The 127639-nt window shown below is 41.2% G+C and overlaps 2 protein-coding genes across 2 annotated transcripts; both read right to left on the bottom strand.

Annotated features, from left to right (window-relative positions):
- Window positions 1–6911: 6911 nt before the first annotated feature.
- IL1R2 (interleukin 1 receptor type 2) lies at window positions 6912–24454 on the bottom strand. The gene is made up of 9 exons (XM_048494103.1): window positions 24387–24454; window positions 22704–22828; window positions 22354–22612; window positions 18690–18864; window positions 16504–16688; window positions 15153–15208; window positions 10515–10650; window positions 9828–9973; window positions 6912–7039 (listed from the first exon to the last, which is right to left on the bottom strand). Exons 1-9 carry the CDS (start codon window positions 24452–24454, stop codon window positions 6912–6914), a joined length of 1278 nt encoding a protein of 425 aa, XP_048350060.1.
- A 20000-nt stretch (window positions 24455–44454) lies between these two features.
- MAP4K4 (mitogen-activated protein kinase kinase kinase kinase 4) lies at window positions 44455–117428 on the bottom strand. The gene is made up of 28 exons (XM_048495348.1): window positions 117273–117428; window positions 115652–115762; window positions 110695–110785; window positions 104964–105094; window positions 101085–101139; window positions 100321–100399; window positions 97129–97304; window positions 95354–95426; window positions 94628–94838; window positions 91060–91221; window positions 88936–89022; window positions 88102–88314; window positions 85509–85670; window positions 82533–82639; window positions 80605–80756; window positions 79485–79582; window positions 78684–78692; window positions 76227–76402; window positions 74586–74706; window positions 68949–69066; window positions 68580–68750; window positions 67675–67818; window positions 56923–57057; window positions 56153–56253; window positions 53203–53352; window positions 52314–52473; window positions 48221–48360; window positions 44455–47581 (listed from the first exon to the last, which is right to left on the bottom strand). Exons 1-28 carry the CDS (start codon window positions 117363–117365, stop codon window positions 47498–47500), a joined length of 3510 nt encoding a protein of 1169 aa, XP_048351305.1. The 5' UTR covers window positions 117366–117428; the 3' UTR covers window positions 44455–47497.
- Between the last annotated feature and the right edge of the window lie 10211 nt (window positions 117429–127639).

Raw genomic sequence — 127639 nt, 5'->3', positions numbered from 1 at the left:
CAGGAAAATGAGGTGATCTTTCTTCTTATTTAATCAGAAACTTTTAAAAGCAGTATTTCACAGTATGTTACAGAAAACAGTCTGCAGTTGTAGAACTGCAATACTGAGGATCATCCAAGGCCAAAGGAAGGTCAACAAACTCAAAGACACATGGTTTGTCTCTGATACTGTAAATATATCTCAGTTCATTCTCCTGATTCTTGGAATCCTGAACAATAAAAATAATAAAATCTAAACAGAAAAGTGCCAGCAATTAAAAAAAGAAACTAAATGAAAACACAACGGTATGCTCAAAAAAGTAATTGAATACTTGTGGTTAGTTTTATGAGAAGAAATCAGTATACCACATTTTCCCATTACTATCAAGAGTGACAGACAGTATAATGGAGGGAGTTGGAGGTTAACAAATAGTGTACCAGAAGGCTGAAAATAAATAATTAAATAGTAGAATAAAAAATAGACCATTCCAAATCCTGAAAAGACACCCCAGTTCAGATCAGCTGCTATAAAAGAAGATTTTTCTCAAAACATGAGGTTAGTCCATGGTTGCAAATAATCTACACAATTCCTATTTGGCTTCATGGTGTTTATTCACACAATGGAGCCAAGTTGCGATTTAGATATTTGATTTTGGGAGGGAAGAAGAAGAAGAAGAAGAAGAAGAAGAAGAAGAAGAAGAAGAAGAATTCAGGAGATACATTTTAAGGTACAGATTTATGCTACCAAAAGAAGAAAAAAATTCCACCCAAAATGAGCCAGCCAGCAGATTTCCTATGAAATCTTTTTTTCTTTTAGCTGACTGGGTATCCCAATAAAGTGATCCCAAGGAATATTTACCTCAAAAGCTAGTCCTCAGCATACCCAGTGCAATTGTTTAACTTAAAATGTGGTTCTACAGTAAAATAAAATAACAGACATAATAATCAATCCCAAACAGAGTTGTACTCTAGAGATGTGAGGACCTGTGGGAAAAAAGTAGAAATTCTGGGAGATCCTACATTTTCTTCCTCCCTTGAGGCTCCTCTTTTCATTTTTTTTTTTTTTCCAAATGGGGACCTCTTATGAATTTTTTTTCTTTGAATAAGAAAAACCTTGTTCCTCTGGGGGGTCAGACCTCCTGTATACTTATCTCTCTAAAAAAGACCAGGCTCTCCAGACCACAGCTAAGGGAACCATTCTTAGGAGGATGACAGAAGCCCAATGGTATGCTGCAGGAATGGTTTCCCAGTTCACCAAGTTCCCAAAAGCCCAGTGGGATGCCGCAGGAGCAACTTCCCAGTTTGCAGAGATGTTGGGCTGGCTAGGGGCTTACCAGTAGCCATCCTGTAGGACAGTGGTTCTCAACCTTCCTAATGCCGCGACCCTTTAATACAGTTCCTCATGTTGTGGTGACCCCCCAACCCCCCAACATGTATCCATTTTACAGATGGAGAACACTGATGCAGAGAGTCTTAGGTGACCCCTGTGAAAGGGTCGTTCAACCCCCAAAGGGGTCGCAGAACTCCACAGGTTGAGAGAACCACTGCTCTAGGGACCAGCCGCAGAGGCATGAGGTGACAAGGGTGGCAGGGAGCAGCAGAACCTTGCTCCACGTGGATGGCCCATTCCCAATACTGCTAGGGAAACCAGGGAAGGCTTAGCTCTTATTTGGAAACAGGGAGGAAGTAAAACCGCCTGCAGTGAGCTCCTTAGGCCAGCTGGGGAAAGGCACAAGAAAAGGGATCCCAGTTAGGCAGTTGCCCACTGGGCATGGGACATGCTAATTCCCTATAGGCTCATCTTCTAGGTGGAGGAGTGGATGATGCTGGAGCCCCTTTAAAAGGTGCACCCTTGTTAGGACAAATAAAAGGCTGTCCAAACAAACAGTCTCTGTGAAGTAGCTTTTATTGCATCTAAACAGTGAGACACTCAAATATATGTATGTCACAAAAAAAAAGAGAACTAAGACATTCCCTTTATACATACTCCTCTACCGCCTAGAAAGCCCATGCTAATAATTGGGATTGGTTGCTCCAATATAAGGCACATTTCTAACATACGACAGATAATTGGTCTAAATAGATAAAGCAACACAGACACCATTCAAAGATAGGACTAATCTATTCCGGGTTGATAAACACAAGATGTCTGCTGTTTGTAATTGGCAATAGTAGCATGTTTCAAAGCTACCAACCCTGGCCTCTGACCCTGGCTTCTCCACCTTACAATCTAAAGTAGACATTGCTATCTGTTGTTTGTTTTCTGTCCAAAATAGCACCATTTGTCCCACACCCTGGGAGTAGAACCATAGAGGAAGGCTAAACCTGCTTAAGGCAACCAGGGCAAGGTTACTGGCAGAGCAGGAGAGGAAGATCGCATCAAACCATCCCTCTTGCTCTTTCTGAGGTTCTTCCCCAGGGCAAGCTTCATCAAAGGGAATCCTGGAGGAGGAGACAGGCCTGGACTCCAGCCCAAAGCCAGAATCTAACATTTGTCTTACAAAAACATTTCACCAAATGTACAACATGAAAAGGTGTATGATGAGTTAATGTCTCCAATGGAAAACTGGGAAATGTCTGGAAACCCTGGAAGAAAAAAAACCTTCACAATTTCAAGCAATAATATGCAACAATGTGTTTAACAATAATACAGTACCAAAGGGTTACACCATGCTGGCTTTCTAGATCATTTGTAGTATCTGCCATTTGAAGCATTAATCCTTCCCTTGCATAAATGTTTTAACTTGTCTAGATTCCAGGTTGAGAGCCACTGCAATAAGTAAAAAAAACAAACAAAACCCACACCCCATATAGCAGATCATAGAACGTCACAGAAGCATTGAGCTGCTAAACTAAAACAAAAAAAATGAATTTGATAAGCAGAAATATATTATAGAACAGGGAAATGCTAGGAAAATGAGGTGGATCTTCTTCTTATTTAATCAGAAACTTTTAAAAGCAGTATTTCACAGTATGTTACAGAAAACAGTCTGCAGTTGTAGAACTGCACACTGAGGGATCATCCAAGGCCAAAGGAAGAAGTCAACAAAACTCAAAGACACATGGTTTGTCTCTGATACTGTAAATATATCTCAGTTCATTCTCCTGATTCTGGGAACCTGGAACAATAAAAAAAAATAATAAAATCTAAACAGAAAAGTGCCAGCAATTAAAAAAAGAAACTAAATGAAAACACAACGGTATGCTCAAAAAAGTAATTGAATACTTGTGGTTAGTTTTATGAGAAGAAATCAGTATACCACATTTTCCCATTACTATCAAGAGTGACAGACAGTATAATGGAGGGAGTTGGAGGTTAACAAATAGTGTACCAGAAGGCTGAAAATAAATAATTAAATAGTAGAATAAAAAATAGACCATTCCAAATCCTGAAAAGACACCCCAGTTCAGGATCAATGCTATAAAAGAAGATTTTTCTCAAAACATGAGGTTAGTCCATGGTTGCAAATAATCTACACAATTCCTATTTGGCTTCATGGTGTTTATTCACACAATGGAGCCAAGTTGCGATTTAGATATTTGATTTTGGGAGGGAAGAAGAAGAAGAAGAAGAAGAAGAAGAAGAAGAAGAAGAAGAAGAAGAAGAAGAAGAAGAAGAAGAAGAAGAAGAAGAAGAAGAAGAAGAAGAAGAAGAAGAGAGTTTGGATTTATATCCCCCCCTTCTCTCCTGTAGGAGACTCAAAGGGGCTTACAAACTCCTTGCCCTTCCCCCCTCACAACAAACACCCTGTGAGGTAGGTAGGGCTGAGAGAACTCCGAGAAGTTGTGACTAGCCCAAGGGCACCCAGCTGGCGTGTATGGGAGTGTACAGGCTAATCTGAATTCTCCAGATAAGCCTCCACAGCTCAGGCGGCAGAGCGGAGAATCAAACCCGGTTCCTCCAGATTAGATATATGAGCTCTTAACCTCCTATGCCACTGCTGCTCTGTTTAGAATTATTGAACATAGTGGTAAATTTTCGTCAAATTTTCACTTTGCCCATTTAGATTTTTCTAAATACAAACGTAGGAAAAGGTTCACTTCATGGCATCAGTGAAGTACATTATGTAGTACATGACCTTGTGAAAAATAACCATGTGGTGTAGTGGTTAAGAGTGGTGAACTTCAATCAGGTGAATCAGGTTTATTTCCTTACTCCTACACATGAACCCTGCTGGGAGACCTTAGGCTAGTCACAGTTCTGCCAGAAATATCTCAGCCCCGCTTACCAAGGTGTCTTCTGTGACGAGAAGAAGGGAAGGAGTTTGTAAGCTGCTTTGAGACTCATTATAATTGTGAAAAGCAGAGAATAAATCCAAACTCTTCTTCTTCATCATCTTCTACTTATGATGCTCACATTGTGTCATAGGAAGCTGAGGACTTGTTCACACTTTGGGTGTCCCTCGTGACTTCCTTGGTGACTGCCAGTAGGCTCTCATGTAGACGTTCCAGTTCCTATGAATGGAATTCTTTCCATTGCTAGCAATGATCTGGGTAATCACAGCTACCCCTTTTGGGACACTGCAGTTCTGCATATCGTGTAGGCCAAGTAGACAACTCACATGTGAAGATCTATTTTTCACAAAGGACACCTCACATGAGCTTAGTCTGGCTGAGACTGGGCATTCCCATGTACCTAAGTCATCCCGTAGGAATGCTGTGCATTTACTGATCTCTAGCACTGCGTTATATGAAAAGATCCATGACTTCACAACTAGGGTTGAGCAAAAAAAAAAATTCGGCAAAATTCAGATTTGGGTTTTTCAGGCTTCCACATTATTGGGAAACCTGAAAAACCCCAAATATCTGATTTCTCAAAAAAAAAGAAGGGGTGGGTTGTCTAAGAAAAAGGGTTTTTTTGGCATATTTTGGCTTTCCATCTGTAAAGGGTTTTTAAGGTAGCAGCACCAAACTTTCAAGGTGGCTTTGGGAGACTCTCTTGATGAGACCACCCAAATTTGGTGAAGTTTGGTTCAGGAGGTCCAATTTTATGGGTCCCCAAAGGGGGTGCCTCCATCTTCCATTGTTTCCAATCAACAAACTAATACTAATACAATAATACTCTTTAATTGAGGCAGTTCAAACAGAAGTTATTTATTAATAATTGTACTACATTTATGTATGTCTGAACTATTCCTAAGGATCAGCATGTTTTTATACAATCCATCACCTTCCAAAACAAAAGTTTTGGAATAGTCTACATGTACTCTTCTGGAATAGTCTACATCAGGGGTAGGGAACCTTTAACATTCAAAGAGCCATTTGGACCCATTTTCCATGGGAGCCGCAAATAATTTTTGACATTTAAAATAAAGATAACACTGTATATATTGGGTTTTTTAAACCTTTTACTCTGCTCATTCTGAGAAGTGCATGGATGCGTCCGCCCTGCTGCCTGCAGGGCGGGAAAGGATGGGGCCAGCGGCTTGGCCTCGCTGGCCGCCGGGAAAGCGCCCGCCCCGCTCCAACGGGGCAGGCGAGAGGGGAAGCCCGCGGGCAAGGGTGGGGCCAGCAGCTCGGCTCGTGGAGCCGCAGTGCAAGGGCAGAAGAGCCGCATGCGGCTCTCGAGCTGCAGGTTCCCTACCCCTGGTCTACATGTACTCTCGCATACTAATTTTCATATATGTTGTAACGTGAGAATGACTGATGAAGTATTTTGGAGAGTGGTGGTAGAAGATTCTTGGGATAATTTAATCTTCATAATTTTTATTAATTATGTGTTTAAAGTTCCTGGCATTTAAAAGAAGAAAATAAGACAAGTACATCAATTTCCAACAATGAGTATTGCAGATAGCAAACATCCCAGCTGGCACTGAAATAATTTAATCCAGTAATGTTTGGAGATTCCAAAAATGTGATCAATACAATAGTGTTACATTAGTCAGTACATCATTTTCTGGAAATCAGATAATGATTAGCCAAAGTGTTTCTGGAAAATGAACTTGAATTTGTAAAGCCACTGTGCTTCCCTTCCAATTTCTTTTTCAAAGGTCAATAATTTAATCTTTTAGATTTACTTAGTTCTCCAGCTGTCAACCTCCTGATTAGAAAAATAACATTCATTTATGAAATAAATTATTCCAGCTACTTATGTTGTTCCCCTCTACTATTGCAGAGTCATACTTTGAAATGAAGCAACAGAAAATGCAGGAAATATGGAGATGTTTATGGAAATTTACAGTGGTTACTATGACATCAATACCTGGAAAGCAGCCCCACTTTGTTTTTTTAAGCAAATTTTTAAAGCAAAAGTTCTACTTTTGCCCTGAGGCAGCCAGATGTCTCCCGATTTTGGGAGACATCTTATGCAAGCTTTGTAAATGGTAATTTGAAGGTACAAGGGCTGGATAAATGGCTTGTCATTATTTAACAGAACATTGAAAATACATATATTTAGTCTACAAAAATATGTACAATATCAAGGATCCCAATTTTAGAGGCAAAGGGAACTTTTAATTTGACATTCCTCTGAAGCAGCAGAGGCAAGTCCCACACCATCGGACTACGCTTGCCAACCCCTAGGTGGGGCCTGGGGATCTCTGTGAATTGATCTCTGGATTGCAGAGTTCAGATTGCCTGGAGAAAATGACTGGTTTGGAGGAAGGACTGTGTGACATCATACCCCACTGAGGCTCCTCCTCTCCCCAAACTTTGCCCTCTCCAGGAATTTCCCCTACCCACTATTGGCAACTCTACACAGGACCCAGTTTCTGGGGCTGAGAGAAGTTTCAAAAGCTGTGGCCTGGGATCAGATGTTGAAAGAGAAATAGCCACACATTCCAACTGACCAGTCATCAACCTAATGGAGCTTGTCTTAATTTCTTTCCAGTATTTACAAATTAATAAACTAAGGCCCCAGTTCCCTATCTAAGACCCAAATTACAAAGTACATGTCTTGTTGAAATGAGAAGTGAATATTTGCCTGGTGCTTCTTTAGAATTTGGTCAAGGCATATCCTCTTGCAGATCTTTGCTTCCAGCATTTGTGAATACACACACCTCCCACAATTAGAATGACCAAAGCAACAGGAATTGCTGAGAAGTACCAGGATGGACCAGGCTCTGTTTAAAAAAAAAGGGAGAGAGAGAGAAAAAACATGTTCATGGAAAGTCAAAAGGGACCACCTCAACCCCCCCCCCGCCCCCCCGGCTGTCAATCCCTGCATAGCCTAGGATTTCAGAAAGCAAGGATTTTTCTAGCCCTTCCCAACCCATGCACACACATGTCTATTATATGACAGAGCACTGACTGAGATGGCTCAGACTGGTCCAATCTTGGAAGCTAAACAGGTGTGGCTGTGGTTAATACTTGCATGGGAGACCATCAAGGCAGTCACAAAATTATTACGCAGAAGCAGGCAATGCAAACCTCCTCAGTTCATATCTTGCCTTGACAACCCTATGGAGTCACCATAAATCAACTGAAATTAGACAACATTTTCCATCTCCATTATATAATGGCACCTTGCTGCTTCAGACTAACGGTTTCTCTAGCTCAGCATCTTGCTTCCAGAAAAGACCAGCTATGTTTCTCTGGGAAATCTTTAAGCGGAGCGTGAAGTCATAGTCCTTCCCCAGTAGATGTGTGCAGCATCTTGTATTCAGAGGGAGACTGCATCTGAACCTGGAGGTTCCAATGGGCAATCATGGCTGAGAGATACAGATAGAGATGAGGTATCTTCCAGAAAAATGGCATTGACTGTATGCTCCTTACATTAGGGACTAAGAAAAGATTTGGCATTTTTCTTGTCTACCAGACCTCCGGCTCTTCAGTGGGACTTTGCTGAAGACTCCTGGACTGATTGTACTAGGAGCATGCAACATTCATGCTGAGACTGGCCCAAGACTTTTTAGCTTCTTTGACTGCCTTGGATCTCTCCCAAATTGTGACTGGCTCAACACATGAAAGAAGTCACATCCTCACAACAAGCCTAGGAGGGAAGGTTTTGTTTCAGGACTGGAGATTTGCCCTGAACCATGGTCTGACCACTACCACTAAAACCCAAAGTGGGTGAGGGCCCAACACACTTCACAGCAGAAGATCCCATTAAAATGGTTTACTCATGGAACCTCAAGAATCCTACTGGATGCTGTGGGAGCTTTGGATTCCAAACATGTGTTCTGTTGAGGATGTGGAAAGTAAAGCTTCTTGAAGCTATTGAAAAGGTTGCCCTTCACCAACCTCTCACACCTATGGGACAAAGCACAGCCCCCTGGTTTATAATGGAGCTAGGTGATTTGAAAAGTGCAGGGAGATGTCTAGAATGACACTGGCAGAGAACTCTTAGTGAATCTGACAGATATTACTATAGCATTTATTCTAAAACCTATGAAGTGGTGGTGATGGCAGCAAAGAAAGGCTACTTGTGTACTATAATAGAATTGTCTAGTTCACATTCAGTTGTTCAAGCAATTCAGCAATTGCTAGTGCCTAAATCTGAACCTCTGGTGCCACAGGAATAGACAATGAGCTGTGATACTAGACTATTGTAATGCACTGTACATCTCAATATCAACTTGGAAACTGCAGCTATTCCTGAGTGCTATGGCTTGGCTATTAATTGGAGCTAGATAGAGAATGCATATTATTCCCATTCTGCAGATACTCCATTTGTAGCCCATCTGTTACCAGGCTCAGTTGAAAATATTGGCTATCACATACAAAGTCTTCATGATCTTGGCTCCTCTTATTTGTGGGATCGCCTCTTTCCCTACTCTCCACCATGACAACTTTGCTCAAGTCAGTAGGGGCTTCTGCAGATGCCAATCTGTAAATGGGCAAAATCAACAACTGCCTATACACCTGCTTTCTCTGTTGTGCCTCTGCCTTGTGGAACAGTTTGCCTGAGGAGATCAAGAAAGCTCCCACTGTCCTGGCTTTCCACAAACTATACAAGTTGAACTATTCAAGAGGACTTTCCTGCACCGGCAGCTGGGCTACACTGCATAAACTTGCTTGGAAAATTGTGGCCTACACTCCTATGTTTAGCTTATTGTAAGTAGAAGCAGCAGTGGCATAGTGGTTAAGAGCAGGTGTAACTCTAATCTGGAGGAATCGGGTTTGATTCCCCACTCTGCCGCTTCAGCTGTGGAGGCTTATCTGGGGAATTCAGATTAGCCTGCACACTCCTACACAAGCCAGCTGGGTGACCTTGGGCTAGTCACGGCTCTACGGAGCTCTCTCAGCCCCAACCACCTCACAGGGTGTTTGTTGTGAGGGGGGAAGGGCAAGGAGTTTGTAAGCCCCTTTGAGTCTCCTACAGGAGAGAAAGGGGGGATATAAATCCAAACTCTTCTTCTTCTTCTTTTAGGATGCTATTTATGTAATTTCTGTACTGCTTAATGGAGTCCAACCAAAGGAAACACAAGGCTACTATAAATGAAGGTAACGTGGCAGCTTGGATATAGTTCATGCATACATGTTTTTAAGCTCCTTGGGAGATGGTTATTTTTAAAAAAGAAATAAAAGAATAACATTAATAATTCAGTGATGAGAATCGGAGTAATGTCCCTGCAATTAAACACAAACTTGTAGATTTGAACTCAAGTTCAACTGAAGATCCACTTAAGAAAGTCATAAAATGGGGGGAATTATTTGTACTAGGTAACTTTCTGGTAAAATGTGAAAAACAAGTGTTTCCTTCACAAGCTTGTTTTAAAGATTAGTGAGCTACACCTGACGATTCCAACAGTCGAAATATTTAGAAACACGAATGCCCCAAGGTATACTTCTTGAGCACACTGTAAAGCACTTACTTGCAATAAACCTCACAATGCTGACACCGTAGTAACACATACTATGCTGCAATACTACACAATAGCAATATTTCTAATAGTAAAACAAGCATACCTCCTGGTTTGACCTGCGTCATATGCATTTGATGCCCCCGTGTATTAGTAGCCATACACTTGAAATCTGTATTGAAATCTTCTTCTTTGACAATTTCAAAAATCAGCGGCACCTCAATGTAAGTGTCACCATTTTCAACATGTTCCCTAAGATAATAAACAGTCATTTATATTTATCACAGTGCAATTTGCAAGAAAAATGCACTCGCAGCTTCAGCTGTTTTATGGAATCTGAGAGAGATCATTCCTCTTTCTGCAGCATCCCAAACTAATTTAGAACATCATGTGCTCAAAATAGAAAGAAAATGGAGTAAGCAGGATTTTAACATCCAAATCAGAAAGCAGAACATTAGATTTAATTTGGCAATGCATGTTATTGTTGTTTTTATGCATTTAGCAAATGGTTGCCCTTTTGATGAATGAGGAGGAACCAGCACATTTAAGAATAGCAGAAACTTAACAGTAGTGCTTCTGTGTTACTGTTCGTTCATCTGGCAAAATGCATCCGCTGTTGTATTTTTCACATCATGCATAGGATCCTGCTTATGAAACCCACAGGATCCTGGTTTTGAAAAAAGACATGGCAACTGTAGAGATTTCTGCTTCCTTCTAATTTCTCACATTAAATTATCCCTTATAGCTGAAGTGTGGGAGGGGGGACATAGGACAACATTTCAATAAGACTTACTGGCGCTCGCCTTCTATGACTCTGCCCTTCTGGTAAACCAAATCAATGTATGTATCATTTGCCTGCCACCAGACATCCGTAAAATACTTATTGCTTGCTGCAACATACACTTTACATGGGATGATCAGTTGGGAACCTGTTTTAAAATAAAGCAGTGTCATTTCAAAAACAAATAAATAAAGGCATCAAGTTACATGTTGGTTAGTGAGGACTAATCACCTCTTATTCCATAAATTTCTCTGAAAAACATTAAGCTTTTCTTCATTGGGCAGCGACTCAACCAGCCAGAATTAAGCAGGAGTACAGAAAAAGGTTTAATTGGGCATTTCACGTTTATCAAGTGCATTTTGTTATCAACTGTTACCTTGGCAAAGAATATAACAGAAACTGGAAGAAACAACTAACCCTATCTAGAGAAGAAATGAGCAATTAATCAGTAATCAGTTGAATCACAGCTGTCCTTTTCATTTCAGAATGGTAAAGAAGGGGTTGATTTTTGCCCACACTTCAGTGCATATATTGGGGAATGACTTGAGAAATGTGGTATAGTGGATAAAGCGACAGACTAGAATCTTGGGAGATTCAATGTGAATCTTCACTGTACTGTGGAACCTTGCTGGCTACCTCTGGGGCGCCCTTTAGCACAATATGTCTCACAAGATTTTTTGCTGTGAAACCCATTTCTAAGCCATTTTGTTCCTATTGGGGAGAAAAGTGAGACATGAATGTGAAAATAAATATAACATCTATTGACCATGATTATAAAGGCAAGGAATGCAAGAATGAAAGAAATTATTTAAAGAGTATCTACCACTACAACCACACACGTTCTGCACTCATCACCAGCATTGGTATGGTCCAAAGAAGTAAAAACACAGTATTCTATTAGCTTCACCAAAGTGCAGTTGCCTTAACAATCTCAAGGCAAAGACTGAAAAATATATGCACTAAAAAAATGTTAGCCCACAACTATTTTCAATATATGCACTGAAGTGTGGACAAAAATCAACCCCTTTATAATTTTACCACTCTGAAATTAAAAGGACAACTTTGATTTATCCAATTACTGATCAATCTGATTAATTGCTAAATTTCTTCTCTGAATAGGGTTAGTGGTTTATTTCCATTTCTGTTTTATTCTTTTTCCCAGGTAACAGTTGAAACTATAATACTCAAAGCTATAAACCAAATCTCCTGAAATTACAACAGATTTCCCAAGTACAGAGATCAGTTTCCCTGGAGAAAATGACAAACTCTGGTATGCCATAGAATCTAGGTGAAATCCATCCCCAAATTCTCCCTCAGATCCCCAGAATTGCTGGAAACTGTATTTCATGCTCAATCAGCTCAAGGCACATTGTAACCAGTTTGGAAAATCAACATCTAGATTTTATTTTTGAGTAGATTCATTGCCCTGTAAGATACAGAATTAGAAACATTGTCCATTTATACTGAATATAGTTCACTTAACCACATCCTTCATGAGTCAGGCCTACGTTCCAGTGTACTTGCTTGTGTCCAGGAATGTTTTATAGCTGCAGAGCAACTTTATGACATCAATGCAATAGTATTCACAGAACTACCACCTGGAAACAGGCTTCTGAAACGGGCATGAGGTTCCAGAAGCTCTTCTCACAATGTTGAGTCCTATTGCAGCTCCATGACATTATGCCAGAAGGAAAAGGAAAAAACCGTCTTCAACACACCCCATCTGTAATTCTGACAACGCCAACATGTTTCAGATTCCTATCTTGCAACGTAAATTAGGTTCAAAATATAGTAACCCATTTTGCTACATCAACTTTTTGTGGAACAGAAGCAATGTAAATCTGAACAGAAGAGGAAGTAAAGGAGTAATTCTAACATAGCATGTAGGATCCAGGTTTCATTCACACACAGTTTAAGAGAACTCACTTTGTCAGAACCAGATCTGGTCCACAATGGCCATATTCAAATTAATATCTGGCAACGGGTGGTATCCTATCAGGCTGGAGGACATGTCTCCTGTATAAGGAGCCTTCCTCCAGCATAAGTGGCTCTGGCATTAGAGAAAGAGTCCCTTTAATTGATGAACTGCTTCAAACTTTGCACTGTGGAGCACTGAAGAAATAAGTGCAGCAAGTGGAATGTTCTCCTTTGATGACGAGGCAGGGACATAGAGTCAGGTTCCTCAGGAAGGGAAGTATCAAGATCCCTTTTATGCCCATCTAACTATAAGGGGTTAAGCTTGGGATTGAAAAGTATTGGTTCAGGGAATTCTGTTAAGAGATTCCCTGCACTCCTAAACAACCATTCCATGCATCCATAGAAAAAGAACTGGAGCCCATTTACATGTTCCATGTTGTTGGTAATACTTTCCCCACAATATCTTTTATTTTTAAAAAGGAAGGCTCTAACAGCAGCATGGATGCTAATGAATGCTTAACCCTTTTCATGCCAGCCATTTGTCTGTTCAAATCACACCTAGCTGGTTTCCTTCCCAGACACGCAAAGGGCAAGGAATCCTGGCTCTGCCTCACCATCAGTCACCCCTGAAGAAATCTGTGAATGCCTTTCATTTAAGCATACACACAACAGGAAACAGAAACGTGGAAGTTCAGAGACTGGTTAGATCCTAGGACACCCCTTCAAGTGCTTTCATTTAGTAGGTTGTAGGATTCAACCTACAGGGTTGTAGGATTCAACATAATGGGTCATTTAGTGTTGAACCAGTTTTAACTCTGTTTCCACTTCCTTAGTATTTTGCAAATAGTATTAACTATTCCCTGACTGTAAAAACGTCATAGACAAAACTATCCAACCAGTATTTGTTATGGCTGCTCTATTATTATTCTAATTTATTATTTTAAAATAGCTTATATTAAACTAAATATCCCTATAATTTTGCCTTCATAAACTTGACTACGACCTTTTCCACATGAGTCGTTTACAATTTGTCTTGCCACCAAATGTTATGTTTCTTTCTTTGAATTCTGCATATTTGCCCCTCTGTTTCATTCCAGAAACACTTTCCCATCATTTTTCCTCCGTTGATTTCGTAAGCCTTTTAACGACAGTTTTTTCCTGATTAGTTTCTGAGTCAGCTTTCCTTGAGTGAGAGATCATGTTGAAGCAGTCTTTATTTCTTTGTCTCATCAAACACCTGGCTTTTATCCAAGTCCTGTGTAATTGCCCAACCTCCCCTTCCCTTCCTTCTTCATTTTCAAAAGGATTTAAAAAAATGATCTTCCTCATATTGCATTAATGATGTAATGTTAGGGCACAGACACAAACCAAGTTGATTGCATCAGCATTGTCAATTTCACATAGCACTTGCCATGTTAATAGTCAGGTAGAGATACAAAGAACAGGGTCGACGAGATCATTTTTGTCGATTTCACATAGAACTTGTGATGTTAAAGTTCAGGCAGAGATACAGAGAAGCAGGGATAACTGGATCAGTTTTGTCAATTTCATATCAAACTAGCAATGTAACATTAGAGCAGAGAGTGATTTTGAGGTGGGGGTGATTGCATCAGTGACAAAACACTGAGACATTGGATCAGCTGAAAAGAGTACTAGGAATAATTGCTGAAAGTAATGACTGTATGTTACTGATATCATATTTGGCTGGAAAATGTGATTCTATGTGCAGAGATAGGTGGGAAGGCTATGCATTTTTGCTATTTGGGGTAATGGTGCCTACTCCCGTTGTTTTGACTTCTATTTTGTTTGATGGTTCTCAATACTAAAAATGGAAACTGAGGCATTTTTAAATTGCTGCTTCAAAATGCAACTGCACAGCAAAGCTAAAGTGCCTGAGCAAATGAAGAAATGGGGGCAGGTTGTTGTTCATCCCTCCCCCATCAGGAATAATATGTTTTTAGCAGTAGCATGTGGAACAAATGCCACTGAAGAGACAAGGAGCAGAAAAAAACGAAAGGAGGTATGCGTAATGATTTCACAGAGAACGTTTCCAAGACACAAGGTCTGAACACTGGCTGATTCCTCACGGTCAATTAATCATGTGATACTCAAGCGAAATATCAAGGATTTGGGAAGAACTCCCCACTGCCTGATCGACGAACAGGGATTCATCCTGGTTCTGATGCTCATTCTTCCCCTTATCCCGCGTCTTTGCCAAACCTGCTTGAAAGTACTACTTTAAAAAAAAACAAACACGTCTTCGATCCAGTTTGGAGGAGAGGATCGGGGATCTAATCCTGATTCAAATTTCCCATTGTGGAGCATGACGCAAATGCCTTACAACCAATCAGTGCACGTGGTGCTGTTCTCACACGAGCATGAGAGAACGATAACCAACCAGAAACTTGGGTGGGGGAGACATGCTGACATGCTGATGTGAGTACGTTTTTGCAGGAGAAAAAAAAAGGTCCCACCCCAACACGGCATGACAGCCAATCAGGAGAGACCCACCAAGCCAATCGCGTGGTAGTGGGGATTGTTACATTTCTTGAATCCGAGACAGGCCTAGATGCCTTCACTGGAAACATGCTGTGGAGGGGAGGTGGAAACCTCGATGAAAAGGTGCAGTTTATTTTCAAACTTAGTTTGATCTAGATTGAATTTCCTGGTGGGGATTTGGCCACAAGGAAAATAAAATTATGCATGATGAAAAAGTCTACTTCTTGGACTTACCAATAGTTGCCAGTATAATCCTCTCTGTTGGATATATAATCACAGGTATGCTTTTTCTCATTGGGTCTAGAGAAAAATCAGAGTAAAATGTTTCAGAAAATGCTTTAGATTTCTGGGAGGTGGGCCTAGAATCACAAAATACACCTCAGGAATGCCTATGTACAAAAGTTTTAAAAAGCACTGCTGTCCTCTGCTGGTGATTGTAAGTACAGACAAATAAATGAACCGTTCCACATGGATTTATCAGGACAGCGAACAAAACACCTTGTATGAATATTTTAAAAGACCAGTGCAATTGATATCTTCATCTACCTTTGCTGCCTCTAACTAAATATATTTTCCAAACTGTTTGAAGTCAGTCTCAGGAGCTCTTTTGAGGCATCATTATTCATTTAGGTAACTGGAGGCATTTAATTCCCAAAACTCACTTGACAAATAGCCAAAGATTCTAAGCCCTCTGAGAAATTATTCCAGACTGCTATCTAAAGCAACCAGCAAGAATGTGGTCTGGATATGCTCATATCATTGGCTGTTGCTAGCTGTAATGCTGAGAAATTTCAAGAGCAATTTTTCTTCCTTTCACAGTTCATTACAGTCATGGAAAATGTCTGTGTGTTCCACAGTTATGGAACTATACTCCATGCACACAATGTGGTGTGGTTAGAGCGTTACACTAAGACTGGGAACACCCGATTCCCCAGTCAAGCATGAATTTCTTTGGGTAACCTTGGATTACACCGTCTTTCTGCCCAGCCCTACCTTTGAGGTTGGATGTGAAAATAAAATATGGATAAGGAACCATCTGTGCTGCTGGAATAAAAATCAATCAATCAATCAATCAATCAATCAATCAATCAATCAATCAATCAGTCTGTCTGTCTGTCTGTCTGTCTGTCTGTCTGTCTGTCTGTCTGTCTGTCTATTAATTTGTACCCCACCTTTCTCCCTGATAGAGGCCCAAAACTGCTTACATCGTTCTCTTCTCATCCATTTTATTCCCACACCAAAGGCATAAAATTTGTAACCTAGAAATCTTTTAAAAAGTAAAGCTCTTGTCCTTATGATCACAGAGGCAATGATGTGACCATTGGTAGCTGAAATCTTATGAATACAAAAGCGGGGGAAGACTGAGAAGGACTTCCATTATTCATGGAGTTGGCATTTCTTGTTCCTTTGTCCCTCCTTATAACTAGCAGAGGTACTATAAATTAAACATCTTCAGGTATTCAGATTTGCATAATTCCCTCTGCTTGCAAAACTTGTAACATTGCTAGAGAAGTTGAATTTTTTCCCCAAATGCAGGGTATACAGCAAACGGCAGCGAAATGCTCCATAGCAGTCAATGGTCAACAGCTTATTACCGAGTATCTGAAGGTGAATAGTCCTGGTAATATTATATTGCTTTGTTTCATGTTCAAAGGCCATTTGGCAGGTATAGTAGCCCGCATCATCTGAGGTCACAGAATTGATGGTGAGATGATCTGTGCCCTTTGAAGCAATGAATTTTTTATCATCTATATTCAGTGGTGTAGAAGCCTGAGGACAATCAAAGAAGACAATCAAAAGCTTAGAGTCAAATACAGCAGCACAGCTCAGTGGACAGAAGTCTAACGTCATGCTGTTGTCTCGAGTGCTGCTGGATCAGTGGCTCTGTTGCATTTGCTAGGACTGTACATAAAAGATTCTTCCTTGTTTTTTCTCAGTCCACCAAAGGTAATTGTGCCTATCAACGGTGGGGGGCAGGTTTGGGAAGGGAAGTGACCTCAGTAGGGTACAATGCCATCGAGTTCACCCTCCAAAGCAGCCATGTTCTCCAGGGCAACTGATCTCCATGTCCTCCAGGGCAACTTAATCTCCGTCATCTGGAGAACAGTTGTAATTACAGGTGAGCTCCAGTCACAGCTGGAAGCAGGGGCATAACAAAAGTGGGACAAGCCAGGGCATGTACTCTGGGTGCAGCTTGAATGGGGGTGCACTCAGACACTCCACGAATTGCACTCAGCCAGCAACTGACTTCCCAGCCCAGCAAGCCACTGAAGCTCAGCCTGCCAGAGCCAACCCAAATCCTGTGCACTGCTTCACTTGTGCAGCAAGAGGGTGCTCACCAGGTCTTGGCACATGGCTATCTCTGAGGTGACAGCTCAGGCCCTTGTGGAGTTGCCCAGGCCAAGGGTGGTGCTTCTCCTACTCCTACTGCCCCCGAAGCCACCAGGCCATAGGGGTCTTCCTCTGTAAAACTAGGAGAGGCTGCTTTGAAGAGGTAGGCAAAAAATCAGCCCCCCTCCTCACGGGAAGGGTACGCACCAATAGTGGGCAAGCCATCACAAAGCTCCTTACCATGTCTGGGTGCTGGAGAAAGAGTGTTTTGAGGGTGACCTTTCCCTCCACCTCTCCCCCTGCTTTCCCAGCTGGGCTTGAGGTGCAATTTCAGTACTTGCCCCAAAGGGGGTGTAATTTTCTGTAGCTACGTCCCTGCTGGAAGTTGGTAACCCTGGTTCTTACAGGCAAATAGCTCCTTTGGATGGTGGAGTCTATAGCATTATACCTTTCTGAGGTCCCTCTCTTACTCAAACCCCACCCTCCCCAAGCTCCATCCACCACATTTCCTAACCTTCCCACCCAACAGCCAATGCACTTTTATCTGCCCCTCAGTATTAATCTTTCCCTTTTGCTGTGACCTAGTTGTGTGGTGCAGGCTACTGGGACAAACCTATATGCATGGTAGGGGATCCTCAAGGATTTGTGGTGTGGGATCTCACTTTCCCTTCTATACCCATTCCCATACTATTTTCTCTTTTTGTCTCCCCAGTAACCCACATATCCTCTTCCCTTTTCCTGCCTCATTTTCTCTTCTTGGCCATTCACCAACTTTCCTTCTACTCTGCCTCCAATCTTAATTTGTATTTATAATTTTACTTCATTTTCACCCCACCTTTTTTCCACAGTGGGATCAAAGCAGTTTACATTGTTCTCCTTTCCTGCATTTTATCTGCACCACAATCCTGTGAGGAAGGTTAGGCTCAAAGTATGTGGTTAGCCCAAAAGCACCTAGTGAGCTGCCACAGCAAGAAAGGGAGTTAAACTTGGGTCTTCTAAACCCATAGGTTCACCACCACTCTGAATCTCAAACTCTATATCATGCTGGCTTTCATAAGGTAGCTGCTGTTGAACAGTAGCAAGCGCCCAGGCCTAGTTGAGTCATGCAAGCTGGGTGATATCAAGTCACCCAGAGGTTGCCTCCAGGCCTGAGCTTGCCAACCTCCAGGTGGACCTGGAAATCTCCTAGAATTACAACTGAATTCTGTTTCCCTGGAGAAAATGACTGCTTTGGAGGATGGATCCTACAGCATTATGTTACCTTATATCCAGCTGAGGCCACTCCCCCCCCAAACCTCCCCTCTTCTCCTGGAGTTTCCAAACCCAAAGCCAGCAAGCCCAGTGGTAAGTCCTCAGTTCAAATCTATGTATGGCCATAAAATCAGTAATATTTAAATATTAATATTAATAATGATGATATAATTATAACAGTAATAATACCTTGTACCATTTGAGTTCATAACTGGTATTCCTTTGTACAAAATCTTCTAAGTTAGCACAAACCACCTCTGCACAGCTGAGTGTGAAGGCCTTCTGGAAAAAGGAAATCTCACGAGCAGCACTTTTATCAAACACTTGTAGATATACAGACACATCTGCACAGTAAGAGGAATTCCTGCAAGCAGATCACAAACTGAGTGTAACTTTGATGAAGCATTCTCAGTGTTTCACAAGTATTAACAATTTTTAATTGCTCAGGTTGAACCATTTTTACAAGCTGAAAAAATAACAGTCAAAATACTAAAAGCTCATTTATTAACATATTTTTCCGGTGGAAATAAAAATAAAAATATTCAAACAAGCACATACAACCTCTACCTACTATAAGTGTGTGCAGTTCCATCAAATTGCACCTGACTTGTGGCAACCCAGCAGGGTTTTCAAGGTAAGAAACTGACAGAGGTGGTTTGCCATTGTCTTTCCTTGCATAATGACCCTGGTATACCTTAGTGGTTTCCCATCCCAGTACTAACCATGACCGACCCTGCTTAGGTTCTGAGAACTGACAAGGTCAGGCCAACCTGTTCCATCCAATTCCTTCCTTCAATTCAAACTGATTCAAATTTTAACTTTGTTTATGTTCCCAAAACACCCTATTTTGAATGAGAATTTAACACTCATGGGTGCTGGAGCAACAATCAGGGGAGGGAGGGAGGGAGAGAACTCCATGCCACTCTGAGCAGTCATGGAGCATTCTCCCTCACCAAAGCTTTTCAAGCCCAACAAGGCTTGGGAAATGTGGGTGAAGGAGGAAGATAATTCCATGCCACTCTGTGCAGGGTCAGAGTAGCATGGAGTTTTTTTCTCTTGCAAACATTTTCCAAGTCCTCTGGGGCTTGGGAAACATCAAGGGGAGTACTGAAAATTTTCAGGTTTGAGTTTTTTTACCGAGTAACAGCTGAATAAAGGCAATGAGTTTTTTCAGCTTTATTTAAAAATTCCAGGTTAAAAAACCTGAACCTAAAATTTATCCAGCACAAGACATTATGCTCATCCCTAATGTACAGTCTGTCTTTAGTGTGACATGCAGCAGCGCATAGAAGCATACAACAGATGTAAGACAGGAGGAAAAATGGAGGGAAGTACTAAGAGGAAAGAAATGTAAATTTTTTATTTGAATATTGGTGGGAGAAATGGTGGGAGAAGCTGACTTTTTACCTGGATGTGACATCACATCCCCATATAGCTCCCTCCCCTCTCCACACTCCACCTTCTTAAATCGTTGTCCCCAAATCTCCGGGAATTTCCCAAGCCAGAGCAGGCAGCCTATGAGTCTGGATTGATCTGGAAAAATCCACAATGATTCAAACTTTTCAGGTAAGGCATTTTCCCTACATGTCTCTGTCTAGGAAACTGATGTCAGAGCACTCTGACAAAAGTTACATTGCATCAGAATGGCCTTCCAAAGTTGACCGTTTCACCTCCAAGGTTCATTCACGTATCTTGTAGAATAAGTGGCATCTGCAATTTCCCCCCCTGCTATTGAAACTTTTGTCTTTCCTATTGCAGATGTCCAATTTGTGCTCAATGGTGTAATTTTTAAAGATGTTACACTGCCACAGAAATCTGAGGATGTCCCTGCACTGCAGTCTTAAGAAAAGTGCCTCTTCCCTGGCCACGCAACGCTGCAAGAGTATTGCATAGAAGGCACACAGCAGGCATTTCATCACAGTCAGAATAGGTTTGAGAGATTATTTAGAGGGGAACACAGTTCTCATTTCCCCATGGTCTAATGCTGCTTAATAGGTGTGACTGAAACATTTGGTAACATAAAAAGCCCATATATAAAATCCCAAAGTCATCCTTCGTTTTAGCCAAATGTTGAACAGTTCTTATAAAAGTCACATTTAGTCCTCGAATGATATAAAATTTTGGGCACTTTCTAAACCATATAAAATAAGGATGAGAACAATGTCTTGTGCTTGATAAATTTTGGGTTGTTTTTTTTAACCTGGAAGTTTTCAGTAAAGCTGAATAAAGCCAAAACCCATTGGCTTCATCTGGCTGTTACTGAAAATGTTTATGTTAAAAAAACCGAACCTGAAAGTTCTGTCCCCTCTCCTGCCATTTCCCAAGCCCTGGAAAGCTTGGGGGAGATAGCTCCGTGTTGAACAGAGCCTGCTCAGAGTGACATTGAATTCTCTCTTTCCCTCCCCTGCCAATGAAAGTGTTGGTAGTTGGGAAGAGACCTCCATGCCCCACTGAATTTTCCCAGCCACAGCCTGCAGTTCTCTCTCCCTCCCTCCACTGCTTCCCAAGTCCATGTGGGGTTGGGAAATGGGGGGGGGAGGGGATTTTAAAAGACAAAAAAAGCTAAATGTTATTAAGCTTTTTCAGCACTAGGAGTATTTGGCCACTCTGAATACATCTGTATTTTTAATTGGAAAACGAAAAAAACCCAAAAAGCCGATTTGGGGGAGGGGTGTGTGTTATATGATTTAGGTTTATTCAGATCACCAACCCTAATATAGAACATGTGTTGTAACAGGCTATTTTTGGATATCCAGGGCTATAACTAGCCAGAGTAGGCTAGTTCCCATTCTATTTCAGGCAGTAGAAAAGGTACAGCTGCTGAAATTTCTACTGCTGAGCTGCTGTTGTACAGTGCCTTTGGCCACTGCATCTCTGTTGTCACCTGTCCCATATACCTAGAACATTTTGTTACCTGCCCCTTTTTCCAGAGGTGGGTACATGGTTCTCCCTTCTATTTTATCTGCTCAACAATCCTGGGAGACAAGTTATGCTGAGAGGGGTGTGATTCGTACAAGGTCACCCAGCAAGCTTCCTGGCAAAGAGGGGACTTGAACACTACACAAGCAAGGGACAAGTGCCACACGCATCGTACATCAACAAAAGCACCACCAATGTAAGATCTCAAGTAACCAGTTCTCCCAAGTATTCAAAACAAATTAAATGAAATTCAATCCTTTACTCAAAAGTAATTTTATTATTTCTTATCCAAAAAAAAGGTTCTCACTCTAAGCACTTTTTTAAATTTCAGAAGTACTTGGAGTGAGAGACTCCATGATTAAGATATAATAAGATTACTTTTGAGTAAAGGGTTGAGTTTCATTTAAATGGATATTGAATTTGTTTTAAATACTTGGGAGAACTGGTTACTTGAGATCTTACATTGGTGGTGCTTTTGTTGATGTAAAGAGGGGATTTGAGCTGGGCTCTCCCAGATTCTAGCTCATGCTACATCACTAATTTTTCTTCTTCTACTAGATATACTTACTAATTGAATATGCTTTACTATGTTGGGCTACAGACACAGGGACACAATATTATTGCACTGGAAAGGTTAGAACTGGACTCAAGTCACAGCAGTGCTGAGAAGTAAAGTATTATGTTTGGAAGTGGATTGGTAAACTGAATTGATTTGTGGCATGGCAGCAAGCACAGCCAGGCATCCAGTGTATCAAGTCTCATCTCTGTAGAATACTTTCCTCCCAAAGTCATCCTTCTCTGTCAGTACTTAGTAAATTATACCACAGATGGATTTCATCAACAGTCAGAAAGGACCTTCATGACTGGCTACATAGAGTTCGATGCATACCCCATGCATATTGCAGAAACATTGCCTAACATTCTCAAATCCTACCTGCGAGTGCAAATATATTCACCAGAGTCCTGCAGAGAGACTGGTAGAAACCAGAGTGCGTCACCTTGAGACAGAATTCTTCTCTCTCCACTTACTGCAGGGATCAATGTTGTTGAATCATTTTTATACCAAGTGAGATTAAGGGAGAGGTTGGCAGCTTCCATGTTTTTGTATTGGAAAGGTGGGCATTGTAGGATCAGAGGTTCTCCTGCTAGGGCAAAGGTAGGTCTGAAATGTGTAGTATGATCTTGGCAGTCATCTGTATACAACAAAATTGCTTTGGGTTAGCAAAAAAAAAGAAACAGGAATATTTTGACACAGGATTGGGCCATGATGAAGATTGCTTTCACCTGCACTTTGTACACGCTGGATTCGGAAGGCCAAAGCACCCATTTGATTAGCAGGGGAAATATACAGGACCAGGGGCACATGCCACAAAAAACAGGAAAGAGAAAATGGAGGGATGATACGAGACCTGCAAATGAGAAAAAGAGTGTTAGGAGGAGGAGGCAACCATGGTGGCTCACCTTTTTATAAAGTGTGTCACTGGGTAAGTCCAGCATATGAAAGTATGCTGCCGTGGGTAACCCTACCACCTTATCCCACAATGCTTTGGGATGGTTTTCCTTCTGTTCTACTGTAGTGCAGAGGACAATTGAAGCTGCCTTATACTGAATCAGACCATTGTTTTTTTCAGGTCAGAAGCGTCTACTCTGGCTGGCAACAGCTTTCCCAGGTTTCAGACAGAAATTTTTCTTGTTACCTGCTACCTAACCCCTTTAACTGGAGATGCAGGGGCTTGAACCTTGGAACTTTAGCATGCAAAGCAGATTGTTTGTTTGTTTGTTTGTTTACCATCTTTCTATCTTTCTACCTTATAGAAACTCAAAGTGGCTCACAATTTTATAGTAGCAAAACATGATACAATCTGTAAACTGCATAAAAACTATTAGTTAAAATTAATAATTTTAAACTGCCAGTAGGCAGAAAAAGCATTTGACTTATCAGATGCTGCCATGATTAAAATGGTCTTTGGTTGCCTTCTAAAGTTAGAAAGGGGGGTAGGTGTTCCTTTCAATGAAGGGTGTTCCATTATCATGGGGCTGCCACCCACCAAACAAGCTTTTTATTCTGTCAATGGCATAGTTAAGAGGATATTTCCCAGTGATCTTAGATCCTGGAAAGGAATGTATGGGCGAAGATGATCCTTCAGTTATCCCAGTCTCAAGCCAGGTAAAGCTTTAAAGGTCAAAATTAACAACTTGCTTGGAAGTGGATTGGAAGTCAGTGAAATTGCTGTAAAATTGGACTCAAATATGTCCAGTATCCAGAGGTGAAACTGGGCCAAACTGCGCCCGATGTGCAGATGTTTCTTCCGCCCCCTGCCCCCCGCGGCGCCCCCCCGCGGCGCCCCCCGTCACACACACACACACACACACCACCCCCTTCCCACACTTACCTACGTTCCTTTTCTTTTTGTAGTACTTTTGAGGCTTAAAAACGCGGCCTATTTACAGTTCAAGAAGAAAGCTGCCTGACGAACTATACTTCCCAGGAGACCTTGTGAGCCCCAAGGTCTCCTGGGAACTGTAGTTCCTCAGGTAGTTTTCCCCCTGAATTGTAACTAGGCTGCGATTTTCAGCCTCAAAAAGTACTACAAAAAGAAAAGGAACATGGGTAAGTGTGGGAAGGGGGTTGGGGTGTGTGCGTGTGCTGCGGGGGAGGCGCCGCGGGGGGCGCCGCAGGGGTCATGGGGGAGGGCCAGGGGGCGATTTTGCACCCCCAGGCATGCGCCCGGTACACGACGCACCACCCCCGCTCCCTTGGCCCTCCGCCACTGCGTTTGTCAGCCTCAAAAAGTACTACAAAAAGAAAAGGAACATAGGTAAGTGTGGGAAGGGGGTTGGGGTGTGTGCGTGTGCTGCGAGGGGGGCGCCGCAAGGGGGGCACCGCGGGGGGGCACCGCGGGGGTCGTGGGGGAGGGCCAGGGGGCAATTTTGCACCCCCGGGCATGCGCCCGGTACACGACTCACCGCCCCTGCTCCCTTGGCCCTCCGCCACTGCCAGTATCTGGTCCTGACCAGCAGTCTAGCTGCGGCATTCTGCAGTTTTTACACGTTCAAAATATCCAAGGGTGAGCAAGGAAAATATCCCTGTGCAGCTGGAAATTCCGCACGGCTCCCAAAGCTGCACAGGGTCTGCCCCGGTGTCCCGCCACGATATTTACCTTAGCCCGGAATTTTCAAATATTGCCAGTCTGGAGGTTCTTTTTTAAAATCCCGGTATGACCCTGCTTGGGCCTGTGCAGTGCAAAAAACAATCATGAACAGGAGCAGAACCGGTTTATTTTTCCTGCCCAGCCGGTTGATCTCCCTGCCTGACTTCATTCAAGCTGCCACTCAAAAACAGCAGCCAATCAGAATGCTGGACACCGGGCAAGCTCACAGGTGCTTGCAGCTGCTACTCAAAAGCAACAGCCAATCAGAACAATCACTTGGTCTATTTTCCTCAGTACAAGCTCTATTTTAAACCAATTAGCAGACCTATTCACTAGTTTTCTCCCTCTGACAGCAAAATGTTATTTTGAATAATTAAAAACATAGATCAATTTCTTCCATTCCACAGCACATTTACAAAAACACCAATCGGGGGCAGACCAAGTGTATTGTTTCTGCCCAGCCAGCTGATCTCCCAGCCTGATGTCCATTCAAGCTGCCACTCAAAAGCAACAGCCAATCAGAACGCAGGACACCGGGCATGCTCAGAAATGCTTCTAAAGCAAATAAATAAGTCCCTGTTGTGCAGAGCATACTGGAGCATTACTAACTCTGCTCCTGGACAGAAGCGGGGAACTGTCCGTACACAGAAACCGGGATAAAATAGCCCAGATATTTCTGATCCCAGTTCAACCCGGTGTAATTGTGCTGTGCAAAAACGGCCTAGGTGCAGCCTCTGAAAACTCTTCAAGGGGAGCCCCACATAGACAGCATTGCAGCCGTCCAGTCTAGATGTAATTAAGGCATGGCTCTCTGTGGCTAGATCAGATTAAGTCAAGAATGGACACAGCTTGCTCACCAGCTGAAATTTGGCTAATCAGGGCCACTTACTGGACATACTTGACCCCAATTTTACAACTATTTCACTGACTTCCAATCCACTTCTGGAAGTGACATCAGCACATAACTGCCAGCCTGATAAGCCCCCTGCCCCCTCCCCATCCCCTGCCAGTTGCTGGAAGAGGATCTGTAGGGTTCTACATGGCAGGCAAACTACTTCAATTGGTCAGTTGAGCAGGGTAGGAGGAAAATGAGGGAATAACATCCTGGACACTATGACATCACAGCATTTCCCCCTCCCCTCCCTGGCTCTGCTCACCAAAAGCTCCTGGAATTGACAAGCGCAGACAACCCTAATTTTCAGGTACTTGAGGCTGTGATTCAGATTAGGTTTGTGGCACAAATGAGAAGCCCCCCCCCCCCCAAATCCTGTTTTCTCAGTCAGAAACAGCCTTGGGGAGGCAATTTCAATTCAGTAAAACTATCTAAGAGGGAGAGTTAAGCCCCCTCTTCCCATGATGTACTGTGCACCCAGTCTGAATTAGGTTCCCACGATCTTGAGCATTAATGGCAGTTCTGTATGGTTAGTCCTTTAGCTATGAATTTCATGATCTTGAACTAGTCACTTCTCACTCCCTAAGCTTATCTCACAAGATTGTTGTGGAACAAAATGGAGCAGGGGAGAATCATGTATGCCACTTGAGCTACTTGGAGGAATGGAGGAATTGAAATGAGAGCGAGCAAGAGATGTAAGCACACATACATTTCTCAGCAAGAAGGCTGATGGTAGAGGAAATAAAAGCAGTCATGGCAGGAGAGGCCATGCTCAAAGGACCATGGCAGAGACAGAAACCAAAGGTTCCTTCACATTTGCTCACTGCAGTGATGCACTGAACTGAGTCATCAACTGATCTATGTGTGGAAGGTTGAGTAGGTGGATGATGCAGAACCAAATGGTTATGCTGCTGGTGCTCAGTGAATGTCAGCTGTCTAGTGGGTGGCTGAGCTGACTGAGACGGCTCTTGGGGAGGGGGCAGAGACGTGGCTGCAGGAAAAGCACATCAAGTGCAGGCCGCTGCAAGAAAACTACATCATCAAAAACAACCTAAGTCAGCCTTTGAAGCAGCTGCTCTTCCATGCGGCACTGGACATTGCAGCAGGGACCACTGGAACAGGCTAAGGGCCCACTGACCAAGTACCTCTGCAGCTGCTTGTGCTTCTATGCACTGAAAGCTAGAGTAGCATTGTAGTTAGAGTGTCTGGATTTGGATCTGGGAAATACATGTGTGAATCTTCACTTCACTGGCATGGAAACTTGCTAGGTTGGAGAGCTGAACACTGAGCTCAGGTAGCTGAGCCCAGTGTTCAGCTGTTCGCAACCTCCCACCTCCAAGCAAGACCCAGCTGGTCAGCCAGAAGGTAAGTGAAAGGGAGAGGGAGGGAAGGGGGAGTGGCGAGAAAGGATTTCCGGCCGCCCCTCCCAGATTTTTAAACAATGACAGTGGGACTGAAGCAGTCAGAATAATACTGAAAAAATCAGCATTATTCTGGATTCATTTTTCAGTCTCTTTAACTAATAAGATATTTTGGGAGGGTTTTTTTTAGTTTTAGGTTGCCGGATGCAGCCCTATTGGTGACCTTGACCAGTCACACCTCTTTCAGCCTAAACTACCTCATGGGGTTGTTAAGACATAAAATGTGAGAGAAAGAAACCATATAAAATACTTTGAATCCCTGCTGAGAAGTGAGACAATATAAACTGAATGAACAATGAATTCTAACCTTTCCACTCCAATTGCTAATGGCTCTATGAAGAAAGCTCAGAAAACAAAGGTAGATTCTTGATTATTATATATGTATCTTATGCTACGATGTGTGCTTACATCTCTTGCTCGCTCTCATTTCAATTCCTCCATTCCTCCAAGTAGCTCAAGTGGCATACATAGTTCTCAACTCTGCTCCATTTTGTTCCACAACAATCTTGTGAGATGAGCTTAGGTAGTGAGAACTAAGTTCAAGATCTCTTCATGAGATTCATAGCTAAAGGCCTAACCACTCAGAACTACCATTAATTCTCATGATTGTAGCATATATAATTTGGGTCCTTATGCTACAATAGTGCTAAACTTCTTCCGTAGTGACTGAACATTATGTAGTCCCCAAACAAAGGAACTGGCAGGTTTTTAGTGGGAAAGCTGGCCGGCCAGCTTTTCCAGCATCACCTGTGCCTATCCCATCTCTAGCCAGTTGCTATTCCCATTCCCAGAAGATAAGTGGTTTTCTTTCTAAAGTGCCTGTGTGTATATCAGCTTTGGAGTGCACAGTAATACTTAGTCGGGGAGCAGGGTTGTGTGGGGAGGGGCAAAACCGAAGACATTCTGGGGAGATCCAGAAAAATTGATGAGTTTTGTGTTTCTCCAATCTCATTGCAGAGGTCTGGCAAAAAACATTGTCTCATCACCATTTTTTAAGACAGATACTGAGAATGATACTGAGAATGGCTAGAGTCACCTAGAGAGGTAGAAATTCACAAAGTCAACAGTACAGTCTCTTCTATGTCTTGGGTGAGCAACAGGACTATGATCTGAAAGAACTGCCCTTCAGTTACACTGGAAATGTAAGAGACTGAATGAATTAACATTTGAGGAAAAAATTAGACTCTGGAGAAATCACAAAAATTCGGTGGCTTGAGATGAATCCTATCTGGATTATCAAAGGTAAATAAGTGCACAAATAGGCCCAACTGCAGAGAAAATGGACAGTGGTTTGAAAGGGAGGCTTGAAGAACTGGAAACTTTGTGAAAAAAATCTGCATATCTGACAGTATACTGAATTTGTCATTAATTCTACTCTTTGTACACAAATATTAATTCCTATCCCATCATCACTGCAATTTCTGCAATGTCTTAATTTCAGAGAGAACAAAAATCAAGGAGGAAGAAGGTCTGAAGACTGATAGTCCATCTCACTTCATGTAGCAACAATTTTTCTATTATCTTTATCTATCCATCCATCCATCTGTTGCTCTGTAATATGTTTCCATTCCAAACAATCCATTAAAAATGAACAGTTTGAAAGCAGGATGCATTCTCAGGGGAATGTTGGCCTCTCAGAATAGACAAAAGTCTTACACCACTTTGAGCCCCCATTGAGGAGAAGGCAGGGTATAAATAGATACATTAAATAAACAAATAAACAAATAAATAAATAAATATACTATTTCTAGTTGTCTTCCATTAACAAAATTATACTGTTTTGACCATGTTTTCCTTGGTTTATGTCAGAATTTGTACTCAGATTAACATATACTCCATAGACCCAACAGGTTTGGGTCTGTGGAATCCTCAGGGACATCACAATACAAGTATTAAATCTTATGCTCCATTCTTCAGAATCATGAAACACCGGTCCAAAATCCCCAGAGTCAACTTTTTTTGCAAATAATTATTCAGTCAGTTCCTACCCACTTCCATAATATGTCACATTCCCCACACATCCACATACCTGTATCGCTGCATTATTCTGTACTGGAATTTCTCAGTGATTTTTGAGGCACACCAACATACAATGAAAAGTTCTCAGTAGATGGTTTTATATACAATACAGAAAACACAAGGCAATTTTCCCAGGTTTCCCAATCCAAAGTTGTCAGAAGACAACAAGCATTAGGCACACCTTCCGTAGCTATGGGAAAAAATAAATGTAAACCATGTGTAAATATATTGCCCTCCCAAAGGGGAAATGACTACTAAATATATATGAGTACATTTCCCCTTTTTGTGACGCTACTTGTTTCCAGTGAGGGGAAGACAATTTGAAATAGCAGCAGAAAACCCTGCGTCTGTGGCACTGGACATCAGGATTTTGAAAAAGATTAAAGTACTTGTCGGGCTGTCAACTGCTTACAGAATGTTGAGTTGATCAGTAGTCTACTTTTCAGTTGTTACAAATCATGTGTTTCCCCAAAACATCAGCAAAGATGTTATTTTGTGATACTGAAGGAAGTATAAGATGACATTATGAAAGGAACCACCTGAATATTTACAAGAACTACTGCCCGCTGTATTATGTAACTCAGTCTGTACCTACATCAACTAGAATGTTATCACACAAGTTGTAAGGGAGGCAAAAGTAAAAGAAAAAACCATCAGGAGCAGTAGTGGCGTAAGGAGGTTAAGAGCTCGTGTATCTAATCTGGAGGAACCAGGTTTGATTCCCAGCTCTGCCGCCTGAGCTGTGGAGGCTTATCTGGGGAATTCAGATTAGCCTGTACACTCCCACACACACCAGATGGGTGACCTTGGACTAGTCACAGCTTCTCGGAGCTCTCTCAGCCCCACCCACCTCACAGGGTGTTTGTTGTGAGGGGAGAAGGGCAAGGAGATTGTAAGCCCCTTTGAGTCTCTCGCAGGAGAGAAAGGGGGGATATAAATCCACTCTTCTTCTTCTTTTCAAAAATGTCAAGGGGTCATAAATGCTCTCTCATAAAAGTGGGATGCAAGCAGTGGGTTCTAACATGAGATTTCTAAGGGAAATAGAATGAGAGGAACCCCCTCCCCCACCCAAAAATGTAGCAAAAACATTTTCAATTGTGATTATTTCCACAGTTCAAAGACATTTCATACATTTTCTGGTTTTGTATGTAGTGTGGGAATTGTGTAGGTAATTCAGCTTCTCTTTTGCTTTGTTGCAAGTGGTCATTACTTCTGTTCTTTTATTATAAGAACACAAGAGTAGCTCTCCTGGATAGACCAATGGTTCATTAGTTCATCATCTAGACCCATAAAGCTCCTCCTATTCTTGAACTGTCTCTTGGAGAATTTTCCTAACCCAAGCTGACTTACTCTAAACACACTGTTGGAGCTCATTCACTGGGTTTGCCCATCTGCATTTACTTGTGTATTCCTGGTATTTATGTTTTTCCACTTCATAAGACTGAAGAACCACAATTTTGCAGAGTTTTAAAATATCATTTTGCACTTGGAGAGAAAATATTTAGGGATGTTACAACTTCACATCTTCAGTACCACATTTGACAGCGATGATTACCCATGAGCCAACACTCTAATCTTATTCACCTGTCTTCTCTCCACTTCAAACAGTGTTGCAGCTGCAAATTATCTATGGTGGTAAAAATGAACAAGCATGTAGCTGCTGTAAACTGACTCAGACCACTGGTCTATCAACTCAGATTGGTAAAGGTCTCAAGCAAAGGTCTTTCATGTCTCCTACTGCCTGATCTTTTTAACTGGATACACCCATAGTTGAACCTGGAACCTTCCGCATGCCAAGAAGATCTACTGAGCCACAGGAGCACGTAGTGGTGGAGTGTCACTTCTTTGCCATGTAGGGGCTTTTGCCTCTGTATGGTAGAAGAAATTATTCTTCCTGGAGTCATGGATGACTGAGTAGGTAATCAATTCTACACCACCAATAAGGCTGTATAAAAATGTGCTCATACAAATTAGCATTGCTAACAGACTTTTACACCAAATGGTAAGATTTTAAAACAAAAAAAACAGTGTTGGTTTGTAGTTGCTGACTGACTTACAGCACCATCCAAAGGGGCGAGGGAGCAAAATTCACCTGTGGGAATGATGCAGCATTTGCCAGCAAATTTGCCTTCGCTGTGGCACTTTCCCCAGCAGAGGGCTGATTTTTGCCTGTGTGTGGCAGCCCTCTCTGGTGTTGGGATTCTATTCCAGATGCCATGCCAACATCCCAGAGCTCCTACGTAGTGAGGGTGTGGCTGGGGGAGGAACCAACATTAGTCAGCTTCCTCCCAGCCTTTGGCCCATTACACTGGCAGCTGGGGCTTTAGACTTAGGCTACCCAAAAGTTGGCATAGGTCTGCTAAGTCCAGTGGGGACTTCTCAGCAGCAGGGAGGCTTTTTTGCTCTTCAAGTCTCCCCACACCACCAGAAAGCTTCTATGGGGCGGCAGAGCAGCCACAGCACCTCAGCCGGCTGCCTCGTCTATTGGATGGGGCTGCCCCTCACTATTTATTTGACGGTGGAATGGTGTAGGGGAGTGTATGTAGGAGCCATTGGTCTGCCAAGCCACCGGCTACATCCTTGCCTGCCCTGCAGGCAGCAGGGCGAGCGCACCAATTGCCTGCAGCTGGCTGGGCTGTGCCGCGGGCTTCCCCTCTCGCCCGCCCCGTTTGAGTGGGGTGGACACTTTCCCAGCGGTTGGCGAGGCTGCGCCGCGTGCTTCCCCTCTCGCCCGCCCCATTCGAGCCTCCTCCATTCGAGCGGGGCAGGTGCGGCAAGGCCGAGCCGCTGGCTTCATCCTTGCCCGCCTTGCAGGCAGCAGGGCAGGCGCACCAATTGCCCAGCTTCCCCTCTCGCCCGCCCCGTTCGAGTGGCGAGGCCGAGCCGCTGGCCACATCCTTGCCTGCCCTGCAGGCAGCAGGGCGGACGCATCCATGCACTTCTCAGAATGAGCGGAGTAAAAGATTAAAAAACCAATATATACAGTGTTATCTTTATTTTAAATGTCAAAAATTATTTGCGGCTCCAAGTGTTTTCTTTTCCCGTGGAAAACGAGTCCAAATGGCTCTTTGAGTGTTAAAGGTTCCCTACCCCTGTACTATACTGTTTAAATATGTAAGTAACCTGATGATCAAGCTCAAACTGTTGATAAAAAGCTGAACAGTTCAATGAAAATCCAATTCCCTACTTACTACGGGGAAATAGACAGTAAGCCGAACAGGTGGATTGATGACCATGTCTACATATGTTTCCTTCTTGTAGTCTTAAATTATTTCAAGATAATTGCCCAGTTTATGACTGTATGAAAACACTCCTTTAAGGAACTTTATCACAAATGTATGGAGCCTTTGTGCCTTTGACTGGATGGGAATTCTCAAATTAAAATGCACAATTTTAATCATTTTTGTTTCAAAGCTTCTTGTGTTTTGTTATATTTGTACATTTTGTTGTGTCTGTGTCTTCATTCTCATTATTTTATATTCATTATTTTCTTGGGAAAAAGCAGCCTTTCTTACTTACTGTGCCGCGCATGGTGGTAACTGCTTCAGGGGCAGGCTAGTAGCATCTGATCAGCCACTCAGCCAAAAGAAGAAAACCTTTCTCCTTCCCCTATGAACCTTGTTTCAGTTAATCTCCAGGGTGCCTGACATTTGAACATAAAGCACACTGATAACTTGGATAACACTAAGAACCCTCGTCCCGCTCCAAGTCACCACACATGACATAGGTGACTTCTTTTTCTTTAAAAGGCTTAGTGTTGGTGGTCGTTTTGAAATAGAGCATGATGATATAATGGCAAGCACAAAAATATGAATGCAACATTTTAGTGAGGAAAGATTAGCGAGATTTGGGGGGTTAGCAAATATTCCACAGAACAGCTGAAGATAAATACTGCTCGTCTTCAGCCATTAGGGGTCATCTGGCAGAATCAGCCTGGTGTAGTGGTTAGGAGTGGCAAACTCTAATCCAGAGAGCCAGGCTTGATTCCCCACTTTTCCACATGAGTGGTGGACTCTGATCTGGTGAACCAGGTTTGTTTCCCATTCCTTCTCATGAAACCTGCTGGGTGATCTTGGGCCAATCACAGTTCTCTTGGAACTCTCTCAGCCCCATCTACTTCACAGGGTGTCTATTGCAGGGAAGGAAAAGGAAGGTGATTGTAAGCCATTTTTGAGGCTCCTTAAAGGTAGAGAAAAACAGTATAAAAACAAACTCTTCTTTCTCCCTACAAAGCAGAATTCTGCACACTTTGGGAAGTTGGTTATAGATCTAAAAAGTGCTCGTCTTAGAGAAAATTAGGCTAGAGTAGCACATATAGGGGAGTAGACTGAACAATTCTGAATACTTCTCAATTAAAAATACTTCCTGAAAAAAGAAAACAAGCATCTCAGAAAGAAAGACTTCAAGTAGTTCCTTCAGCAGGATATTTTTTAATGCAGGGAAGTGTTTAAAAGGAGATCCTACAACTGCAGCTTAAGTTGGCATTGTCATTTATATCATCATCTTCTGTGATTAACAGATCCTACATAACTTTTTTCAAGAGAACACTAATCTTGACTACAGTCCAATGAGCATTTACTATCCAAAGTAGATATCAACTATAATTTAAACTCTTTCAAATATGAAATTTCCAGATGGCGTGGCTCTACCTCACATATTGCAAGCACTCTCTGCTTTATGAAGAACACTCTGTCAACTAGGACATTGTTGTACAAATGACCTGATGCATAATGCAACAATTCAATCCAAGTGTGTTTTATAAGCAAAACAGGATGTAGAAGTGTTGCTGAAATACATGAAAAGGACAGATCTGTGGCAAATTGCTGCAGGACATTGCAAAGTGGCTAGGTGTTGCCCAACATGTTTCTTGGCTTGGAGTACCTCATACCTCTCATTTCTCAAATCAATATTAGCAGAAAAACAACCTGGCTACCCTGTCTGCTCATCAGCAGTGACATAGTTCCAGGCTGGTTGATATTCAAAAGACCAGTCATTTGAAGAAATGTGGGACCTATCATAGTTCTGTAAGATCTATAAAACAGAGTTGTTCCACCAGGCCGATGGTTGAGAATAGCAATGATGTCTATCCATCTTAGCAGGCCTCCCTTCCCCTTCCCCTTCCTCTTTCTCTTCCCCCTCCCTTTTCTTTTTGCTTTTTTAAAAGGTTAACTAAGCATCCCATCCTTCACTGGATTTTAAAATGCGATGACTGAGTGCTATTGTATTTTATTGAGAAAGCAGTTGACAAATCAAATATACACACAAACACAAAAATAAATAAACAAAACCTTGTGTGATAAGCTTTCTCTTTTCTCTTAAACATTTGTAAAATAAATTATGGTTCACGATCCATGGCTGGACTGCATGCCCAATAGACACTGCTGTACAATACATCCCAATTCTTGCTTTCAGGCTCTTGCTAGGCTCCCCTTTGTGGCCCTCCTTCTACTTCTCAAATTCCAACTCGGCACTGCACTGTAGATTCTGCTGACTAAAACTAGCATCTACCCAGAGCAGATCTGCAAGTTGACTGGAGATCTATTGTTATGATACATGGTGGAAGATTAGCATAGAGACTAAGAAGCTTCCCTCTCTTGTACAGCTTTCACACTGCCACATTTAAGCTACCTTTATTTGTTCTACACGTGGGTACTAATATCCATCAACGTATATAATGCTAAATGGGGCAAGGTCTGTGGATACTTAAATCCAAAGATTGACATCATGGACAAATGAGACAGCTCTTTCTACAAACCTGAGGAAAGCTCCATGGTTTGCACAAAAATATGAGAACTAAAAATACATTTTAAAAATTGACAGGTTAACCTCCTATCCCCAAATAAACAGCTCCTGTATCTTTAAGGACAAATGCACCCAACAATGATGTTGTTAAAGGAACAATGGAATGTAATGACAGCTTAGTTCCCATCCAAAGTTCCAATAATGGAAGAATTTCTCCCTTATGAAGCACAACTTCCTTCCCTCTTCCTTGCTAACCCCCTTTGCTCCCAGCTCCCGGCTCCATATTTGCCTAGGGTAGCATGCAAGGGGAGGGGAGGGAGAGGTGGCATGCAAGGGAGGGGAGGGGGAGGAGCCCCAGCATCTGGACATGGCCCACCCACCCTATCGGAGGAAGGGGGAGGGGAGGAAGGGGGAGGGGAGGAAAGAGTAGGGGGAGGGGTGCCATGCAAGGGAAGGGGAGTGAGTGAGTGAGGAGTGGCATGCAAAGGAGGGAGGGGGAGGGAAGTATTGCTAGCCTCAAGCCTTAGTTTTCATCAGTCAAAGGTAGAGAGGAGGGACATGGCCCTTTCCAGGACTGTTTTGGCTTTTGAGGAAGAAATCATTGAAGTCATGGCCCACAGAAACCATCAGGTGGCATGCTACCATGCAACCTGTATCACTCACTCATGCCTAGTTGCTCATTACTATTTAACAGCTGCAACCCCAAGAAAGCCAGCATGGTTTATTGGTTAGCATTTCTGTCTTGGATCTAGAAGATGGCAGGTTTGAATCTCCACTCTGCCATGGAAGTTCACTGGGGCCATTTCCCACTGACAAATTAAAACCAGATACAACCAGGTTTCAAAAGAAACAGCAGCTTTTCATTGCGGTTTTACCCTCCCCAATGCAGCATGTGTGTGATGAGGACATCGATGTCTATCACGCTTTCAAACAGTGCAGCACTCCCCACGATCGTGCAATTGAATACGCGATCTACTCAGTGACTCTTTCTTCCTCGTCCTGATTGGCTGTTGCATTGTGTTGGGGCAGGAATTTTTTAAAACTTTTTTTTTTTGCACAGCTACGTCACCACGTGCATGCATAGCTAGGACGGTAGCAGTTTTTCACACTAAACTATGTTTATGCAGCTTTGGCACTCTTTACCCACGCAGCTGCACTGGCACAAAAGTCTAATTTTAGTTAACAGTTGGCACAGAAATCACATTCCACGCAGCCACGTTTCAACGTAGCCTTCACTGGCGCAAAACAAAAAAAAGGGCTGCGCGCACTTCACGCACTGCCCACTGCTCTCTGATTGGCAGGAAGGCTCTGTGTCACTCCCTACAGCGGGAAAATAAATCTAGATTCAACCCCCAAACCTCCCCACCAATCTGGGTTCGGCACGTGTTTTTTAAAAAGTGCACTTCCATGCAGGTTCTTAAAAAACACGTGATAAGGGGGAGGGGGAGCACCAGAACCGGGATGAATCCGTGTTCGGTAGTTGAGCAGTGGGGAGTTCTTGCTGAAACCTGGATATTTCGCGTGAGTATCATGCGATTAACCATGGGGATTCCACCTGGATGATCTTTGGCCTGCATCTGACTCTTTCAGCCTAATCTAACACACAGGGTTATTGTTATGAGGTTAAGATGGAGGAGGAAAAAAACAGTGTGAGCTACTTGTGGAGAAAGAAAAGGTATAAATAAAGTGAATAAATAGTAAATATAGCTGAAGATGGAGGACAAAAAGGTAGATTGTTTGGTAGGTAAGAAGAAGAAAAGGTGGGATTGTGCAGAGTGTTCCCGGGGACAGACACCTAAATGGAGGAAAAGAGGGAAGGACAGCTGGTCAGATAAAGGAAGATTGGCTGGTGGGTGGGAAGAAAAGAAAATAACAAGAAAAGGGGAAAAGCTGTGTAGGCTTTCAGGGAAAGAAAAGAGGAAATAGTGGAGGAGGGGTTCCCCATTTGTACTTTATCAGCCTAGGTCCAAGCAACTCAGACTGTGATTTTTCCAAATGAAAACAGTGCAAAGGAAAAGAATTCAGTGGTCCCCATTGTCCCATACTAATTTTCTCTTTTAACTGCAGACCTTCAGTTTTGGGATGTAACTGAAAGACCAGATAGCAGCAATGGTATCTCAGGAAATCCTATCCCACCTCCCAAAGCATTATTTTGGGAAATGATAATATATACAGAACTTGAACTTTGCAATCTAAACAAGCCTCACATATAATGGAAACTAAAAACACCACACCCCGCCCTAAACTACTTTATGAACTTTGGTCCTTTATGGGTAAAAAAACTTCTACTAGAAGATATTTATACAGTAATTGAGCAGCAAAGCAGAGGCAATGTTGCTTGAGTGAATTAAATTTCCCACAATATCTCTCTGTGTTTTTGATAATGATTTTGTGCAGCTGTATTCAGTGGGGAATACTTTGTTTTTCAAGCTTGCTCTTGGACAACCTCCTCTCCCACAGGACAACCATTTTGGCAGATCACAAAATTCTTTATATAAGGAGAAATGATCTGGTCCTTCGCAGATCAGAGGGCTTCCAACAAACAGCACCAGAGGAATTTGATGACAGGCAATGGCGTAGAGACCACCCCATATAACAAAGTATTGCTGGGAAACAAACTCATGTAGATCTAGCATTTCCACTGCACTGCAGCCTCCTCGCCCCCTTTTGCCTAGCAATGATGGGAATTTCTGCAGCAATTATTTTAGCTCAGACTCAGTTTCCTCAATGGAACAGTATCCCTTTCTGGGCTAGTTTCCTCCTATTTGAGTCTCTTTGCATCTTTATGACACCCAGTAAAGCACTTTTTAGATATCTTCTTCCTATGATACTAGATTGATATCTGGACTAGCCATTTTCTGCTGCAAAGGAATCCTTTGATGGACTTGAATGTTCTTCCCTTGAAAGTAACATATAAAGATATTTCTGCTACCCTGAGCATCTGACGTTTGATCATTTTTCTCAGTGCTTCAGCTACTGACTTCTGAATTGTTTGAGGTTTTGAGTGATGAGAAGTTGGATTAAAATGTAAATATAAATCATTTTTCAAGTGTTTGCCATGTAATTATACACCCTGGATATTTGAAAATCACTTCAAGGAAGTGAAAGCTCAAAGCTTTCATGAATCCGTTTATATTTTGTACTGCTGGAACTCTCACATAATCAGGCATACTCCCTGTTTAGTTCCAGGCAGACTTGGTTGAAACAGATTATCTGGACCCATTTCTGGTTGCATCTAGGCTATGATACAAAAACAGACAAACAAACCTGTGTGAATTCTCCTGGACCTCTCATATGCTTTTGATTTTACTGATTCTGGGATTCTTTGGATCACCGGTAATATTTAAGTGTACAGAACTGCATTAAAGTGGTTCTGTTCCTACCAGTCAGGTCCATTCCAAAAAATAGACTTAACTGGTTGTCTTATGCTGAATAATTGGTCTGTTTTGTATCCTGGTAGTGCCAATTCAGCTAACCTTGGTTAGTACTGTGCAGAAGAAACCACTTCTGATTATGTCTTCCTTTGAAATTGTGCCAAGGACAACTATGAATAGCTAGCATGGCATAGTGGTTAAGAGCAGGTGAACTTTAATCTGGACAACTGGGTTTGATTACCCACTCCTCCACATCGAGTCTTATCTGGTGAACAAGATTTGTTTCCTACATTCCAGCTGGGTGACCTTGAGCTAGTCACAGCTCTCTCCGAACTCTGTTGTCTGCTGTGGGGAGGGGAAGGGAAAGGTGTTGTAAGCCGCTTTGAGGCTCCTTTGAGGGAGAGAAAGTGGGGGTATAAATCCAAAATCTTCTTCTTCTTCTTCTTCTTCTTCATCATCTTCTTCTTTTCCTCTTAATGATGTAACTAAGCTAAAAGCCAAAAGGACATTCAGTTGTTGACATGAGTTCATGCAAAAGAAAAGTCCAATGCTGTTTGAAACATATTGTACAAACAAGGATTGTGAGAAGTATATATCAGGATAAACTCAAACTTATAAATGGGAAATGGAACATTTAAACATTGCAGTCCTGGGTAGGAAAAGTAGGAAACAAGCAGGATCAAATACAGTTGGCAGATTTGAGCTTAGGAGCACAAAATGAAGTAGTACAATAACTCTAAACAACACTCCCAAAGAGTTTAAACAGCATTTAAAGAACAGATTTGCTTGAATAAATTCAAGTGAATGTGAACTGGAAGGATTGAAAGCAGATATGTTATGAAGGAAGAATGCACAAAGATTATCCCTGTAGCTAAAATAAATGAAAAACCTCAATGAATGATTGATGAAACTCTTAAAATTGCTAAAGACAGATGAGAAGCAGAAGTAAAAGGTGACAGAAATATACTCAGAAGTCTAAATGCAGCTTTCCAGCAATTTGTATGTGGAGACAAGTAAAACTATAACAACCAGTGTAAAGAAATAAAACAAACAAACAAAAGACAAGAGGTCTGTTCCACAGATCTACAATCTGTTCCTTGGACAAGAGGTTACTGCCAGGACTAAATATGGGGGGAAAGATTGGTTTCTAATTGGTAAGGGGTTCAGACAAGGATGGTAAAGTGGGGTAAAAATGCAGTAAATAATAAATATAACTGATTTGGGAGGCAGATAAAAAATAAATTGGTGAATAGCTGAGAAGGAGAGAATGAGGCAGGGAAGGGGAAGAGGATCTGAGGGTTGCCAAAGGGAGGGCAAGAGAAAACAGTGTGAAGAGGGGGATAGAGGGGAAAGTGAGCTTCCATCCTACAGTCCTTGAAGGTTCCCCACTATGCAAGTGGGCTTGGTCCAGTGGCCAGCATCTCAAAACAGGCCACAATTTTTCTAGGTATAGGCTACAGGGGTGAAGGGGGAGCTTAAGACAGAGGAGCAGATAAAGGTAGGTTAGTTGTTGGGCGGGAAGAAGACATGGTTACTAACTCCAGGGTAGAAAATATATTGAGATTTGGGGGATAAAGCTTGTGAGAACTGAGGTTTGAGGAGGAAGAGACAACAGTAGAGTATAATGCCACATATTTTTCTGTTTAAAGCAGCCATTTCCTTCAGAGGAACTAGGGTTGCCAACCTCCAGGTGGAGCCTGGAGATCACCCAGAATCACAACTGTTGTGCAGATGACAGAGACAAGCCCCTTGGAGAATATGGCCCCTTTGGAGGATGGACTCCAAGGCACTATACCCTACTAAGTTCACTTCTCTCTCCAAACCTTGCCTTGCAAGGGTCTGCCCCAAACTTCTATGAATTTGCCAACCTGGAGCTGACAACCCTGAGGGGAGAAATAAGCAGGGAAAGGGGAAAGGCTATGGAAGCATTCAGGAAAGGGGAGAGGAAATAGCATGTGTACGTGTGTGTGTCTGTGGGGAAATGAAATGTCTACCACCAGTCCTTTGTGTTCCCAGTTGCATGTACATAATTTTCACTCTAGACACTTCCTGGAAGTGTTATTGGGGAAAGCACTCTCTTCTCACCCCGGTCACGTACACTTGATGGAGAGGCAAGTGTTGAAAATTTCACTTTAGCGAGCATTTCAAAACTCTTTAATGTTTTGTAATGGAACACGTTGTTACTCAGACAATCAGGAAACAGCATTTTTACACAATCTTACAACAAACTTTCCACAGAAAGACCATTTTATCTGTAGTGGAGGATTTTTGTGTGCTAAAAAAGCTACAACAGACAAGGGCAGTCCCATCCAAGTGGCGAGTTGAGTGGCAGCGGCGAAACCTTGTCGCCCCACTGCTCCCAGAGAGGCTTCTCGGCAGTGCAGGGAGGCTTGCAAACCAAAACAGACTCTCTGCCATGAAGTCTCTATGGGGCTGAATGGACATTTGGGTCATGTGATGGACCTTTTTGGGTTGCATAAGTCCGAATTGCTGCCAACAAAAACAGAGGTCTCTCATGAGGAAGGGGAGGTTGGGAATACCCCCATATAGAAATCCTGGCATGATCCAAGGCACATTTTTTTCACTATCAATTGTAGTAACATTTTAGGGGTAGGCTTTATTCTTATTCAAAGATGTGACAATATGAATATTTACATCTTTACTAGTAATAAAGCCCATTGTGCTAAAAAAATACAACGGGCTCTAGAAAACTGTTGCTGGTCATTTCTATCATTGTTCTTGAAATGTTAAAATGCAACATGTAGAATCATTTGCAGAATACTAATCCTCTCCAGGCAGAGAGACACTTCCGCTTGTCCACTTGTGCAGCTCTTTAAAGTGGGTTGTTGCCAATACACTTTGTCTTAATTATACACAGCAGTGGTCAGTGGTCATAAAACCCCTTTTATGATATACAATGCACTTGCAACAGTGCTGCCTACACCCCCTTCACTCGTGCACCTGTCATTGCTAATGCACCTCACTTTTTATATATTCTAGTTTCACCCAAGGGAGGCATTTAAAAGGTCACTTTTTTGTGGTTCAGAGTCCTGTGCAGAAAATGTGTATAATGTGCAATGGGATAAGAGCCAAAGAGTGCCACACATATTTGGAATATGCACATTTTGCAACAGGGAGGAAGTTTTTCCTTTGCATTTCCGTTGCATTTGCATTGCTTTTCATGACATGTGTAGAAGGTGCCATGATTTTGTAAAACACACATAGTTTCCTTACATTAGGTCAGATATGTATTGAGACTCTTATACACAAAGAGAGACACAAACAAACAAGGACTTATGAAGATTTCTGATTAATTTGCTTTATTTCCATTTGGACCACAGGTCTAAGAATTCTGAGAAAGCCCACATCTTAAAGCAATACTGTATTTCTGCTTTTAGAATACCAGAGAATTTTTGTTTGGGATTGTAGCAGTAGCTACGATATCACTAATCTTTTTTGTCCTGAGTTTGCAAGGTAACCAAGAGTTCAAGCACTTTTAAACTACCAGTGAATTTTGTTTGCTTGGAGTTACTTTAACCATGGACAGTTAATTGAAACAGTACATGCTCATTGGCTTAATTGCACTTAGATTATCTCATGTTTAGTTAAGAACCAGTCAGTTATCTAGATAACAGCCACATGTTGCTAAACAATTTTGCAGAGGCAAAACCTTGAAAAGCATTTAGCATATGCCCTCTATTTGGATGAGGGAGGGAATTATTTGTTACAGGATTACACCTCTGAAAATAGCCTCAAAAATATTTGCTCCATCTATACCCCACTTTTTCTCCCTAACAGGTTCCCTAACTGGCATATAACAGTGTCTCATTCTCTAAATTTATTGTGTTCTGAAGCCAACAAAGTTACCAGCTAGGGTGACCCAGGGATGGTTTCCAGTTCAATAGAATAAAAGGTTGAACTCTGGAAATTCAAATAACAAGGATCTCTCTGCTTGAGGCCTTGGATGGATGCTACCAGTTGAAATAGACAGTACTGGGCTAGACAGATGGTCTGATTTGGTATAAAGTACAAAGCAGCAAAATATAATAATCGTTACCCATTCAACTACACCAAGATAGATTTTTGGGAATTGTCTTCTATCTTCTCTCAACTACACACACTATATATTTGAACCACAGATATTTGAACCACAGGTCCAAGATTTCTGAGCAAGCTCATGTCTTCAAACAATACTGTCGTTAAGTTCCTGTACTTCTGCTTTCAAGACACCTGTAAGGTGTGTTAGGCTGAGAGGGTGACTGGTCCAATATCACCCAGCAGGCTTCCATGGAATGATGGGGGTTTGAATCTGTGTTTTCCAGATCCTAGTCCAACACTCTAACCATGACACCATGCTGGCAGAAAATTTGAGGCTCTGCCTGGATGCTACATATCCATTGTATACTTAGAAGCCCAGTTTCCTATTCAAAGAGAGCTATTAGGAATCCTTTTAGCAATTTTGATATGCATCACTTCCTCCTCTTGTATGAACTGTAGATATTTTTCCTGAGTTAGCAATGCAGTCATCTGTTGATTCTTCTATTACCCCTCTGCTCTGTTTCCATCTTTTCAATGTAATTGGCAGCAATATAGATAGTTGACTCTCTTAGTAATTCTCGTGAACTTTATTGATCTGCCCTTATGGGCAGGTCTGAATTTCTTTCAAGGCAGTTTACTGTATTCAACTCAGCTTCCAAATCAAGTTTTTGTGTCCTGGCCTTTCCTTTTCCACCTCTGCCTTCTATTTTGGACCTTGCACTTGCTCCCTCCTCTATCCCAGTGATGGCGGACCTGACACACTTGTCAAAGGTGACACGTCTCAATGTTTTGGGTGACACGCAGCAATCGCCAGCACCTGACAACAATTATTCTCCCTGTTCGAATCTCAGTCATTTTTGTAATTATTTGGTGTTTCTTTATATAACGCATAGCACCACACGATTGGACTGTATTTTTTAAAATAAATGAATATGTAAATAATTGTTTCTCCTTTGTTTGGGGCGGAGGGAAGGTGACGCACCAGCAGAGTCAAGTTAAACATTTTCTGACTTTTTGATACCCCAAGCCCAAAAGGTTCGCCATTACTGCTCAATCTTCTTGTTGAAGCTTTTACTTACATGGCAGTACCCTCATTATGCTACCCCACTTTTAGCTGACTTTCATCCTTTTTATCATTTAACTCCTGCCCCCACAACATCATTTCAATATGTGTGCATTTTCAATAGCTGTTCCTTGTCACTGGAGTGCCATTCCTTGACATCTGCCTCACTTTGTCAAACAACATCAAGTTACCTAAAACTATTTTTTTAAAATTCAGCCTTTCATCCATATGACTGTCTCTCATTCCTTTTCATTCCTCAGATCCTATCTTTGGCAAGCATCTTTCTTTTTTAGACAAAAAGGAATACTTTGCACAATGCACAATTTATAGGATTCACTGCCACAATTGACGTCTACTAGCATAAATAGTTTGAATAGAAGATAGGTCTATCACCAGCTATGAGTCATTAGGACTGAATGAATCAGAGGTGATATCACCACTGAATACTGGTTTCAATAGGAAAAACAGCACAGGAGCTCAACTACTCAGCTCTTTGGCTTCTAGAAAGCATCTGGTTTGCCAGTGTGAGAGATGGACTAGTTTCCTTTTAGGTTATACGACAGTGCAGTGGAACATGCAATATTCTAAATCTCTACAGTCTCTTTTCTTTGTAATGATAAGGAATTGATTATAAACCTGCGCCCTAAAGCTCCAGGACAATGCCCTTGCAGGCTCTTGATGAATTTGAGAATCCAGTTGACTGAAGCTTCCTCCATAGGTTCTGCTAATCAAATAGAAAAGTAGGTTTCAAAAGGAATTATTTTATTGAACACAATATTGTTGTAACAAGATTTCCATTCTCCTGTTTGCCAAACCTGCTTCATTAACGCACATAAAATCTTGATCAATATTGACATTCAGAAATATTTTTTTAAAAACAGGGACAAAAACAGGTCAGTTCATGACCTACATGAGAATTAGCACTGCAGTCCCATGCAGAATTAGTTCACTCGATTGATTTCAGTTGGAGTAATTCTAGAGTAAGAGTGGAGTAATTCTGCACAGGACTGCTCTATTAGTGTTGAACTGAAAGAAAAGAGATGATCTAGAGATTGATTCTCTGGAAGAGCCAAATGTTACTGCCATTTAATTGGTTACGGATTGTCATTCCACAGTCTTTCCGCTGGCCATGCAAAGCTTCCTATTGTGGGCCACTACTATGCACATCAGGTGTACACCAGGTGTAATATGCTACACTAGGTGTAGATTTTACTACCTACATTTCACTTATAGATGGCCAAGTTACTGCTGTTTCTTTCTTTGGAACTCTGAAAACCACACATTTCACTCTGCTATAGGAAAAAAAATTAGCCAAAATATTTCCCACATACACATAGGTGTCATTTTTACTTTATTTAAGGAAAAATTGGGGTGGAGGGAACAGTAATTTTATAATACACAAAAGACAAATTAGACAGCACTGCAAAAAAGGCTAAGTGTTTCATTTGTCACCAGTCTGCTTTGCAGCTCTACAATTAGTAAGTTTACTGTAGTTTTGTCATTTGTATTATTGTTTAAGCATCTTTATAGTTGGCAGAATTTGGGGTTATTAAAAAAAATCACAAAAATGTGTACTGCTGCTACTATGAAAACCTAAACCCCACAAAATCACTTTGAAATAAATCATAAATATGTGATGCACATTAGTATAACAAAACAATTTTTGTAAACATTTTCTTCAACATAACATGTGCATACGATAAAAAATAAAGTCATTGCATACAGTTAGAATTACTTTGACTTAGGATACAGAAAATTATTACTTAAAGCTTAAAACTAAAACTAGGAGTATTTTTATGCTTACCAAAAGCACTGCTTGTAAAAATGAATTTCAACATTTTTATATATGTAGTGGTTTCATAATACTGATTTGACTTGCAAAATTAGCCACCTTGGCACTGATGTGGGACTCAGGTTAGCAAGACAACAACCCCTCTGAAGGAATCTTCTTCCTGCCCCCTTTTGTGTTGTACAAAACGTCACCAGCATATTGACCTACAGAATTTCTCCCTTTGATAATATTCATACACTTATGAACAGTAGTCTTTTAAAAATATATATAACAAGGTGGCATAAGAGACAAGGACCAAGATTCGAATCAAACCACACCATGTCATTCTAAGGTCTGCCATGGGCATCTGGCAATCCACTTTAGTAAACTATGTTATGGTGCCAATATAAGACACGTTTCTGTTTTATGTGTCTGAACTGGTCTTCTGAGTCCCACTGATTTACTGCTGGTCCATGTAGAATTACTCTTTTGGCTGTTTGCTAACAGGTACAAAAAAGATCATTTCCCAATCCCCAACCCTCTTGGTCCTGACCTTCAGTGCTATCCAAAAGTCAAAGAGTTAAAAGAGAGAGAGACTTCAGAAAATTTCCTGCCAACAACTGTAAGGCGTTCTTATGCATGTGTTTTACACAAGTTACCTTTAAAAGCAAACTTCCTGCTCTTCTGAAGATGGCCTTTACAGGAAAGACAAAAATGTTGGTCAGCAGTCTGACTGATGCCAAAAAACAGACCTATTGAGCGGCAGGTTCACTCAACTGGTGCTGTTCAATGTTAACGCAAGTCATGATGTGACTCTCCTTGGAACTACTGAAGTAATTTGACTGGGGAATCATACTGAAATCCCTGCCATACCATGAAAAAGGGAACCACAGCAGAAGACAAAGCCCAGGAAACACTGGAATCCAGTTCACTGACTGAACAGTGAGCTTAAGGCAGTTGTCAACTAAAGTACCCTGCCCAAAGGGATTATTTTTTAAAAAAAACCAGAATGATTGGAATCGTGACAATGTGCATTATTACATCACCAACAGATAAATTACACACTCAAGGTTTCTCCAGTAATGAGCACATGTAGTCTTTTAAACAAATTATTAGTCTTGAGACATTTATTACAAAGGCCAAAAGGTTACTCATAAAACAAAACTTTTTTCCTTTAAAAAGGCAGGGCGGATAAAAAGAGAGAGAAAAAAATAGCGCCAGGAGTTCAGAGTTTACATTGAAACATAAGTCTATGCTGTTGTCTTTGTAAAGGAGTAAGCGGTATTCACTACATTCTTAAAATAGTTTTAGTGCATTGCATTCTTATATAAAAAAGGAAAACATCGCCGCCTCAGAAAAGTTTCCTACAACATTTCACCAGTTATAGAATTAGCCTAGTTATTGTTACTTGGTGTTACTAAAAGCCCATGTGTTAAAAGTTAAACCTTCTGAAATGTTAGGCTAAATTCCTCACAGCTCTATCCGTGATAAAACTGATTAAAAAAGCGAAAAAGTGGACTACCGAAGTGTCTATTTCAACCCTCTCAAATGACTGTTGATCTCTCCTGCTGAAACCTGAGAGAAAATTAACAGTCACATCTTTCATATATTAGTTTTGGTACAATGATTAACCGCACATTAGTACTTTGTTTACCTGTTTAAAAAAACGAAAACCAAAAAAAAATAAAGTATAACCTTAAACCACCTCTTTAATTGTATGCATTAGAAACGATGAGGTAGGCACAAAAAATAAAAATAAAAACCCACATCTGGACCTTCTTCCCAAAATGATGCATTAGCAGACTGGTAGTAAAAGCTGTCACATGTTTTATTCTAGGTTTAAACAAAAATTAAACCTTTAACTGAGGCAGCATTAGCACTCACACCACCAAGTTCTGGCCAAATGGAAAGTCAGTATAGAAAAGTGAACAATTCTATTTATTTATTTATCTATTTTTTTTAAAAAAAATCCATCCTTATGTGGTTTTTAGGCAAAACTTGGTACACAGAAAAAAAATGACTAAACTCTTGGCCTGGCCAACATAAAAAGAGAGAAAAAAAACCCGCACCCTACCTTCCCTAAAACCACTGTGCCTTTTCACATTTTATAAATAGTTTAAAACCTGCACCTTCCTTTGTCCACATATTGTCACATTACAAAAGAAAGAGAGAGAAATGTCAATTAAATACATTGTTAATATTACTATATTAAATCTGCCCTCTGCGTCAGCAACACTGGATTCTGCCTACATCACTTCCATCCGCCTTTTCATTCCTGCCCCTCCTTTCAAAAAACATGTTTTTATCAGTTTCTTCCTTTTTTCCTTAGGAATTATGGAGCTGGGGAAGGACGGGGGGAGGGGGAAGGAGACCTGATTCTTTCTCTAGTGGGATCCCAAATCTGATAGCACCTGATGGCAATATCTTTACAGCACCAGCCGCATATTACGGCCTCAGTTTTAAAACAAAAGAACCCAACACCAGTGATGCTTGAAAATGCATCTGCGTGTGGCACTGCATCACGGCAGGTCTGTACTCCAGTTGCAAATGATTCCAAGTTATGGCGACTCCGGATGTCAGCAATCCCTTGCTAAACACATTAGCTTCTACCAGCTCAGAAGAGAAGTCCTCCCTAAGGTCATGAAATAAACTTGACTGCTTCCCCCAGACCGAACAGAGGCAAAGAAAACCTGTGAAACAAGAGACAGAGAAATACTGATTTACCAATTAAGGTCACTAACATGAAAAGCAACTGGGATTTATCAGATCTGCGACTGATGGATTGGGTAGAATACATCTGGGGTGTTCACTATCTCCTGTTTTTCAACAATAACTTAAGGCTGGATGAAATAAATGTAAGGAGAGTGAAAAAGTATACTCTTGCATGGGGTAGAAAATGTTGACAGAGAGAAATTTTTCTCTCTTTCTCACAATACTAGAACCAGGGGGCATACATTGAAAATGCTGGGGGGAAGAATTAGAACTAATAAAAGGAAACACTTCTTCACGCAACGTGTGATTGGTGTTTGGAATATGCTGCCACAGGAGGTGGTGATGGCCACTAACCTGGATAGCTTTAAAAGGGGCTTGGACAGATTTATGGAGGAGAAGTCGATTTATGGCTACCAATCTTGATCCTCCTTGATCTGAGATTGCAAATCTCCACAGACCAGGTGATCGGGAGCAACAGCCGCAGAAGGCCATTGCGTTCACATCCTACATGTGAGCTCCCGAAGGCACCTGGTGGGCCACTGCGAGTAGCAGAGAGCTGGACTAGATGGACTTTGGTCTGATCCAGCTGGCTTGTTCTTATGTTCTTATGTTCTTACCTTGTCATTACGTTCACACAGAAACTTGAGTCTTTGCGCCCTTTTGTGCATAAATACACCATCGAGATGTCCTGTTTCCACCGACCGTATCTCAATAGCTTTTTCTCCCCAGCCCATGATCTGATTTGATCGAATATATGCTTTACAACCAAACACAAAACTAGTATTAATGGCTATCACAATATTAATGGTTATCACAGTATTAATGGTTATCACAACAACCTAAAGCAACATTTTTGCATATTCCATCTCACAAAACAGTATTTCAAAGATGTAGCTATAGATATAATATTTTAGTCCTTGATAACACTGTAAGATGGAAGAGAAACTACTTTTAATAACCAGGCTTTTGACTGACTGAAAGCTGATCCCTTCACTGAATGTTACTCTGGGAACAATTCCAATTATCTTGGTAAATATACTAAAGATAGCACAGAGAGAAGAAATCCTTAATTACAATGCGACTGTTTAAAACAGGGGTCCCCAAACTTTTTAAACAGGGGGCCAGTTCACTGTCCCTCAGACTGTTGGAGGGCCGGACTAAAGAAAACTATGAACAAATTCCTATGCACAAATGATTGTAAAATGTTTGATTTCACCTTTCAGCCTTTCTGTCATGGCCTATTTTTAGAACAGTGACCAAAGTATGTCAAGTTCAGGGTGGGCTCCAAATATTGTTGGGGAGGCTGTGGAATACCTTCCCCTGTAAAAAAAAAAGCAGAGCTTTCCCAATGAAGCATTCCATCAGGTATCTTCCTGGGTTCTTTCCTCCCTAGCAGCCAGCGAGCGATTCACCAGCCTGGCTGATGCCAATGGGAGTGAAGCGGAACAGAAAGCCTGAGAGCAACACATGGAGTAGCCGAGAGGGAAGGGCAGAGCAGGTGTTGCCACATGTAAGGTTTCCAACTCTGGGTCAGAAAATTCATGGAGATTTGGGGGTGCAATCTGAGAAAGGCAGGCCACTAACCTGGATAGCTTTAAAAGGGGCTTGGACAGATTTATGGAGGAGAAGTCAATTTATGGCTACCAATCTTGATCCTCTTTGATCTGAGATTGCAAATGCCTTAACAGTCCAGGTGCTCGGGAGCAACAGCCGCAGAAGGCCATTGCTTTCACATCCTACATGTGAACTCCCAAAGGCACCTGGTGGGCCACTGCGAGTAGCAGAGAGCTGGACTAGATGGACTCTGGTCTGATCCAGCTGGCTTGTTCTTATGTTCTTGGGTTTGGGGTGGGGAGCCCACCGTCCGAAGTAGTCATTTTCTCTAGGAATTGATCTCTGTCACCTGGAGGTCAGCTGTAATTCTGGGACATCTCCAGGCCTTCCCTAGAGGTTGGCTACTCTTACATAGAGGTAATATCCACAAATATGTCTCCTGCCTGCGATCAGCAATGTTTAGAAAGCAGCAACTCCAGTCACAGAAAAAGAGCAGACCTGGGGGCATTGCCTTGTTGCATAGGCTGGTTGGGGAGAAAGGAGCCCAGGAGCCCAAGGGAGCTGATCTGGCAGACCCCGAAGGCCGTGGGTATCTCCAGGGCTCTGTTTTCCCTCCAGCAGACCCAACAGTCAAACCCACGGAGACCCGTTCGCCGCCGACCAGCCGGTCCCGCAGGGTAGAGGGTGGGGATCGCCCTGCTTGCTTTCCGCTGGCCTTGTTGGCAGGGGCACTGAGCAGAGGTGTGTGGCCCCATTCACAGGTTGTGGGGGGCCTGAAGGCAGATGAACGACTGCAAGCACAACAACCCAGTGGGAAACTCTCCCATGTGAGCCCTGCAGAAGCAGATGGCGAGACCCTGCCAGTTCTCGGGAAGCGCTGCGGAGCTGGGGAATCCAGGTGGATTCAGTGCCCTGTTCGCTCAAGCAGTCATGGGTGACTGTGTGTTTTGGGGAGCGCGACATCTGTTGCCCCAGCATCGAGATAGAAAGCCTGCCCCGACTGGGGCTCAACAGTCACCTGTCCTCTCAAAAGCACGTTTGTTCTCATTCCCCCCACCCCGAGCTTCAGGGCCGTCCTGGGCATCCAGGGACAGGAAATCCACACTCACTTTGCTTCCCTCCCTGCCGACTGAAGAGGAGTCGCCCTCTTCGCTCCCCCAACCCTTTGTGTGGTGGTGGGGCGGGCGAGCCCCTTGCGCCAGAGGGGCCGATTCCTTCTCTCCCTCGAGCCCCCACTGCACGTGAATGGAGCCATCGCCGCCATGCCTGGCGGGCCGGATAAATGCCTTCAGGGGGCCACATTTGGCCCCCGGGCCGTAGTTTGGGGACCCCTGGTTTAAAACATCTATTTGGATGAGTGCAGCAGGCTTGAAATGTATTATATAAAACTAGAATAGAACTCCTCCAGACTTGATCACACTCTTCATGTACACTGAATATACACATTTTGCCATTCTGAAATACTACTATAATTTTTATGGCTGCAAGTCTATATCCAAGTTTTTGAACATTATCCCTAGCTTGCATTTTATAGTGTGCGTTAAACACCTAGTCCATTTCACAATAAAGATTTTAAATTTCCTAAAACTGAAGGCACTTCAGAAAACAGCACTGCACCCAAAGGACATATGCAACATTATCAAGGCTCTGAGGATTGTGTTTCTACAATCAAAAGGACAGATACTCTTCGAAATTCCATCTGTAGCATCATATAAATTCCAAGGAAAATTACTGATTCCCACACAAATAAGGACAGTCAGATATTGGGATAAGGGACAAGAAAGAGGGGGGTTCCACATACCACAGGCAACCCCCAGACAAGCAGGAAAATATGACCTTTACCCTTTACCTTCCACAAAGACCAACCTTCCCCTTCTCTGAAATAGGGAGGGAAAAAAGAATACTGGCGATGCAAGGTAAAAGTACAGAAGAAATCCTAGACTTTGCCTGTTGGTTGTTATACTGAAGGGACAGAAGGTGTTTAGAGGGTTCTTCTCTTCAATTTGTGTGTGAGTGAAACTGAGATTCTTCAGTCCTTCCCTGCCCAAAGAAAAGGCATCTCGTCTCACAGCACTGAACTCCATAGGGTCCAGCAGAGGAAGCTTGGTTTTAACCTGCCAGTGTGGTATAGTGATTAAGAGTGGTAGACTCTAATCTGGAGAATCAGGTTTGATTCCCCACTCCTTCACATGAGCAGCAGACTCGAACCAAATGAACCAGGTTTGTTTCCCTGCTCCTAGTCATGAAGCCTGTAAGGTGACCTTGGGCTAGTAACAGTTCTCTCAGAACTCTCTCAGCCCCACCTACCTCACAAAGTATCTATTGTGAGGAGAGGAAAAGAGTTTGTAAGATGCTTTGAGACTCCTTACAGTTGACAAAAGTGGGGTATAAATCCAAACTCTTCTTGAAAATGTTTTTAACTATTGTTGCAAGCTGCCTTGAACCATGAAGAAAGGTGGAATGTAGATCTTAAATAAATAAATAAATAAACCTATACTCTTTTCCAGTTGCTGCTTTTCCTCGCTCCACTACATATGACTCCACTACAACTGCTAGCACCTTCCTTTTTCTTAAATGTCAAAGTCAGTTCAATTGGGAAATGGGATTTTTCTTACTTCATTATTCTTTGTGGGTCATGGTCACCCACTTGCTCCAAGTAATATAATTCTGGTTTATCCATGAACTTACTATATGGTCTTACGGATTACCTGAAGAGTTTTTGTGGCTGGAAGGATTTTTACCAGCAGGGATTACGTTATTACTCTCCCTTCCCACTGTAGTCAGAGCAATGGAAGGGGGAGCCAAGAAAGTTTACACTTTTACAGTGATTCATCCACAAAAATGGCTCAGTGGATTCTAGCTAAGCAACCCCCATCTAGCCTTGGCCCTCAGACTATAGTTGCGTACTAGAGAGAAAATGTGAGAAGCATTTGAGGACCTGGAAAACACAACACATAAACACATTAAGTGCAGCTTTATGGTAATAACTGCAGGATTTGAGACACAAGTAATAAAACTTTTTTTTCCTATGTTTGTCCTATACTGTATGCAACTGGCCAAATATTTTACCACTGCACTGACCAGCTTAAACCCATCTGCTAATTTCTTCATGCTTTTACTAATAAAGCAATTTGTGAACCTTATAGCTATACATACCCACTGATGTAGGCATCTCTCCCCACTGCAGAACCACATCTTTGGTGATCCTTCCATATGTATTAACATATACTCCTTCATCCTCATAGCAAACTAGAAGCTCCATTCCATCAGTGTTTGGCAGGATAATGATTGCATGGGGTTGGATACTACTCTGGATCTGCAAGCACATACACATATCCAGGCATCAGATGCCTAAAGACTCTCAGCCAATTATTTATGTTACTTTTAAACCTGACTATTCTTCACAAACTGTCATAAACTTGTTTCAAGGAGAAAAAATGAGAATGTTACCTGTATTTTTTGCAAATGCAGAGGACCTTTATAAACTGTCCCATCCTTAAGAAAATAATCTTACCATATATAATTCCCTAAGTGACACCAATTGCTGCCTTCCAATGGCGAAACCCCACCACCAATCAGCACCCAGAACTCAGTCCTGCATGCCCATTGGTGGGACATCCACCCCTTGCCTGCCTTCCCCTGACCCAGCAGCACGCCCACTCTCCCCACCTGACAGAACACTCCTGCCTTCCCCACCCTGTCCCCACCCCCACAAGTCACCTTGGCCTGCCCAGTGATGGCAGCATAGACCAGTGGCAGAGAGTGTGGCCCCTAGCCATCTGCAGGAGAATGCCACTGGCCCAGGCAACCCCCACCCCCCATCCCCGACCACCAGAAAGGTTAGTTCATGTTCATTTGCAAGGGCAGCAGACAGCGACTGAGAAGATCAATAGCTGAACAAGCGGGGTGCTGGGGGGAAGGCATGGGGAAAGGCCACTGCAGGGGAAAAGGTTTCCTCGCCCTGTCATTTCTCAGAGCCCATTTAATTTCCACATGAAATGTATAAATACAGCATGATCTATAGATTACAACTTTAGATGCTTACATGTGTTGGGAGGTAAATATCATACACTGATCCCGAGTCTACATCCACTGCATGGAATCCAGCACAGGAACCATAGATCACCTTTAGCCTCTGGCCTTCTTCTACAGTAAGATCCACTAATAATGGCTTATGTCCCAAGTCTCCAAATGACTGCAAACACCAACAAACAACATGATATTCTCAGCAAACTGGACTCAGACAGGTCTCATTAATGCAGTCTACCTGACATACACTTCTGTATTCTGGCTCTTCCATTAGGGTAATTTTCTTCAATGTAATAGGTGCCAGGAACTTGAAGGAGGCTTAAACAATTTCTTGAGCTCCTTCATTGGATCAGGATCAAGTGGCTTCCTTCATTGTCACAAGCATTTAACATTGGCAGGAAGCCAGTGGCTATAGTGTGATACCATACTAGAACGGATTGGAGATATCAATCAAGGCTGACCTGTGCAGTTTGAGTCTTTGGAGTTAGTATTTATTGTTTAGAGAGCAAACTAACAAGGAGGAGGGATTTTATAGTATTTGTCAGGGGTCATTCTGGAGATTGGATTAATGTGTGTGGCTGATAGTGCCAAGGAGAGGTGTAATTATCATTTCATCTGAGGAAGGCCAGAATGAGGTTGAGGATCCCAGTGGTTATAGGGTGAAGGAGATATAGAAGTGAGAGGGATTTATGAGAGAAGGTAGCTGAGACATGGTCATGCTCGGCCTCCTTCTGGGCTTCATCCTATCCCAAGAAACATCTATGGCAGGGCTAGGAATATGTACCCTTCTCTGTCACTGATGCTGGGCAACACCAGGTCCATCAATAATAAGACCATGACATTGCAAAATTATTTTGCAGCACATAAGGTGGACCTGGAATTTGTGAGTGAGACCTGGGTGTGGGTGGGTGAAACAGCTACCTTAAAAGAACTGGCCCCTTCAGGTTTCTTGGTCCAAGGGGGAGGGGGGAGTAGCAATGCTCATTTGGGAAAGTTTCTCCTTCAGGACAATCCCTGACCTAAAGATCTCCAGCCCTGATTGTGTAGGTCTGATGTGGGATGCCATGGAAAGTTTGGCTATCTTGCTGGTGTACCAGCCACCTAGTGCACCAGCAGGTATCCTGTTGAAAACTGTTAAGAGGTTGTGTCAAACTGGGCCTTGTGGAACCCCAGGCTGATTGTCTTGGGGAACTTCAAAGTTAATGTGGATCTCATGTCTTCCGTAGCAGCACTAGGACTGCTTGATTAGGAACTTCAACATTCATGTGGATTCAACCTCATCATCTCGTGAAATGGACCTTGTGACTTCCATGGCAGCTCTAGGATGCTCCTTGGTTAGTACATCAAGCAGGCTACATGCTGGATCAGATCTTTGACATGGGGGTGAATGTGAACCTGATATCATTTTTGGATCGGATCCAGCCAACTACCACTTCGTTTCAAATTCGCTGTTCCTGGGCAAGGTAGTAGAGATAGTGGTAGCTGAGCAGCTCCAGGTGTTTTTGGATGATACCTTGGGTTTGGACCCATTCCAGACTGGCTTCTGACCTGGCCATGGGACGGAGACCCTGCTGGATTGCTCTCACAAATGAGCTCTGGCTCCAGCTTGATCAAGGTACATCTGCGCTGCTATTGTTAAATCTAACAGCAGCATTTGATACAGTCAATTATTATCTCTGGCCATCACTGGAATTTGGGGCACAGCTTTACAATGACTGGCCTAATTTCTCCAAGGATAGGGACAGCAGATGGCACTTGATGGAAATATGTCCCAGAGGCAATTCTTGCTTTGCAGGGGGCAATCCTCTTATCAATGTTATTTAACATTGTCATGCGCCCCCAGGCTCAGCTGGTCTGGAGCTTTGGGCCGGGCTATCGTCAAGATGCTGATAACACCCAGCTTTATCTGTTATAAGTGGAACCCAGAGCTAAATTTCTTGCCAGGGTGGTTTCTAGTTTAAATATCCACTCTAATGCTGAGAAACAACTATTTTTTAAATCAGAGTGTGATGAGTACAATTCTCACGGGATGTCTCTACATACCCTGGCAGCAAAGGAAATTAGGTCCAATGTGTTTGCTAACAGGCAAGTTTTTAGAATTGGTTCTATTGGCTATGTTTTATTGGTATATTGTTGTATATTTTACCTAATATTGCTGAATATTCTTGCCAGTGTTGTATATCTTGATTTATTATGCACACTTATGTTTTGATATAACAGTTTGTAATGGCCTATGGCTACATACCAATACATTCATTAATTCATTTAACTCACTTAACAGTCTAGGAAAGTTGTGCCATTGCTGACTGATGTTTGGAATGGTCACTGTGCTGCAATGTCACAGACATAGAGTGTGGGAACAGCTGACTGGTGTTTTCCTCTTCCTCAGTTTTTAAAAAATGAACCAGAGGGGGCAAGTTAAAAAAATTACATAATGGGTTTGCTAATATGAGGGTCGTTTTAGGGAAATGGGTTGCCAAGGGGTACGCAAGTCAAACAAGATTAGAAACCACTGATCTAGAATGTTGGCATCTTATATTTAAATCTACTCTATGCTAAAATTTTAACATGGAAACTAATGCCTGGAAAAGACAAAATAGAGGGTGTAGCTTTATAGGACAATGGGAGATTGGAAGCAGGAAAAGAGCAGGACAGCAGCATATGGGCAAGTATACTAACTCTATAATATTTTCACAATCTGCCTTCCTTCTGATGGCCACAGCTGCTATTTGCCTACACAGGTAATATATTGCCACTTCAGTGTTCTCTCGAGTAGGGCAAATAGCAGCCTTGGCAAGGAAAGGATGCAGGTAGCAAAAAAAAGTGCTTTCTCTGAATCAAGACTCCTTTAAAAGACGATAGGAAATCTATTTAAGAATCTTGTATTGTCGCTTCCATTTTGACCCCTAAATATCTTTGTGGCCACATACTGCTTTTGAAAAGCCTTCTCTTACAGATATCCTTACCTTAAATGCCATGAATTTGTGGTATGGCTTTGGTGCCCAGGCATAGACTTCCACAGAACACTTCAAAGCAATCACCAAGAATTTGATTCTTTCATATTTTACTGAAATGAAAGAAGATAGTATGTATGAATTTTATTATGTGAGATGCAGAACAAATTACAATGGGAAAAAGTAGACCTTTATTGAATCTGCTCTGAAACTACAAAAACAGAAAAAATAATCCTTACGTAAATATATATTTTTAAAAAACCAGACAAGATTCAACAACAATTTAAAAGGCATGTATTCTAACAGATTATGAAGCAGTGTTCTCAGAAAAATTGATTTTAAAGATAACTCCATCTTTTATTTTGTTTCAATAAGAGATTTCATTTATTTAACTTGAAAAGCCCGCATTTTATTTAATCAAGTTTTAATTCACTGAGGCAGATATTTTCCACATTTCTATCAGTTCTTAAACCAGCAATGGCTACCCAAAAAATTGTTACTAGATTGTTGGAATTTGTCTTATTAACCTTAAGGAAACTATAAAATGAAATAAACTACATAGTCTGTTTGGTTTTTTCCAACTCTATGATTCTATGATCCAATTAATCTCTGCTGTGTACTGAACTGCTGAAAAACAGTCTACATAACAGTAACATACTTTGTTCATGTAACTCTGCACTTGGAACTAGAACTAGATCTAAGAGTATGCTCAGACCACTGTACCTTTCCATTACATAGTGTCTTTCCGAGTGATTTCACAGTTAGCATGACAATTTACTTACCAACTTTATAGTGCACACAGCCTTCCAAATCACCCACAGTTGTCCAACCTTGTTTCTTTTCTACTTCAGGGTCATTGTGAAGGATTTTGTTTCTCAACCAGGACAAGTAATAAACTCTCAATTTGTTTTTCTTGCCTAGAAACAAAGTTGGCAAATTACCACAAAGAAGAAGAAGAAGAAGAATTGAGACAATTTTTTTCTTCTACATATTAGTGATGGTAGATCATGCTAAGCTAAATACTGGAATGGATTTTATACTTCCATTAAGTTTTTGTCAGCCTTCCCTGTCCTCAACAGCTTTCCTATGCCTCTGAAACACCACTGGAGATGATGGACTGAACTCCAGAAAAGGAGGAAATGAGGGACTGGAGTTAAGGAGGAGGACTTGGTAGGAACAATCTTCTTTCCTTTTTTCATGGCTGAGCACTTATAGTGTTTGTGCAAGGAGAGGCAATTCTTGCCCTCCTTGTTATAGTGTCCCTCTGCCACAAGGCATCTGGTTCGGAAAGGTCTCTAAATTCCCGAAGTGACATTTCAGAGACATAGAAAGCTACTGGCAAAAGAGAACCCTTATGAAAACTGCCTTTATAATCCAGCCACATAAGACTCTTTCGCATCACTTCCATACATACAGATCAGTCTTCAGTAAGTTTACCAGAACTGCAGTATAAGTGCATCAAATGACTACTGGTGAAACTTTCCTTCACCACCACCTTACTTTTCTTCGCCTCACGTCGGCCCGGCCCCTTAACTCTTACATTCATTTTTCTAGCAGCTGGCATTTGTGTGTCAGCTTTGGGAGTCTCCATGCAGCTGCCACCATTTACAGACTGTTCCTAGGAGTTTCCTCTACTCATCCAAAAGCCATTTCATTGTTAAAAGTTGATAAATTAAGTTTGTTTTTCCTGGTAATCCTGCACACATGTCATTTTTTCCCATCTAAGAATTGCAGCCACTTGGAGGGCTAGTCTACCTCCCAGGAGCAGCAGCAGCGTAGTGGTTAAGAGCAGGTACATTCTAATCTAGAGGAACCGGGTCTGATTTCCTGCTCTGCTGCTTGAGCTGTGGAAGCTTATCTGGGGAATTCAGATTAGCCTGTGCACTCCAACACACGCCAGCTGGGTGACCTTGGGCTAGTCACAGCTTTTCGGAGCTATCTCAGCCCCACCCACCTCACAGGGTGTTTGTTGTGAGGGGGGAAGGGCAAGGAGATTGTAAGCCCCTTTGAGTCTCCTGCAGGAGAAAAAGGGGGGATATAAATCCAAACTCTTATTCCAAACTCTTCATTAAGAAACAATGGGTGGACCTCGCCTCCGAGGGTGGGTGGTATAAAAGTAAAATAAATAAATAAATAAATAAATAACAACAACAACAACTTTCAACAGCAGGTAGACCTGTCCTTTGCAGAGGGCTGGTCTACCCACAATTGAAAGTAATGGGTAGGCGAGCCCTCTGGGTGACTGCAATTTTTTGAAGGTGTCTTTGTAGCCATGAAGATTTCTCATTTAATATCAAAAAGAGAGAGAGAGGAAAAAACAACATATGTGTGGGATCACCAGGAAAAAACAAATTTTATTCACCAACTTTTTACAGTGAACTGGCCTTTGGATGAGTTGCATACAGATGAAACTCCTGGGAACATTCTGCAAATGGCAACGGCTGCATGGAAGCTCCTGAAACTGAAACAAAATGGTGGGCACTAGAACAGAACAAGGCAGGCTCTAGGACCCCCACAGAACATTCTACTACTAATCAGGTCTGGGTAGAAGTAGTGGATGAATTTACCATTCTTCTTCGATCTTTTGGTGCAAAAGGGTATAGAAAGAATGAAAATGTCAGGGTGACTACAACTTAAAAATTATCTAAAGAATAGTAATGGTTCCATCTTTTACAACCACAGTGCCATTATGAAATTACCATGAAGTTGAAAATGACACCAGGACACAGTTGTAAAATACACAATCTAACTACATTACTGAAACAGTCGCTCTGGGTTTGGGCAGAATGTACATGGCAAAACTCCTAAGAACCATGAGTTCCACCACGGAAACACGATGGGATGTAAATAATAATAATAATAAAAGAACAAGCTATTAAAAATAAACATGTTTGAACTCTTAGCAGAAGTCCATTGATTATTTACAGAAGTCCAAGATTATTTATGTGCTCACTGGCCATTCCTCTGATAATGTTATCTTCACACTCATTGCAGAGACAAAAAAGATGTCAGCAGTGGAATGCTATTTTGGGACCAATTCGTGTGGGTGGCTGTTTGTTTCTTCAACTGTGGTTGAGGAAACAATCTATTGGACTGGGCTTTTCTTTAAAACCCCAGGAAGAACCGTAACTTTTCTAAACATAATTGTGATCTAAAAATTTAAGCCTTTGTCAAGATTTACCTACAGGATTGCATGGGGCCAGAAGTGTACCCACAGTTTACAGAATATCACATGAACTTGCATTTTCATTTCATGGCTGTACAATTGGCCCCACTTCAGTGTCTGCAAGTGCCCTTTTTAAATCAGTCAAAGCCGTAAACATGGCAGCGACCACCCCCACTAGTAGCACCAGTTTATGGAACAGGACGCTCTATGAAATTCTGGCCAAGACTACCTACCGGCAGCTTGGCCAGAATTTCTACCAGCAGCTCCGTCACTCCCACAGATGAACACACGACAACTTTAATTGCATGACTCAAAGCTCTTTAGTCACAGAAACACAGACTCAGCATAACTCAAAAGAAAACGTCTTTACCAACTAGTGATAGTTTCCCATGTGATTCACCTTTCCAAACACATGATATATCAAGGGAATCTCCCTATCAGTGGGATTTTTCTGAGGGCAATGTTTCTTTCCCATGAAGGGCACTAATTATATCCTGTGACCTTTATGTGGAAAAAGAAATCACATGCTTTTGCCTGCACTAACATGGAAGAGTGTTCATTAGTACACAACATTTATATAAATACATTCAACCAATATGTAATGGTTGGGGAGTTTTGCCATCAAGTCACAACTGACTTATGGCTATTGTGTAGGGTTTTCAAAGCAAGATACTTTGGAGGTGTTTTGCCATTGCCTGCCTCTAGGACACACTAGTATTCCTTGGAAGTCTCCCATCCAAATACTAGCCAGGGCCAGGTTGAGAACATGTCTGGCTCAAGGTCATCCAGCTTAGGGCTTTTTTAAAAATTAGAAGCTGAACCTTTTTTTTTAAAGAAAGGAGAGAAAACACAGGAAAGAAACAATTCAAATTCTTATTCAGCTATAAAGTACCACCATCTTGAATATTATTAAATGTTGCCTATCAAAAAAATACTAGGCAAGTTCCAAATAAAGTTAAATACTTTTATGTCCAACTGAGTTCTATGGAAGAGGGGCAGCCCAACTTAGAGGGGGAGGAAAATTACCTTCAGGAGGCGGAGTGGGCTTATGCAGGCGGATTTGGCATCCCTAGAGCACTTATGCCGGTGGAGGGGTAAATCTGCCAGCACCCAACCACTGTGGTGCCCTGCAATGCCCAGCCGCAATATCTGGCCTCATGCTGGCACTCCCACACTGTCCCAAGCAATGCTGGTGTTTCAGGGGCATTCCAGGAGGGAAGACCAAATCTAGTCAGCCTCCAGAGGCTGCTTGGTCCCCTATGTTGGCAGAGCTTCCAACGGGGATATGCTGCGATTTTCATGGTGTATCTCTATTCCCTGCTATGGGGAATTCTTGGCCATTGAAGTACTGCGTCTATTTTTGCAGGATCCATTTTTAAGCCATCGGGTGAAATCCGATAGCCCAAATAGTCTATGGAGGACTGATGAAAACAGCATTTTGACAATTTCGTGAAGAGGGAGTTGTCAAGCAAGCGTTGTAATACCTCCCGAACCAGTGTTTCATGCTCTTCCATAGTTTGTGAATAAATCAAGACATCATCTAAGTACACGACCACCCCTTTATACAATAAATCTTGCAAGACCTCGTTGATAAGGGCCATAAAAGCTCCGGGTGCTCCAGCCAAACCGAATGGCATTATTAAGTATTCATATTGTCCAAATTTCGTATTAAACGCTGTTAAATGTTCGTAGCCCTCTGCAATCCTGACCCTGTAATAAGCCTCTCTTAAATCCAACTTAGTAAAAATCCGGCCCTTGCCCAGCGCATCTAAGAGATCTTTGATTAAGGGCAAAGGGTATTTATTGGACATGGAAACAGCATTTAATCCACGGTAATCAGTACAAAGTCTCAAGGAGCCGTCTTTTTTCTTTACAAACAGAACCGGGGCGGCATGGGTGTGTTTGGTGGCTCGTCGTATGAATCCGCGAGCTAGATTCTTATCTAAGAAAGCGCGGAGCTCCTTCTCTTCGGTGGGGCTCATGCGATAGATTCTACCCTTGGGTAGCTGAGCTCCGGGCTGTAGTATGTTTTTGCAATCGGTATCCCTATGGGGGGGCAACTGATCGCATTCCTGTTCCTGAAACACCCTGGCCAAATCTTGATAAGCTTGTGGGATATCGGTAGGATTAGAAGTCACTGATGTGTGCAAAGCGGTGGCAACCAGCTGTTCAATGTCATTTGGAGGTGGGTTTTCCCCCACTTCATGTGCTCCCCGCGAGGGGATCAGTGAATTCTAGAATTCGCTCTTTCCAAATAATATTTGGCTCATGTAATAACAACCATGGCATGCCCAAGACAATGGAGGTTTGGCCACTGGAGCAAGAACGAAACTAATCTTCTCCCAATGGTCAGCTTTAACGGAGAAGCACGGGTTGTGTTTTGAATCGGGCCGGGCCTTCAGCTCCGAGTGGGCTGCCATCCATTTGAGTAAACGGAATGGGCTTCACTAGGGGAATTCGGTCTAAGCCAAGCTCCTCAGCCACCTGCGGCTGCATTTAAACAGTGGGAGCAGCCGAGCTTCCACGCGAGGGCGGAGGCTAGGATACGCGTATGCTTAGCAGGGTTGGCTAAAGAGGCTTGAATAGTAATGGGGCGCTGCCTTCACTCACCGAATCTGGAGTAGGACCCATGTCCATGGGCGCCGAAGAGAGACAGACCGCCACTTCCCCCTCCTCGAGTCCCCTTCGATAGCTGCTGGACCTAACCTGTTGGCGGAGGACCAGACTTCCGTGGAGGCTTGGCAGAGGGGGTGCGCGAGGCCGGAATGGTGGGTTTCTGTTTTTTCGGGCAGTTGGCAGCCAGATGGCCAGGACCACCACAATAGAGGCATAATCCCAAACGGCGGCGGCGCTCAGATGTGGTTTCGTGGAGACGGCCGGGCTTGACTTGGCGAAAGTAGCTGGGGTAGTCGTGGTATGGTTTCGACGTGGGCGTCCCCCGGCACGAGCTGCATCTAGACGGGCCGCTACTTGCGATCCCAGGTCGATCCACTCAGCGACAGTGCGCGGGATGCGGATGAGGAGCACTGTCTCCCGAAGTTTGATATCCATAGCCTCGAAGAAGTATTCACATTTCATGCGTTCAGGCCAGTCAGGAGGAAGTTTAGTAGCCGCCGCATGAAATTCACGGGCAAATTCGGCAAAAGAACGGTTGCCCTGCTGAATGGTTTTTACGGTACGAATGGCCTCGTTTTCAGCATCTGGATCTTGGAAGCCCACATGTAAGGCTTCGAGAAATCCGGCTACTGTGCGAGTATCATCAGCTTGCAATTCGTAGAGAGTCACAAACCATTCAGCAGCCACCCCATCCAAGACTGACCCTATGTCCCGTATTTTTTCACGTTCAGAACGATATAAATCATCAAACTCCTGCATATGCGCATCAAGTTGCAGGATGAAGTAGGGGAGTTTAGAGGCGGTCCCGTCAAATCGAGCCGGGATGGGGGGTCTGTAATATCCTCTCCCAATCGCTCTTGGAACCCGTTGAGGTTGAGGTTGCGGCGGGGCTGGGAGAGCAGGGACCGGTTGAGGTACCGCCGGTTGAGGAAGCGGAGCGGGGCCTTGCACCGTCGTCCCTCCTGCGAGAAAGGAGGTAGCAGCAGGTGCGCGAGGAGGGATTGACGTAGATCCTTGCAGAACCGACCCCACGGCAGGGGTTGCGGTGGTAGGTGCGCGGGTAAAGGTGTGGGCACCGACCTGGGTTCGTGCCATCGTATCCCGCTGCCTCTTCAGCTCCTGCTCCAAGGCAGCCAATTCCCTCTCTTTGCGTGTTAAAGCATCTTGATGTGCATGTAAGGCCGTTCTTTCACGATCCAGTTTGGCTTGTTCATCCCGTTGTATGGCCGCAGTCAGCTCACTCTGCGTTTGGATGGCCCTGATGCTTTCGCGCTGGCGTTCCAGATCCATCTTGGAGTGATCCAGGACTTTGTCATGGATCGATAAATTCTGCTGATACTGCCGTTGCAGCGCCTCTTTGGCCCGGTTTAACTCGAGTTGGACATCTTTGCGGTGTCGTTCACAGTCCCTTTGCAGACCTTCACGCTCCTCCTCCCAGAGTCTGCGCTCACGGTCCCATGCTTCTTTGGCATCGCGCAGCCTGGCCACTTCATCGTCCCAACTTTCTTTGGACGGGAGGGGGAATGAATCTGGATGGGGAGTCAGATCTTCCTCGGATTCCTCCTCTCCGGATGGTAACTCCTCCCGTCCTCCAACGGCTCCACGGAGCGTCTCCTGCCTGTCATCTGCTCCCGGTCCCGGGACTGGGGGTCCAGATTGAGAACTGGCACGGAAACCTCTCCCAATCACCGATCCCAATCTCGTCATAGTCCCGGTTTCAGTTGTAGATTTGGGACGGGCCCCGGTGCTATGCCACTGCCGGTCCTTGGGAGCATCATCGAAGTACGAGTCAAGGAATCGTTCCAGTGACTCCCGGGTATCAGCATGAAGCGTAGTCAGGCCCATTTCCTCAGAGACTGGTTGCATTTGGGGTTTGTAATCCACTCGGAAACGGGTAGAGATCCGATCACCAGGCGCTCGATCCATAGACAGCGCCCCAAACGACTCATGCAACTCCACATGATCGCAACCGCATCCCTCATCCCAACGAAGTAGGGGAAGACTCGTGCTGGGACGAGGACGGGAGAGAGTTACCAGCGAGATCCGTTCTCCCACTGGTTCCTCAGATTCTGGAAGGGAAGGCTCGGAACCCTCTATGGGGGCTACCGTGCCTTCCACAGTTTCAGGAATTTTCAATCTCTGCATGTTAAACCACCAGAGATTCACTGGTTTTACCAAGAGTAATAAAGAGTGATTCCTGTCATAATGTAAGGAATTCCAACGAAGCAGAAATAAAAGGCTTTTGGTTGAAAGACCGTTTATTCAGACATCTTAGAAAGCTCACACACACGACATGACAGGAATGGGAACTCCCGCTTAAACTACAGGTTATAACATCCCCTGTCCCATCCCCCTCCCGGTGTCTCCAGTCCCATTCTCATGGGAACGGAATTCTCATCTTGCTCTATGAGATAAGCCCCCTAACAGTGTGGTTGCTGCGGATTCTGGCCCGTCGCCCGTGCCAAGGAATTCAGTCAAGGCCAAACGGCTGTGAAGAGAATCAGCACCACTGAGATCTTTACACCTTGAGGCATTCTTGCCCACAAGTTCAGACAGTCCCAAGATGGAGTTTTTGAAAACAGACTCCTTTAGCGCACTGTCTTGCCAGGTCTGCCAGAACAGCATTCCAGGAGAAAAACCATTCTCTCACCCTCCGCACTGCTACAGGTCTTAGGTTTGCTACACCCCAGCCTGTCCAACAGCTCTAATTGAGCTGTTAAGCATGTGCTTAAATTCTGCCTTTTGAAGTGACTGGAATATAAATTTGTATATGTTGTACATACTGTTACCAACTTCCCCACTCATTACTTCACTACCGTTACCTCCAACATTCTTCTAAATAACACCATACATTATGTATATTCTGAAAATCAGCTGTTTATCATATATAAACAGTAAAGGTGTACATCCACCAAATAAGACATTGCTTTTAGTGTGCAGAGGTTAGCTTCCAAAGGAATACTAAGAAAATAGAACAACATAAACAGTCTTTAAAAGGAAAAGCACTTTTTCAAAATTATTGTATCTTTGGATAAGAGAGCTCCTTTGTCAACCTTGCACAATCAACTATTTAAAGTAACCCTTACAACAGATTATCTGACTAAAGGGGTTAAATTAACATGCTTCAAAAGAGGAAATAGCATGAACAGAGGAAACAAAGCTTAAGGAGTCCTGGACAGCTACTGGCTACATAAACAAACAAGAAGTTAGTTTTAACCACAGACTTTCACCATGTGACATGCTACTTTTTAAAAAAACAAACTGCATGACCTTCATAACATTTTTAATATATAGATCTTTTGTTACAACAATAGTGTCACAACATGAGCTATATTTATTCATTTATTCTCTGTCTCTCTGCCTCTCTCTCTCTCTCTCCCTCCCTCCCTCTCTCTCTCTCTCTCTCTCTCTCTCTCACACACACACACACACACACACACACACACACACACAATGTTCCTCATCTTGTCCTCACCATCTTCACATGCAAGGGATGGATTGAATCATGTTCCCCAAGCTATTAATTCCAACATTTTAGAATCAAACACAACATCTGTTTCTCATCACCTTATTTCAGGATTTTTAAAGCACTGTTTAAATGGTACCACTTTGTACTTCAATATTGTGTTAAAAACGTATCCTAAAAATCAGATGGACTAGAAAAATATATAAGTATGCAAACAGAATGGGGGCAGAGGGAATCATATTCAATATTCCCTCATGTCAGGTTTATTTTCACAAAAGTGCAGCCAGTCTGAACAACTCTTAATTAAAGCCAATTGCACTCCATATATACAAGGACAAATTAGACAGTGTGTGTATATACTACCGTTAGAAGTTGGCTGAATATTACAAGACAGTATTTAATATGCAGCAGGACCTCTAACTACAAGTTAAAAGGAAGACCATGGAAATCAAGCTGCCCTAGTCTTAATGGTATTGTGAACTGTGTTACACCATAATCAGAATGAATTTATTATGATGTACACAACTGTACGCAATTATGCTGTACACAACTTTGCAATGAGACATAACATACAACACAGAGATTATGTTAGTCGAGACATAAAATGTGGGATACAAATTGAATATTATTAACTATGCTTTAAAAATCTATTTATTTATTGAATGGAAAAAGCCAAAAAGCCACTGTGAGACAGTATACATACTTCCTTGCCACCAGAGCCTCAGGAATAGTGTAGTAGGGGAACACGCAGGGTTCTACAGGATAGGAGGCGAAGTGTGTGTCTGGAAGCCTAGCACAAGCCCAGCATGAACAATGATGATGTGTTTGAAGGAGCAGGTATGAGGCAGCCGGAAGGTGAATGGTGTTACAGGCCACCTGAGTAGTGTGGTGTTTACAAGCAGCTGGAAAGAGCATAGCTCTGTGGAAGCGACGCCTCTAATTGCCACTGATGTTGTGGCTCCTGCTCTGAATTGACTGTTCCACCTTGACCTTGGACCATTCTGGACCTGTGCTTTCAAACTGCTCTGGGACTTACCAATGTGAATTTGGAAACTTTTGGTACCTGACCCTTGCAACTGAACTTTGACGACTGAAACTGGACTCTACGAGTATGTGTGTGTATACTGGGGAAATACAACAGTCTACCACAGCAACTTGAACTTTGCCTACAAATTGGGAACCACTGTCGCTGGGCCAAGACTGGAATGATATGGCTCCTACAACCTGGAATGATACGGCTCCTACGACCTGGAATGATATGGCCCCTACAACCTGGAATGATATGGCCCCTACAACCTAAGCCAGTCACATTCTGCTCCAATCGAAGTGTCTGAACACTGTTCAAGGGCAGTCCCATGTAAAGCACACTGCAGTAAACTGCACTGATCTTAAACACACCGACTGACAGCCTGCCGCAGCTCCTGGAGGTTGTGTCGGAGTGAGCACTGAGGTGTCCCAAACTTATTGTGTTGGGGGACTTCAATGTCCATGTTGACCCGACCTCATCTTCAGTGGCCATGGTCATTCATGGCAATGCTAGGTCTCTCCCTTATGAACATCAAGGGCCCTGCTCATCAAGGAAGCCACACTCTGGATTTGATCTTTGGGGCAGGTGTGGATGTGGCCATTGTAAGCCGCCCTGAGCCCTTAGGGCAGGGGTAGGGAACCTGCGGCTCTCCAGATGTTCAGGAACTACAATTCCCATCAGCCTCTGTCAGCATGGCCAATTGGCCATGCTGGTAGGGGCTGATGGGAATTGTAGTTCCTGAACATCTGGAGAACCGCAGGTTCCCTACCCCTGCCTTAGGGGGTAGGACAGGGTATAAATATAAAAATAAATCAAATAAATAAACAGCAGAACAATTTAAAAAATCTCTCCCATGACACCGCAAGAATAGGTCGGATTCTTTTCCACCAGGCAGTGACTCTTTCAGGCAAAACCATTCCCCTTTAGCAACAGCAGAAGTAAAGAAGGTGAAAGACATTGTCCATGAAAAAGAACTTCAGGTGGAAGCCACAATGCACTTCCAAGCTCGTAAAATCTAGTCAGCAGCTGCACTGTGTTGCTTCCAGTTTATCCCACAAGAAAAAGTGTAACTGTGCCTGCCTGAGTAGCTGTCAAATGGACTTCTGATTATAAAGATGTTAAGTTCATACACTATACTAGTGACACAGACAAGAACTGGGAAAGGGGAAGGAATGCACAGCAGACAAAAAAGCATGTCAAACGCTTTGCTACTCAAAGACAGGAACATACTTTTTATTCTTAAAATAGATTATATTTACCCGATATTGTCACCAAGACATTCAGACCTTCAAGTACATCCATTTGCTGGAACCGCCTTCGATTTATTAATGGATAAACCTTCCCTTGGCCACTTCTGTCCAGCAGCATTAGACCACTCTCTGTTCCGACTAACAAATTCACCCCTACAATAAATAAAATCAAACCAGTACATAAGCTTATTTGATTAGGCATTCTTGACTTGCCAGTTCTGGAGATAGCTCCAGTTATCTGGCAAAGATCCAAATGAAACTATTCATGTGAAATGTATTATGCAAATATATTATGTAAATGTATTATTAGGAACATCATAGTCCGAACATTCCGAACCTGGCCCAGGGTGGATTGAAAAACCTAGAGGATGGGGCCAGATATAGGCAAACCTGGGGGAGGCATCAGGGTTGCAAAAAAATTCCCAAGCAAGATAAAAGGATGGGAATCCCCCAATCAGTTTTGTGAGTCCCCACTTCTAAGAACTGTTCACTAACATTCCACAGTAATGGTCTTAAAAATAGAGATCACTTCTTTGTGTTTATTAACTTATTAAAACATTTATATCCCACCTTTTCTCTTGGTTAAATAATAGTCAAAACATCTCCAGCTAAAATCAAAGATAAAATAACAAGCCCCAAATCCCCCCTCGAAGATGCTGTGTTGGCAGTATACTGTTTCTTTGCCTGCACCATTCTCACTGAAATCTTGTTCCAAGAATATTCATCAAAATTATCTCTAAAAGGACACATGTGTCAAGGGAAGGGATTATAGAGACTTGCTGTCAGTACACTTTCTGATCATACTTTATACAACAACTTCTGATATCCATATTTTTCACAAATTTGAGCATAATCTTCAGCTTTAACACAAATATGACAATGAAGTAAAACAACAACAACATAGAATTCCATACCCCATAAGGCAGCACACAAGATCTCGGAATTGAATCTCTTTTTATATTTACGAATCTCTGGGGTGTCACTCTGTGGTCGTGTATTGGTAGGGTTCACATTAACAACAGATCCTTTCCTGGTTGGATCTTGCCTTATTGCCTCTGATCTCATTGCTTCACTAGAGAATCCTACTGTAGAGGAAGGCAGAGAAACTCATGGTAATCTACAGTACTGAGGAATATAGAATAGCTTGCAGAACTTTCATCTTCATTTTCATAAGAAACAAAAGGAAAGACTAAATAAACACCATACATTTTTCTAGATACTTTTAGTAGATGACTTCAATTACTATTTCTCTTATTCAGCTAACACACGGTCATGATACTTACCAACAGAAGTCACAGTTGTTCCACTAGATGGAGAAATCTGTAGTAATCTGGGGTCTATAAAAGGTGTAAAGGAGGAGGAAGATTTGTGTTTCTGCAGTGTGTTACTAGCGGACTGAGTCTGCAATGTAAATTTCAGATTAATTAATAATCATCATATATGGCAACTGAGATTAAAAAGCCAACAAGAATAATTCAAGTTGTACTTGACAACACCATTTTTAGAATCCTTCTCATTCCTTTTTGTCAAATGCAACTTTCACAAAAGTAGCATGCACATCATCTCAAAAGAAGCAGTTTCAACAAACTGCTGTGAATACTGAGTTCAGCATCTACTCCTTTGATTTAGTGTTTTACAGTAATTTTCCATGAATGTTTGTTAAAGTAGGCATAAAGCAAAGATGCAGTTATTCTATTTTGGTAAATGAATTCTTCCTGCTACTTCTGGCTAACTAACTAACTAACTAACTAACTAACTAACTAACTAACTAACTAACTAACTAACTAACTAACTAACTAACTAACTAACTAACTAACTAACTTTCTTTCTTTCTTTCTTTCTTTCTTTCTTTCTTTCTTTCTTTCCCACAATTACAGCACAATCAATGTTATACCCTTCTAAGCCTACTGCTTCAATAGACTTAGCACACAAACAAATAAGGGGGGGAAACCCTTAAACCTACAAAACTAGAATTAAGTACCTAAAAAGTCAAGAAATAACTTAAGGGACCACTAAATATAAAGCTGCTAAGTATCAAAAACACATATGTATTTATTACAAATTAAAATCATCCACATTTATAAAAGGCCCATATGACCTAATTCATTTGCTCCAGACTAAAAGAATTTCCCATGACTGAGGCATTGTTGGATTCTGCCATAGCAGAATTGGGAATAATTGTCAAATCGCATTACACTTTTAAACAGGACACATGATTTTGTGTGGAAGACCCAGGTGCTTATGTTAAACAACTGTCTAACAACTGATCTCAGTCAAAAAATGTTATAATTGTAATTTGTAGACTGGTAGCTAAACACTGTTACTTTGGACCACTGAGGAAGGCCAGCTGGCCAAAACACATCTATTTTTAAGGGTCAAAAAAGTGTCCCACAGGACCCTTCTGTGTATTGTAACTGTGATATTACCTTCATAAAGTAGGCTATTATGGGCCTTTTATAAATGTATATGATTTTAATTTGTAACAAATACCCGTGTGTTTTTGATACTTCGCAGCTTTGTATTTAGTGGCCCCTTTAACTATTTCTTGACCTTTTAGGTACTTAATTCAATGGGATCAGAAACCTGTAAATCTTTTTGGGGCTGAACTGTAGACTTTGTACTTTGTGTGTGTTTGTTGTGTGTTAAGCATCTTTTAAACTGAGCCAGAAAGACCGACAGGGGGACAGGATCTTCATATCCAGCCTAATTTGAGTAATTAGGGATCAGGCACGAGTTATCCAAGCTATGGTTAGAACAACTGTGAATCCTGTACTTAAAAAAATAAACAACTGAGACTCTTGCCAGAAAGCTGCAGCAGGGATCTTCCACCATCATCTGTCATAGCAACATATCCAACCTGTATCAAACAGGGGGGACCATTGGGGGAAACAGATGTAAATAGTGACATGAAGTGATATTCAGGCACTGATGCATCCAGTAGTTAAAATAAAAAGGCTAAACATGAAAAATACGAACAAAAGAAGAAAAGCAAAACAATTGTTAAAAGTGGAATGAATTAAAAAGAAAAAAAAACCTTGCAGGACTAAGTGAGTTATGTGTCAAAGACACAACACTGAGACAACACTGTACATTAAAGCAGAATGACACAAGTTAAAAATTCAGCGTGATGACTGAAGTTGCTACAAACAAAAAAATTAAGAGTGTTCAGTTTATTCAGGGAATTTTTCAAGTATTTTAAACGCTTCCTCCATTTTATCCCTACTGAAATGTTGCTTCTGAAGAACTTTTATGATCCTCTCAAAAATAAAGAAAAAAAATACCTTCATCATAAAATTCCTTAAAGTTGGACTTCAATCACATAACTTGCATTTTAAAAGTTTCTCTCTCACCAAATACTATTGTTCTATGGATGCAGATTCTCCCCTTGTTCTCTCTAACTCCCAGTACATAGGATGAGGGACTACCCTGAGAAAGGAGGCAAGATATGGATGCAGATTCTCCCCCTGTTCTCTCTAACTCCCAGTACATAGGATGAGGGACTACCCTGAGAAAGGAGGCATTGATCTGCACCGATGGAAGATCAATTTTGCCCTCTTCACCACTCCATAGTGCAAAGCCCCCTCCAGCTCACATGCCTATCGGTCCTTGTGAACCCTCTGACCCCACTTTATTGGGATTGGAAAGGACTGCTGAAGGGCGGGAAAATGGGAAAGAACAATTTCTGATTGTTGCTGCCACAGGATGCTGGATCTACACAAGATATTCAGAATGAAACAACAACCAGGAGGCCTGGCAATTTTCAAACAATTCACATTAACCTACAGCAAAATCATTATGGCCTCTCATTTCATCACTCTTTTGCTACAACTCTGTGCCACATGCTTGCTATTTATGTATTGCATTACATTTAATATACAGTTCAAATAAGTTCCAGGGATCTTAATCTTATTTGTTAGGATGGCCAGAAAGTGTAACTCAGTTAGGACATGCACATTATAAACTTTTTATTTAGAATATTTCTACGCCATCTCTTCAGAGAATCTGCTCAAGGCAGCTCACAAAACAGAAACATGAAGTGGCGTAAGATCATTAATAACTAATTGTTTTTAAGACCCACATTAAAAATAATCAAAATGCAACCAATTTCAACATCCCTTTCCTACCGGAATCCATTGTTGGCTGCACAAACATGACTTATTTTTGTAACTGTACTCAAACCATCGCAAAGACAATAATGAAGAAAAAACTACCACTTCGCATGTATTAAGTCTTGTGCTAAAACGCACAGCACTATATAATTGTGCATTCTAATGCAGAACGCTTCTATCAGTGGAACAAAACTGTCCTGGCTCTTCTCATCATGCTGCAACCTACTAATCTCGTTGAGGTGTTTCTGCTGGGGAACAGGAGACTCACGGAATGGCATAAGGGGTGAATCAGAGGTCTGCAGGAAAAAAACCCTCTTAAACTGCAGCCTGCAACTTGGAATGCTTTAAAACAATTTTCTTTCTTCTCATAATGGAATTCAAGCTTGAAGACAGATGTAATATGAAAGCCAATCTCACAGCAGTTTAAACTCATGCAGTAGGAAAGCAGGCTATTATGGTCTGTGGGAAGAGTCTGACTTCCTTCTAGGTTTTCAAGTGAAACTCTATGCATAGCACCAAGGTCAGCACCATTCCCTCCACAGGTGAGTAATCCACTTTTCAAACTGCTTTTAAAGCATCTCATAAAAATTCACACATTTATTCATACATTTGTTGTAAAAGCTTCCTTTTTAAAAAAAGTGGTACAAAACTGCTCCAGGGTGAGGTTTTTAGTGACACCATGTGCCAGACCAAAAAAAAGCTTTGTGCAGAGCTGTCTTCTCTTTGGAACTTGAAGGAACAATGTTTTAAAAACTTAATTCTAGACAGCAATGTGGATATTTATACTAAATATGGCAAAGATCCAGAGAGAAATAATTAATTCTAAGTATTATGCATTTTTTAAAAATCTTTTGCAGAAGAAATAATGCCAATGTGAAAACCTGTGCAAGACTTTCATAGAACTGGAAATTGTTCCAAAATGGAAATTAACTGATTAATTTACCCCCAAAAAATCACATGGCATGTTAAGGCTGCTGAATAGCTTCTAAAACAGTAGAGATGTTATGAGAAAAAAAACCTCTACTCCTAACAAAAACTGCACCCTAGTAATCCAGAAAAAAAGCTCTCTTAACAGATGTACTCCCTACACCCACCCAGAAATATCGAAAACAGTCTCTTGCTATAAGGTCAGAAAATCTATTTAACATAGTACACCATTCCCCAAAATGTCACAGTCCACTTACTCAGTTTTATGCTAAATGAGAAGTATCATGATTTTGAAAAAGCCAAATGAGAAGTATCATGATTTTGAAAAAGCCTAACATGACCTTTCATAATATATACTGTCTACAAAAATAAAGCTTTAAACACATACTGATATAGCAAATTTATAAAAGCCATGCAATTAATGAATCACTGTAAAAAGCAAGAGTAATTAACTGGCAAGTCTTGGGTGGAGGGAGGGGGTAAAACTGCTCTAGAGTTAAGGGGTTTGGTACATAAGAGCTGAAATGTGTTATTTTGGGAGTGAGGGGTAGGTGACAGGAAGAAGAGCAGAAGGGACACTTGCTGAAGCTCCTCTGGAAACTAGCTATTAGGCAATACTGCTACAAACCCTATGAAAGCAGCCAGCTGTGGAGCAAGACATACCTCATTAGTAGTTAGCTTGTCCTGGGGTGTCTGTGGGGACATGGTGGGTGTCGGCTGGCTGGAGGATGGGGAGGAGGAGGTAGAGGAAGTGGAGGAGGAATGGCTTTGCTGTAAGAGATCTGGCAAGAGGTGAATGCGACCGGCAAAGCCATTGCTCTCATGATGGCTGGCACGCTTTGTGTCAACTGTACTCTGTAGAAAAAACAGGCACGCTTGTCTTGCTCAAGTGTTGCGTAAAGGTCTATGTCCCTACAAGCTGGTCTACTTTTTAATGTTCCAATCAATGCATTAATCATCCGAGCCTTGATGCCTGACTTAGTACACACTGGTGGAAGAGAATTCTACCACATACTGTATTATTAGAGATCAGTTTACAATACTGGATTCCCTGGCATGATTTCCTCTATGCAAGCAGCTAAGCTGCCACTGGCCAAATCTAGTGCATCAACTTGCAAGCTTCCTATGACTTCTCCCTTTTATGTTCATATTTCTCGTTTTCAGACATGATTAGATAAAGTCTTTGAAATATTCAGTGAATGTCTTAACTTGGCTATTTGAACAACAAGCATGGCATCTTGATAAATCCTAGGGGCTCAATTAAGATGGTAATGTTCAGCTATAAAATTAAAGACTGTTAACTGGTGAAGTTCATACCCTATGCACAAAGAGAATCAATAAGTTTAAGACAAGGCAAACATTACCTTTTTAGTTCCTTCCATGATATTTCAAGACAGAAAGGCTGAGTGACCAGACAGCACTAACACTTAAGAAGGTATACATTCCTAAACTGCCTGGGTGAGAAACCTCCATCCACAAAGACAGTAAGGTCTTAATGAGATAGGTTTATCTTCCATTGGCTCAAAACTCCCACAATTAGCTCTGTTACTTCCAGTGAATATAATACAATATATAAGAAATCATCTCAAGGTTTCTTCCAAGTGCCTGATGCAGCAGCTGTAGCTATTTGTCTTCTGACCCTTATTTTAGAGTCAGATAAATTCTCCACGGCACTGTAGTATGTTATTGAGAGCACACCCAAATGGAGCAAGAACAATTTGTGAAAACTATTCATTCCTTCATGTGCTCCAAAATATCTACTCATTCACAAGAACCGACCATCGGTGTCTGTAACTCCTGTACCTGATATTTATGCAGAAAGAGAGTATGAACAATTGAGTGAGTGGCTCAGGAAGGAGTGAGTTTTGTACAAAGATTCATTACCTGCCGAACGATTAAAGTGCCCTCCTTGGAAGGAGTCATGGCAGGTTCGCTCTCCACGTCATCGTGCACAATCATGGTCTTCACTGATTCCGTTTCTCCATTGCTGAGGTTTAGCGTGGATCTGTTTGGAGATATTTTTAAAAAACATGAACCTGTCTGCCATTTCTGTTTCCACTGTGATTTTTTAGTGTCCACAAGAATATTAACACAAAATTTGTTTCAGCCCCATCATAATCAAATATGCCATATTTAAGAAAAGATGAAACCATCATACAATAAAAAAGCAAAACAAAACAGTCAAGACCAAGAATCTTTAGTTGTTTGCTAAATAGCCAGTTACCTGAACACCAGGGGTGAATAAAAAGTGCTGCTGGTTGAACAGGCATAGAAGCTTTGAGAATGAAGAACAGAGCTGGTTCTATTTTCCATTCAGGCTAGTACAGATTTCCCTAATACTTCCCTTAGTGCCCACCAAGCTTTTCAGAAGACGGGGCTCATTACTTGCTTCCCTCATTCAAATGAAAGAGCTTTCCACTGGAAGATGAGGAGAGCTGGTAAGCACTTCCTTTAGTCTGTGTGTGGTTCCATTCCCCCTTCAGGATTTCCTTCTTCTCAGGAGGTATAAGGAGGAAAGTGTTAAATTTGGCTCTACTTCCCAAGGCAGCCATTTGGGTTTTGCCTCTTCCAAGTTATCTTGGGGTGGTACTCACCACCCCCTCTCAAAATTTCAAAAACACTCACAGCCCCAAAAAGCTACTCTGGGCTAGTAGCTTCTTAGGAAAAGATTAACAACATATTTTTTAATGATTTTTGAATATGAGCACTTTTTAGACTGAATGAATCTGTCTTAATGTAACTCCAAATTATCCAACCCTTGACTTGACATTCTTTTAAAATATGTCCTGTTTTAATTTCTTTTCTGAACATACTAGATTTATTCAGATGCTTTTCACAGCCCCAATCACATATCACCTCTAAAACCTTTCCAGTTTGTTAAACATCAAGAACTGTAGCACCAGGACTGACCCTGCTTAGCTTCTGAGATCGACCCTGGATTACTGCAGGTTCCTTATGCTCTGAGGAAGGGAGAGAATCTTCAAACGTGGGTTATTCCTATTGGTTGCTCAGGGAGGCAGGACTAAGCTTCTGCTTTTTATCCCCTTTGGACTGTTGCTAGCCAGTTTAAAACTTTCAGAGCTAGAACATAACCTAACTCTTGTAACTTAGAATTCAGCTATACAACTATTAGAAACCACAGACATCTTAGTTCATAGAAGAAGAGGATAGTTTGGGATATTATGGCAGGGGAGAAATTGTCTATGAAGTAATAAGAGCGGGATACTTTTTATTTTTAATAGGTATAACAGCAAGTTAGTTTGAAAAGCGGGGAAAGCAGAAAGAAAAGTGAAAGAAAAATATTAGCTTGAAGTTGAAGAGAGTCCTCTCTACCTAGGCGAGGCAGGAAACTAAACTGGCTAGCAACAGCCCAACAGGGAGACAAAAAACAGAAACTTAGTCCTGCCTCCCTGAGAGACCAATGGGAACAACCTACGTTTGAAGATGCCGTCTCCCTCAGGGCAAGCACAGGCTAGCTGTGCCATCCAGGATAAGGCTTAATACATAAAAAACCCCAAAACTAACACTGCTCTGGCATCTTCTGGTCCAGAAGTAGATTCGTCAACTCCTTCTTGCTCTATATCATCATCATCTTCATCTGTTGTCCCTGATTCTTCACTCGATGATGAATAATCTGTCACTTTATGGGGAGGTCGCACATCTTCTACAGCCCGCAATTCCTTTGCCAAAGCAGTTAAATCCTGGGGGGGAGGGGGGGGAGAACATGAACAAATTATGACATACATTATATGTAAACATATGAACACTTAAATTTTACATATGAACCCGATTAATCTTTAAGATCTGCATTAGAGGTCCTGTGCCTGTTTTGTTTTCATTTTTAAATGGGCAGAGGTGCTGGTACTCATGATGTCCCCTGGCTGAACAGAAAGAGGCCAACAGAGAAGGTGGCAAGTGGGCCTATAGAGAAAGCAGCAGGACAACCGATATACTCAAATGAACCTGCTGATGACTTTAGTGGTTGTATCTTTGGGGTGAAGAAAGGCCCAAGGAAAGCAAGAAGCAGGCCAGTGGCAGCAGCTGAGAAGAGACCAAGTTGTGAGTTCTGAGTAATTGACTCAGCCCGGCACCACATTAAAAGATGCCACAACCCCATCAGAAAGATGTTTCAGCATGTTGTTGTAGAGTGTACTGGGACAAAAAAGCAACAACTGTCACAGCAACAATAACAAGACCCTGGAGGGGTCCATAAAAGGTAACAGGGGAAAAAGTTTTCTCGGGCTAGGAATACTTTTTATAGCATATCTCCCTTAGTCTAGAGGACCCGGAAGAAGCTGGAATAATTCAGGGTGTGAGAAAAATTTTCCCATTGAAAAATCTGGGGGAACACAGAAAATAAACTCCCATGAATTTTTTTCCTATTAGAATGAATAAAATGCAATTCAAGGCAAGCTTTTTCACACTAACAATGTATATTACGAAAACTCTCAGGATTTCAATTTAAGGTAGCACTATTTCATATGAATGACAGTCATATGTATTGGTACAGAAAGAGAACAGATAGCCTACGAAAGGGACAGAAGTTCTGCAGCTAAGCTTGTGTAAGGGGATATAGAATACTTTAGCAGGATTAGATGGAAGACTGCAAAGTAGTTTGAATCAACAGTCTACAAGTATCATAAGGAACCTGCAATGCCAATCTGAATGACAATTCCTCTGACAGTAAATGCCCGAAGGACTAGTTCGAGTGGAAAAGTAAAAGAGAATCTGGCTATTATAACTGTGACTGTTAAAGCTTCATCTCGGTAAACTCACCTGGAGGAAAGAGTTGTATATAAATTTGACTGGCAAATCTCTTTACAAATAACACTGATTTTCTTGTTAAGCTTTTAAAAAAAATTCCGAGGGACATCACCAATAATTTAGTGAAGGCTACAGGCCTTCAAGTTGTACCAGTTCATCATAAGTTTATGTTTTTAAGTTTTGTGCTGTTATCTAAGAAATATACTTACATATACATTTACTTTGAGGAGAATGTTATGAAATGGTTTATAACATGTCTTTTCATGTAAAATTCAAAACACAATTAATCCAATAAACATCAAAATAAGTGTCAAACCCGTTTCTGGGTGGTTTGTTCCCTCTTTGTCTTTAATTGCAATATGTGACTGCTAAAGTATTCATCTTGGAAAATATACTCTGGGGATCACAGAAATCCAGATGCTACATGGATGGAAATGGTATGATAGGAAGGAAAAATTGAGAAATATTTCTGCCAGTTGCATTAGATTTGGGCAGGGCTTCTGTCTGCCTTCTTATTGCAAGTTTTTAAGCCAGAGAATGGCCAGAGCCAAGAGGCTCAAAGTCCACTGTAACCCTCAGGGAGGTGGTTCAGTGATTCCAGGCATTGGTGTTGTTCTACATATTTATTTTTAAATTTTACTTTATTATTTAATTTTCTTGGCAAGGCCAGGCTCGATGCAGCTTACCCCAATAGTAAAATACAAATGTGAAATTTAAAACATATAATTTAAAACCATAAACTCCAGTTTAATTTAGCAAGATGGCATCCTACACTACGTCGATAGCTTGATGTTGGTGGAGCTATGCTCAGTAGGTAAGGACAATAGGAGATCAGTCACTGAAGGACATCATTTAATGAAGGACATTATTCAATATCAGCAAAGTGAGTCAACAAATTGAGGCTGACTGTGTCGAAAAGCTGCTGAGAGAGCTAACAACAATAGCAGTGCAGACCTGCCCCAGTCCAGATGTCTACAGATAGCAACTAGCACAGCCTTTATCAAATGGCCAGGTCGAAAGACAGACTGGAATGGATCTGTACTTTATTTGTTTAAAGTAAACTTATATTTTGCCCTATTTCTCCATAAGGTGCTTTGAGTATCTGGGTGTGGGGGGACAGATAGTGGGATAGAAATAAATAATTCTGTGTGACAGTGAAGAAGTATAAATAAGGCAACAATGAAAAAAGTAGAGTCAATTGCAAGATCGGCTGCTTACCACTTCACCCTGCGGATCATCCACGTGAATAGATCCATCAATTCAACACCGGTCCAACAGAATGGAATGTATCATGGTCAGGAAAGAATAAATGTTAAAGCACAACATTAATACAGTGAAAAATGAATACGGTTAAACTATGTATCTGCAGTACAACAAATTACAGTAATAGTTTGCTTAAAAACTGAAGTGGAGGAATGAGAGAACAGATTAGGAACTTTCGCAGTATAACAGACAACTGGCATACTAAGATTTTTTTTTTTTAATTTTCCCTCAGGTTACAGTGGAAATGGAAACTTTTTAAGGGGAAAAAACCTGAAATGCTTTATGAGACTTTTTCTGTTGCAAATCATGCATTTTTATGAATTCCATTAATCAAAACTGATTTCTATAATATGCTGGATAATGCTACTGGGTCAAAAGAGGGCTGGATCCAAAGACAGAAGACATGTCCATTGCATCACTGAACTTTCTTGTCACCCCTTCCCACTGAGGTCACTAGAATACTGTCCATGGGGACAGTACAGATCAGATTCTCAGAAACAGTGGAAAAGGGAGACGTGGTAAAATTATCTTCCCTCCTTCGATTCTACAACCCTTAAATTCAAATCATTACATGAAGCCCACATATTTTAATCATTAAAAAGATTTTATAGTAAACTTTAGTTTCTGACATTTCCAAATCTTTAAAAAAGTCTTTACAAATTTAATAAATGTTACTGTATAACTTCCATGTATTAATGTTTTACATAAAGTATCACCACATAAATTCAGAGATAATACATAATACGCTGGACTCACCACAGGTTTGCTAGGTCTGAAGGCTTCCTTCTTCTCTTCAGACTTCTTAGCTGCAGTTTCATTTCGTTGTGATGGAGACCCTTCAGATTTTGATGATGCTATGCAAGACCCACACAAAGCAGGAAAAAAAATGAAGCATACAAAGTAATATAGAGGATTTTCAAGCTGTGCTAGTGTATGCTGTCTTGCTGCAATGTCAGAGCGCTACTGTTGACCATGTACAATGTCCATTGTTGAAGTAGATGAAAACATGGGGTTTTGATTTCTTTTCCAAAATACAAAATGGCACAAAAAATCAAAGTGGGATCACAGTTTCCAAGCTAACCAAAAAGCTGAGACTTGGATCCTAACCAGCACAGGTGAAGCTGAGCTACAGGAAGGCAACTTCCCTTCCCTCCCCACTCTTTTAACTGAAGTCTTCTGAGAGCCTTCAAATTTATGTTGCTATTGGGACTTGAAGGATGAGAGTGGAGATAAAAATGGAAATCTGCAGCAGGAGTAGGAAAACTGGGCGGGGGAGGGGGGGATCTCTCTCTTCTCCTCTTCCTGTCAAGGAAGCTACTGCTATATCTTGGCGATCAAGATTATATTATCTTCCCCTATAATGTATTGAGTATATCACATTCACTTCATCCTTTTGAGTAGTTCACTCTTCTCAAAATGAACCCTCCATCAAGCCTAAGAAAACAGCCTAAATACCTGGCCAGAAGTACATAGCTTCTTCCAGTTTAGGTTGAACATTTCCTCATGTTAACATTTAAAAGATCAGTTGTTCATTTGCTTTGCTGTCATTAATAATTCCAGGGCTGGGGTTCATGTCCATTTTGAATAGTCAAGTCAGTACAAAAATGGCAGGGACATTAAATCAGTCTAGCTCTCTCTCCCCATTCCTGACCACTGCCATCAACAGGCTTCAATCAAGACTTCTGGCTGCTACGTAAACAACAGGCTTCAATCAAGACTTCTGGATGCTATGTAAGCAACAAAAATGGTTAAATGTGTCCTTTACAACTTTACTCTCACCCACCTCAACGACTGACATCCCTGAAGTTAATTTAAACTACCCAGTACAAAACAAAACATTAGACTAGTCATGTGGGTAAAAGATGGAAATTCTTACATCTCATTCGGAATCTCTCTCCAGATCCACTCTGAGATCCAGGATGTGACCCAGGTTGTGAACCGGAATTGCTAGAACCAGAGGAGCTGCCACTTCCTGGTCTCGGCACCAGCTTCTCTACTCTTTCCCAGAGCAAGCGAGGCTCTGTATTGCTGTGAGGTGGAAGGTGATTAATAAAATAAGTGCATATTAAATCTATCTTAATTTAAACCTTGAAATTCAACTTCCTTACACTGAGTATGTCTTATTTTTCCAAAGATCTTCTTAGTCTGCTGTTTCGTATTAATAATTCATATTTTAGCAAACATCCAACATGATCAGCTGAAGCAGAAGTTTCAGTGTGCATTCAAAAGTATATGTACCCCTGTTATTTAAAAATAATTTTAAAGAACAAGTAGGACAAACTCAATGAACTAATTAAAGCCCTGTACATGTACAACTGAGATGTATGGATATATATACCTGATTGTAACAAATAGCCAGTTCATCTTCAAATGAAACCAGGGATTAACACTTGGATAAACAGATGATTTAAATCACATGTTTAGCTGTGCGTGCGTTGACTGTTAACATGACCATTTCTCAACGCATTGATAAAGAACAATCCAGTGTACATGAATTATCTGTGTGTTCACTGTAACAAAGGGGTGGCCAACCTATGGTGTTCCAGATGTGCATAGACTACAATTTCCATCAGCCCCTGCCAGCATGGCCAACTGGCTGAGTGGAATTGTAGTCCATGAACATCTGGAGAACCATAGGTTGGCCACCCCTACTGTAACTTGTAATTATTTGGAAGACTGCTGTCATATAAACTTCCAGGAACACACATGGAATTGTACCTCAGACCAGACAGGGATTCAAAAACCAAAACATTTTTTTAAAGTATTAGGAAATTAAACTAATCATATTTCATTTTCTGAATGAAAGCTGTCCTTAACCACTGCCTTGTGAGATTCATTGTTGGTACATGCTCCAAGATTCATCATAGCATGCATTTCAGAAGTTGCCTATAGTACTGATAGTTGGTATCTATCATCTTTCCAGCATGCCTGAATTCAATTGCTTATTGGTGTCATAAGATAAATATAGAAGAAGAGGAGTTTGGATTTATACCCCACCTTTCTCTCCTGCAAGGAGACTCAAGGTGGCTTCCAAACTCGTTTCCCTTCCTCTCCCACAACAGACACCTTGTGAGGTAGGTAGGGCAAAGAGAGTTCCAAAGAGCTGTGACTAGCCCAAGGTCCCCCAACAGGAATGTAGGAGTGTGGAAACACATCTGGTTCACCAGGTAAGCCTCTGCCACTCAGGTGGAGGAGTGGGGAATCAAACCTGGTTCTCCAGATTAGAGTCCACCTGCTCTTAACCACGCTGGTGTAGTGAAGAAAGGTATCTCATAATAAATTCAGTGTATTCTTTCAATGCATGTTACTAACCCATCCAAACAACAAAGGGCTCTGGGCAATGTACAACCAATAAAACCATCAACCTCCATCTTAAAATCAGATGATAACATAAACAATGACAAACTCATCGGGGGTCAGCATAATATGGACAAGCCCCCAAGGTGGAATATGGGGCGCAGGGAGCGGCACTTTCAACGGCCGACCTCCCCAAAGGCCTGGTGGAACAACTCCGTCTTGCAGGTCCTGAGGAACTGTTCTAGGTCCCACAGGGCCCAGATGGCTGGGGGGAGGGTCTTTATCTTTGTTCTTCTCGATGCAATATAATACAAATTAGATCATGCAGCGGTGCGAACACAAAAATCTCACATGAATGGCACTAAAATATCTCTGGAATATTAGAATGTAAAATATAGCTCTTTCTTAGAAGTTACCTAGGTTCAGCAGAAAGTGGCTTAAATTAATATTTTCATGTTTTACAAAATGAATGGAAGAACAACCAAAAAATAATTCAGCATTTCAAACCTTGTAGAGTTTCTTTGACCTGCTTGATTATTTTGCTGTCCACTGCCCTGCAGTGGAGAATCTCGGCGAGATAACACAGGCGATCTTGATGTTGTTCTCACAGGTACCTTACATTAAAAAAAGAAAGAAATACTTAAGACAACATAGCAAAAACTAAACTTTAGTTGATAAAGGATGCATCTGAAATTTATATAGATTTAATTATTTTTGTTTTTGCAAAAAAAAGCACTACTGAATAAAAATGTTAAACTACAGGCCAATAAACTCAATTGGACTGCATCTAAGATGTTGAGAAGACAAAGTTTAGTAGGTAGCTAGCACATGAACACAAATACCCACTCACAGACTACCATGACAGTTTAAAAGAACACAGGACTTTGAAGCAAGGGAAGCACAAAGCAATTTGCTGTAACAGCATGAGAATTTAGAAAATTAAGCTCTAAGGAGCCAATAAATGCCTAGAAATGGATCAGTAGAAGGCAGAGACTGGGGAAAGCAAGATTATACCTGACAAAAGTAAATCAAGAAAGAATCTTTTTGGATCAGTTGTATCTTAATACAGCTACTAAAATCAAGCTGTACCCACCAACCAGGGCAGAAAAATAACTACAATCCATAAAAGTTTATTAATGTTTTCCTGACGTAAATATTTTCTTGTGTGCAACCATCACAGCCCATAAGTATTTTAGAACTGCAAATAAATGCTGTATCTCCTGCAACCCATTTCCATAGGCCACATGATTTAAAACGTCAAGGGCAAATTCCTTCCCCAAAGTACTGTTTCCAATACCAGTATCATTCTATGGGCATGCATTCACTAGATAAAAAAACCTAGAACATGCCTTTCGTTTCTTTTTTGTTGTTGTTTTAAAAAACTCAAATTTCTGTCTTTCTACTTCTTACCCTTGGAGGCACCTCGTCACTGTCTGATCTAGCCCAAGCCTTTTGGGTGGGGTCAGGTACCTCAGACTTAGAGTCAGAACTCTGATTTATCACTTCACTGCGTGAAGGTGGATATGGGTCCTGACAGCGAAGATGGTGATGTGCAAATTTGGGAGAAGGGTCACTGAAGGAATGGGACCGCGAGACAGGGGAAACATTGTTCTTGAGAGATGCCAGATGGGACCACTGTACCTTACGAAAGAAACAAAACATAGAACATTCAATGCGTTCTGTACAACTGGCTCCCCTCGCCCGCCCCAATCAAACACAGAATAAAGGCAACAGAGGGGTTTGGTGGCAGGAGAAGCACAACTTGGATACGATGCAAGGCAAGCTTGTGGTGAAAATAATGGGCTTAAAGCAAGGAAGGAATCCAGAGAACATAAAAAGGACTGCAAATACAGAACGTAGGCATTTGTGAGCATTCAAAAAGCAGAAGGATAAGGAATAAGAGCAATTCCTTGACCTGGCTTCAGTGCCAGGTCAAGGCCATGCCTTCATGAACCTTAAATGATACCCATTCCAGATGATAAATTGCAATGGAAGTCTCAAATTCATAATACTGCTAAATATGACCATTTCAAACAAAATGTAGTGATATCCTCAGATTATGCAGTAAATTGCTTTTAAGGCATTATGAGAGTCAAACGAAGGGAACAAAAGTAAGATATCCTTTATTTTTCCTAGAGTCATTATATAAGTGCGTTGCTGGCATATACACACTGTATAAAAATACAATATGTATAAAAATACAATATGTATAAAAATATAATAAAGTATGCTGCATGTATCACAGGCTAATTAATTATACAGTCGACTGAGCACATAAAGTATGGAAGTAAAACAATAAAGTTGCTTGCACAAAAGACTTCATTTGAATTGAAGGTTCTATTGAACTTTGTTGAATATTAGTTTTAATGTATTTCGTCCTTTTAATTGTGAGTGTCTTAGCTACCTTATACTGGTCAATGCTCGTCTGTGACAGCAATAGAGACTGATTGATTGATTGACTGATTATTTCAAATAACAGCCTGCATACTCAATGAGGTAGGGCTTGGGGAAATGTTTGAATAGACAAGTACAGTATTTTTCAGTATTTTAGAATTAGGGTATTTAGACCTAGGATTTTTTTTTAGAATGCTTAACTGTTTACTTCACCCCTTCTTCACAAACTCCAAAGCACCTCACACCTCAAGATCAGTTCACAAGCAAGTAAGCACTAGCAATCTTTGTGTAACAACATAAAGTACAGCTTATTATCTGGCCCTCCGGTATGCGGAACGAACAACAGATGCATGAGTACTGTTAATAATGTACCTAAATCATTTTATTTAGTGGGTGGCAATAAATTTACTTAAGCTGAGGTGCTGGTGTGGAATGTTTAATTGCCTGGGGAACCAAGTAGTTTGCTGTCCAGTTTCTGTGAGGAAAGAGAACGCTGTTTCTTTGGCTGGGATGATTAATAAAGGGACAGACAAAATTCTAGAAAGAATTCCTGGGATGAAGGTAAACTAAGGGGCAGGATGATCAGAAACTGAATAAAGGAAATAGATCAAGAGAATGACAGAAACCGCTGGCAGGATCCAACATTATTTTGAATTATCCAACCAACTGTTTGAGTTACTGTATTTTCATGAATGATAGTTGCTGTCCTGGCTTCCAAAGACCTTCTAGCAGGCATAGATCGACACCACAGCTTGTGTCTTACTAACTAGATTATTCCTTTCTTATCATCTTATAACGACAAACACACTTAAGCCTCACAAGTGAGCCATATAACCTATTAATGCAAACACTGAGATTTCCCTATAACCCAAGAGTCTAATTAAGGGTTTCTACCCGATACCTCATGAGCTCACTGGCTGCTGCACACTAGCATGAGTATCCCTTAGAAGACCCCGGAAAAGACTGCAAAAGGATCTGCTCTAGGGTGTTTTCCAAAGGACAAATATCTTCAAGTTTAAGGTTATATCTCATTGGCTTCCATACTTCTCTCTTTCATATCCTCCCCCATTTTACAGTGTGTGTTTTTACCTGTGGTTCCATTGGCTTTTGTAGTGAAGGCTGAACAGGCTCAGAATTTCCATTGGAAAAGGACTCTGATCGTGAAGGCACTGGTGGCTCCAATGCTTTGCTTGTCTGTTTAGACTGTGCTTCAGGGGAGCCCTGATTATTCTTTCTATATCGCTCATCAACCTGAAATGCCAAAGTGGATATCAACTCATTTTAGCTCACCATTATATTTGATAGTAAACTTGTTTTAAAGAAGTATGAAACATAAGTACGTACATCAGCCCGGTGGCACATCTAATTCAGTATCATGTTTTACACAGTGGTCAAACAGTTGCCTGGCAGGGCCAAGTGATGTCCCCTAACACAGTTATTATTGCCTCTGAATGTGGATGTTCCCTTTGTCATCATGACTCGTAGCTACTGATGGCCCTAACCTTCCAAATCTGAATGCTCCCCTCGTTGCCATCACAAGGCCCATTAGCAATGAATCCCACAATTCAATTATTTGTCACACGAAGCACTAATTGGGAAGGAAGGAGGCATGGCATTACTGAATCTCATCAGATTTCAGAAGTTAAGCAGGGGCTGTACTTGGATGGGAGACCACCAATGAAGACTCTGCAGAGGAAGGAAAAGGTACCTGGCTCCTCACCTGCCCTGAAAGCCTCTTGCTGTAACTCAGTTGCAACGTGAAGGCACTTTCTTATATGAAGTAGTCATTCCTTTCATCTGGCCTGAATCTATTACCCATCAACTTTACTGGGTAACATTGAATCCTATCATTATGGGAGAGGCAGAAATTGTTCTCTTTATCTACCTTTTTTTACCCCAATGCATAGTTTTATAAACTTCTAGCATATCCCCCCTTTAGTCATCTTTCTCAGTACTGAAAAGCTCCATACTCTTAAACCTTTCTTTATAGGGAAGATACTCCAACCTAACCAAGTATACAGCTAAACAATTCTTATTAACTGTAACAGCAAAAAATGGATCACAGATTTCATGTTTATCAGAAGATTACTATTTACCTAGTATAAACAAGGACTATCTCCCTCCCACTTTGCTTCATAGCACCCTAAAAGACATGTTAAAAGCCACCGCAAGAAGAAGGTTGTTGTAAGTCTAAGCCAGTATAGCAACTCTCATGCTCTTATGATTCAGATTCTATAAAGCAATGAGTCTTAATGACTGAAACACCAAAACCATTTGCATTTTTCACTAATTTGCTGTAAAACATCATAATAGAAGAATTTTATGATAGTGAAATAGGTAAAGACTGTCGAAGTCCAAATCTGTGGACGCTCTGACATTTCAGGTTATGGATGGTGCACTTCTAAAGTTTACATTTTAACTTCAACTGTTTTTTTCAGAAGGGACATTATTACAATTCTCATGAAATCTGGGGCAAGCAGATATGGTCTCATAAATTCATAGCTGCAGCCAATGCCCTCCCTCACATGCAGCTGAGGTAGCAGGAATTGGAACAGACTGGCGTCCATGATTATTATATATTATATGAAAAGAACTAGCCCACACAACATGAGAAGGGAGGACTGGAGTGCTAACTTGCTCGCCAACCACTGCTGGACCAGAAACATGTCAATTTAAAAGCCCATGATAGCATGGGTGGTTGGTTTTGAGTTGAGTGTGATCAGTCTCCAGCCCTTCCTGCCTCCGCAGCATGTGAGAGAGAAGGACCCTATCGACAAGCTGGCTTTCACCACAGGGCTCTATCTTTCTTCTCTTCCCTTTCCCACCCATCTGTAAATTGAACTGAGTTCTGCTGAAGCCAGAATAATCCTGAAATTCCAGGAGGCAGATTTTGTTTTCCTGAAGATTTTGGAAATACCTTCGGGGGGGGGGGGGGGGTGGTGGGGGTGTATTTCTGACCCAAAACAAAACAGAAAATCTGGGGAATTGTTTCAGCTTGGGAACATCTGAAATCACACCCCTATTTCAAGCAGATATGCTCATTTCACACTACACCATCAGTGACTGAGACAATGAGCTGGCACTGGTTCTGGAATTTTATCAACCCTCGGTCTGAACCAGGGGGAAAATATCAACTGTCTGCCGAAACAGGATTGCTATAAAGATTAATGTGAAGCACTTCAAAGACTAAAAGCACTATATAATGCTTTAAGAGCCCTATCCAAAGGGCACAGGGGAATCCACTTGTGGGAGCAGTGTGTCACTGCACTGGCAGATTGGCCCTCCAGTGGAGTAGTGATTCTGTTGGCGTGTGGCCACCGCAGGCTGTCTCCTAGTGCTGGAATGGGGTGCTGGACACTGCAACAATGTCAAAGGGTCCATGCCGCCAGCGGCATAGCGGTGGCAGGATGGGGCATTGTTGGCTCCATTCCAGCCTTTGTCAACATTATGCTGATGGTCTGTACTTCAGACTTAAGCCACCCTTTGGGGTGGCATAAGTCTATTGAGGCCCATGGAGGCTTCTCAATGGTGGAGAAGCATTTTTTACTTTGCGAGCCTCCCCATCCCGCTGGGAAGCCTCTATGGGAGTGGAGAGGTAGTGCCACATAGACACCGTGGCCCACCGCCTCCAGCTAGGATGGAGCTGTCCCATACTTCATTTACAAAACTTTAGAGCATTTACCTCCCGGGGTCTTTCAGTAGCTTCATAATGAGATTTAGGCTCAGGGGTATGATAATTTGGTTTATTCCTTTCTTGCTGTTGCTGCTGCTGCTGCTGCTGTTGCTGTCTCCTGTGGTCATGCTGAAGAGACAAAAGATATGCCTGCTCCTGTTGCAACTGACGCTGGAGACGCTCTGCTTGCCGATGTTCTTCCATCTCTCGCCATCTGTATTCCTTTGAGAAAAGAAGCCAGTATTCAAAACATGAACACCTGGGCTAATGGCACACACACATGTCTCCTGGCGAGTTCTGCATTTACTGCTGCTAAAAATGCAAGCTAGTGTGCCCAAAACTTAAATTAGACAAAAGGAACAAGTGTTTTCTTCTTGGTGAAATGTTCCACTAAATTTAAAACTGGAGAACTATGGCTGAGTGGTAGTATATATAAGTTCTTTAAAAACAAAAACAAAGGATGTCTAGTATATTGTTGAAAAACAGTATGGGGTTGGGGAGGGGTTCCAAGGAGGGGGAAAAAAGAAGTGACAACTTGTCCATTATATCCACATTTTAACACAAGATATTCTTATCTGCGCTTTAGTTGTTCTGAGAAGGCTAAAGGGCTGTTCAAAAACTTGACTACCAGACCAGAACTGTCACAACTTTAAGCACTGTGCACTGTGAGATAGCCTGCCACATGTGCCTGCCAGCCCAATACACTATAGCAAGAATGGCTTTTGTTCAAGGTTCTATTATACGAACAGTAAAGTACAGCTGTGTCCAACTGAGGAAAGCCTGGGACGCCAGCCAGAGAAAGGATTCCTATAGCTACTGAACAAAACAGATGCAGTGCGTTACCAGTAACATGGCCTGCTCCTGGAGCAGCTGCTGCTGAAGAATTTCCAAGTGCCGCTGCTCCTCTTCTAGCTGTCGCCTGATATACTCCTGTCACATAGAAATTACCCAGCAATAAAATTGTTCACAACAGGAATGTATCGAAACCCCCTGTGGTCCATCAAAAACAACTGCCCCAAGCCACCTTCAGGTGACAATGTGCTTATGGATTTTGTGAATCCGTAGTGAACAAGTTAAGAAAACCTTGTCCTCTGGAGAAAAGGCTATAAAGTATTCCGTTGCAGGCTAAGATAACTGGGGTGGGGCGTGGGGAAGTGTCACAGCTTGGTCTGATGGATTTTGAAAATGGTTTAAAAAATTAAGCAAATGCGCTTCTTAAACAAGTTGAGAGTTAAAACACAGCAATTCTCAACACAGCCAACACAAAAATAACATGCAAATTTTATTAAAATAATTAGTTTTAGGCACTGTGTGATGAACTGTTAGCAACAGCTAGCGCCAGGCTTAGTTAAGGCAACCTTTTGCAAGCTTTCTTATAGCAAATCTCTGCCAAACACAGGACTAACCTCAACCATAGATTTAACCTAGCCTCTCTCAAAAGCAGACAATGCCAAACTGGCTGAAGTACATGGTGGTTATGACAAAAACAAACATCCACTAGAGAACAAGTATAAGGCCAACTGCATCTTTCAGAAAGCTCAGCCGATACCTTAAAAGTCAAAAACTAACAAATTTCCCACCTTTTCTTTCCCTGGCCCACTAAACCAAATCTAAATATGCGGCACTATATCCAAAGCTAAGAATATCTTACCATGCAAATTAATGAACGTAGGTAATACAAACACATGCACTCAAACATACACACACAAAGACACATACAGACAGTGTATGCAAAAACGAATGAATGATTCATTGCTATGGAAAAATGAGACCTATTGGAAATCTCATGAAGAAAAAATGAATGTGCATGAGTTTGTTGTATGTATTCTGGCAAACCCACAATTTAGGTAAAGGAGAATGTGTCGTTTTTAAGCCCCTGGTCATGGTTGCAAAATGTCCATCTTTGCTGTCACTGCGTTATGTGTTTATTGCTCAAGAATTTGCAACAAGTAGCCACAATTGAGCTTTATCTGTATGCAGCTGCGAACTACTCATCTCAGATGGAAATGTAGAACCCCCCCCCCCCCCACCCAGCCAAATCAAATGGCCCATCAAGGCAGTTCAATGGGGCCCAGATGAGCATTCCAATGTGGAAACACATCTAGATGCGCATCTGAATCTACTGCACACAGAAGCAATGCATTTCCCTCACTGGATTAAGTGAGCAAATACAATTTCATGGGGACAATCAAAGACATAAAGACTTATAAACAACAAGAACCAACATTTCTGCTGTATTGTGTAGTGATGGGTTTAGCTGCTATGAATACATCCTTTCCTTATGACTTAAGAAATGTAAAACATTTGACAGCAGAAAAATCAAATTTTATATTTAAATAACCTGTAGTGCCAGGCACCATATCGTTTAGATAAAAAGGGTAAGTGATTTAAGATTCAAATGTGTCCACTTATACTGAACATATCTTTCCCACTGATATATCTTAACAGGAAATTCATGATATTTCTAGATAATTTCATTATCCCCCACCCCAGTTAAACTGTCATAAATTATTTCAAGAATGCAGAATTCATGTACAAAATTGGTAGACTGACATCACAATTTTGCAAAAAGATTTACTTTAAAGCAGTATCTGAGCAAATTGAAATAATAAATAACTGAAACTGATATTTGAAAACTCTAATGGTACAAAATTTGAAATCCCTTTATGCCAATATGTACTCAAGATTGTGACTATATTATGTCAAATAATTCAAATGACATGGCTTCATATAAAATTATTAAGGTATGAGAGAGGAGAGACCAACAGTTGATATCATCCATCAAATATGCAGCCTTATTTTTGAGAATATGTCATTTAAGAAGATTGTACATGCAGTCTGAATGTCTCACCCTTCCTTCAGGATTCAACTACTGAGCCACTTGGGAACTTTTCCCTTAGCTTTGTTTCTGTATATTAAAGGGGAAATGAATTAACACTTAAGTAATTTTAACTGTTTTAGACTTACCTGTTCTCTCTCTACTCTCCTCTTTTCTTCCTCAGCTCTCCTCCTTTCTTCTTCTTCCTTGCGTCTTTTTTCCATTTCCTCCAAGCGCTTCTTCTCCTCCTGTTCTCTTCTCCGCTGCTCCCGTTCTTGCTGCCTTCGAGCTTCTCGTTCTCTTCTTTGTTGCTACAAAAAATAAAAATGTATGTACATTACATACATGTACTGCTTTATACAACAGGAGAAACTGGGAACTTGAAAACAGAAATGAATTTAAGAAACAAGTTTCTATGCAAATCACTAAATCCCTCAACATCTGTTTTTTAAAACTGATTGTTTACTCTCAAACAAATGACTACTATTTTGTTTTATTATTGAATTACTTTTACAGTCAGTAGGAAGTGAAACGTATGGAGCATTTTACAAATGAACTTTGTTTAAAAAGGAAAACTATAAATAAAATGAGTCAATAATTCAAGGAACAGTTTGCAGTTATAGAAATATCAGTGGTGAGACGACAGTTTGGAAATGAAGACTAGGGCATATACCCTTTTCATATTCTCAGTCTATTTGGGAGTTCAGAGGTCAAGTTGAACCTACAAGCTCAATCTAACAAAGAAGATCTAATTTAAAGATGTTGTTTGATCCTATAATTTTCAACTTTCTGGAAATGTAAAAGTCCAGAATTTTTTTTCTTCAAATAGCCTTAAACATTGGGTTGAACCATTTCTTCATCAGCAGGGGACACAGTAGAAACTTTATAAACTGGAAGGTGATAGCTAATCTCTCTGTATAGCACATGGATAATTACCACGATTTAAATACCATTTGCATGTACATTCTGGATATCTAGCTAGAGCAGATGGAAATGTTCTTTTATAGAAACAGTTCATGAAACTGTTTCTATTTACTCCTCAAATCAATTAGAAAAAAAGAACACATTTAAGCAACTTCTTTCATCTTCTATCCACTCTTGATTTAGCATGTTTCTTTTTACTTGCTTTATTAATGACTTTTGAAATGATGTGAAACAACAATCTTTTCAGTTCTTTTTAACTGACAAACAGGAAAAGTGGGACTTTAATTTCTCTATAAATCACTTATATGCAGGTATTAATAATCTCTCCCGTAAAGCAATTTTACCATGAAAGCACATTTCCAGTCAGTGATCGTTTTGATTACTATCTTAGATTAAAACCTGAACCACTGAGACAAAAATTTAAAGAGAATAATCTTCTATTAGATAAGAGATTTATAGTTACATTTTTGTCCTTTCCAACTAACAGTCCAAAGTTATCAAAGAACACTTACATCAAACATTAGCTGTAGTAATTGTTGAATCCATAAAATCAGAGATCATTTGAAGATATTTGTACCCCCCTGTGGTTAGTGGTTTCTCTGAAACCATTCTAATAATTTGGCTAGTACAGAAAGATGAGAAAACAGACATGTCCAAATGTAAGATTGTTTGACGCTCAGAGAAGAAAATAAACCATGAACATTTTAAATTAAATTTCCCAGGTTTTGCTTTCTTGAACTTGTGTTTGCAATACATAAGGTAAAACAAGGACACAATCTGATGTGTCTTGGCTATGTCTGTTTGGGATTTGTTTTTCTCCCAAAGCAGTTTGTTTTAGTCAATATTTTTCTAAGGATCTTTACATTAAATGTCTGATCAATAGAAGCCAAAATAGTTTGATGTTTACTTCGATATTGTACAATTATGCCAACCCAGGAAGGTTTCCCAACCAAAATTGTAAAGAGGATTTTCTGTTTCAAATATATTTAGAGTTGCCATATTTGTTTCCAAAATGTTCAGGCATTCCAGGACTGAGCATTTCAGGCATTTCAGGACCTTCCCCAGAATTGAATAATTTTAATAAAAACCAATGTAAAGAATTCATGTACTTGCAAAATGCATCACTTCAGAAAATGGGTTTTCTTTACAGCAAGCAAGTCAGAAGCATGCCTTTGAGTAGGAACAGTATCATTTGAAATAAAGAGAGTATCAGTTCTTCAGGTCAAGAAATAATGAAAATACTAACCTTTTAAAATCTATGACCATTAGCCAACAGGATAGAGTTCTGGCTGAGTCATTGCAATACTGGCCAACTGCCAATCCTAACTGTAATCTGTATGCAGCTACTCCAAGCAACACAGTGTGGATTCACAATTATTGCTTGTCATTTATAATGGCAATACAAGGCCGCTGCCCAGTGGTGGGATTCAAAAATTTTAGTAACCGGTTCCAATGGTGGTGGGATTCAAACAGTGGCGTAGTGCCAATGGGGGTGGGCGGGGCACAGCAGGGGCATGACCAGGCATTCCGGGGCGGGGCATTCCTGGGCGGGGCTGTGGCAAGGACACAGGGCGCGCGCCTCAGGTGCAGTTCCCCTTCGCCCCCGGCGAAGTAAGGCGAGAAACCAAAAACTGTTTACAATTGTTAACATATTACAAATGTATCTAATTGTCTATCTCTCAACTCCCCCAACTAAAACATCCTAGATTGCCTCCCTCCTTCCCATATTTCCCTCCCTCCCTACTTTCAACTTCCCCTTCAGATTCCTATTACTACTTTATCTATTCCACTTGAAAGAAAACTAACAGAGGGAGAGATCCAAAATCCTTAATCTAAAAGAGTAGTTAAAACTCCTCTCTTTCCAATATAAATTTCAAGGGAAAAAAAGAAAATGAAAAATCTTTACCTATAATACTTTCCCAACCTTTATACTAATGAACAAAAAAATAGAATTACTATATATTGAATTATTTCATACAGTTCATACACACGTGGGGGATGCCATGGGGGGCAGGGGGGCCGCAGGGGGCCCTGGGGGACGATTTTGCATCCCCCACTTGACGAGATTTGTTGTACCCAGGGACAGAGATTACCCCCTTGTCCCTAGTGGAGTTAATCATTAACAGCCGGTTCTCCGAACTGAGGAAAATTTTAGTAACCGGTTCTACCGAATCGGTGCGAATAGGCTGCATCCCACCTCTGCTCTTGCCCCACTCCAAAATAAACAATTTTGGCACTACTTGGAACAGTGCTAATGCTATAAATTTGATTCAGTACCTATTCTAAAGGCTAGAGTTGGAAGAGAGCAATCTTAATTTCAAAAAAGGTGAAATCGTGTTGCTCTACCATCACAGTAAAAACCCAGAAAACAATGTTTGCTACTTTGAGTATTTTTTGTGAGCTCTGAATCAGTTCCTGCAGTATATCTGGTCAAGGCTACTTCAAATGAATAAAAATAAAACAAGAACAAAAAAGCCTGACCACATCAAGATTCACAGCCAAATTCAGATACTTATAGAGAAGAGAATTTTCAGAAACCAGTATTTATTTTCAGTTTGATTACCCAGATCTGCAGACTTGCTCATACTTCTCCTACAGCATAAGGACATTACAAATGTCAGGCAGCAAATCTTGAATTTTGAAAGATCACCTAACATTACAGGTGTGAATATACACACTTCATAGATTCAACGGCTGCTGATTTTAGGAATCTCAGACAAGAATCCACACTCCCTGGTCCTTTGACAAAACTTAAAAAGAGGTGGCTTGTCAACCTTGGCCTGCTTCTTCTACCTCTTCTAATCGCCTCCTCTGCTCTTTCTGCTGCTCAATGCGTTTCTGTCTCTCTGCCAGCAGCTGCCTCTTGTACTCTTCTTGCTCTCGGAGCTGCTGTTCCTGTAGCAGCTGTTGTCTACGAAGAGCCTCAGAACGCTCCTTGTTTTCCTGCTGCAACCTCAGGAAATCACGTCTCAGAGTAGATTCTCCAGGCACATTAACAATAGAGCTATGAAAAGAAGGAAAGTTGTTAAGAACACCCAAGAAAAAGCAGCAAACAGCTGAGTATATTAGATGTTGCTTAACAACATACAATTTTTTCATTCTCATTTCATATAATATCTTTCATTTCACCAGCAGCAATGAAATTCTACAATTACATTAGGATAAATAGTGCAGACAGTAGAAAAGATAACATATAACCTTGCCCAGAATGATAAACAGTTAAAGGCTTTTTTTAAGTCTCCAAAAAGATACAGATAATTGCAGGGGGCGGGAGGGGGGAGGGAGAGATACCCTATCCCATCACTCCACGGAGCAAAGTTCAGTCCATCTAGCTGAGCAGCCATTTTATTGATTGGTCCCACATTTGGAAACCATTCTGTGGTTTTGCTCACTACCCTGTGACAATTCCAAAGGTGGCCCGCAGGCTCAAAAAGGTTGAGGACCTCTGTAGTAAAGAAGGTCCTCTGTATGCCTATAAAATTTAAATTTAGGTTGCTTAAATCATCAAAATGGCATTACCTTGGCTCTCCTTCTTGTTCAGGCACTTCCTCCTCCTCTTCTTCACTTCCACTATATTCATATTCTGTTTCATCTAGTGGAGAGAGACATTATCATTAAACTTAAGTGAGTTGACTATAGCAGCACAGATAAATTTCATGCATAAATTATTTTATCAATAGAACACTATTTGGAAAACTCTACACTCTTTTCAACAGAAATATGATTGCAGGGTTGTATATTTCTCCATCATAGAACAAAGCATGCCGGACCTTCTTTGTTGTAGAATGCTTCACTTGGGTCTTAGTGCTTACCTGGCCCTACTCCCCCACCCCACCCCCCACCCCTCCATCTGTTTGAAAGTTTGGAAGTAAAAATACATTTCCCCATTAATGCTCTTGTATCAAAGTACCATGTTCAAGAATGCATAAAATAATGGTTTTTTACTAAGAAGAAGAAGAGTTTGGATTTATATCCCCCCTTTCTCTCCTGTAGGAGACTCAAAGGGGCTTACAATCTCCTTGCCCTTCCCCCCTCACAACAAACACCCTGTGAGGTAGGTGGGGCTGAGAGATCTCCGAGAAGCTGTGACTAGCACAAGGTCACCCAGCTGGCGTGTGTGGGAGTGTACAGGCTAATCTGAATTCCCCAGATAAGCCTCCACAACTCAAGCGGCAGAGCTGGGAATCAAACTCGGTTCCTGGGGGTGCTGTATTCCGCCCGTGCGGAAAGGGCCAGAGCATAGATAACAACAAGGAGCATTAGTTTAGAATTCACCACTCTGATCTTAAGCTGCATTATTTTATGGCGTAAACTGCATTTGGCAAGTAGAATCAATACCAGAAATTCCAATCATTCATGCTGGAAAGTGGGTCACCCATGAATTTTAATTGTATTTTCAACTCCTCCCATATTGTCTGGCCCACAAAATCCTTTTCTCAAGCCCTGCTCTCAGTGCTCCAGCCTACAGAGATTAGGCATGTGGGAACTAGAGGCAGGGTTATTTCAGTGATGGCACCTGGCTTGCTAGTTTTATGATGTTTCTTTGGTGTGGCAGGCTAAAATGTTTTTAACCCAGGCTTTTAGTTATGGGTTTTCTGGCCTGCTTCAAAATTGAGGACTGTTTTACAAATATTCTTTTCAGAATGTTATGTTATGCTTTTCTATATCCTGACGTCTTTTTAGCAATTAATGGATGGTCGTAAGGCTTGTTTTAATGGCTTTTTATGCTTGATAATTTTTAGACTGTTTTGTTTTATTGAAGCTTTTTATTTTGTAAGCTACCTCACAAAAGTGGCACACATACTCTGTAAATTAATTAAAACAGATAGGTAAATCTGATACAGTATCCCAAAATGGCACTCAAGATTGACCAGAAGCTTTTTAAAAATAGGCAAGATTGACCAGAAGCTTTTAAAAAATAGGTACGTTAATATCACAATTTGTTCAGCCAGTTCAATTTCAGTTCAACTATCGTTTCATCTCTTGGAAGAAGTAAAAAAAAAAAAAGCTACTTCAGATGCTCCCAAAACTATTAGCATAACATTGTGTCGAAACATAAGACTGCTATGCTATATCATAAACAGCATTTGAAACTCCTTTTACATTCCACAGTGGCTTGCCATGTAATATTGGTGGGAAGGCTATACAACTGTTCAAGAAACACAAGTTCAAAGCACATGAGGCATGCAGCAGTTTGTTGGATCCTTGCCAAAATACTAAATTTAAATTTCCCAAACCACAAAAGTAAACAGTACACACACAAGAGCAATTCGAATCTCAAAAAGGGTACATACCTTTCTCTCCTCTCTTCTTCCTGGTTCTGTCTATATGATCTTTAAGCTGGATTCGGACTTGCCTTTCATTTGGCTGATCACGTATAAATGGATGTTTTAAAAGCTGCTCTGTAGAAGGTCGTTGCATATAATTTTTCACTAAACAGCCCTCTATAAAACTAAAGAACTTTTTTGACCTAAATGTATAAAATAAAGCACATTTACAAACAAACAAACAAACAAACAAACAGCAGTTAAGTAACTTGGCCAGAAAGAGTCTTTCTTAAACCTGATAAGCCTCAACTGTAATTTTTAAAAAGTCTGGCAAAGCCACAAGAATGTAAATCAATGATAAGGGCTATTAAATCTTGAGCAACAACAAGTTATATATGTATGCATCAGATAAGAGAAGGAGAATGTTTTAATGGCAATAACTTGCTAATATTGTTTAATTTTTTCTGATGCACGCATTATGCCCACTGGTACAGCAATTTAGAACAATCCTACTAGGAAAAATAGCAGCAAGTGTCCAGCTCAAACACAGAACTTCTTTAAGAAGAAATAAAATAAGTCCTCATTCTAGCTGATAGGTAAATATAGAGGTTTTCCTGCTCTTTGGGCAGAAAAAATCGACTTCCAACAATGGAATATTTCATTTTAAAGGAATCCTGCATCAAATACCTTTATTGCAATTTTATATTTAACAATAAATCATGCAATAAATCCATGCTTCACTGTGTAGCCAGTCATCCTGAAGATTTCTGTAGCTATCAAAATAATCCTCAAAGGACATTTTGATGGAAAATAAAAGCAAAATAAGTAATCCATAATGGACAGGAGTAGCTGGACCCGAATGCACTGCAAGCACTCTACATCCTAACCCAGTCTCAAAAACAAAGTATGTGTGTGTGCTCTTCTCTTACACATTAGTTTTACTTGTCAAGGTGACTAACAATGTTTATTTACAACAAAGGTTTTTAAATGAGTATGTTGTGTCAATGTGGCCAGAATCAATAATCAATGCTGGTTTGACTCTGATGGTATTAACTATTAGTTCAGATACACAAACCCCAAATCCTATGCTTACATACAAATGTCTTCTCTTTCCTCCTCTCCTTTTGAGTTTTGGAGTTAGTGATCTTTGACTGATTATAAGTCAGAGTTTACCAGTATATCTGAACAAGTTTATGCTAAATAAAAGTCATGTGAGGAGAAGAAATAGGAAAGTGCACGAGCATAAGACCCATGTTGTGACAAACCATGGTCTAACATTATGTTAAATCAGATACCAAGGCTGATCTGGAATGAGATAAATGCCATTTTAGCTGCATACACGGATTTTCCACTACCTATCCAACCCTAGAAATTAACACTACCCCAAAAGTGCAAGAATTCACCTTCTTCAGAAGGAATTTGGTAAGATGGACTAACTTCTTTTCAAGCCAGTTTTTATACAATTCTGCATCTGAAAGCAATTTCTACTGCTTTGTGTCTTTATAGTAGACACAGTCCTACATGCCATAGAAAGGCAGAAACATATGAAATTACCATGATGACTAACTAAAATAAAGCAATGGAATCATCTGTTTTGTGTAGTGGTGCTACTGATTTAATGACAGCACTGATTAAGCTACAAGATCTGTGAGACAAGTCTAGCACTGTGTGAAATACAATCCTCTCAGGTTCAAATCCATTTTTGGACAAGGAACAAATTTGCTGAGGATAAAAATGAACACTTTTATTTTTGGTAAGGATAAAAAATGAACACATTGCATGAAACTTCGTTCAGTCCTTAAACACACACACTTTGTTTCCAACAGAAGATTCAGAGATAGCAAGTTTATTAATCAACAATATGACAGTATTGAGGCCTTTTCACCAACAATTCTGTGTTTGCTGCTGTCAACGTTTACACACTTATCTAAATGGATGTGTACCGTTTGCTGTTTATACCAAGCTGTCTGAATTAAATTAAATTTAAGTACAAGTAGTCATGCTTAAAACAATCAGTGTTTAATGACTATCTTAACTGAGCATTGGCCACTTCCACACATTTGTAATAGTAAATCGATTTAAACTGTTTCATTGGCACATTATGTGAACAGTCTTGGGCTCCCTTCTGGGAAAGAGGCAGAATCATAACAGAAACATTTAAATAAATGATTCATTAATTGTAACACCATCTTTAAATAGAAATTAGGAATCAGTGGTGTTGTCCTGTTCCCTTATTATGTTATGTTTCAGAAATTAAGCTGTGGGGAGAATAAAACCAACATTTTTACCTTCAGCGACTGCACAATTTGTCAGCTTAATGAGATGCTGCTCTGTCAACAACAATGATTCTTTTTTTGTGTAACATCTCCAAGAGAAAATATTTTTCTAGAACAAGCAGAGCTAAAAAAAAACAACCTATGCACATCTCATTTGGGCTTATGAATCAGCAGTGCAGAATAGGGATGTGCATTCAGGTGAAGCTGAACTGAAAATATATCTGATATGGCAAGCATCCCAAATGAATCCAGGAATTTTTCAGGATACAGAAAAAATAGGTCCTGAAAATTTTTTAAAAAATATTTGGGATTAACAGGGATGATTAGGAGTCAGCATTCGCTGACACTGTTCGCCCCTCTTCTTGCTTTTCTTTGTTTCTGAGCCTTTCGGGGTTTCTATTGATTTGCCAGGATGCTTCCATCTATTTTAAATATGTTTGTCAGTTTTGAGAGTTTTTTCTTGGCCAGAGTGGCTTTGTGGCATTGCCCCCCTCCCCCCAGCTTGGATTTGTTCTGCTATGATGCTTCAGTTTGACATTACTTCTGGTGGACCTGGGTTCTGCTTCTGCACACAGTCACTAGTTCTCCTGGGCTTGTAAAAGTGCCCCCTCCCTTTCACTTTCCACTGCAAAGATTCTCTGGTTTGAATTTGGTTCTATTGAGCATGAACTGCCAGAGTGACACTGGGTTCTCCTGGGCTTGCAAAAGCATCCCCCCACCTTAAGTTTCTACTGTCTGTTGGAATTCAGAAATATCAGGAATTACTAAATTTTTCATTTCCATTTTTTTTAAAAAAAACCTTTTTTTGCACATTTTAGTGTAAAAGACCAATTTTGCCCAGCTAAAATATTTTTTCTTGTCTTTAGAAACACTCTGAAAAGGAACATGCTACATTATAACCAAAAGCCACATCATATTACAGAATAACAGAGCATTCACCTACCATTTCTTGGATTTTAGCCGTGGAGGAGGGTTTCTTGGGATAAGAAACAGGGCTCTCATTGGGTGCATGTCACAGAGAGCTGTAAATAAGTACTGATGGTTAATTTTCAGTTTTATCATTGATTTGATTCAGTATTTTACAGTATCAAATGGGCAATGGTGGGACTACAGCGAACACAAAATGCAAAAATGTCCCTCTTGATTTTAGACATCTTAGAATCACATATATACATAAAAACTTGATCCCTAAAAGACCATCTGTTTATAAAATGCTTCAGAAGGCAAGGATGAAAACTGCCATTTCACAGATGTAGAGAAACTAGATGCAAAAAAAAAAAGATTTAAGACCTTTTGCGGGGTGGGGCAAGGCATATTATCCATTATATTATACCATTTAACAATTTAAATACATCTAAAACTGGGAGTGTTACAATTTGCACATTCCAAACTCTACTGCGGCTCTCAACATAATGTTTACATGGATTCGATAATCTTCAACTTTTCCCTATTTTTTCTATTAACAGAGTTCAGCCAAAATCACTGAAAAATAACACTTTCACCCAAAGTTTTAATGGTCAAGCTGCATTACCATATATAGGATTTTATATTTATGGTGCCTGGTGGAGTGGGAATTAAAGAAAACAGAAACTCATCATTCATTGTGCTTTCAGAAATCTCAAGTGAAAGATTGGATTACAAAGCGGAACTCAAAGTATAGGTTTCAAACTAAACCAGCCCAATGGAAAATGGATATATATCACTTACGGGGAGCTCCTTCTGCCATCTCTATGGCTGTAATGCCACATGACCAAAGGTCACTCTACAAAAGAGACCATATGTTAGTAAATACATTACACATTCTTCCTTCTCAGTTACAGTTAATTATGCACTACATGAAGAAAGACTAGAACTGCACAAACTCTGAACTCTAAAACATACTTTAATTTTCCTGTTAACATGCCATAGAGGGATAACACACATCCCACATATCTAAATACATACATTTGAAAATTTAAACTGTCCAAAGAATCTGGTCTTTAGAATCTATATTGGTAATCTTCAGTAATCAAATGTAGCTATGTTTCTAGTGAATTATTGTATGCATACTTAATTTAAAATATTTTAAACTATTTTACAGCCCAATCCAGGAGGGGCTGAAACCGCCGATGGAGGTGGTGTGGGGCTGCACCAGCAGATTTGCTCTCCCCAAAGCACTTACTCCGGCATAGTGGCAAATCCACCAAGAGGGCAGCTGCAGTGGCCCTTGATGGCAGACAGGCACGGCACTCCTGAGCCCCTGTTGCCTCTGCCCTGGGGGTGTGTCCAGTAGTGGAGCCAACATAAGCCCATATAACCCAATGGAGAGCTTTTCAGCAGCAGGTAGACTTTTTTTGGTTGTTTTCTGTCTCCCTGCACTGAGAAGCCCTCTTAGAGGTGGTGAGCAATGCCTGAGCAGAAGCTCTGGATTGGGTTCTCCATGTTTGATGTTCACTATGCTGGGCTATGACTGTAATAAAGAATGACTGATTGATGTTCACTGCCTTTTTGTATCGAAAGGCAGCACAGAAATGTTGAAAATAAATGAATAAATAAATAAATCCTTTCTGGAAAGGTTAGAAGCACTGTCCCATATTATATGACATATACAAGCAGATGTTTTTTCCAGTTTGTGAAACTCTCAGTATCTGATTACTCAGACAGGTATACAAAACGTGTGATGGCTGTTGACAAAAAGAGGCTTTAAACTCTCTACAGAGCAACTTTTAGATGCAGGGAGGGAAAATAGTAGAGAGAAAAAAAGGCACTGCTCCCTAGATAGATTAAAACTTTTCACTAATACTTTGCCTATTGTATTTTAAATGTAGCAATGGATTTTGAATTTCAGGAATATTGAGGTGCTTGTCAAGAGATCATTTGCTCTCAATTCTAATTGCTTCAACGCTTGCACAAAGAAATCCATGCAGAGAAAATGCTCTCAAGCAAATTTGAGATTAACAGTCTGCTTCCACCAACAGGTACAGTTTTATCTCCAACAGCAACAAAGGAGATTACAACTAGTTGGATTCAGATCTTTTCTGCTAAAGGAAAGTTATTCTGTTTAGCTCAGTTGAATACCCTGACCTCCCTGCTCCCATCAAACCCCACTCTATGCTATTCCTGTGGAACAGGAAACTCCCCAGAACAACATGAGGAATGAAGAGCAGCAAAGACATTATTCAACACTGCCCAAGCCAGCTCAAATGCTTTCTAATATTTCTCTATCCCACAACCTCTCATTCAGCATGAGCCATTAAGGCGTATTTCCTGCAGTCCTAACTTAATTAATACCTCAAGTCACCCATAAAGTAAAACGAGAACAATCCATTAAAGCAATTTATTCATTTCTTAAATTTTTATCCTATCCTTCTTCCAGAGATCACGTGGCAGTACACACAGATCTATCCAGCTAGGTATTTATCCTCAAAATATTCCTGTGAGGTATGTTAACGCTGGGAGGGAATTTGACTAGACCAGGTTTATCCAATGAGCTTCATCGCTGAGTGGCCATTTGGACTTCAGTCTCTCCAGTTCTAAAACCACTCCCCTAAGCACCATTCTGGCTCAGTTGAGTAAGATACAAAACAGCAATCAGGTTGAAAAGGCCAAAGCGACCTTGCTGCTGTAGTGAATGCATCAGAGAAATCTAAAATATGAAGCAAAATAAATGCTTCTAGGTTCTAAATCATCTGCATGAATCTTTGGAAATGATACAAGAAGAAATAATAGAATGTATGATTCTTTATCTTCAAGGAAATAATGGTGTCATGTCATCACAACAGCACCTCAAAAGAGCACCTCACAACAGCGCCTCACAACAGCTACTGTACATCATGTCTCATATCTTCTGGGTACAAAAGCCCACAAATTCACTTTCACGTTTGTCATGGCAAGCCATCAAGCATGATAAGCCTCTGAGCTATTCAAAAGCTTGGGCTATGCCACCAAGTTTGGGCGAGAAGTGGAAAAGCTAGCATACTAACCTTTCTTGAACCTTTAACATCTGGAACACATATTACATAGTGGAGGAACTGTTACCTGGTTATATCATCTAAACTGCTTTTCTCAAAAAACCCAGCTCCATTAGGATAAGCAATCATCTGCCCTTAATAAGATTGCTTTCTCCAGACAGGTGCTTTTTCCCCATATAATTGAATATTCAGAAATGTTGCCTGGGAAGGCTGGCATGTTTGATGCAATCCAAAGTAGTCCAAGCCCCGGTGATATGGGGACAGGTAAAAGCATACAGCCATCCTCTATTTTTCTATTCTCTTATTAGCTCCTTTTGATTAATCCTCCAAGAAGTCATCCCACAGCTTTCTTTCATCATTGTCTATCATTCTGCTGCTCAAGTCTTCTCATAACCACTCTTTCATAAAGCACTTTAACTCAGAAACTGGTATGTAGTCTAAACAAAGATTTTATTCTTGGAGGCAATAAAGGCTTTCAAATCTCTGGACTAGCTCAGTTTAATTCAGCCTAATGTAGCCCTACTTTTGATGTCTTTTTCCTCTTTCCTCTACCCTGTTCCCCATATTAGTTATTTTCAGGAAACTAAGAAGTAATTGGAGACATAACTAGAAAGTTGCTCAGCTTTAAAGTAGGAAGAGGAGGAGACCAGTTCTAAGATCATGTAACCTGACTATTATTAAGGTTTAATACTGATACCAAATCAAAATTGAACCAAGGCTATCTTTAGAATAAACCTAGGACTCTTTTTGGGACCAGGAATGAGGTGCTTTTACAAACTACTCCTTTGAGGAAGAAGAAGAGTTGATTTTTATACCCACTTTTCTCTTACAGGCCTCAAGGAGTGTCAAAGCTTTTACAATCACCTTCTCTTCCCCTCTCCACAAAAGCTACCTTGTGAGGTACAGTGGGGCTGAGACGAGTTCTCAGCGAACTGTGATTGGCCCAAGGTCACCCAGCAGGCTGCATGTGGAGGAGTGGAGAACTGAACTGGCTCTATAGATTAGAGTCCACCACTCTTAAACCCTATACCACACTGGTCACTTCATATTGCCTTTATGGAAAACACTTCCAAATGTGAAATCAACATATGCACAGCTTACCAGTGCTAAACACAAATGAACATTTTTAACTTATTGTACAAGTTCTAGGAAGCTGCGTGGTGTTAAGTGTATAATGATGTCATAATAGGTTGGATCTGGACTAAATTTTTCATTAACGATGAGGTAATTAATACCAGATCCCTCTTCCCGCTGCACACCTCCATCCTGCTTCTCATGCTAATAATGAGGGGCCCTCCTATACTCCATGATCAGATATTCAGGGGAATCAGTGGGCAGCAGTAGAAGGAGAAAGGGCAAGAACTTTCTGTCCTATTATTTTCACACAAAAATATCCAATTCAGAAAATGATCATCATTTGAAATAGCTCTTAGTCAAACTTTTTACTACAGGCACTGAGTTTTAAGGTTACTGTGTGATTGCTTTTTATTTGTCCTACTCGGCTGAAGGAGAAAGGGAAAAAATCATTACACAATCTCAGAACGTCAACATCATACATAGACACTAGGCATACAAATTGCATATACAGAGGAAGACACACACACCTTAGCTACTATGTTAATATGAGTTCTCTTACTCTGTAATCGTATGTAGCATCTGGATTTTCGTCACAGGCAATAACTTCTGGAGCCATCCAATAAGGTGTTCCAATAAAGGTATTTCGTCTACCCACTGTCCTGTCTAGCTGAGCGCTCACACCAAAATCCACTAAAGTTTAGATAAACAGGAAAACCAGTAAACATATAGAAGTCTCCAAGACACCGTAAAGGAAAACAGGTACAAAAAAGGCATAAGTACATTTTTAAAAAAATAAAAATTGAGCAATCTACGCAACATGAACATTCAGGGAGAGATGGGTCATAATTCATTCATCCTTCCTGCCTTTCAACTATTTACCAGCAGAATATTTCATTGAGTTTTTTACATTATCTCTAAATCACAATAAACGTGAATGTCAAAGTACACTTGCTACACTACAAGTGTTCTTTTTGGCAATGTGTATACTAGTTGAAGAACCAAAACATTTCATAGCTGGGAATCAGCCTACAGCAGTGAAACAACAGTATGCTTTTGTCCTTTGCTTCCCAAAACCTAGACGAAATTCTTCAGCCTTGACTTTCTCTGGACAGGAACAGGTCTGAACTTGAATGTCCCAACTTTCAGTGACTGCTTCCCAGCAAGCACTACTTGAGTCACGATATTATCTCTTTAAGTAAACCCTACTTGAATATTCAGATCCTCTTGTAAATGCTCAGCTGTCATAAATAGTGAATGGTTCAACCTGGAAATTGTGTTACCTGGTACTGTTTAGTATGTGTACCTCGTGAGCAAATAATTGTGAATGTGCACTACTACTTGCTGCTCTTGAAATAAGAATATTTGAAGATTTCAGTGCCACATTTCTTCCCAAATGCCCTTCTGCCTCTGGCCCAGAACCAGTTCCAGGTTTTTATGGGATGTGATCAACACACTAGTGTACCAACTCCTTTGATAGAGCTCCTTTCTCCTCTAAGCAGACCCCTTTTGTTTGACTCTTCCCCTTTGGTTCTAACCATTTCGCTGCAGTCAAAGGAGATCTGGCCCCTGAGGGAGTTAATGAAATTTCGCAGAACCTGCAAGACAAAGCTGTTCCACCAGACCTATGGTTGAGGCAGCAACGGTTCCATCTAGCGGCATCCCTCCTTCCCACCCTTTCCCCCCCATATTTTCTTTGTGTAGGCTGTAGGGATTTTAATATGTAATTTAATATGTAATTTACTGAGATTTTGCCACCACTGGGATATGTTTTTTTGACAGGCCAGGTTTCTGTATCAGTGTATCAGTTTCGAGTATTGAAATTGTATTGTTTTATGTAGGAAGCCATCCTAAGGGTAAGGGTGGCCAACAAATAAAACAAATAGTAATAAAATTATTATAATAATTTGGGCAGCCAAATCAAGAGAACAGAGAAATTCTCTCTGGAGGCAATGCATCCCCACGCCAGATGCCCATCTCACCAGCACAAGGCACTAATATGCGGGCAGAGGAGGGTCACTTACCCTGGTGTGTGGGTGGTGTGTGGCTCTAAGGTGCCTGACCCAGAGGTAGCTGCTGTCACCCAGACCCACCAGCACAAAATGTTCCACTGGCATGACTGGGGACAGGCCTCGGGGGGGGGGGGGGGGGGCCAACCTTGTCAGTCTCCACTGCCTGGCGGGGCTCCATGCAGCAGCATAGGCACATGTGGAGATACACCACAATTTCTGAGGCATATCTATATCTCCCCCCGCCCCAGGAGATTTTTGGCCCAGTTTTCTTTTTTTAAACTTTTCTGCGCTTCGCACACTGTGGGAAAGCCCTTTTGAGGGGTGTGGCGGCTCTGGAGCGGCACCACCCCAGCTCTCTAGACCAACTGGATTGGGCTGTTACTCTGATAAAGAGAAGCACACAATTTTTTGCTTCCTTGGCCGTATAAAGGCAGCACAAAAAAAATCATTCTGTGTATGCAGCCACAGGTGAGTGCTTGGCTTTCAGTGATTTAGTATATTACTACACTGCTCAGAATGTGGAAAAACAGGTCGTGCTGTTTTTTAAGTCAAGTGGGTCCCATAGTTAATCAAATGAAGTGCATTCAAGATTCCACAGGAACAATCCAAGACATGTGGGGAAAACAGTCTTTTATGCCCTCATCACTCCCATTCTGTTTCATAACCTAGATTTGTAACATGTTTACAACTGAGAAATGATCCTCATCACTCTTCATGATAAAGTTGGCTATTATTTTTCATTATAAATACTTCTGACATTCCAACTCATTTGTCGTCATATTTCTGTTCACAGTTGTACCTCTTCTTACGCCCTGAGGTACAGACTTAAAGCAGAGCCTTGCATACCTACAGCACGGTTATCTGCCCTGCCTGCAAGAAAACCTGGAAGACCAACTTTGTCCTCTGCTTCATATGAGGCAAAACCAGGACACCTCAATAAAACTCATAGACCACCAACCAAATGCACACACTGAGTTTTGTAGAGGCAAATCAGACAGGACATTGTCTCATTCCCACAGTCACTAATGTTGTTTCATTCAGCAGCATTGGCATGTTTCAGGACAGTCTGAACACACTTGATATCGCTACACTGTGAAAAGTGAGAGTATCTCTATTTGGTTACCTTATGTAAAGAAAACTCAAGTTCTTCCTTCCCATCAGATTTCTCCAAACATTTTTAATGGGTTCTGTCTTTTAGGACCAATACACTTTACAATATTCATATATGTTACATCAAAAGGACTTTTTGCGAGAAACATGAATTAAGCAAGCAGAGCGCAGTCCGGCTTGGATTATCCTTATCAGTATTATAAATGTGATTCTTGGGTACTAATTAATCTAATAAGCCTTGACGTTGTGACTACGAGGTCGGCATATTATCTAGATTCCAACTAGCTTATTCTGATATTCATTATTGTTTGGAGGATTTTTGCTGCATTTGATTGTATGCCAATCTACTTATTGTTACTATGGTTCTATACTATGGTTCTATACAAGTAACATTTTCATTTTTGCACTCCAGTGGGAGGCTTCTTTAACATTAGCTGTAGCCCTTTTGGTACAATTTTGTCTTTTGTTGACATCTACATAAACCAGCATTTTCAGTGGTACATAGGGAAGCTGGCCAATAGAGTGTGGTGGCTAGAAAGCTAACAATCAGGAAGTCCCTAGTTCTAAACATTTATCAGATTGCTTTAGGTAATACAGGTCTCATCCTCAACTCCTCATCTGACTTATGGAAATAGTAGTATGTCACAGTCATGGGAAATGTCATCCATCAATGTCTATTAGTCATGGTGACGAAGTAGAACCCTTCAGCCAGTATGGTGCAGTGATTAAGAGAAGCGGACTCTAATTTGGTGAACTGGGTTTGTTTTCTCACTCTTCCACATGGAGCCTGTTGGGTGACCTTGCCTAGTAACAGTTCTCTCTGAACTCTCTCAGCCCCACCAACCTCACAAGTTGTCAGTTGAGGGGAGGGGAAAGGAAGGCCATTGAAAGCCACTCTGAGACTCCTTAAGGTAGAAATTGAAGTGGAAAAATCAACTCTTCTTTCATATTCGGAGGGTGCGATATAATTGTTTTAAAAAATAAAGTGATTTAATGAAAAGCCAGACTTGGTTGAAAATTGACTCTTTGTAGATTGATTTACTCAACTTATGAGCCGTCCTTCCTCATATGGGCTCAGGGTGGCTTACAGAATCCTAAGAATGTATATGCTTGTCTATCAAATAACTTACAGAAGGCACCCAACTGGCCTATTAAAGCCTTTAAAAGCACCTAATTGTGACCAATACTGAATTTGCCTCATTGCAAGAAAGGCCCCACTGGGTCTCATACCCCAAGCACAAAACATGTAGCATAACCAACATATGACTATTCTGCAAGTAGGTATCTTGGCATAAATCTTGCTGACACAGTTAATTTTACAGAGGTAGCTAGCCTGTTACAGAAACATAAAGCAGGAATCCAGTGGCACCTTAAAAACTAACAGAATATAGGCTTTCCCAAGTCAGAGTTAACTTCGCTAAAAGTGCATAAAGTGTGGTTCCATCCCCACTATGCCAGCAGATTTGTCCTCCCCACCTTGGTGGAAGGGCAAATCTGCTGGTGGGTGGCTGCTGTAGCACTCCCTGAAGTCCCGACTTGGTGCAGAGCACTGTGTCAGCACTCCTGCACCCCCACTGGTGTAGTGGAGGCATTCCAAGGACGTGGCTGAGGGGTGGAGCCAACGTTACTCAGCTTCTACCCTGGCTTTGCCTCTCAGGGCTTGGGTTTACTGCCATCCTTTCAGGTGGCGTAAGCTCATTGAGTCCAATGAAAGGCTTTTCCACAGTTTTTGCCTCCCCACACTGCCAAAAAGCCCAAAGCAGTGCCATCCCTGGCTGGCTGCCCCAGGGTTCTGGATTTGGCTGCTCAAGTTACAATCAATAAACAATTTTTCTCACCTACTGAAACCCATTCCTAAGTGCTACAATGTCACCTATCAACAATACTACTTCAGCTATTAGCAGCAACTAGTATCTTTGGGGTAAATGGCTGACTCTTATTTCAAGATCATTTGGAATCATCTGAGAAATGGTATTGCTGTTTCCCAGCACACAGTATTGGGAAATACCCAATACTGAGGAGTGGTCTAAATCTTTTACACCCCTGTACTACCTGTTTTTAAGATGGTGGCCTTTAACAGAAACATGAAAAAGGCTTCTGTCCTAAGAAAACTATTAGAAGAAGGTAAGCATCTACAAACCAGTAAATCTGTTCAAGTGCTCACAGAATCCATGATGGCTTCTCCTTGCTGAACTCCACCTGGCAGCTATGACATAGCTATGATGGCTACACTTCTCTAGCATTTTTGTTTCATGCCTGGGTAACTCTCTATTGTGATTTATACTATGTACAAAATAAATGCAGATTTAATCGTCAGCGTTGTTTGGAGCATGTGACCTTGCCTCTGCCAGCTACTCCTTGGCTTCAGGAGATGGACATACGAGTACAAATGGATTAATCCCTCACCCATTCTTGCAGGTAAGAAGAAAACTCACAGGAACTAAAGAAATGTAGGGGCCAGCGAAGTCTGTTTCAATGCACTTTGGCACCAATGCTATTATCTTTTTTTCAGGAGGAAGAATCTAACACTGAAAAGGGTATGAAATCTTCACCAGAAGGGATGGTGAAGCAGGCTGTTTTTAACAGTACAAATTTTCAAGTTTTTAACGGTGTTTATCATGATTTTTGATGCTGTATATCATGTTTTATTACATTTTAATGTTCTTTGTAAGATACCGCGAGATGAATTGTGTGAACATATGAGATGATAAAGAAAAATGTTAGCAGCTACATTACATTTTAAATGATGGGTTGCTCCTCTCCAGAGAGGCTCAAGGTGGCTACCACTGGGTACTTCTGTATCTCAATTTTATCCTTGTAATAGCCTTGTGAGGCAGATATGGCTGAGAAGAAGTGACTGACCCAAGTTCACCAAGACTTTCATGGCAAGCAGCAATCTGAACTTGGATTTTCCAAGGTCTAATAATGTAACCATCTAATCACTACATCATGCTGTCCTGACTACTCTTGTACCACTGAGAATTACAGCAAACAAATCCACAAAATATCAATAAGATGTATTAGAAATTATCCTGCTGATGGTTTTCTGGTTCGACTTCTTTTCTCCTGCTAGTTAAACACCACAGCAGGCTAGATGTTGCTGAAGACTAACAATGGAAACAAAGGAATATACAAAAAAACAGGTGAGCGGACAAAGGGATGTTCACTTACCCAGCTTCACCTCTGCGTTCTCTGTTAACAATACATTCTGTCCTTTGATATCACGATGAATCACATGATGAGCATGAAGATGTGCCAATCCCTGTGTTTTGTTTTTTTGAAAAGAACAGAATATAGGGTGTCCTTTTCTTCAAAAAAAAGTTTGCAACTAACATGAGTCTTTAGCTACTTTACTGTATAGCTATTTTAAATACCCAGACTTGTAGTCTTTATCAGTTAAGAAATCTTTTTTGTACAGCATGTGTAGTATGATCGAATGTAGGTATATTCACAGTGAGTTACTCATGCAGACTTTGCAAGGAAGGAAAGTTTCACACAGCATTTCTATTATATGTCTGCCCAGATCTAATCTTATAAAAAACAGTGTAAAAGTAGTTTGGAATGAAATCAACCCACTTGTAGAAATATTGCCAAAATTATGAAGAGCAAAACTGTACACTTTGCCAAAAATATGGGATGCCTTCCTATATAAGGAGAAACTTAAACATCATAAATAATAAGTAAGTTTTTGAATTCATTAGAACTCTTCTTCAGGCTGGATGTTAAGTAAAATAAAACAAAGCAAAAAATGTTGGGCATAAAGGTAAGTTCCAGCTGCAGATTCTGATGATCTTAAATGCCCTGCAAACAGTTAAGTTGGGTTAATGAATGAAATAAAATCACAGGGTGTAGTAAAGGTTACCAGGGCCAGTTTCTAAGGACTCCTTGGTACAGCTGGGCATTATTCAATAGGGTGCACTAATACAAAGACTTATCACATTTATTTTTACTTTGGTTCTCCACCCTACAATTAGACTCATGTGTTTCAATTAATGCTGGAGAAAGGTTTCAATGAATTTTGGCTTTCATACAGAGGCATAGCAAGGGGGAAAAGGGCCCAGTGCACTGGTGCGTCCTCCGCCCCCGCCACGCTCCCACAGGGGTGTGTGCCCAGTGCGTCGGGCACCCCCCCATCCCCTTGGAGCTACACCTCTGCTTTCATATCCTCAGAGGGAGAGCTGCCATCACATTTGGTCCCAGTAGCGTTTAGTGTGACCTAAGATCATTCTGCATCCAGAACGGCCTACCCCCGGGATGGCGAACCTATGGCACGTGTGCCACAGGTGGCACGTGGAGGCCACTTGCCGGGCATGCGAGTGCCCAAATCTCTCCCTCCCCCGAGCAGGTCGCCGCAGCCATTTCCCCTCTGCCCAAGGGAGAAGGCAGCCACTTCCTCCCTGGGGCAGAGGAGGAATGGCGGTGGCGACCTGTTCGGGGCCACCTGCTCTTGCGGCGCGGGAGCCGGCGGCGCCGAGCAGCCAATCCCCTCTGCCCGAGGGAGAAAGTGACTGCCTTGTCCCTCGGACAGAGGGGGAGACGGCGGAGGCCGCCTGCTCGGGGCCGCCTGCTCTCGTGGCGCGGGAGCCGGCGGCGCCGAGCAGGCAACCCCCTCTGCCCGATGGAGAAGGTGGCTGCCTTCCCCCTCGGGCAGAGGGGGAATGGCATTGGCGACCTGCTCGGTGGCCTCCAACACTCCAGCCTGGGCATTTTTTTTAAGCATAGAAAGGGACCCTTTCTTGGCATAAAAAAATCCCAAACAAATGCAGAGGCTGGTGGTCCCCTCTCTCTCTGAGAGGAGAGTGGCGCTCCAGTCTCCTTTGATCCATCCACCCCCCAACCCCATCAAGCTTTCTCTGCCCATGGACCACAGGGTCCATGGGCAGTGACAGCTTTCCCATCCATCCACCCACCCCCCATCCCCATCCAGCTTTCTTTGCCCATGGATCACAGGGTCCATGGCCTGCATCTGTGTCTGGCATCTTCAGAGGTGTATCACAGAGGGAAGTCACAGAGTGTATCACAGTGTGTAACAGACTTTCCTCTGTGATACACCTCTGAAGATGCCAGCCACAGATGCAGGTGAAACTTTAGGAGTAAGATCCACCAGACCATGGCCACACAGCCCGGAAAACTCACCAGAACCTGCAAAACCTCAGTATTCAGGTTAAATTGCCATATTGGCACTTTGCAATAAATAAGTGGGTTTTGAGTTGCAGTTTGGGCACTCCGTCTCGAAAAGGTTCGCCATCACTGGCCTACCCTAATGAAAACTGAATCATAGTTAAGGTGCTCTCTCTTGACTGCTAAAATCTGAAGTCATGTATTTTCCATCATGCCCAACAATATTCTATTGTTGTTTGTTTTGTTTTTAACATTCATCTTGAAGAAAAAAAACTCTCACTGCATTATAAGATTTGAGTTGGTTCTAAAGAAATAACTTCATACTATTGACTAAAAGTATATATAGACAGACACCTTTGGTACCATTTTTGCTGGTAGATTTCTTTTCTTCTTTTTTTGAGGGGAGGGGGGATGAAGCTACATTAACAGGACTTTAAACAAATTGCCAAAGTATTTGCAAAGGAACACACTCAAATAATTAGTATAATTTTTGTTATAATAGAAATTACTTGAACCAGGCTTTTGAGATGAATGATTAATATTAGCTGCAGGAAGTATATTTGGCTGGGTTTTGCTATAAACAGAATTTTGAACTATGCAAGCTGCTGCTTTCCTGTTATTCACTGTACCATATTTTTAAGAAATTAAAAAGGGAGACCTAGAATTAATACATTACAGGACTGGAATAACACATGTGTTCTCTCCCATTCTGCACACATCTGCCTAGAGGCACCTAATAAATACAGCTAATAAATAAGAGGCCTATACAATTGGGAACCCATCCAATCTTGCCAAGATGTAGCTGCCTGATTAGGGAAAGGATGATCTCATCTAGGAAGTTTGCAGCTCTTGGTCTTTAGTGAAATCTGCTTTGGTCCTGAATGGATGATCACAAGTGTTTTTATCAGCTCATCTTGTTTAATTCTAAATTACGTTGAACAATGAGGAAAGGGGGCAGGCGGGAAATGGAAAATAAATAAATTTATTTAGTACATTTTAATCTCACACTTCCTCACAGGAGTCCAGGTTACATGGTTCTTCCCTGCTCAATTGTATTTTATCATTCAGACAGAGAATGACTGATCCAAGGTCGAAGAGGAAGGTAATTTGAACCTGAGTTCTTTAGAGATACAGGTCAAGTGGTTAATATTGAAAAGCTCACATGTTCTTGAACCTGTCCCCCAGAAGATGGGCAAAGCTTGGTTTCACATATTTCTATTACCAAAAGTAAGGTTGCTGGATACTTGGAATAGGACTCTCTCAATAGTGTCAGACAATTAATAGGTTTTTTTCCCCTTAAGGAAGGACTTCCAGGCACTCTTTAGTTTCAAGAAATTGGTGAACGCTTTTCTATTTCAAGAGGCTTGGAGCATTTACTGTACTCAATCACTTGCTTTTATTATTGCATCATGAAATGTAATCTTCATTTTACTGCATAGTTTGAATAGTTTGAAAGACTATAATGATATACTAAAGGGCCAACGTTTTTGTATTTGCAGTTTGCCAGTCCTGGATGATTTACCACATTACATTTTTGACTGCCTGCTTTATGTGCCAAATTCCTTGCTAGAGTATTAGCTGGTTTAAATTTACATCCTGTTACTGAGAAATTAATAATCCTGCTCTCTGATGATTTTATATTATACAGAATGTCAATTTATGCCCTGGCAGCAAGAAAGATAAAGGCCAATGTAGTGTCCATGAGAGCAGTTGCCCAAAACTGGTTTTTTTTTTTATTTGATTGAATGTCCTGACTGTTTTAATGTTATTTATCGTTCTATAGTTGTTTATGCTACTGTAATTCTAATTTTAATGCTTGTAAGTATTTTATAAAGTGTTAAATTAGTTTATTTATTTATTGCCCATCAAGTCACTGCAGACTTATGATGACCCAATAGCATTTTCATAGGCAAGAGACATTCAAAGGTGGTTTGCCATTGCCTCTGTACAATGGCCCTGATTTTCCCTGGAGATCTCCCATCCAAATATTTTCCAGGGCTGACCTGCCTTAGTTTCTGAGATTTGATGAGTTCAGGCTAGTCTGGTACTATCCAGGTCAGGGCAATGTTTGTTTAGGACTAAATAATTCCCCCAAGAAGAGAAAACATTTGGGCCAGGACCGCTAGATATTAGCAAAGCATAACAGTGTCCCACACTGAAAATAATTCTATTTTGCTCTTAAAATTTGAACCCTGGAAATAGGGAAAGTGCACAAGTGGTAAGATGCAGTACTGCACTCAATGCACTGCTCATGACCCAAGTTCAATCCCAATGGAAGTCTGCTTCAGGTAGCCAGCTCAACGTTGACTTAGCCTTCCAACCTTCCAAGGTTGTTAAAATAAGTACCCGGATTGCTGGAAGTAAAGTAGACAACTGGAAAAGCAATGGCAAACCACCCCACGAACAAAGTTTACCTTGTGATATTATGTCACCACATGGGTCAGAAATATTGGAAAAAGAGAACCCTGTGAACACCAAAATAAAACAGAGATGCTGGCATCAGCATGTGGTGCTTTCTGTTAATCCAGCACCTGGCTTTATGCATCAAACCATCAAACTATACTAGCCCTACAGAGCGGATGAACAAAACATATGTTGTATTTCATTATCCATCCCTGTTGCCAGTGTTTCCAAGTAAAGATGTGAGATACCCAGGCGGTGTATTTTGACTGGAAAATTTTCCATTCCGATGATATTTAGGCTGCTGACTATTCTCACAGGTATTACTTTTCTCCATCTTTACTAGTGAAGCAACCAATCAACATTTGTTAAAATAGCTCCACAGCACACAGACTTTGATAAATGATAAACCCACCAGTTGTTTTAAGTTTTGTGTTTTTCAAAATGAGTTAACCTTTTAGAACTGAAGTTTATTCCTTTCCCATGTTACAAAGTTAAAGCTGCTGACTTCACTGCCAACCTTACCGGAAGTGTGTGAAGCATTTTAATCTTGCCTGTTTAACTAAAAACATGGGGGGGGTGGTGGTGGTGGTGTTAATTTCCTTACCCTCAGAATTTCTCTGGAGATGTATGCTATCCAGTCTTCCTTCAGAGCACTTCCTTTTGTATTTTTCACAAGATCTGTAATAGAGCCCGCACCACAAAACTCCATAACAAGCTGTAAAAATCAGAAGACAAAGGAATAATTCAACATAAATAAGTCCATACAACATAGAAATATCTGTGATTTGACGGCAGAATGGGCATGTTGACTAGAACATTAAGAGGAATGCCATTTGAGGACAGTAGACAAGCTTAACTACTCATCACGTAGATCATAATACAAATCCTCCTAATATCTATAAAAGTTTATTTCATATTAGTTCACTGGTTTTCTGAGAATGAGATGTTCACAGCAATGGTATGCATGATATATGTATACAGAACAAGTAGTAACAAATCTTAACATGCTGGTCTAAGGACTTCTGGCATGTCTTGCCTCAGCAAAGGAGTTTGTACTAAACTACCTTTGTGTCACTTCTGTTTCTTCATTTGCACATGAACTCTATGATGAAAAGCTAGATCCATGTTTCCAAACTTCTATTAGAAGGCATTTTTTTTCTATATTGGAACAAGATACATACTTCAGCTACACTTCAAAGATTTATTTTCTGAGTACAAGTTAAGAATGAAAATTGCCTTCAGAGATGACTGCCTCCTGTTTTTCTAAATATTGGGGCATGCCCAGGGCTGGGTTTCAAATAATTTAATAACTGGTTCTGGTGGTGAGATTCAAATAATTTAACAACTGGTTGTTTACAAGCACCATTTTAGCAACCAATTCTGCCGAAGTGGTGCAAACCTGCTGAATCCCACCCCTGGGCATGCTTCTTTACTGGACAGAGTAAAGGCAGGACAGAAGTCATCCAGAGAGTCAACAGAAGGTGTGCAATCCTGTTTTATCAAGATCAACTGAAAGATGTATTGGATGCTGAGATCCACTGGATTCAGAAACAAAGAATTACTGATTTGAAGGACACAAGGAAGAGAAGTTAATCTCGCAGAGACTTAACAGACAGACTCCTCTTGATTGAAAGGAACTTTGGGTTCACAGGAACCTTTCATTATTTAATACCACCATGGCATGTTAGGAGTTATCTTCTAGCATACAGTTTGGACATCACTGAGCAAGATATTCCAGTCACACCAGCTGTACTGAGCATTCCTGTACGCACATTCTAGTACCTACTCCAGCTCAACCTATTGCAAGAAATAAATGTCAACAGTTTCGAACACTGTAAAATTTAGACAAGCCAGTGTTTTTTCTACAGATAGATGTGAAGTTTTATAGCTTAATTTTAAATTTTATTTTTATTCGATTGAAATGATTTGATATGTCTATTTTAAATAAACAACCAAATAAGCCTTTAAAGGCACCACACTCTGTTTTTTCAAGTTCTATTACTAGAAAGTTGAGTAATGAAAACAAGTTATTTTTGTGGAGAATTGAACATTTAATAGCAATGCTCATTTCAATTTTCTTAAGATTATTCACATAAATGAATAATCACAGAACTTTGCCTTGTTCCTGAAATAGGATGTTCTTTTCTTTCTCTTGTTCATTATCAGGTTACCCTCAAAGAATTAACCAAGGGGAAACAAAGCATGTCTATGAAGAACTGGCTTACCCACAGTTGATCATCATGTCCTGGGGGACTTTTTTTAATGAAAGCGCCATAGTACGTTGCAATATTTCTATGATGGGAGTATTTCTTCAACATATTTATCTCCAGTTTGATTTCTTCTTCTTCATCCTTTGGAAAATAACAACAACAAACAAGTTTGTATGCATCCACTGGAGCTCTGGTGATGAACCTAAGGAGTCCAGTGGTGTACCTAGGCAAACTGGAGCCCTGGGCAAAACCTGATGCCCACCACCCCCCATGGGCGGTCACCCTCTCCCACCGTGACCAAACAATGTTTTTTTTCCACCAGGTCATTTCAAAGTCACCATCACATTATAGAACATGCCCCAACTCGCAAATCTGAACACAGCAATGGGCCATGCCACACAGCAGAAATATTTTTTTGAAAACATTTTCAAAATGCTTTCAAAATGTTTTATTACTGCTATGAAAACATTTTATGGTGTTGTATCCAGTCCCCCCAATTGGGGAAACAGCATCACTTTCAATGTTATTTAAACTGGGGACCCCAGATTCTCCCTTTAAGGTGAATTTAAAAGGAGAATCTGGGCTCCCTAGTTTAAACAAGTGATGCTGGAATCCACCCCCAAACAGCATCACTTTCAATGGTGTATAACTAGGGAGCCCAGATTTTCCTTTTAAATCCACCTTAAAGGGAGAATCTGGGGACCCCAGTTAACATTGAAAGTGATGCTGTTTTGGGGTGGATTATCCCCCACCCTGAAACAGAATCACTTTCAATATTTAAACTGGGGACCTCAGATTCTTCCTTTAAATCCATGCCAAAGGGGGTGGATTTAATAATAATAATAATAATAACCTTTATTAGGCATTGAGAGAATAAAAGAAAGAAAACAAGCATTGGCAGGAAGGGGGTGGATTTAAAAGGAAAATCTGGGGAAATTTAGGGGGTGCCTGCTGTCATGGGTGCAAGCATTAAGATAACAGCACCAAAATTTCAGAGTATCTTCGTGAGCCCCTACTGATGATACCACCCAGGTTTGGTGAAGTTTGGGTCAGGGGGTCCAAAGTTATGGACCCTCAAAGGTGTAGCCCCCATCTCCTATTAGTTCCCATTGGAAACAATGGGGGATGGGGGCACTTCCTAAACCAAACCTCACCAAACCTGGGTGATATTATCAGGAGAGTGTCCTGAAAAATCCCTGAAATTTTGGTGCTGCTAGCCTAAAAACCAAGCCCCCTGCAAGCCAAAAATGGAAAAAACACTGAAAATACAAAAAATCCCACAAATGAACCTGCAGTTTTTGTGCCCCCCAGAAGGGGGCACCCCGGACGACTGCCCACTTTGCCCAATGGGAGGAATGTCTCTGAAGGAGTCAGCCCACTAATAATCCTGAAACAGCAACACAGTATTTTGTAGCGCTCATGAGGTCCCACAAATTGGGCTATGCATCTAGAGTTAACAGTCCTGTAACAGTGATTAAGATACAATCTAGGTTTGGCACTGCTTGTTTGTCTAACTGAGTTAAAGCTATCTAAAGATTAAATATAATGGGCTGGTCCCAGATTTCCTGCCAGTAGAAGAACAGATGCAATTCTCAAAAAGTTATCCTTCTTCCTGCAGTACCTCTTCTCCCTGCCTCTGAGACACAACCCCAGCATTCCTTGGATTTCTCCCATTCTAATTCTAGCCAGAACCGACCATACTTAGCTTCAGAGATATGAAGAGATAGGGCTATCCTGGGCTATCTAGATCCTGTAGCAAATAATAAAGACGATCTTCTACCACACCCTCGCCACATATTAGGAGATTAACTACATTTCATTCAATTTTTTTAAAAAATACTTCAAAGCAACTATATGGAACTGCTAATTTGATCAGAAAGCAGTGTGTTTAGTACGTCCACCTTTGTGTCTCCACATCCCATAAGCTACAAAGAGGGGGAAAGTTTGGATCCCATCAACAATTTCCATTGACAAGAGGATTTCTGTTGGTGAAGTGAGACTTTTCAGCTTCTACAGCAGATTTCTAACCACCCCCACCCTCCGGCTGTTCATGAGGATTCCAACTCTTCCAAAAGCAAAGGCTAAAGCAAGTCAAAAGTGAGGTAGGTCTTCAGTCAGTGGAAACCCCACAAAGATGTGTAAGGACATCAAAATGAACTTAAATACAATATCTCGGTGAAAGAGGATAAAGATAAAATAACCATACTTGAGGAAACACAATAAAGGGTTAAGTACCCCACCCCACCCACCCCCAAAATCCACTGTTTTCCCGATCAAATTTGAAATATAAAGCAGCTTTGAATGTAAAGGAACCCAAAGGATGTGTATGAAATGCTTATCATTGACCTCTCATGCCAAACCAATTTAAGCTTACAAACTGAAAGGAATGGTCTTAAAATAGCTACGCAAAACCACAGAATGCATCTGTCAGAAGTGAAGGGGCTTCAGGACTCTCAACTGGATAGTTATTGTCGTGAGACTGGAACGTTTTTCCACATTGCTCTCTAGTAGAAAGAATACCACGGTAAACTGTATATTTGCAATTCTTTCTGATTTTTAACATGTTTAAAAATAAGCAACCCTTTAAAACCCAAGGAAGAAACAATGCATTGTGAGAGGCTGGTAAATCCTCCTAGCAATTTATTAAATGGAGCTGGTGTCAATTACCACTTTAAACTATTGTGCCCAAAGTACTGTATATGCATTCTTTGTCTCCATATATGATACATCAGCTTTTTCTTTTTTAAAAAAAATCCACTTTGTGACCACCCTTTTTATTTCTTCAAATATATACAACCAACTACATTTTCCATGTTGTAGGAGTTACTACCCCATATATATATATATAAACCACTTCACAGTATTCCCTCGACAAAGGGAATCATAGCAAAGAACTTTGTTCCAATATATTATAGAAAGCCTATGCATCAGTTTCTGTGAACACAACTATATAACAGAGATGCTGTGTTTACAGAACAAGTCCTGCCCAAAAACAACAACAATGAAATATTGATTTTAGGATATTGTCAGTGCAGGGACATCTCGTGGCTGCTGTAAAATGCTGCACTTGATTACAACCATTTTCTTCTAACACTGATGTGTGTCACATAATACTACATTTTGAGGATCAAAGCTCTCTCAGTTCCCAGTTGATGTGCAAACTCTAAACATGTCCTTTTCTTTTTCATCCTACTAAAAGATAAAAAATTTACAAACTTAATTATTTTTGTGTGTGTGTGTGTGTGTGTGTGTGTGTGTGTGTGTGTGTGTGTGTGTGTGTGTGTGTGTGTGTGTGTGTGTGTGTGTGTGTGTGTGTGTGTGTGTGTGTGTGTGTGTGTGTGTGTGTGTGTGTGTGTGTGTGTGTGTGTGTGTGTGTGTGTGTGTGTGTGTGTGTATGTATGTATTACCCTACCCCCGAAGGGCTCAGGGCAGCAACAACAATAACAACTATTACAATAAAACAGAAACAGTCTTAATAAATAATTTAAAACAGTATAAACCATAAGCAGGGCCATAACCTCAGATGGGAGCATGTTCCACCAAGTGGGGGCCAGGTATGAAAATGTTCTGGCCCTCATCAAGGCCAGCCGGATGGTTTTTGGGCCAGAGACTACCAGAAGATTCCCCTCTGAGGAGCGGAGGAGCATGCTTGTGTAATATGGGGATAGGTGGTCCCTAAGGTACGCAGGTCCAAGACCGCTCAAGGCCTTGAAGGCTAGAACCAAAACCTTGAAGATAACCCGGTACTCAATGGGCAACCAATGTAGATGGAAAAGGACTGGTGTAATATGGTCCCTGCCTGAGGCCCCTGCCAGGAGCATCGTAGCCACATGTTGCACGAATTTTAATTTCTGGATTAGTTTCAAGGGCAGGCCAGCGTAAAGTGAGTTACAATAATCTAACCTAGAAGTGACTGTTGCATGGATCACTGTGGCTAGATCAACATGGGAGAGATACGGGGCCAACTGTCTCGCCTGGTGGAGATGGCAGAACGCAATCTGGGCCATTCTGGTGACCTGGGTCTCCAAAAAAACCTGGTCACCAACGAGGTCAGGTGTAGGGCCTCGCCGTCCAGCACGGGCAAAACAAAATCAGCTGGCATCTTACCGTTGCCTATCCACAGGACCTCCATCTTTGCTGGATTCAGTTTCAACCTGCTAACTCTCAACCACCCATGACGGTGAGCCCCAAACTCCAGACTAGCTTGGCCAGGGGATGCATATAGATGTTAAAAAGCATCAGGGAAAGGATCGCCCCCGGCAGCACCCGACAATCAATATTCCAAATGAGGCCACGCCATTGGTCAATACAGGGGCATTATAATCTTGGCCATTTATTTTCAATCCTTTTCCTAATAATCCCTAAAAGAATTAGCTAGTTTGCCGCTGAAGAACACTGGATTGAAACTTTCATTGAGCTACCTACTATGAACCTAAGATTTTTTTCCATCTCAGACTCAGCAAGTTCAGGCCCTATTACCTTATACTTGAAGTTGTGATTTTTTGTTCCAGTGTGTATCTCCCTACAATAACCAACAATGAACTTAGTCTGCAATTTGTGGAGGTCCTCCTGGAGCTCTTCACATTCATCCTTTATTCTCACCATCCTGAATAATTTTGTGTTGTCTGCAAACCTGGCCACTACACTATTCATCCCTTGTTCCAAATCATCTGCAAACAAATTAAACAGTACCGGCTCCAATATTGATCCTTGTGAGGCCCCACAAGTGTTTGTGTCCATGGCAGAGGCTACCTGATTCCTAGCCAGCATATCTCTGATAAGTCTCAACTAATGGCCCACACATTCTAGCTCACCTTGGCAACCAGTAAAAAAAGTATGGTTTGGTGAACCTTTACCCAGTGCCCAGCTTAAGACAGTAGCTGGGTCTCATCCCCACGGTCAAACTGAGCTATGGAGGAACAAGGGCTGCTATGCTACAAATCAAAAATGCCAAATGTTGTGGAATATGGACAAACCTCAGTGGTTGTACATGGTCCAAGCACCTGGTATATTGGCCTCCTTTTGCTAACACTATTTAAATAAATGACATTATTGTTTTTAAATAGAAAGTTTTTTTTCTAGAAAATTTTTCCCCAATATGCCGGGAAAATTTTCCAATTCAAATTTTCCTGGAAAACCCACATCAGTGAACCTAGCAATATGAACCTAGCAATATGAAGCATTTCAAAAAACCTCCAACAGACTACCAGTAAGAAAATGGCCAGAGTGGTACTTCTCATCTTCAAGTTCCCCCCCCCAAGAGATACAATACCTTTAAGAAACCAAAGTTACTTTTAACCCTAATAAGAATTGGTCTTTAAAAGATAAATAAGTCCCAATGACTATGCACATATAACCCTAAGCAAAAATGTTTATTTCAGTATTAGTAAAAGAAATATCAGGTCTACTTAAACATCTCATCACTTTCCATAGTGTATTTCCTCAAATGTCATAAAAATAAAGATATTCTCCCCCCCCCCCCCACACACACACACACTCACAACTAAGGGATATGGTATTGTTTCATCTTCAGAAAGCACCCTCTCTTGAGTTTAAAGATCTAGTCTGATAGAACTTTTTACAATTACTTTGATTATGACAAATAAAATGAGAATAAAGATAAAAAGGGCAAGCAAGGCTAACAGGCCGCGTTTTTTTTCCTCAATGAACAGAAACGCCCGAAGGTAGAAACACTGTGCAAACACATGCTGGGATTGTTCCCATGTATAAGAAGGCAAAAACACTTGTAGAAAGTTGTTTGTTGTCACTGACAAAGCAACCACCTGCTGCAATTTTAATGACTATGGAATATTCCTCCCACCCCCACCCTCTGCCTGGCACCTTTTCATTTGTCACTGGGCTTCCTTGCTTTAAACACGGCTTTATGATATAGTTCCTAGTACGGATTACAAAATGTGTACTCAGGGCCAACATATTTTTTTCCTCCAAAATAAAAGCAAGCCTTTATGGGAATTTTCAGTGAACACTGCGATTATCCTATGTTTATGGGAAGAGACCTTAATGAAGGGTTAATATAAACGATTGAACAAATTATGACTCCACCCATTCCAGGTAGGCACTGCAGATGTTTATGTGTTACGTAAGATTGCACAAGAAATGCTATTTATTCCATTCTGTAGATTACACTTTCATTGTCTTCTCATAACACTATCAGATGTACTGGCAGGCAGGAAAAGTGGTCCATTTTTACATACTGTGGTCTCCAATTCCATTGGGTTGTATAATTTCTGACCATTTTCTTGTTTCTAATACTTATTCTTGGATAAGAAGGAGAAGATCTCCCCCCATCCCCAGTCATGGAAAACGAACACACTGTTTCTCTATTAACATCTCTTTGCATAGACTAAAGCTTAAAATCAGGGATTTAACTATCACCAGGTGCTTTACAATCTCTTATTTGGGACACACTTAAAGTTTCCTTGTTCTAAAGCTTTTCCCCTAAAATACCCAAGACTAAAATCCAAACTCTAAAGGTCAATTTTTCCCCCACAGGCAGAAGCTGCCTTGACCTACATTACACAGAATAAGTGAGAAGCAGATGAAAAGGCTGGCAAATTTCTGGATTTCAGACGGAATAGAAATTTTAAAAATGGGTATACTGTGATTAAATATATTCTGGCAGATGTTCAAGTTACTTAAAAAAAACCGAATGAACAATTAAACCAGTTCTATTCATCACACAATGTTCTATCTATAAAGACAATCTCCGCTTTCTTGGGATTCCCTTCTTAAATAATCGGGGGGGGGGGGGAGTTCTGGCAGCTCCATTTACCATGCGTGAAACTGAACCAGAAATTACATTTATAAAAAGTGATAAAGACCCACTTTTCTGTTCTAAGCACAAGCCTATACTCTTAATAAACGGTGGGGAAAAATATTTTCTGCAAGCATGCCTTTAGCAGGCCTTACCCACTTTGCTTCACTCATATGAAAGATTTGTTCTGATGTTACAAGGGACTAATTCACATACTATTAACGTTACTTGCTGCTGTGCAGTACATAGGTCTCCTTTCCTTAATGTTCTTGTAATTACCAACAGTGATTGGCAAAGCTGAGAATTGCTGCACAACACAATGCAATCCACTGATCACCCATATTTTTTTATATTCCATATGAATTAATATTTAGATAAAGACTCTTTACCGAAAACTTGGCTATGATGTAGTTACTAATGACCTGTAATCAGCCAACTAGCCTACAGTCTATTTTTTGCTCACCCAACAGATATAATCAGGTAAGCTATAGCTAGCAATGTATTACATGATAGGACTTACAATTATATACAGATGACGCATTAATGTTAGTCATACACCTTATGCATTAAGCTTTAGCCATGGAGCTTTAGCCGTGATTTCAGTGAGGTCTAACTGAACCACATTAACTGAACAAATTGTAACTTCTATAGGAGGATTAATATTCCCCTGACCATAGAGACAATAGACTCTGTATTTTTAGTACAGAATATATTATCCATCTGTGTCCCAACATTCTTAGAAACACCAATTTCATAACTGAGAACACCACAAAAGGATGCCCTTGATCAATTTTTCAATATCTGCATAGATTGGCTTATTTGATGAGGAAAGCAATATCAAAACTCTTAAGATTAATGAGATTTAATACAGAACACATATTTTTATAAGGGTGCAAGTTTTTACGTCAGCATGTTTGTTGTTTATTTTTATTTCTAATTTAGTTCATGTTAGGTACATTCGGGATTGTTTATAAACTATGGATCCAGGGTTTTAATCTTCCTTACAGGCATTTAGATTTCCTGTTCTTAACACCAGGCCATGACTTTTAAATATTTCTGCTAAAACCTCCTGCAAGAAGGTGGAGTGGTGCCCAAACTACGGTTGTTTTTGTTCTATAGATTTAAATGACGGAAGTTTCAGCACATGATTACTTCTCTGATTTAATTTACATGGGCTGAGTCATGTGGGATAAAGCATGTGGACTGACTGACTGACTGACTGACTGAGGGCAATACTAGTTCTATCACATATGCTGCAGCTTAGTCTTAGCAGGAGCTAGATGCAGTGTCTATGCTACCTCCATTCTGCTGTCACTCAGCCACCCCATGGAAAATATTGATGGCATACCCACAGGTTTTGCCTTCTGCTAGCAGTTGGAAGCCCCTCTCTTCTCTCATTTAAAACCCACTTCAATACTGATGCACCTGGTTCTACAAAATAAAGATCACAAGTTAGCAAGAGGAGTAAAAATACCTGTACACCACTACGACCAGTCTGCACTTTTCTTGGGTGGCATCCCAAAAGGTTTTATTCCCTCTTCTCTGCAGTTAGCTTGCTTCCTTAAAACTGTTCCTTCAGTGCTGAAATAAGAGCCTTGGGGGGCTGTTGGAGAAGACAGGCCCTTTACTTCCATTCCTAGAACACAACTCACAACTACACACCCTCCAGTTGTGGTTGTTTTTAGGAGAGAATTACGTGTCAACCACAAGCTTTAGTGGGCAGTGACCTTGCTCGCTTTCCTGGAACATGGAAAGGCTGACACACTGGGGAAGATAGCCTGTCAAAAGAGCCACATGTCACGGTACTGACTATCGCTGGTTTAGATTATCTGACTAGGATTTCGAGACCTGGATTCAAATTCTCACACTGTCATAAGTCTTATTGGGTGAACTTGGCAAACTCTTGCTTTCCCAACCTAGCCCATTTGACAAACTTATTGGGAAAATATAAAATAGGGAAGAAAGAATTAGATACTTTGGACATACGGTGGGATAGTACTATGTAAAGGGAGTCCTCTGTACAAGCTCCAGGGTCATTACTGACCCATGGAGTGATGTCATATCACAACATTCACTAGGCAGATTATTTTTACTGGGTGGTGTGCTACTGCCTTCCCCAGTCTTCTGCACTTTCCCCCAACAAGCTGCAACAGTACTGGACAGGAAAAAAATTACATCTTTCCTTTAGCATCCCATGTTGTCAAAATGTTCCAAAAACGACAGTATTAATCCACAGCTCTTTGTCCAACTAACCCCATTTATTTTTAAACATAATTTTGTACTAGATGAAAGACTTCTTATGCTCTGATTCTCCTGAATTGGTAGAAAGGTGTTCCTCTACAGGTCCAGGAAAATATTTCTGGCTTAACTTCACATGCACAAAACCATTTTCATACAGCTGCCAGAAAAGAAAAGAGGGTGGTATAGCCCTGGACCAGGTGTTTGTGGCATTGCAGCTGCCAAGGGTACACAGGAACCTCTTAGCCAATATGAGATAAATGAACAATGAACAGAGTCACAAGGTGTTAATGTCTGTCCATCACAGACATGACTTCATACAGAGCTATTATAGACGGAAGAGTTGCTGACAGTCAGCAGTCCTCAACAATTACTTACCTGGTTGAGAACAATAGCAGACAAAGGAAGCTTTGATTAGACAGAAAAAAAACTTGCACCTCCAGCAGGCTTATCACAAGCATGCTCACATTTTTAGGCATATACAAGCTGAACACTCAGGTCTCATTGATTTCCAAGGAAAATACACGGTCAAATCTTTTTGATAAAAGAGAGGAGAAAATTAACAGCAGCAGAATTTAATTGGCTTGCATCCATAGGTTCTGTAATGGAAGGCTGCATTGTCACAGTTTTGAAGTGCATGATTTTTAAACCTCTAATCTTAAAAGTTAGTGTAGGAGAATAAAGTGAAAAGTGTTGTATCCTCCCATATGCAAGAGCCACACTTCCTGTCTCTTGTGACTATCCCATGACCAACAACTTCTAATTTATTAAGATCTGCATAATCTTTCCCACTACATTTTTTTTAATGTTTAGCTTCTTTCTGGCCTTAGAAGAATTTTCTCATGCCCCTCCAACTCAAACACAACTTGCTATTTAGTATCACAACATCAGAAATCTATCAAGAGGGACAGGGAAAGGCAGCTTTACTTTAAAATGAATTCAATAATCTCAACTGATCAAGAGCTACTCTCAGAAACATGATGGAAAGGGTTTTGTCATTTATTCCTTTACTAATACAGTACCAATTTTATCTTGTTGATCCTATAGGTATTACATGCAGTGATATTCAAATTGGGCAAACTATGGTTTCATTAATTCCGCAGAATTAGAAAACCTTTTCAAAGTGAATTGGTTTCCAAGTCTGTTCTGAAGGACAACGATGGTAAATGGAATCTGATATTGCACTCTTACCATATCTCTAAACGATGATTACTCAAGGCAGGCAAAATGTCCCCTCATTAACAGCCTTGCTCAGGCCTCGAAAACAGAGGGCCTGGCTTTCTTTGCAGAGTCAATGCACCTCATGCTGACTTTTCTCCTTTTCCCACTACCTTCAACTTTTCCCAGCATTATCGCTTCTTCTAGTGAG

This window comes from Sphaerodactylus townsendi, linkage group LG04 (genome assembly GCF_021028975.2).
Source record: "Sphaerodactylus townsendi isolate TG3544 linkage group LG04, MPM_Stown_v2.3, whole genome shotgun sequence".
Lineage (NCBI taxonomy): Eukaryota > Metazoa > Chordata > Lepidosauria > Squamata > Sphaerodactylidae > Sphaerodactylus > Sphaerodactylus townsendi.
Note: the sequence above shows the minus strand (reverse complement) of the source record. Positions and strands in the feature narration are given on the sequence as shown.

What these genes read in the sequence shown, in the direction of transcription:
- IL1R2 (XM_048494103.1), bottom strand. Translation starts at nt 24,454, where the DNA reads ATGCCGCAGCTAGACTGCTGGTCAGGACCAGATACTGGCAGTGGCGGA. An exon ending in GAATATATTTGCACTCGCAG is followed by an intron (nt 18,865 to 22,353) that starts GTAGGATTTGAG and finishes ATCTGCTTGCAG; the next exon opens with GAATTCCTCTTACTGTGCAG. An exon ending in GATTATACTGGCAACTATTG is followed by an intron (nt 10,651 to 15,152) that starts GTAAGTCCAAGA and finishes ATTTTAAAACAG; the next exon opens with GTTCCCAACTGATCATCCCA.
- MAP4K4 (XM_048495348.1), bottom strand. Translation starts at nt 117,365, where the DNA reads ATGTTGAAGAAATACTCCCATCATAGAAATATTGCAACGTACTATGGC. An exon ending in GAAGAAGAGAGGAGAGAAAG is followed by an intron (nt 95,427 to 97,128) that starts GTATGTACCCTT and finishes TCTCTCCACTAG; the next exon opens with ATGAAACAGAATATGAATAT. An exon ending in ACAAATTCATGGCATTTAAG is followed by an intron (nt 53,353 to 56,152) that starts GTAAGGATATCT and finishes TGGTGTTTGCAG; the next exon opens with TCATTTGGAGACTTGGGACA.